At 45.6% G+C, this 144,179-nt stretch overlaps 3 protein-coding genes across 5 annotated transcripts; 1 reads left to right on the top strand and 2 right to left on the bottom strand.

Annotated features, from left to right (window-relative positions):
* Positions 1-16,190: 16,190 nt before the first annotated feature.
* LAMTOR4 (late endosomal/lysosomal adaptor, MAPK and MTOR activator 4) lies at positions 16,191-23,730 on the top strand. The gene is made up of 4 exons (XM_030187463.1): positions 16,191-16,286; positions 21,397-21,477; positions 22,652-22,769; positions 23,221-23,730. Exons 1-4 carry the CDS (start codon positions 16,284-16,286, stop codon positions 23,316-23,318), a joined length of 300 nt encoding a protein of 99 aa, XP_030043323.1. The 5' UTR covers positions 16,191-16,283; the 3' UTR covers positions 23,319-23,730.
* Positions 23,731-26,463: 2,733 nt separating this feature from the next.
* MAP11 (microtubule associated protein 11) lies at positions 26,464-41,501 on the bottom strand. Of its 2 annotated transcripts, XM_030187719.1 has the most exons (11): positions 41,115-41,501; positions 36,807-36,902; positions 35,391-35,520; positions 35,072-35,158; positions 34,386-34,506; positions 32,105-32,252; positions 31,915-31,997; positions 31,644-31,807; positions 29,548-29,701; positions 27,435-27,623; positions 26,464-27,341 (listed from the first exon to the last, which is right to left on the bottom strand). In XM_030187719.1, exons 1-11 carry the CDS (start codon positions 41,493-41,495, stop codon positions 27,188-27,190), a joined length of 1,707 nt encoding a protein of 568 aa, XP_030043579.1. In that variant the 5' UTR covers positions 41,496-41,501; the 3' UTR covers positions 26,464-27,187. The 2 variants fall into 2 exon arrangements, with proteins under 2 accessions (XP_030043579.1, XP_030043578.1); XM_030187718.1 differs by lacking the exon at positions 26,464-27,341 and having other exon boundaries at positions 27,525-27,628.
* Positions 41,502-52,177: 10,676 nt separating this feature from the next.
* On the bottom strand, positions 52,178-108,126 carry GAL3ST4 (galactose-3-O-sulfotransferase 4). Of its 2 annotated transcripts, none has more exons than XM_030188293.1 (4): positions 108,039-108,126; positions 59,373-59,483; positions 57,212-57,530; positions 52,178-54,320 (listed from the first exon to the last, which is right to left on the bottom strand). In XM_030188293.1, exons 2-4 carry the CDS (start codon positions 59,477-59,479, stop codon positions 53,382-53,384), a joined length of 1,365 nt encoding a protein of 454 aa, XP_030044153.1. In that variant the 5' UTR covers positions 59,480-59,483; positions 108,039-108,126; the 3' UTR covers positions 52,178-53,381. The 2 variants fall into 2 exon arrangements, with proteins under 2 accessions (XP_030044153.1, XP_030044155.1); XM_030188295.1 differs by having other exon boundaries at positions 57,212-57,527.
* Positions 108,127-144,179: the final 36,053 nt, after the last annotated feature.

The following is a 144,179-nucleotide window of genomic DNA, read 5'->3' as shown; positions in this document are numbered from 1 at the left end:
CTGGCTGCTGTGTTTTCATAATTAAACTCAACGGTCACTTTTGCACCCCCTTCCATTAACATTTTGGACCCTCCCTCGCCCCCCCCCCTGAGATTTTGATAATTAAAGTCAACACTCAAAATCACTCCAATACAATCCCCTCCCAGAACAATCCTGTGATGTGCATTTCTTAAACTGGGTTTTGTATATATACACCTAAGGAGGGCAATTTCCAAAAGCCCTTTGATTGAGAAAATGAAGACGTATCCGTGAGTGCAGGCACAGAGCTAATGTGTTATATTTTTGTACATTGCTGCAGTAACATAGTTTTTATTTTATTTATAATTTACTGAGATCACCTTTGTATACTGAGGTCAATTTGTTGTTATATTTTTGTTTTGTATTGATTTGATTTGTATTTGTTTGAATTGGATTATGTATGTGCTCTTGTAATCCGCTTAGTTGTAGGCAAAATATACATTTTAAAAATAAATAAATTTGAAAACTTTTCTGCTCTTCCTGAGAGTAAAAAGATGCAGTAATGGCTCTTTAAGTTAGTGTGGGCAGCAGGTTCTAGTGTTTTGCTTTGGCTAAAGCTGCTTTTACTGCCCCCCCCCCCCCCCCCCCCTCAAAAAAAGCTGTCACCAGGCAATTTCCTATCCTTTGTAATTGTTAAACTGGCTGTGTTTAAAGGAATCCTGTTCAGAAGGAATGTATCCTTGGGAGCTTAGCCAAGTTTAGGTGGCAGAGCCCATGGTGGGAGGCGGGGCTGGTTGGGAGGCGGGGATAGTGCTGGGCAGACTTATACGGTCTGTGCCCTGAAGAGGACAGGTACAAATAAAAAGTAGCACATATGAATTTATCTTGTTGGGCAGACTGGATGGACCGTGCAGGTCTTTTTCTGCTGTCATCTACTATGTTACTATGTTACAATCAGGCATGATAACCAGAGGGGATGCTGTGCAGGCAGGAGAGGGAGTCTTATTTAATTCTCCAGCTCTGAATGCCGGTTGGCGGGTGGGAGGGGAGGGGACCTGCCTTTTTATGCGCATCTTAGTCTCCAGGCATGAGCGGACAGATGGGATTGCACAAGGTTTTCAAATGTCTGGCGGTAGTTGCAGCATCGCTACGCAGATTTGGGAGTCCATGTGTTTCCGTAGCTTGACGATTGACTGATGGACAGCATCTGCAGACGTTCAACTATTTGAAAGGTATTAATCCGCAAATGAACCTTTTCTGGAGACGGGAAGGCGGTAGAACTAGAGGACATGAATTGAGGTTGAAGGGGGAAGACTCAGGACTAATGTCAGGAAGTATTTTTTTCACGGAGAGGGTGGTGGATATGTGGAAAGCCCTCCCGCGGGAGGTGGTGGAATGGAATTCAAACATGCGTGGGATAAACACAAAGGAATCCTGTTGAGAAGGAATGGTTCCGCGGAATCTTAGCGGAGATTGGGTGGTGACGCTGGTAACTGGGAAAGAAAATGGGAGCTGGGCAGACATCTACGGTCTACGCCGTGATTGTGACTAAATAGATAGGGACGGGCTGGAGTGTAAATTTTAAGGGGCTTCAACGTTATCTTCAGAACTTAGTACAAGAGAGGCGAGGACAAATCAAACTCGGGTATACATATAAAGTAAAATGAGTTTATCTTGTTGAGCAGACTGGATGGGCTGTACAGGTCTTTATCTGCCGTCATTTACTATGTTATTATCTCTGGCTGTCTCTGCTTTCTCCTTGCAGTTGGAGGGAAGATCCTGGGCGCTGCACTGGCCTTTGCTAACATCGCTATAGGTAAGTCACTTCCTTGTCCTGGTTTCCCAGCTGTTAAGAGGTCCTGGGGCTACTAAGCTCACACTGCTCCCTGCTGCCCTCTCACTAACCCTCCAAGCCTCACCCCTTTCTCCTGTGCAGGGGCTGTGTACCTGGGGCAGTGCCCGAAGCAGAAACTCATTCCACATTACCTGATGGTGTCTGGGTCAGGGAGTCTGCTGTACCTGGGTCTGTCCTGCTTGCCCTGTGGTGGTAATGGCCGGGAGCATCCTCCACCCAATCTGCCGATTGTGATTATCCGGGGCATCCTGCTCCTCTTCCTCTTCATTTATTTCATTGTTGGTAAGTCGTATGATCATTTCCCCAGGAGTGATATTGCTCCATGAGAGCTGAGGGTGGTTTTTTTTTTTCTATTAAAATTTGCCTTTATTAAGAATTTGTCTTGTCTGTGGAACATGTATAGATTTTAAGGGAGGGGGGAAGGGGGTTAAAAAGAGAAGAACCTTCAACAACTTAAAATATATATATATATATCCATATTTCAGCTTTGCTACACTAGTCCCATTCACAATTTGAGTGGGGGAAAGGATTTTGTTTTTGTTGAGGAAAACATTCATTAAAAAAAAACACACATTTCCTAGAGAAAGAAAAAGAAAAGAAAAAAAATGTCATCTCTCCCCTCCCCCCCCCCCCCCCCCCCGTGGTGCTGCTGCCAGTACCAAAGTTTTAAAAAGTTTAAACTTCCCAGAACCTCCCAGCTCTCTCCTTATCCCATCTGCTGTCTTCTACTGCCTTGCTGTCAGTTTTCAAAATGGCACCGGCCGGTAGTGGGAGGCGGGGCTGGAGGTTGGGAGGCGGGGATAGCGCTGGGCAGACTTATACGGTCTGTGCCAGAGCCAGTGGTGTGAGGCGGGACTGGAGGTTGGGAGGCAGGGATAGCGCTGGGCAGACTTATACGGTCTGTGCCAGAGCTGGTGGTGGGAGGCGGGGATAGTGCTGGGCAGACTTATACGGTCTATGCCAGAGCCGGTGGTTGGGAGGCGGGGCTAGTGCTGGGCAGACTTATACGGTCTGTGCCAGAGCCGGTGGTGGGAGGCGGGGATAGTGCGGGGCAGACTTATACGGTCTGTGCCAGAGCCAGTGGTGTGAGGCAGGACTGGAGGTTGGGAGGCAGGGATAGCGCTGGGCAGACTTATACGGTCTATGCCAGAGCCGGTGGTTGGGAGGCGGGGCTAGTGCTGGGCAGACTTATACGGTCTGTGCCAGAGCCGGTGGTGGGAGGCGGGGATAGTGCTTGCAGACTTATACGGTCTATGCCAGAGCCGGTGGTTGGGAGGCGGGGCTAGTGCTGGGCAGACTTATACGGTCTGTGCCCTGAAGAGCACAGGTACAAATCAAAGTAGGGTATACACAAAAGTAGCACACATGAGTTGTCTTGTTGGGCAGACTGGATGGACCGTGCAGGTCTTTTTCTGCCGTCATCTACTATGTTACTATGTTAAAGACAGGGTAAGGAGGGAGAACACCTGGCTGGACAGGTGAAGAAAGTAGAGGCAAAAAGAAAACGAAACAAAATATAAACTATATTCCATTATTCTTTGATGGTGGGGGCTTGACAACATCTTGTTCCACTGCCAGTATCAACTATGCATTCAAGTCGTCCATAAGTTAATGTATTCGGGATCCACTACCATAAATTCCCTTTCACTTGATGAAGAATTAATTCTGCAAACTGGAAAAGTTGTCAGCACTCTCCTTGGAGGATAAAATCACAAAATCCAAAATCCTCAAGCAAGCTCAAATTTCTACTATCTTCATCCTGCTGAGAGATGATTCCAACAGTTCAAGCACGTCCTTGATATAGACAATGGCAGAACTCTGAAAGACATTTTCTGTAAGGAACTAACCTCCAAAACAGTGGTGTAGCCACGGGTGGGCTCGGGTGGGCATAGGCCCATCCACTTTGGGTTCAGGCCCACCCAGTAGCAGCACATCTATAATGTGGCTGGCAGGGGTTCTCAAGCCCCACCAGCTGAAAACTCCCAACTGTCCCTCCTACATACCTGTGTCCTGATCATGGCTGAATAGATTTGGATGGGTTGGAGTAGAGTTTTTCAGGGCCTTCAAAGACAACTTCAGAAATTTTAGAACAAAGACAGGGTGGGGCAGACTCCTAAGGTCTATGCCCCAAAAATCAAGGACAAATCGAGATCAGGTATACATATAAAGTATCTTGTTGGACAGACTGGATGAACCAGACAGGTCTTTATCTGCCATCATCTACTATTTTACTATGTAAGACTGAAAATATCACAAATGGTGCATATATGGACTTTTGAGACCACATGAACATAGCAAGATAATCAATACATTCCATCACAATATGTCACACCATTCAAAATGTTCTGAAATACTTAAAAGTGGCTAGAATCTGTTCACTTTGTAAAGCATATCCTGTGTGGAAAGAAATAGCCAACTTTTCTATCCCAGCTGTTTGTTAGTATTTTCTCCAAATGGATCACCCCGTGACTCGGTGTCCATTTCAGAACATTATTGTGACCTGTTCCTTAACGCCGAAACATGGACTGTGCTGGGTCCTTTGTGTCCAAGCAGCGAATAAAGCATCTTTTTAAAGCACCACCCTCCTGCGTTGGATTGTCCTTTAATCAGCCTCTACTCCTTTGTGAATGTAGAAACTATTTTCAGTGGAATGTTCTAAAAATCAATCTATGAGGCTCTAGTTTGCTAGGAGCAGTATCAGGAAATATTTCTTCGAGGAGAGGATGGTCAGTGGAAATGTTCTGGAAAATAAAAAAAAAGGAAGGGGAAATCAGGTTGGGGCCAGCAGTAGCCTCCATCTTCCACTCCCACTGCCATTGGGAAAAGGAAGGTTCCAGGCCAGTGACCTGGCTTAAATTGACCTTTGAAGGTGATGGGTGTCTAAAGTGGCCTCCCAAGGGAGACAGTGGAGGCAAAAACAGGAGTGGAATTCTAGAGAACCTGGGACAGGCGCTGAGAATTCTCAGTGGCGAAGAAGTGGATTACTTGAAAACTGTCAACTCCCCCATGCAAGTAAAAGTAGACTGATGATTCTTGGAGTTAGATGGGCTGGCAAGACCTCTTGGTTTGCGTTGAGTGCAGCTGCTCACTGCCCCCCTAGGTATCCTCCAAGTTTGTGTAATGGTTAAGACCGCCCTGGTCAAACGAACAACTTGCTTGCGATTAAATTGATCACAGGCTTTGTGTAGACTTTGATTCTGATGACCAGATACTCAGACAAGTATTTCTAAATCAACATGCTTTATGGCCGTCAGACATTTGAACAACTTCATGGCCTCAAGAAGATGGCCCCTTTTTTTTCTGCTTTAGAGACAGGAAAATTGCTAGCAACTCACTCAGAAATGTTGTGCTATTATGAGCGTGATGTTTCTTCAGAAAACATTTTGTTTTGACATTGAGAAGTGGTTTTCCCCCTCCATCACTGCTGATGCCTCTGCTTGATTAGATATCGCCTCAGAAATATCTTGCTCATGCAGAGCCATTTCCTTAAACAAATTTGCAAAAGTAAACAGAGAATCTTAACTGCGGACAAGAATTGAAGGCCCTTCCAGTCTGCCCAGATTAGTTTCCCCTTTACTTCCTCACATGAGCTTTGTTGAACAAGAATTAAACTTCTCTTCTATAAGATCAACACACCTATGATTTCTTCAAAAGCTAATCAATATTAACATTTTTAATTTTATCTCTGAAGCTACATCAACTTTCAAAACAGCAGAAGAGGGAGACTGTCCTGAGTATAGCATCCAGGACAATGGAAGGTCATAGTTGCTGTGATCCATAGTAGAGAGCCACTGCCACTGTTAAAGCAGGAGAGGAGACAGTCAAGTGACTCAAGGGCCAGATTTAAGATTTGTGCATCTGTAGGCAAAACTGGAGAGTGGGGGGGGAGGGAGGTGGGTGAGAGCAGGGATTGGACAGCACAGTCCTAAAACAAGTGGGGAAAAGGAACAGTTTCAGGCTGGGAATTTACATAATAATGTAGTAAATGATGGCAGATAAGGACCTGCAAAGTCCATTCAGCCTGCCCAGCAAGACGGCCAGAGCTGCACTTGCCGCTCTGCGCACGTTACGCGCCTTTATAATAGAACACTGGCATTACAAACAGGGCAGTCAGCAATTCATCACCATGCCAACCACATATGTCAGAAGTTGCCGGCTTCTTGATTGGTTGGGTCAACTTCTCCTGTGATTGGGCAGTCGGCAACGTAAAAAAGCTTAAATGTTCTGGCGTCTTTGAATCTCTCTGCGCCATCTTTGAAGCCAGCGATAAGGACTAATAAGTTTTTCAGTCGTGCCCTTCCTGAGGCAGCCAGAAATTTGGCGAAACAAGGCGCACTTGTTGAAGGGTGATATTTTAAGGGTGACATATGCGCTGGATTGCAGGATCATCTCCTCCTCCAAGCCGCGGAGAAATCCCCGGGTTCTACTAAAGTCTCATTGGAAGTATTCCTGGCCAGGACACTTGGATTCCCAGGTTCAGTAATCAGACAATAACATCCAACCGAAGTGGGGGGAAGGAAGTGAAAGGGAGATGTTGCCTGGAGGAAGGGAGGAGAAAGGGAGATGCTAGTCATTTGGTGGGAGGCGAGAAGGAAAAGGGAGTTGTTGGCCACCTAGGCAGTTAGGGAAGGGAGATGCTGGACTACGGGTGAGTGTACTGCTGAAGGTTTGCCTAGGGCTGGCTGCGCCCTTACTTTTCAGATCATGGGATTTTCTTTGCTGGAGACTGAGAAAAGGAAGGAGAATTTAGAGAAATAGAAATGGGGGAAGAGGGGGCCAGGAGGAATAAGATGAGGAACCTGTGCAAGAGGAGCAGCTGCAGGCTGGAGAGAGGGAGGGAGTGCAGAGGAGAGAGATGGCAGAAATTAAAAATACAGGGAATGAGAAAGAATGCAAGTGAAAGAAATGCAAAACCGAGAGAAGACTGATATGGGGGGGGGGGGGGGTGCAAACAGGGCAGTTGCCCTGGGCCCCCCAGGTTTCAGAGGCCCCTAAGCCTGTTTGAAGCTGAAGGGGATAGAACCATAGGCTTTGGGGGGGGGGGGGGTCCCCTCCCTACATTCTGCCCTCAGCCATAGGATATTTATCACTAGCTCTGGATATTTCGTGTAAGTTGATGTCATTGTATACAAAGTTGTGCAAATATGCCACAGACGTTTCTACTGCTGGTCTGAGTGACCACATTAAGACCTTGCCTCATAAAGCTAGTCCTGGAATCAGGGGCTTTCTAGTACACCTCTTACTGGTTTCTAATCTATATGGGAATGTTAGTCCAAGCCTAAGGACTGGGCACAAAGGTTAGCCAATACTGTTGAAAAGATGAATTGTACTGAGCCATTCCTTGTACGTGGAAGGCTGTCCTGTTTATTAGAAAAAGTTCAGGTTACAATGCAGATTAACATGTCTGTCTCTCCTCCTTTGCTTTCTGTCTCTTTCTCCTGCCCTCCCCTCCACCATTAACCTATCTTTTGGTTTCATCAGGGAACGTCTGGGTTTACTCCATCTACCTGCCGGACTTTGAGCACCCAGAGAGCCCAGATTACTGTCAGCGAGTGCTATATTTGTACACTTTCTGGATCCTCACCCTGCACTACATCCTGCTGGGATCCCTGCTGGTCATGGCCGCCTGCCTCTTTATTTGCCTCTCTGCTGTACGGGCTAGCTTGCCCTGGGGCTCCAGAAGCAGTAGTTAACCAGGCTAGGAGCGGCAGCTGGCAGCTCATACCCTGCCTGCTTCTTGTGTTAACCATGCAGAACCCAGCCCATCCATGATGAGAACACACCTGAACATCCTGCTGGGTTGGAGTTCCCTCTTCCTCCCACATACCCAAACGGGATGACTGGGGGGGGGTGGGGGGGAGGGGGTGAAGGACCATTAAGAGGATGTGAGGTTGGCATTCCCTCCTCACCATTCAGAAACAGGACATCCGCATTTGGGTGTAGCAGAGTCAGTCAAGTCTTGGGAAAGGGCCTTGGAAAGCGTCCCAGTGAATCTCGCCCTCAGCCATCAATTTACAGAACAAATCAGCGCCACCCTGCCCACAGAGGTGGAATTATGTCTGAACAGGTGTATGTCTCCAGAATACACAGGAACCCCCCCCCCCCCCCCCCCCCCCCCATTCTGAAGGCTTTATCGGCCAGATCTGTACTTGGAATAAAGAATCTTTCTTGCTAAAGTCAAAGGTTGCTACTGTCGCCTTCTTTCTGAACGTAATAGTGACCAAAGCAATGGTTCCGGGCAGGGTCGGATTTAGACTTGCTGAGGCCCTAACCTATATAAAGCTTGTTAAACGTTACACCGGAAGGTCTCACAACGGTGCGCACCAAACAGGACTTTGGGTCGCCACCAAAAAATTGAAAACATATATATGCCTTTTAATTATTTAATAGCAAGGTATTTAAAGTGAATTTTGCTGTTTCAACTGTGGATGTCTGCCCATAAAAAGCCACATAAAATTCCGAAAGCCAAACAAATTCTGAAATTTTCTGAGGCCCTAAGATGTAGCTTGTTTAGCTAATGCCTAAATCCGGCACTGGTTCCTGGGGTAGACCTGGCGGGATACAGTCTCTCCAATAATGAGTAGCAACCAGATAAATTGTTTCAAGAGACAGAGTTTCTCATGGCAAATGGACACAGGAGTCCTCTTCCAGGAACTGGAGACTAGCCTTAGGGATATAATTTGTCCTGTATCAACTGCTGAACACCCAAGAGCAGGGGCGGGCAACCTCGGTCCTCTAGGGCTGCAACCCAGTCGGGTTTTCAAGATTTCCCCAATGAATATTCATGAGATCTATTTGTATACAATGGAGGCTGTGTAGTCCCCATAGTCTGTGATCTCTCACTGGGTCCGGATGCTCTTCAAGATAAAACTTCAGGGGATGTAGCATTGTCATGTTTAGGGCTATCACCTTTGGGAAACAGGATTCTGGGTGGCCATTGGCCAATGGGATCACTCACTTCACATCCAGGTGTTGTTCAAAGAAGTGTGGTTTCATGCAGTGTTTACATGTGATATAGTAAGGAAATCTCTTTATTTTTTTTTTGCTACATTTGTACCCTGCGCTTTCCCACTCATGGCAGGCTCAATGCGGCTTACATGGGGCAATGGAGGGTTAAGTGACTTGCCCAGAGACACAAGGAGCTGCCTGTGCCTGAAGTGGGAATCGAACTCAGTTCCTCAGGACCAAAGTCCACCACCCTAACCACTAGGCCACTCCTCCACTGTTGCTACTATTTGAGATTCTACATGGAATGTTGCTATTCTACCAATGTGGCCGCGCAGGCTTCTACATGGAATGTTGCTAGTGGAATAGCAACATTCCATGTAGAATCTCCAATAGCAGCAACATTCCATGTAGAAGTCGGCCCTTGCAGATCACCAATGTGGCCGTACGTGCAGGACGTCAAACAGAAACAGAAGCCTACGCAGCCTTCTACATGGAATGTTGCTAGTGGAATAGCAACATTCCATGTAGAATCTCCAATAGTAGCAACATTCCATGTAGAATCTCCTATATTCCATGTAGAATCTCCAATAGTATCTATTTTATTTTTGTTACATTTGTACCCCGCGCTTTCCCACTCATGGCAGGCTCGACATGTCTTACATGGGGCAATGGAGGGTTAAGTGAGTTGCCCAGAGTCACAAGGAGCTGCCTGTGCCTGAAGCGGGAATCGAACTCAGTTCCCCAGGACCAAAGTCCACCACCCTAACCACTAGGCCACTCCTAGAAGATTCTTTGATATTCCCTACTCTCTCTTTTTTTTTTTCCTTCAATGGCTCCAACTGTTACACTCTATTAAAAAATCAGGAGTCCAATGTACTCAATCTTCTGTATCTCCCTCTCTGCTAACCCATTGCAAAACTTTTCATGCTTTGGGCCACACTGCTTCCCATTTTTGTAAATTGCTATAACATATTAAACACAAACATTCGTCTGGGTTGCAAAGATCAAGGCAAGATTTAAACTTAACTTTTCAAGAAAAAGATTGGGAGACGTTCTGGTCTTCAGTTTTTTTCTTTTTCTAGATCTGCGACTATAACAGAGTCCATGTTCTTTCTAGCTTATAGACCCTATTTGACACCTGTCAGATCACACCATGAATATTTCTCCAAATTGCTGGTCTTGTGATAAAGAAAGAGGTACCTTACAACATACATTATTTCATTGTAATTATTCTCAAACGTATTGGAATTCTGTTTGATCCACTATATGTAAAGTCTTTCCTATTCAGGATCATCTCCAGTATAAGCCTATTATATTGAGATCATTATGTTTTTCGAAATATTTTGAATTCACATGAAGCTTCTTTATTAGATACCTTACTTGCAATTACTACTACTACTATTTAACATTTCTAAAGCGCTACCAGGGTTACGCAGCGCTGTACAATTCAAACATAGAAGGACAGTCCCTGCTCAAGGAGCTTACAATCTTGCAATTAAGACTGTCCTTAACTCCTGGAAACACTTGGCACAACTTAATTATTGCTCCTGGTGGAATTTCGTTTCCCTTACCTATAGATATGAAGCATATAGACTGTAAGCTCTGTAGAGCAGGGACTGTCTCTTCATGTTCAAGTGTACAGCGCTGCGTACGTCTAGTAGCGCTATAGAAATGTTAAGTAGTAGTAGTAGTCTTTGGGATTCCGGAATCTTCATACTCTTTGGGATGCCGCACAGAATCTTGCTACTTTGGGATTCAGGAATCTTGCTACTCTATGTGATTCTAGAATCATTCTACTCTTTGTCCTTATCCCTTATTTGTCCTGTTTGTCTGTCCTAATTAGACTGTAAGCTCTGTCGAGCAGGGACTGTCTCTTCATGTTCAGGTGTACAGCGCTGCGTACGTCTAGTAGCGCTATAGAAATGATAAGTAGTAATAATAGTAGTCTTTGGGATTCCGGAATTTTGCTACTCTTTGGGATTCTGGAATCTTGCTACTCTTTGGGATTCCGCACAGAATCTTTCTACTCTTTGTCCTTATCCCTTATTTGTCCTGTTTGTCTGTCCTAATTAGATTGTAAGCTCTGTCGAGCAGGGACTGTCTCTTCATGTTCAGGTGTACAGCGCTGCGTACGTCTAGTAGCGCTATAGAAATGATAAGTAGTAGTAATAGTAGTCTTTGGGATTCCGGAATTTTGCTACTCTTTGGGATTCTGGAATCTTGCTACTGTCGGATTCCGGAATCTTGCTACTCTTTGGGATTCCGCACAGAATCTTTCTACTCTTTGTCCTTATCCCTTATTTGTCCTGTTTGTCTGTCCTAATTAGATTGTAAGCTCTGTCGAGCAGGGACTGTCTCTTCATGTTCAGGTGTACAGCGCTGCGTACGTCTAGTAGCGCTATAGAAATGATAAGTAGTAGTAATAGTAGTCTTTGGGATTCCGGAATTTTGCTACTCTTTGGGATTCTGGAATCTTGCTACTGTCGGATTCCGGAATCTTGCTACTCTTTGGGATTCCGCACAGAATCTTTCTACTCTTTGTCCTTATCCCTTATTTGTCCTGTTTGTCTGTCCTAATTAGATTGTAAGCTCTGTCGAGCAGGGACTGTCTCTTCATGTTCAGGTGTACAGCGCTGCGTACGTCTAGTAGCGCTATAGAAATGATAAGTAGTAGTAAGTAGTATATATTGCCAGAAAATCTAATCTGGTGCACAAATTTTGATCGAAATGGTCACCTCTCTCAACATATGTACAGTGTGCTACTTGATTTCCTTGCTGTCATTTCTTCTTCTTGTTTGTTGTTAGTTTTTATTACCATCACATGTTAAAGTGATTTTGTACTTTATTTTTGAATAAAATCAATAAAGAAATTTAAACCAGAAGATGCTTGTTCACAGTGCAGGATTAAGGCATAGGCAAATCAGAAGCATGCCTAGGACTCACAAAAAGATTAGGGGGCCTTGCCTTTGAATAGTTAAGACTTGCGGAAATAAATAACAGCTCTGAGTATGACATATTAAAAGTCACAGTTCTGATATCCATAAGTTGAGAAAGTCCTCTTTTTCAGCGCCTTGGACATTCCCAAAGGACAGGGAATCTCAATCACCTTGTCTACTACCAGTCGTTGGGGGAGGGAAGTAAGAGAGGGAAGGGATGTCCACTTGGCAAGGAAAGAGGAAATGCTGGCCATCTTGGGGGGGGGGGGGGGGGGGGGAGATGGAACAGAGAGGAGAGGGAGAATGCTGTCAACCTGGGGCAGTGGCATAGCCAAGGGTGGGCCTGGGTGAGCCCAGGCCCACTCACTTTGGACTCAGACACACCCGATAGCAGCACACCTATGATGTGGCTGGCAGGGATTCCCAAGCCCCACCAGCTGAAAACTCCCAACATCTGTCCCTCCTGCATACCTTGTAAATAGCAGATCTTCACCTGCAGCGAGCAGCGACTGATACACACTGCTCGCACCGACCCCACAGCCTTCCCTCTAACGTATTCCCGCCTATGCGGAAACAGGAAGTTACGCCAGTGGGAAGGCTGTGGAGTCAACATGAGCAGCAGGGCCGGTCTTAGCAAGTGCGGGGCCCTATGCAGACCAATTTGGTGGGGCCCCATCCTAGCCCCGCCCCACCCTAGCCCCGCCCCACCCTAGCTCCACCCCATTGATAAGATTATTCCATTTTTAGAACATTTTTTATTTATAAAATTTCAAATAAAGACAAATGAAGCTAAACTTGTACAAAACACTGATTGAAATAATAAGCACAATGCTATCATGAAACCTCCCCTCCCCAGAAATTATTCAGTTCAAGTCCACTACAATTAGTAGTTCCAATTCTCATAACAAAGGAGAATAAAGGAAAAATATTAAGAAAAGATTCAGTACTTTCAAATTCCCCTATTACTCTGTAACCCATATATGCAATAAAATAAAAATGAAATGAAAAGATATACAATAAAATAAAGTGATGTGTGAAATATAATGTACAATATAAAAACATATACACCACCAAGGTATTAAAATTGTTTTAAAATATATACCACAACTCTCTGACTCAAGAAGACTCCGACTCTGTCTGTCATCCATAATTGTCTGACAACACACAGAAAAAAATAAGTAAAAATAAAATAGACACAATTAATACCTTATACACCAATATACCAGCCATACGGAAAATGCAGACCGTCAACAATATGAAGCTAGAAAGGGATCATAATATCACATTTCTCATGTAGAGCCACAAAACACCCTTTTAGAGGTAGTGTGTCATGATTTAGGCTCTACACCCTTTCTGATGTTTGGTGCCACCTTAGTAAGGCCAACACACAATCTCTCCACTGCAAAACACTATACACAAACGTGTGCAAAAACACACTCATAACCTTAACAAACCATAAACAGCACTGATTCCAAGGACAGGACGAGCTACAACCTTATGCGTGGCGTGGAAAGGCAACTGTAATTACACCGGGCTCTAAAACACCAGTGCACAACCTAGTGAAAAAAAAACAAAAAAAACAAAAAGGGCTGCAAACTATGCGCTAGCAGAATACTGCACCTTCCTTGATCACACCTGAAAAACACATGAAGGCAAAATACTGAACTGGAAAGTTACCTCAAGAAGTCAGACTCAGCATGCAGCAATACTACAAAAATTGAAACTTACATGAAAAATATCACAGATGCACATTTCCAAAAACTGACATATTCCAATTAATAAATCCTGAATAAAATTGTTTTTTCTACCTTTGTTGTCTTGTGACTTTGTTTTTCTGATCATGCTGGCTCAGTATCCGATTATGCTGCTATCTGTCCTCTTAACTCCGTTTCCAGGGCTTCCTTTCCATTTATTTCTTTACTTTCCGCCTTTCTTCTTCATTTCTTGCCCTACATCCGTAAGTAAAAGCTGGGTCCTCCGCAGACTTGACTGTCCAGTGGATCCAGCTTCTGCCTATTTTCTATATCCATGTGCACTTTTTCTCCTCTCTTCCTTTTCCCTCATCTCATCTCCTTCCTCACTCTTCCCTCGCCTCCATCCATGTCCAGCATTTCTTCTCTCTCCTCCATCCACCCATGTCCAGCAACCCTCCTGTCCCCCCTGCCATCCATCTATGTCCAGCAACCCCCCCTGTCCCCCCTGCCATCCACCTATGTCCAGAAACCCCCTCCCCTCCATCCACCCATGTCCAGCGACCCTCCTGTCCCCCCTGCCCTCCCCTGCCAACTGCCATCCACCTATGTCCAGTAACCCCGTCCCCCTGCCCTCCACCCATGTCCAGCGACCGTCCTGTCCCCCCTGCCCTCCCCTGCCAACTGCCATCCACCTATGTCCAGAAACCCCCCTCCCCTGCCATCTACCCATGTCCAGCGACCCTCCTGTCCTCCCTGCCCTCCACCTATGTCCAGAAACCCCCCTCCCCTCCATCCACCCATGTCCAGCGGCCCTCCTGTCCCTCCTGTCCTCCCCTGCCAACTACCATCCACCTATGTCCAGTAACCCCCCCGTCCCCCCTGCCCTCCACCCATGTCCAGCGACGCGACTCTCCTCGTTCCCCTGCTCCCCCTCCCTCCAGCCACCTGAGCCCCCCTCCCGTCTGAGCCCCCCCCCCCTCCCCGACCCGCCAAACGACTCTCTTCTGCCACCCGACCCGGTCGGCACCTCACCTGACCCAGCATTTTAAAAAATCTCCAAGCGGCGGTGCCTGTGTCTGAGTAAAAGAAGAAAAACCACTTCGAAGTTCGTCCATCGGCTGGCCTTCCCTCATGTCCTGCCCTTGTGGAAGTTACATCAGAGGGCGGGACATGAGGGAAGGCCGGCCGACGGACGAATTTCGAAGCGTTTTTCTTCTTTTACTCAGACACAGGCACCGCCGCTTGGAGATTTTTAAAAAAATGCTGGGTCAGGTGCGGTGCCGGCCAGGTCGGGTGGCAGAAGAGGGTCGTTTGGCGGGTCAGGGAGAGGGGGGGCTCAGACGGGAGGGGGGCTCAGGTGGCTGGAGGGAGGGGGAGCAGAGGAACGAGGAGAGTCACGTCGTTGGACATGGGTGGAGGGCAGGCGAGCAGCGGCAGTCCAGCGGTGAGGCAGAGTTGAGGCGCGCCGCGCGGGGCCCCTTAGGCGCCGGGCCCTATGCGGCCACCTCGGTCGCCTCTGCCTAAGACCGGCCCTGATGAGCAGTGTGTATTAGTGCTGCTCACTGCCGGTGAAAATCTGCTATTTAAAAGGTATGCGGGGGAGAGGGGATATTTGAGAGACCATGTGGCCTGCCAGTGGCGTAGCCACAGGTGGGCCTCAGGCCCACCCAACAGTAGCACATGTTTAGCGGTAGCTGGTGGGGATCCCAAGCTCCGCCAGCTGAAGACTTCCCCCTGATGATAATGAAAACGTTACTCTCTACGATACCGGCACCTGTGCATTCTCAGTTTTCAGTCATGCCTGCTTCAGACTGCCAAGGTGGAAAGAAGCGTTTTCTCGCCAGCTGAGATATATTTTTTTTTGGGGGGGGGGGGGGGGAGAGAGAACACGGTGCCCACCCACTTCTTGCCTAGGCCCACCTAAAATCTGTTGTCTAGCTACGCCCCTGTACAGGTGAGAGAGGGAGAGTTGCTAGCCACCTAGGGTAGGGCGACGGGAAGAGAAGAATGCTGGCCATTTGGCAGTGGCGTAGCTACGTGGGGCCCCGTAGATTTGGCCCTGGACCCCCCTGCCGATGACCCTCTCGACCCGCCCTCCTGCCGCCAACCCGCCGTCGCCGCCATCGGCTACCTTTGCTGGCGGGGGACCCCAACCCCCGCCAGCTGAGGTCCTCTTCTTCCAGCGCAAGGCTTCGTTCTGTTTCTGTGAGTCTGACATCCTTGCAGATCAGACAGCGGGGGTTGGGGTCCTCCGCCAGCAAAGGTAGGCGATGGCGGCGGCAGGTGGGGGGAGGGTCAAGAGGGTCCTCTGCGGGGGGGGGGGTCAAAGTTGTTGGTGGTGGCGGTGGTCGGCAATGGTGTGGGGGGTCGGCGGCGCCCGGAGGGGGGGCTAAAATGTGCCCCCTCACCTCGGGCTCTGGACCCCCCTCCTGCCGAAGTCTGGCTACGCCCCTGAAGGGGGAGATGCTGGCCACCTCGGAGTGGGGAAGGGGAGGTCAGAGAGGGAGAAAAGGATGCTAGACTTTGTGGTTGGGGTGGGTGGGAGCATGGTTGAAGAGATGCTAGGGACCTGGCTGGGTATCATCAGCTCTCCTCCTCCTCCTCCTCTCCTTTCCGAGCTTATCTTCCTATCAGAGAGCGCGGTTGCTTCGGAGGGCGGAGATAAGCACTTCCTCCTATCAGAGACCTTGTTCTCCCCCCCCCCCCCCCCCTTTCCTCAGAGGGCGCGACTTCCTCCTATCGGCGTGCGGCGTTGTGTTGGGGGGCGGGGAATAGCGCTGCACCAATCCGACGCGACGTGAGGCGTGAGCGGTGAGTCAGGTGGTTGCGGTCATGTGACTGAGAGACAGGGGCGCGTTGCGGGCTGGAGAGGAGAGTGCAGGAGTTGCGGAAATGGTGAGTGTTTGCGGGGTTTGAGACGCTGCCGGTGCAGGTGGATCTGCAAATCTCCTCCTTCCCCTCCTCTAACTGGTCTATGTTTGGGTCCCACTAAGTGTGATCGGGGGGAGAAGTTGGATGCACGGGTACAAGCCGGAGATCTCTTGATGTTTGGTCCAAGGGCAGGGTTAAGGCATAGGTAAAGCGGGATCCCACGCAGTTTGGGTCACAGGAAACGCAGGCTGAGCGATAAGTGCTGTGGGGCACATTTTAGCCCCCCCTCCGGGCGCCGCCGACCCCCCACACCATTGCCGACCTGCTCCTCACTGGCCTCCCACTTAGCCATCTATCCCCCCTTCAATCTGTTCAGAACCCTGCTGCACGTCTTATCTTCCGTCAGGACCGATATGCCCATATCACCCCTCTCCTCAAGTCACTTCACTGGCTTCCGATCAGGTACCGCATACAGTCCAAGTTTACCTACAAATGCACTCGATCTGCAGCCCCTCACTACCTCTCTTCACTCATCTCCCCTTACGTTCCTACCCGCAACCTCCGCTCACAGGTCAAATCCCTCCTCTCAGTACCTTTCTCCACCACCGCCAACTCCAGGCTCCGCCCTTTCTGCCTCGCCTCACCCTATGCTTGGAATAAACTCCCTGAGCCCATACGTCAAGCCCCCTCCCTGCCCATCTTCAAATCCTTACTCAAAGCCCACCTCTTCGATGTCGCCTTCAGCATATAACCGTTATACCTCCATTCAGGATATCTAGACTGCCCCAACTTGACATTTTGTCCTTTAGATTGTAAGCTCCATTGAGCAGGGACTGTCCTTCTTTGTTGAACTGTACAGCGCTGCGTAACCCTAGTAGCGCTATAGAAATGTTAAGTAGTAGTAGTAGTAGTAGTAGTAGTGGGGGGGGGGGGGACTGAGCTCTGCCCAGACCTTGGAGAGTCAGTGGAATCAGCGAGTCTTTTGGTGGCGGTGGTGTTGGTAAGGAATGTATGAGGGGTCTGGTGCTGCAAGCAGTGACTGGAAAAACTAAAGGCCTGCTGAATTTCAGTTTCTGTTTGGGCGTGGAAATGGGTTTGGGTTTCGGCTTAAAATGCCAGTGCGTTTTCGGCATAAACCAGAACTGGCTGGCCCAGCTTGCCTGGCCACCTGTAGGCCCTCCCTATTCCTACTTAAGAAACCTGGTGGTCTAGTTGCCTCTTTGGGGGCAAGAACGAAACCCACTCGCTCCTCCCTGGCGCTCTGCTCAGTGCAAATGGCTGCTGAGACCGCCATGGGCGGTCCCAGTAGCTATTTGAGATTGGAACCAGCATGGCCAGGACACTTGCTCCTGCCCATGCTGGTTCTGATCGCTAAATAACATAGTAGATGACGGCAGAAAAAGACCTGCATGGTCCATCCAGTCTGCCCAACAAGATAAACTCATATGTGTATACCTTACCTTGATTTGTACCTACCTTTTTCAGGGCACAGACCGTACAAGTCTGCCCAGCAATATTTCCCGCCTCCCAACCACCAGTCCCACCTCCCATCACCGGCTCTGGCACAGACCGTATAAGTCTGCCCTCCACTATCCTCGCCTCCCAACCACCAACCTCTCTTCCCCCACCTGCTCTGCCACCCAATTTTGGCTAAGCTTCTGAGGATCCATTTCTACTGCACAGGATTCCTTTATGCATATCCCACGTATGTTTGAATTCCGTTACCGTTTTCATCTCCACCACCTCCCGCGGGAGGGCATTCCAAGCATCCACCACTCTCTCCGTGAAAAAATACTTCCTGACATCTTTTTTGAGTCTGCCCCCCTTCAATCTCATTTCATGTCCTCTCGTTCTACCGCCTTCCCATCTCCGGAAAAGATTTTTTTGCGGATTAATACCTTTCAAGTATTTGAACGTTTGTATCATATCACCTCTGTTCCTCGTTTCCTCCAGGGTATACATGTTCAGGGTAGCAAGTCTTTGCTCATACGTCTTGGAACGCAAATCCCATACCATTCTCGTAGCTTTCCTTTGCACTGCTTCCATTTTTTTAACATCCTTCGCAAAACTGAACACAATAAATGGTTGCTGGACCTCCCATCGTAGTTGAGACTGCTGCTGGAAGTCTCAGAAGCCATTTGACTGGAACCAGCTGTGCCGAGTGGGTGGAGACGCTCTTGTGCTCACTACCACCAATGACAAAGTAGGCCCGGTGGTGGGGGGCTCAGGAGAGAGGCTGCACTTGGGCTTGGGCAGGGGCTGCCTCGAGTGGGGGCTGTTGGGGCAGTTTTGGTTTGTTTGTCAGCCAGTTTCAGTCACAGATTCAGTTTTTGTAGGACTTTATGAAGAACTTTACAGGATGGTGGGTAGAGCAGATAAGGACAGGGTGCTGACTGAATGAGCATATGAATAGCAGCATGGCACCAGAAGAGTGTGTGCAGGTGAATGCCTGAAGAGAGGGATTCTGCCAGGTACTCCTGACCTGAATTGGCCACTGTTGGAAGGAAGCAGGGTACTGGGCTAGATAGACCATTGGTCTAACCCAGTATAGCTACTGTTATGCTCTGAGAGTGCATGCATGTGTGAAAGAAAAGTGAGAAAATTCATGTATATGAAAAGCAAGAGTACATGCTTGTGTGTAGTTTCTGTATCTTTGGTTGAGAGAATCTCATAAAATAGTTTCCCTTATGAAAATTTGGGTTGAAGGGGGAATCTAGTGATACAAATCTATCTGTATGTATACTAAGCAAAGGGGAGTTTGTAGCCCAGGGAATCTACTCAACTGTTAAACTACCTGGGCAGATTTCCTTTGAAAACTCCTAAAAGTGCCTCCATGCTGACTGAAATCACCAACGAAATCAAGAACAGCTTGAACATCATGGACTCTTGGGCAAACGCATTTCAACTAAAACTAAACAAAGAAAAAACACTCTCATCCCTACACAGCGCGGACAACCCCACTATTATCAACACCCCAGATTACACCCTCCCTATCTCAGACAGCCTGAAAATCCTCGGTGGTACAATGGACCGCAACTTAACACTAGAGAGCCAAGTGATATCCATAACAAAGAAAATGTTCCACTCAATGTGGAAATTCAAACGCGTGAGACAATTCTTCCCGAGGGGAACATTTCACAACCTGATACAGCCATGTAGACTACTGCAATGGAATTTATGCGGGATGCAAAGAACAAACATTAAAGAAACTTCAGACCGCTCAAAACACGGCAGCTAGGCTTATCTTCGGAAAAACACGATTTGAAAGTGCAAAACCCCTTCGCAAAAAACTACACTGGCTCCCAAAGAACTCATTGCTTTCAAAATCTGCCCTCTGGTTCACAAAATTATCTATGGTGAAGCTCCGGGGTACATGACAGACTTGATCGACCTACCAACTAGAAACACATCTGAATCAACACGAACGTACCTAAATCTGCACTACCCAAGCTGCAAAGGACTCAAATACAAATCAACTTACGCATCCATTTTTTCCTGCATAAGCACACAACTGTGGAACGCATTACCAAAGCCTTGAAAACTACGAACGACCAACTAAACTTCCGGAAAACACTAAAAACTAACCTGTTTAAAAAGGCATACCCTACCGATCCGACATAAATGCCTGATCTTTGCGATACAACAAAACTAAAGAACGTAATGGACATAACACAACTCTTCCGTTGTACGATTCCCTAGTGTGGCTGTGCCACATGAACTTTATCTTACCACAACATCACTTTGTATTTGTTTACACCGGAGTCTGTAACACCACTTCGGTACTATGTAAGCCATAAATCTCATGCATATTCATTGTGGACACCTTGAAAGCCACTGGCCTAATCTATCACTGCTACCATACATACATCTAAGCTATGTATTTTTTCCTTGTTACCTCTGGGAAGATGAAATGGGGGGGGGGGGGGAGGGGAGGTAGGGCCATGAATAAAGATCTTGGGGGGGGTGGCGACAGCAGGAAAAGTGAATGTGACTAGAGGAAAGGAGAGAAAAGTAAATGGGGGGGTGGGGGGTCAATGCATGTTACCTAGGATTTAATATAGAGTTAATTTGGCCCTATCAGTTCCTCCTGTTAAGGTGCAGCAAATTTAATGTTCAAGTGGTGTTGAGCTGCACAGCATTAACGCTTCCTCCTGCCCCAAGTGTCAACCAGACACTGTCCCAGCTCTTGGCTCAACCCAGGTTTTGGTTCTTATCCAACAAGATAGTTGTGTGCATCATCTCTGGGCTTTTCAGCTAAGATCATGAGCTGGTGGTGGGAGGCGGGGCTGGTGGTTGGGAGGCGGGGATAGTGCTGGGCAGAATTATACTGTCTGTGCCAAAGCTGGTGATGGGAGGCGGGACTGGTGGTTGGGAGGCGGGGATAGTGCTGGGCAGAATTATACTGTCTGTGCCAGAGCTGGTGATGGGAGGTGGGGCTGGTGGTTGGGAGGCGGGGATAGTGCTGGGCAGACTTATACGGTCTGTGCCAGAGCCAGTGGTGGGAGGCGGGGATAGTGCTGGGCAGAGTTATACGGTCTGTTCCCTGACAATGGCAGATACAAATCAAGGTAAGGTATACACAAAAAGTAGCACATATGAGTTTATCTTGTTGGGCAGACTGGATGGACCGTGCGGGTCTTTTTCTGCCGTCATCTACTATGTATGTTGGGATCTACATTTTCTACAGAGGCAATCTCTCCAAATGTGTGCCTACAGAATCAAACTAGAACAGTAAGATAGCATGTTCACCTTACAAAATTTAAACAAATATACCAACAGAAAGGTGAAAGGGAAACTTATCTCGCATTCTATTTGTACTATAAGATTTCTGGGCTTTATCTATAGACTGAGATTTCTAGTTGTTCTTTCACCTCGCTGTTGCTAATCTTAGTCCTACGTCAGGGTATCTTGAGCTCTCAAATTGTCTGCTGATGCTTGCATGTATATTCTTTGCTATTGCATGGGGTGTGCAGGGCAACAGTGGGTTCTTTGGATGTGCAGTTGGAGAAGTGCAAAGCCTCTCGCACCCAAATAAAAGGAGGATTGGAGGTCCAAAAGTGCAGCTCTGTATAACAAAACGAGTCCAGCTTAGTAAAACGCCATTTAAAAATGCATTTTAACATTTCTTTCCCAGACATCAACACTGACACAGGGACTGGAGCGAATCCCTAATCAGCTTGGATACTTGGTGATCAGTGACGAAGGGGTCCTGGCGGTGAGTTTTAAGTCTTAAAGAGTCAGCTCTGCACTCTGTCCCTACGCTGATCCCTCTTGGGAACGGCCTTGTGTGTTCCAGGGCTGCAGAGGATGATATGCTGCCTAGCTGTGGGGGGATCCCTTTTGGAGAGGACTGAAAATGGTGCTGGGGTTACATTCTTCTTGGGTTAGTTTTGCTCATATGACGGTAATAAACTTCACTCCTAAGACGGTGTGTGGAGTACAATCTCGAGTTTACCGTTAACACACAAAGTGTTACCATTGTGCTAAGAGCTTCCTACTAGACAATGACACAGGGATAAAATTTGTCCCCGTGGGTTCTGGCTCCGTCCCTGCAGGTCCTACCCCTGTGGGCTCTATTCTCATCTGCAGAAGCCTCCAACACTTATGATTTTATATTTAAAATCTTATTCAAGTATAAAAAGGAACAAGATGCTGTGTAACTGTTGTAAGTTACAAACAGAAAACCATAACAACAATGAGCAACTATAATAAACCCTCCCACCACCACCACCACCACCACCCTCTACCCTTCCAACCCCAACAATAGCTGACTTCTACTACCCCAAGGAATCCTAATCCACCCTGTTAAAATGTCCAGGGGTACAAAATACAACCCGTTCTGTATGCCCTAGAGGGAAGAAATATGCCCTAAGAAGCACTGTGACGATTTATTTAATCTGTAGATGAATAAGAAGTCATCAACAATCTCAGGATTCAGTCTAGCTCTCCTGTCTTCCACAGTCCCTCCTGCAATAGAAGATGTCTTCTTAGAAGATGTGCTGGTAGCAGGATATACAGGATTCCCCATGCAAAGTTTGCTAGCTGTAGCCAGCATGTTGTTCCAAAAAAATAAAAATATTGTAGTCTGCATCAATCAAATATAAGGTAACAGTCCAGTTCATTAAACAGGTTTCAAAGGAAAAAGTGACACAGGGACAAAGTTTGTCTCCATCCCCACCCCATGTCATTTTTTACGTACTACTTCAGGAGGTATTTAGTGAATCCAGCATGACTGGCTGTGTGACTCAAGCTAGAATGAAAGGAGACAATTGTTATATATAAGCCAATTGGTGTGGTTTTGTGTGAACAGCTCTGAAGTGCAACTCTCCCCCCCCCCCCCCCCATCACGCGATTCGCATTCCTCAACTGACTTGCTTTTTCCTTCTCAGTCCTCAGGGGATCTGGAAAATGATGAGCGCACAGCCGCGCTGATAACGGAAATGGTGAGCACAGCCTGCAGCTTCCGCATGCAGGGCAGCCCTGAGCATCCTTTCAAACGCTTGTCTAGTAAGTATCGGTGGGGCCAGAGACGGTGGCAGGAGCTGTGTGCAAACCTCAGTACTGCAGTCGCAAGGGGGGAGGGGGCCATTGTAGGGCGGGATTGAGGTGATGTTACAACAGCGGTTCTCAACCCAGTCCTCGGGGGCAGCAGAACAGTTTTCTAGTTGGTGGAGCCAAACAAATCAATCTTCAGTCCCTTTTCCAGGCTTTCTGGTAATTGATGCTGTGGCCTGCCCATTCCTCTGCTCAGGACACACCAAGTCAGTCTGGTTTTCAGGATATCCCCAATAACTATGCTTGACAAATGTGTGTTCTCTGCCTCGATTGTGTATTCATTACGGGTATCCTCAGCAGCTGTGTCTTAAGGACTGGGTTGGAACACCTCTGTTTCAGGGTAGAAGTGATGTATGTGCGTATTACAGAAGAATATTTTGCCAATCCTTGTTCTTTTTCCCAGTTGTCTTTGGAGAGATGACATTCCTAGTGACAGTTTCGGGACAGAAGATCTTCGTGGTGAAAAGGCACAATGATGTCCATGAGCCAATCAATGTGTAGCATGAAGGCACTGTTGGACTGCACCATGTACTTGGACTCGAGCAATGCTTTTCTTTGCGTGTTGTGTGCGGCTGGGGCTATGCGTCACCCCTCTTATTCGCTGTGACGGCTGCCAGAGGAGCAGTGGCTGAATGAGGAGACCAGAGTGTTTTTTTGTCATGTAATTACATTGGATAAAAGCAGAAACGGTACAGACAGCTGCTTTCCCTCCATGTGACTACACCTCTCTTTAGTGAAGAACACCCTGGTTTTGGACATCGGGCTAGTAGCGATGAGTGGGAGAATGGTCTCCTCGCTGCTGCTGGAGTAAGCGTACTGTCTCTTCTTAATAAGAAACAAAGTTGGTCTGTGGAGGTCTCCAGCAATGCGTGGCCTGCTTTGTTAATGGAAATAAATTTGCTTTCTGCCTGTTTGTATGTCTTCTCTCTCTTGGGAGTGTTGTAGTAGCTAGCCTTAAAATTAAAAGACAAAGAGATAAGGGCCAGGGTTAATTTAGCTCTCTACTACAGAGGCATTTACTTCCATGCCTCGAGAGCAGGTTTCGGGGGCTCGCCCTAGTGCAGGTGCATGACATTTGCATCCAGTAGAGACAGATTTGCATGTCTACTCTCATTAGGGCTATCCTGAAAACTAAGGCTCTACTGCAGAGCTTCCCAAACTGGCTGCTGGGCCTCCAGATGGAGTCACAGAATCCACAGTTAGGGTCAGAAGCTGGGTGAACTTTCCACTCATCATACACTTTTGCTTAAGAAGATTGATAACTGTTCTAGTGTCTCATTTCGGGCTTTGCAGGGGCCAGATTCTGCCTCCTGAGCTGAATCAACAGATATTGGCAGTGCATGTAGAAAACTGGTGCAGGCTTACAACACAGATTATTGTATTGGTTGTGGCTGCCCCCTAGTGGAGGGTCTGAGGGCACTTATTCGTATTATAAAAAAAGACAATTATCAAAGGCATTCTTTACAGGAACTCCATCCCTTCCTTATTTTAAGTCTGTTCCTTATAGAACTTCTCCACCCTAAGAGCAAGCGAGGCACAGTTTTTTTTTTTTTTTAAAGGGGTGGGGAAGGTCTTGTCCTTTTCTTTGCCTGAGTTTTATACTTGTGTACGTTGTTCTGGTAGCTACAAAATAGCATCAGTACTTGTGCAGGGACAGTAGATTAATTAGCAGGCTTCAGGCTCTAAAAACAGAACTGTCCATATTGTACAGCAGCCTCGATGGCCACTCCAGTATCCTAATGTTAAAAAACAAACAAACCACTGGACACCAACTGAATTCCATCTAGTGCATTTAATTACAAGACATGAGTAACATTTGCAGTTCAGTCATCAGTGGGCTGTTTTCTAGAAACAGTCTACAAATAAAGTGCTTTAATCCTGTTAACTAAAACAATTTCAGGGGGGGGGGGAAGAAACTACAAAAGTGCATTGTGAAGGGCAAACAATGAGATGTCTGGAACCAAAAGGACCTTCCTCCAACCAGGACCAGTAAGAGGATGTACCTTTGTGCAACCCGAACCGTGTGTAACAAAAGCTGAGACTACACAACAGTATGCGGATTAGAGTAACGTTAGAGGCCTTTGGTTTTTTCAGTAGTATGGTGGGGTACAGAACATCCCCCCCCCCTTCCCCCACACAAGAGAATCCACAGCAGTGATTCTGTTCAACAACTCCAATACAATGTCCTATGGCAATAAACTGCACCAAGACAAGATTCAAAATGCAAAAAGAACACATCAACAAGCCCAATATGCGTATATACATAAAATGTTCTCTGTAAACAAACTGTAAACTGGAAATGTAACAAAGGCATCCTCCGGTGACAGAAAGGCCTCCTTACTTCCTGCACCCAGGAGCCTGTAACACAGTGGCTCACTAGGAATGAAAAGATGCAGGTTCTTCGCACACAGAACCCATGAAAAGTTGTACGATTTTACTACTGGTACTGATACTATGAGCTCCTCCCAAGTGCTGCTTTGACACCTGCAAGAAAAACACAAGCACAGCCTTCAAGTATTTTGACTAACACAGGGGTGGGCAAGCACAACGCACTCGGGCATTCAAAATTTCCAGAATGAATGTGCATGAGTGATTTGCGTGTACTGCTTCCATTCTATGCAAATTGCCGCGAGGAATATGCCCGAGTTATTTGCATACAATGGAAGCAGTACACGCAAATCAATCTCATGCACACTCATTCCGGAAATCGCAGGTGCGTTTTCAAGATTGCCAAAAGGACTATGCAAGAGATTGATTTGAAAGTGCTGCTTTCATTGTATGCAAATTCCCACCATGAATATGCATGAGATCTGTTTGCATCCAATGGAAGCAATCCATCTCATGCACATTTCATTCTGGAAACTTTGAATACCCAACTGGGTTGTGGCTGCCCACCACTGTTCTCGGTCTTTCCTCCCAGTTGTCTAGGGCTGCCAGCAGGTCAGCTTTTCATGGTATCTCTCAATCCCAGAGCCCAGCAGCCAGGCAGGGGTTCAGGATAGCCACAATGACTTATGCACAAGATAGATCTGCATACCAAGGAGGCAGTGCATGTAGCTCTCTCTCATGTAGTGTCATTGTGGGTATCCTAAAAGCCTGACTAGCTGTGTGTGTCCCCCAAGGACTGGATTTGGCATCCTTGCATGGCTTGGAATGAACAAGCGAGTTCTCAATGGAGTGAGGCTTTTGGGATGCCCACTCTGAAGATGCGTGATCTATATTTGTATACAATGGAGCTAGTACCTATGCAAATTTCTCATGCATCTTCAATTATAGGCATTCCCAGAGGACTGGGCATGAAGACCATTGTACTGAGCACTAATGGACCCTGTCACCCAAAATTACAAGAGAGCAGCAGTGTCACTGATCATTCCAGCATGAAAGACTTCCAAGGACCTAGCAGTGTAGCTCATACCTCACTTGCGTACTCGCTCCCGCGGGCTTCCTGTTAGGCAATTCCAGTCTGTGTACTGCTCCCATTCAAGGTCAATGGTTCCCAATGCTGGTCCTGGAGGCCCCTCCAGCCAGTCAGGTTTTCAGGATATCCACAATGAATATTCATGAGAGAGCTTTGCGTGCAAATCTCTCATGACCAGGTTTGGGAAACGTTGCTCTGAGCCTAGCTTACTCCAGAAGTTAAGCTGTGCAGAGCCCCCCCCCCCCCCCCCCCCCCCGACTTCTGCAAGCACTGACAAGGAGATGCAAAACTAAAGTACCTAGCAATGTGCACCCCCCACATTTTAGTGCAAAATTAAAAAAGAAAAAAAAAATCACATTTAGCTGCCATGGATGTACAAACATGAAAGATGGGCCTGGTAAATCCTAGGATTACAATGGAAGAGAATGCACATCAGTAGAAGGGGGGGAAAGTATACCTCCTCAAGAGAGATTCTGGGGCTGTATGCCCCCTGCCCCAAAGATTCCTGTAGGAATGTCATCAAGTTAGCCAACACATACAGCAAATGTACTCAAACTGCTAAGCTTCAGTTCCGCTGTGAGACAAGGACAGGAAAGAGGGTCAATTACACGCACACACAAATGGTAAAGGGTCTCGTACCTGCTCAGCTCCCAGTAAGTGCCCGACCTGTTCCCATAACCACAGCAGATGAGGTTTATCCCTTGCTCCCTCCCCCTCCAATAGTTTCTAAAGGGGTGGGAGCTGCAGCTCCTTGGCACTGCCAAAGGCCAGTCTGGAACGCAAACAACCCTCGGGACCCTTCAAAGGAGCAAGAGGAGGAGAAGTGGCGAATTGCAGCTGTAAACTCAACATTATTTGCCATGACGCGTCCCTACAGCTCGGCTCATCGTGGCACTGGTGGGCACCCGACAAGCGTGACCATCTAAGAGGAGTGGGCAGGAGCGTATAAGGGTTACTTCACCGGCTCCACCGCTAACACTTTGCACTCTCTCTTGGCGATTTTATCTAAAGACAACACGGACTTCTCCGAGGGCAGGTAGAGCGGTCGCCCAATGGGAGATCCTACCGGGGGAGTGATCGCTCGTCGCTCCATCACACTGCCGGTCCTGGTAGAACGAGAGAGAGAGAGATAGCCGGTCAGAAACCAGAACGTTGCTCAGAGCAGAGACGCAGGAAAGGCATAGGGGACGTTTCCTCACCTGGTCAGGTGACCGCGGGACGGCTGCTGGTGCGAGAAGGACTGTGAACGACCCAGATTAGCTTGATGTCTTTCCATTAGGTCCCGCACAGCTGGGCTGCTAGGGCTACTCTTGCGGGACACAGGCCGGGCATCCGGCGGTGGATTAGAGACGCTGGCTGTGAACTGCAGCTTCAGCTTCATGTGCTGACTGAGCTGTGAGAGAAAAAAAAAGAGGAGCACAATGACATTAGAATCAAACAGGTGCACGGCCACTTTTCTGTTAGTTGAACTAGAGGGCAGGCAGTGACTGGCAAGAGAAAATTGTACCCCTCAACTCGGTCCTGGAGGTACACCTAGCTGATCGTGTTTTCAAGATTATCACGCGATATTATTTGTATCCACATCTAGCTCATGAGCGTTCACTGCAGTAATCCTGAAAACTCGACTGGCTAGTCATGCCTCCTGGACAGGGTTCAGAAACGCAACTCTTAAGGAAGTATCCCCAGCCACTAAGTGACTGAAGGCTGGAAGGGCCAATTCCACTGCTGCCAAGCGCTGAGATGAATGTCAAAATAATTCTACAAGACCGAGCCCTATGGAAGTCTGGTACTTCCTTTTCCCATCAGGGGCCTTTCATCTCAAACAGCCCCCAATCCCCAAATCATCAAAAGACCAATGTTCCCTCTAAGAAGATCACTGCCTACGTTCCTGCTTATGGAGGTGGTGCACCAATAGCACACTTTCAATCCTGAGGGACAAGCAGATTCGGGTGTGTGTGAGTGAGTGGGGAAGGGGGGTCCCCCCCCCTCAGTACATGGTCAATCCTGACTTGGCGCATCTGGATCTGGAGCGTTTCATATATCGGGCTTGTTAACTTCTGCAGAATTGCTAAGTTTGGTTTCTGAGCTGCAGAGAAGGTTCCTCCATGACCTTATCCCTGAAGAGGACTGTTGCCCGGACGTGACAGCCGTGGAGGTTCTTCGTGGAGCCCTGATGCTCTTAACACAGTGGTCCACCCTGTGCCGAGTGCAGTCGCTGTTGCGTCATAGGTGTCACGGATGAATCATATGAGATGACATCTGGATTCTTGTAATTTGAGATGGATTTGGGAGATTTGGTCCTCACACGGCAATGTACTCGTATGGTACAAATCAAGCTATTCAACAGGTAGTGACGGGAATGCAAAATCTGAAGTTGGTGAGCCACTATCTTCCAATTTATCACTGCTCTTTGGGTATCCCCATGCTGTGGCCCAAAATTCTTCAGCAGTCTGAGATTAAGACCGTTGCACTCTTCTAGATAAAACATAATAGCTGCGTTAATGAGCTGTTGGTTGGAAGGTGTTTGCGATGGCAGAACTGTGGAGGGCTTAGAGGACAAAAAGGGGCATAGATCTGATGGCGTTTGGCAAGACTCCCTCCCCGCAGAGCAGCTTCTGCTGTGGGAAGGCGTTTTCCATCTTTTTTTTTTTAAGTCACTCATAGCAATTTGCAGCTCATGGAAGAGCAAGAGGTTGCATGTCGGAGCTGTGGTCCTGATGCTACAAGGATAAAGCTCAACTGGCTGGTAAGGAGACTGCTTCTGGAGGTGCTCTCTGGCTCCTCTTGACAATTCTAGCACTGGGCTCAAAAGGAAGCAGTTGGGAGAGGACTTTGCTGATTGCGCTGTGGCAGTCATAAGATAAGTTGCTGCTTATAGAACTCCCTTTCCTTTTTTTCTCAAGTGTGTTGATATGGGAGGGGGGGTGTCCTTGTTGGTCTAGTCTCTACTCTCAAGAGGCCTGCCGTTATATAAAATCTACTTGTGAGGAGAGCTGCATCTTCACAGGCATGCGGAGTAGTAGACTGGTGGAAGGAGGGACCAGTACGAGTGTGGGAACCCATGCGCTGGTTCAGAGAAGCCAAAAAGGCTTCTGCAAGGGCTCCGGTACACAAGCTCCATTGGTGACCATCACCATATGAATATGCCTTCACCTCCTTTGCTCACCTCTGCAGAATGCAGGATTCCCAGGGGACCTGCACATCCATCATGATTGCAAAATGAAAACATGAAATTGCTGTTACCACCGTTGCTGGCAGGACTGGGGGGGGGGGGGGGGGGGGTGGAAGACTCCAGTGCAACACTGCTCTCACCTCAAAAGTCCTGCTTTCAAGATCTGGAAGCCCACGCTGAAAGTCAGAGAGCTTCCCTTCCGGCAGTATCCCAGGTTACTGAGTGGCGTGTGGCACACCACCGAGTCCAGGGCCGCCTGCATGGCCCGCTTCTCCTCTTCCGACAGCTTCTTACCTGTGCAGGAAAGGAAATCAGGACCTGTGGTACGTGTATCATTTATTAAAGACTAGTAAAAAAGCCCCGTTTCTGATGCAAATGAAACGGGGGCTAGCAATGTTTTCTTTGTGTGCATGTGGGAGTGTGTGTGTCCCTGCCCTCTGGCCTCTCTCCCCTCCCCCCTCTGAGTCCTTCACTGTTACAGAGCCAGCGATTTGATTTCGTGCTCTGCTGTTTTCCTTCACTGACTGTGTTACAGAGAGGGCGGGGCAGACACTCATAGGGAAACCGGATATCTCGCCCCCTTCACACTTCCGGCTGGAGGCTTCATAGAACGTTGGTGTTGCTTTTTATATAGAGAGATACCAGATACCATCTAGACACCAGCTGCTTTTCATAACTCGGGCAGCCCAAATCCTGTCTGCAGCCTTAACCCAGACAGCAAAACACCCTTCAAATGGAACAGTATTTGAATTTCTTTTGTTCATGCCAAAATAGGAAGATTTACATGCTGGTATAATGAAAGGACAAATGAGCCGATGAAAGCTTTGGTGAAGAATCTGGCCAAACTTTCTCTCTCTCTATAGTACATGGCATGGATGGGCAGACTGGATAAGCCATTTAAGTATCTAAATTGACAAATTTATACAAAAGACATAAGACTCTTTCTTAAGCCAACTTCTGCTCCTACATCATTTTTCATTTAACTGATGTACTTCCCACTTAGTAAACAGATGTACTGTTAAACTCTGTTCCGTTTACTTTGTTATAATTTGTGTGGGTTTTAAAAACACAATAAAAATAATTTTAACTAAAAAAATAATAATAATAAAATAAAAAATAGATTGGGTCAAGTCTTGAAAATGTCCTTATGAGATCTGCAAAAGGGGAAGAAAGATACTTCAGAGCTGGGCTACTGAGACAGACGTGGGCAAAGCCACTGCGTGTCCCTGGATCTTAGCATGAATCTTGCCACTATTCATGCCAGGTTTCTGCCAGGTACTTGTGACCTGAATTGGCCACTGTTGGAAGCAGGATACTGGGCTAGAGGGACCACTGGACTGACCCAGTAAGATTATTCTTACATTCTTATGGGTAGTTTTTGCAACAAGAGATTGCTTGGGACGAGCTTGTGCGAATATTGATGCACTACCAACTCCGTTACAGCTCCCTGATTCTCTGTCAAAAATTCAGCCATCCCATTTCCAAATGGGTTTTAAAAGTCATTTTAAGCACATACATAAGTATTGCCACACTGGGACAGACCAAAGGTCCATCAAGCCCAGTATCCTGTTTCTAACAGTGGCCAATCCAGGTCACAAATACCTGGCAAGACCCCATAAAAGTACAAAACATTCTATACTGCTTATCCCAGAAATAGTGGATTTTCCCCAAGTCCATTTAATAATGGTCTATGGACTTTTCCTTTAGGAAGCCGTCCAGACCCTTTTTAAACCCCGCTAAGCTAACTGCCTTTACCACATTCTCTGGTAACGAATTCCAGAGTTTAATTACACGTTGAGCGAAGAAACATTTTCTCCGATTCGTATTAAATTTACTACTTTGTAGCTTCATCGCATGCCCCCTAGTCCTAGTATTTTTGGAAAGAGTAAACAAACAATTCACGTCTACCCGTTCCACTCCACTCATTATTTTATAGACCTCTATCATATCTCCCCTCGGCCGTCTCTTCTCCAAGCTGAAGAGCCCTAGATGCTTCAGCCTTTCCTCATAGGGAAGTCGTCCCATCCCCTTTATCATTTTCGTCGACCGTCTCTGTATCTTTTCTAATGCCACTATATCTTTTTTGAGATTCGACGACCAGAATTTAACACAATATTCAAGGGATCTGCGTTGAAATGTGCTCTAAAGTCCCCATCACATGCAGAAAAGCTTTGGATAAACCCACGCCAATCTGCTAGTTCACAAGGAGTCAAGCTTCCGCACAACCCGTACTGACCTGCCACAGCATTCTCTGGGGTCCAGACCAGCCGCACAGCCAGGAAATCTTGCAGGTTGTTCAGCAGCGTGTAGGTGACGTTGAAACGCTTTTGCACATGCACAGGCGACTCGCAAGAGGCCATCATGACAAAGCGAGGTCGGTCCAGCCGAATACTTGGCAGTCTGTGGAAAGGAGGAGAGAGCAACAGACTCAACGGCTTTCAGCCACAGATTCACCACCAACAAGCCTAATACAAGGAAGTCTCTTAACTCAGAAATCCCACGCTCACCTGTAATGTGTGTAGATACTGGTGGTGAATGGCAGCTTGGGGGTTGACCACTGCACTATGGCAACAAGGGGCACTTCCAGTCCCTGTCGATAGAAAGGGATGAGAATTTATGGAAACCTATGATTCAGGTTGGCAAATTCTGCTTTATCAGCCTCTCTCTGGTCCCAAAGGCTCCTGCCCTTCCGCTCACCTCCTTACTGTCTTCCTGCGGCTGCTCTACCACCTGCAACTGGAACAGGAAGTTCTGCTCCTCCAGGGCGCTGAGCATGCTGGGAAAGCAGGAAGACTTGCTGTTCATGCGGTAGAAAGAGGCCATCGACATGTCCCCCGACTGGTGGCTGGAGAAAAAGGCAGAGAGAATTCATTCAGGTTCCTCCACCTTACGCTGAGGCAAGAGCCAGCTTTCAAAACATTGCCACATTCTATTCTATTTTAAATCACATTATAAACAAGTCAATTAGTTTGAATACAAAGTTTAATGAAATACATGATCTTTACATCTAGTAATACTAAAATATAGAGCTACATTCACAAATTATAAAACTTCCACCCCTCAATACTGACCAACTAAGAAAATAAACGGGGGGGGAAAAGGGGGGGCGGGGAGGGCGCATCCCTCCTTGTTGATTCACTCCCGTAATATCTCCCAAAGGTCTAAAGGACCTAACAGAAGCTAACTACTCAGACTTAAAAGGGAGTGGAGGAGTGGCCTAGTTGTTAGGGTGGTGGACTTTGGTCCTGGGGAACTGAGGAACTGAGTTCGATTGCCGGCACAGGCAGCTCCTTGTGACTCTGGGCAAGTCACTTAACCCTCCATTGCCCCATGTAAGCCGCGTTGAGCCTGCCATGAGTGGGAAAGTGCGGGGTACAAATGTAACAAAAATAAAATAGATACTATTGGAGATTCTACATGGAATGTTGCTACTATTGGAGATTCTACATGGAATGTTGCTACTATTGGACATTCTGCATGGAATGTTGCTACTATTGGAGATTCTACATGGAATGTTGCTACTATTGGAGATTCTACATGGAATGTTGCTATTCCACTAGCAACATTCCATGCAGAAGGCTGCGCAGGCTTCTGTTTCTCTGAGTCTGACGTCCTGCACGTACGTGCAGGACGTCAGACTCACAGAAGCAGAAGCCTGCGCGGCCACATTGGTGATCTGCAAGGGCCGACTTCTACATGGAATATTGGAATAGCAACATTCCATGTAGAATCTCAAATAGTAGCAACAGTGGAGGAGTGGCCTAGTGGTTAGGGTGGTGGACTTTGGTCCTGGGGAACTGAGGAACTGAGTTCGATTCCCGGCACAGGCAGCTCCTTGTGACTCGGGGCAAGTCACTTAACCCTCCATTGCCCCATGTAAGCCGCATTGAGCCTGCCATGAGTGGGAAAGTGCAGGGTACAAATGTAACAAAAATAAAATAGATACTATTGGAGATTCTACATGGAATGTTGCTACTATTGGAGATTCTACATGGAATGTTGCTAGTGGAATAGATAAGTGTCTTAACGTAAAAAAATCTATATATAGTGAATATGAAAATTGATAGTTTCAATAAGAATATAAAGAACCAGTGAAGAATTTGATGCTCTCTAATCGATTCCATCTAAAGGATGGCGATTTATATCACTGAGGTTCAAGAGAATATTAAGAACAATATATATGATTAACCTTCTTTGTTGAAGTATCTATGCTATAAATTGTGTTTGTAAAAAAATACTTCACTATTTCTAAAAATTTAAAAATCCAGAGGATTTAAACTGGATTACAATATTATTTATTGCTATCGGTTGATAATCCGGTTATATTAAAATTAGTAAATTTGCTCTTGCCTGCTGTGGAGTGCTAGTGGAATAGCAACATTCCATGTACAAGGCTGCGCAGGCTTCTGTTTCTGTGAGTCTGACGTCCTGCACATACATGCAGGACGTCAGACTCACAGAAGCAGAAGCCTGCGCGGCCACATTGGTGATCTGCAAGGGCCGACTTCTAGTGGAATAGCAACATTCCATGTAGAATCTCAAATAGTAGCAACAGTGGAGGAGTGGCCTAGTGGTTAGGGTGGTGGACTTTGGTCCTGAGGAACTGAGTTTGATTCCCGGCACAGGCAGCTCCTTGTGACTCTGGGCAAGTCACTTAACCCTCCATTGCCCCATGTAAGCCGCATTGAGCCTGCCATGAGTGGGAAAGCGTGGGGTACAAATGTAACCTAAAAAAAAAAAAAAAAAAGGTCCCTATACTTTTTTCCTCTTCGCCATATTCTTTCGCCTCAAAGTGGTTAATTTCTCCAATAAATATAACCCAGTTTAACACAACATTTACAGAGGGGGAATTTTCTGCATCTCTCTAAAACCCACTAGTGCTCTAGAAACTTATCCTCAGGCATTCTGAAATCTGCCTCCTCAAGCGCTCACCCCATCACACCTGCCTCAGTTACAAACTCCTCCACAGGCCACTCACCAGACATTGTCCACCAATAGCACAGAGCCATCAGGCATCACGGGGAGGTAACTGGCATTGAAGTTTGGCAAAATACGAATGTCTCGAATAGAAATCTCCTCCTGAGATGATCCATTTAATACTGTATAGAAAAAAAGTTTGATGGGGAATGAAGTCCTAAGAGTTCACCTCATCACTCTATACAAAGACAGCTTCCCTGGCCCTATCTATAGGGAATAAACCTCTGAAGGCCACCTCACCAGACAGTCTATGACCTAAAAGCAAAGGGAGTCATGGCCCAAGGCCTTTGCACTTCAAATCATTATACCATCTTTATGCACAGGAGACAAAGCCTGGTTCTAATCATAGAGAATAACCACTGGAGCAAGCATACAACCTCCAGAAAGAAGCTCTCTGGCACAATGCAAATATTACGGCAAGAGTTAGAAGTAAATTTTGGAGATGGAGATCACACACCGCATGCCCTGACTTGGGAGTGAGTTTCATTCCTATCATGGTAATCACAAAACTACCCCCCCTCCCGACACCACCTTTCTCTGCTGAGACTTGATAGAAGAAATGGATTTAGGTCATTCGACAGTTAGCCATTTTCAAGAGGTCCAAGGAAGCTAGCAGGTGAGTGACAGTGAAAGAGTAAAGCTTACAAGGAGAGCAGCAGGCAATACAATGCTGGTAAGGTAAGTTACCTTTTAAAACTGTGAGGTATTTTCCAGAAACATTAATCTGCCGACATTTCAGTGTGGGAGGGGGTAGCACTGTCAACATCGTACTCACTGCAAAGGAAAGTCAAAAATAAAAGGTCATGAACGCAGTAAACATTTCTAGTGACTGGTTCGCAAAATGGGGAGGGGAGGGCAGCTAAGAAAAGTCTTAACAACTGGATTTGAAGGTGAAAATGAAGATAAAGAGGCGGTGGCCAAATTTCAACTGAGGCTCATTTCTAAAGATTAATCATATCTTGCCCGTTCGAAACATCTGGTCCCTCAGCCCCGCAGATTCACCTACCTTGGGCTTTAAATGTGCTCTGCTCTTCCTTGAAGATCTGGGAGGGGGTCCTGTTCTGCAGAATTGTCAGGTAGCCATGTTCTCGCACCTCCACCTTCTCGGAATCTCTTTTCCATACCGTAACAATAACCTACAACCAAAGAACCGGGGGAGGGGGGGGGAGGCTTTTATTAACAGCAATAAAGCCAAAACAAGTCCTAACCAGTTGTATAACCAAGGCAAAGTCAGTCCTATGCACAGGTGAACATCCTGACTTCAGCGCACAGGAAGGTGTTAATGAACAAACAATTCTCTTCCAAAAATGGGGATGCTGCAAGGAAGGAAACTTAAAAGCGATGTCAGGAAATAGTTTTTTTCATACAAAGGGTGGTAGATGCCTGAAATGGCTTCCTCGTGGAGGTGGTAGGATATACATGGAGGATCCTTATTTGAGCAGGGAAAAAAAAAATCACAGCAAAACTTAAATGGCTTTACACTTTAAAAAGGAGATATAGATGTAAAGGACATGAATTGAGGTTGAAGGGAGTAATGTCAGGAAGTATTTTTTTTCACGGAAAGGGTGGTAGATACATGGAATGCCCTCCCGTGGGAGGTGGTGGTGATGAAAACGGTAATGGAATTCAAACATGCGTGGGATAAAAACAAAGGAATCTTGTTTACAAGGAATGGATTCACGGAATCTTAGCGGAGATTGGGTGGCAACGCCGGTGTTTGGAGAGTAAAACCAGTGCAGGGCGGACTTCCTACATTCTGTGCCCTGATTGTGACTGAATAGATAGGGATGGGCTGGAAAGTAAATTTTAAGGTGCTTCGACGTTAGCTTCAGAACTTAGTACAAGAACAGTGCTGGGCAGACGTCTACGGTCTGTGCCCTGAGAAAGGCAAGGACAAATCAAACTCGGGTATAAAGTATCACATACCATGTAAAATGAGTTTATCTTGTTGGGCAGATTGGGTGGACCTTTCAGGTCTTTATCTGCTGTCATTTACTAGGTTACTATGTAAACTGTGCAGAGCCACCTTACTGAGCAGACTAAATGGACCGTGTTGGCCTCTATCAGCTGTTATTTGCTCTGTGACTATGTAAAGCTTCTCGTGCCCTTATATTTTTTTCTTCTGGATTATCACTGCTTGTCTCTGCAGCATGGGTCCCTAAATCTGGTTCTTGAGGGCTGCAAACCACTACTTCATGCACATGCACTGTGGAAATGCAAAAAAAAGGCCAACTGGGTTGCAGTTTTCATGCACTGAACTTTGGGACTTCTGCTCTAGTGGCCTCCCCTCCAGAAAAACACAATGCTCATTTCAAAATTACTATTTTTTTTCCTTTTAATACACCAGTTTCAGTGCTGAGCTCATGATTACCCCCCTGGATAAACTCAGGCCTCTCCCCACTTTTCCCTCACCTTTACTCACTTTAGCTTTGACGGTTCCAGGAGGAAGTTTGTCCAGGGAGATGGTGAGTGGAAATATGACCTCATCACTGGACACAATGGGCTCCTCTACCGGTGTCTGAAAATGGGAGAAACAGAATAAGTCTGAGCAAAGAAAAATCAAGATTTCGCCCCACAGGCACTACCCAACACCCCTTACACTATGCACCTACTACACGGTACCATCTTTAGTCTGAGGTTTTCCATCTTCTTTAATCAGTTTTGAGTGTATATAAGATAAACAGTGTGTCTGGCTGAGCTTCATCAGTACTGTTCTCAGTGAATAAAGGGACTAGAGTTAATCATCTGAGGCAATGCAGCTGGGAAAGGCCGCTGCACTCCTGGCCTCCTTTCTGTTTTTAATAGTAAGCAAACACCAGTAAACAAAAAAGGCCTACAGTGAAGAACAGTCCAGGCCCTCACAGTTTGCCTATATCGGGTGACAGAACTATGTGTAGTCAGGACTATGGAAAGATACACATTTTTAGCAAACATTCTACAAAATGCTCTGGGAGACCAGGGCAGGGCATAGCACAAGAAAAACAAAGGTTCCTCCTCCCAGCTCTGCAAATACTACACCAAGGTACCTGCTGATCATCTCCCTACTACCTTTACAAACTGCTCCAGGGCATGCTTACTGCACACAGAAAAATGAAGCGGGGCCCCCAGCACCCTTACACCTGTCATTCCATAACCAGACAGGCTCTAACGTATTCCTAACAGAATCACTAACAAGCTAAAACGTATTCCTGTTAAGAAAATACAGTTATACTAGCACAAAACAAGAAGCAGCTTCATACCCACCCTAACACTCTCCACTCACAAAAGAAAATGTCTCCCCTCAATAAAACCCCATAGTCCATTGCAGAAATCCATTGTTTATTAAATGTATACGTATTCGAGAACTGTCATAGTTTTAAAGACAGGATGAATAAGCTGAGGGCTGGCATACTACTACTACTACTACTATTTAACATTTCTAAAGCGCTACCAGGGTTGCGCAGCGCTGTACAATTAACAAAGAAGGACAGTCCCTGCTCAAAGGAGCTTACAATCTAAAGGACAAAAAGTGCAGTCAATCAAGATTGAGGCAGTCTAGATTTCCTGGTTAGGTGCCGAAAGCGACATTGAAGAGGTGGGCTTTGAGCATAGTGGGACTGTATTTTAAAGTTTGTCTGCTTTTGGAATTATACGATTGTTACTAGCTTGATTTATTTTACTGTACCATGCCTTGTGAAATTCATGCAACTATCCCAGGCAGTGCCATTACTGGGGACCACCTCGCCTCTCCCTGTGGCATTTAAAGGGCAATTCCTTAACCCGTATGTTATCAAATGCAATCGAATCAATAAACTATTTCCTGTCAAATGTTAATGAATGTCTGAACGTAAGCCACCTTGAACCGAAACCTAGTTCTGGATAGTTGTGGGCGCCTAGTGGATCACGTTCTAATGCGAGTAACACCATTAACGCGCGTTATTCTGAAACAGGCACTCACACTAAACGACACGTTGAATGCAAATCAGTGCACGGCAGCTCCTTTTAGTAAATACGGCCCTAGGTGTAGAACTCGTCAACGCACGTTTGCAACCACAACCCCCCCCCCCCCCAATGCAAAACCCTTTACCTTGGGGGAGATCTTTCCACACCCCCCCCCCCCAAACAAGTAACTCAATGCAAAACCCTATACCCCGGGGCAGATTTTTCCCCCCCCCCCCCCCCCCCCAAACAAGTAACTCAATACAAAACCCTCTACCTCGGGGGGGATCTTTCTAACCCCCCTCCCCCCCTCAAACAAGTAACTCAATGCAAAACCCTCTACCTTGGGGGAGATCTTTCCACAACCCCCCCCCCCCACCCCAAACAAGTAACTCAATGCAAAACCCTCTACCTCGGGGGAGATCTTTCCACAACCCCCCACCCCAACAAGTAACTCAATACAAAACCCTAGACCTCAGGGGAGATCTTTCCACAACCCCCTCCCCCCCCCCCAAACAAGTAATTCAATGCAAAACCCTCTACCTCGGGGGAGATCTTTCCACAACCCCCCCCCCCCCCCCAAACAACTCAATGCAAAACCCTCTACCTCGGGGGGGGATCTTTCCAACCCCCCTCCCCCCTCAAACAAGTAACTCAATGCAAAACCCTCTACCTCGGGGGGGATCTTTCCAACCCCCCTCCCCCCTCAAACAAGTAACTCAATGCAAAACCCCCTCCCTCGGGGGAGACCTTTCCAACCCCCCCCCCCCCTACCCCAAACAAGTAACTCAATGCAAAACCCTCTACCTCGGGGGGGATCTTTCCAACCCCCCTCCCCTCTCAAACAAGTAACTCAATGCAAAACCCTCTACCTCTGGGGGGATCTTTCCAACCCCCCTCCCCCCTCAAACAAGTAACTCAATGCAAAACCCTCTACCTCGGGGGAGACCTTTCCAACCCCCCCCCCCACCCCAAACAAGTAACTCAATGCAAAACCCTCTACCTCGGGGGGGATCTTTCCAACCCCCCTCCCCTCTCAAACAAGTAACTCAATGCAAAACCCTCTACCTCGGGGGGGATCTTTCCAACCCCCCTCCCCTCTCAAACAAGTAACTCAATGCAAAACCCTCTACCTCGGGGGGGATCTTTCCAACCCCCCTCCCCCCTCAAACAAGTAACTCAATGCAAAACCCTCTACCTCGGGGGAGACCTTTCCAACCCCCCCCCCCCACCCCAAACAAGTAACTCAATGCAAAACCCTCTACCTCGGGGGGGGATCTTTCCAACCCCCCTCCCCTCTCAAACAAGTAACTCAATGCAAAACCCTCTACCTCGGGGGAGATCTTTCCAACCCCCTAAACAACTCAATGCAAAACCCTCTACCTCGGGGGAGATCTTTCCAACCCCCTAAACAACTCAATGCAAAACCCTCTACCTCGGGGGAGATCTTTCCACCCCCCCAAACAAGTAACTCAATGCAAACCCTCTACCTCGGGGGAGACCTTTCCAACCCCCTAAACAACTCAATGCAAAACCCTCTACCTCGGGGGAGACCTTTCCAACCCCCCTAAACAACTCAATGCAAAACCCTCTACCTCGGGGGGGGATCTTTCCAACCCCCCTCCCCCCCCAAACAAGTAACTCAATGCAAAACCCTCTACCTCGGGGGAGACCTTTCCAACCCCCCTAAACAACTCAATGCAAAACCCTCTACCTCGGGGGAGATCTTTCCAACCCCCTAAACAACTCAATGCAAAACCCTCTACCTCGGGGGAGACCTTTCCAACCCCCTAAACAACTCAATGCAAAACCCTCTACCTCGGGGGAGATCTTTCCACCCCCCCCCCCCCCAAACAACTCAATGCAAAACCCTCTACCTCGGGGGAGACGTTTCCAACCCCCCTAAACAACTCAATGCAAAACCCTCTACCTCGGGGGGGATCTTTCCAACCCCCCTCCCCCCCCAAACAAGTAACTCAATGCAAAACCCTCTACCTCGGGGGAGACCTTTCCAACCCCCCTAAACAACTCAATGCAAAACCCTCTACCTCGGGGGAGACCTTTCCAACCCCCCTAAACAACTCAATGCAAAACCCTCTACCTCGGGGGGGATCTTTCCAACCCCCCTCCCCTCTCAAACAAGTAACTCAATGCAAAACCCTCTACCTCGGGGGGGATCTTTCCAACCCCCCTCCCCCCTCAAACAAGTAACTCAATGCAAAACCCTCTACCTCGGGGGAGACCTTTCCAACCCCCCCCCCCCACCCCAAACAAGTAACTCAATGCAAAACCCTCTACCTCGGGGGGGATCTTTCCAACCCCCCTCCCCTCTCAAACAAGTAACTCAATGCAAAACCCTCTACCTCGGGGGAGACGTTTCCAACCCCCCTAAACAACTCAATGCAAAACCCTCTACCTCGGGGGAGACCTTTCCAACCCCCCTAAACAACTCAATGCAAAACCCTCTACCTCGGGGGGGATCTTTCCAACCCCCCTCCCCTCTCAAACAAGTAACTCAATGCAAAACCCTCTACCTCGGGGGGGATCTTTCCAACCCCCCTCCCCCCTCAAACAAGTAACTCAATGCAAAACCCTCTACCTCGGGGGAGACCTTTCCAACCCCCCCCCCCCCCCCCCCCACCCCAAACAAGTAACTCAATGCAAAACCCTCTACCTCGGGGGGGATCTTTCCAACCCCCCTCCCCTCTCAAACAAGTAACTCAATGCAAAACCCTCTACCTCGGGGGAGACGTTTCCAACCCCCCTAAACAACTCAATGCAAAACCCTCTACCACCCCCCCTCCCCTCTCACCCCAGCGACGGCTCCCGCCGCTCCCCAGCCCCCGGCTGCTCCTGGCTGCGGGCGGTGGGTGAGCAAGGGCCGGCACTCCCGGAACGCAGCCCCCGCCGCCTCCACGCCCTCCTCGGGCTCCTCCTCCTGCGACTCCTCGTCCCGCCGGCTCAGGCCCGGGGAGACGCTGGCCAAGGCGGCCAGGGAGGCGGCCAGCTCCTTCCAGCTGCCCGGGGGCTCGGCCTGCTCCCGGCAGCGCAGCACCAGCAGGAAGCGCAGGGTCTCGCCCAGATACAGGTGGTTGCGGCGGGGCAGCGTCCGGTACCGGCCCGGTTCGGCCAACTCGCGGGGCAAGAAGGGCACCGCCGGGAAGTACATGAAGTAATCGCACTGCGACTCCATCTTGGCCAGGCGGCTCAATCCATTGCCGAGACCAGGATCGAAGGACAGAGCCAGCCGCCACCAATCCATTACCGAGACAAGGATCGCACGAGGCGGGAAAGGCCGCCCTCGAGGATGCTGATTGCTGACGCCACCTGCACAAGCCTCAAACAGGGCTTTTTTTGAGGGGGTACTCGGGGGTACTGAGTACCGGCACCTTTTCCATTGTCTGCTAAAAGTGACCTATGGACCCCAAGTTTTAATGAAAGCGCTTGTCATAGGTTCTGTGACCGGTTGCAGGGGGCCCGGCTATTGTGCGGTGGGTTCCTCGGTGATTACCCCGCCCCTGAAGAGAGGCCTAGCATTTGAGTACCGGCACCTTTTTTACTAGGAAATACGCGCTGATAAGTACATAAGCACCGCCAGACCGGGAAAAGACCAAGGGTCCATCAAGCCCAGCATCCTGTCTCCGAACGCGGCCAATCCAGGCTTCAAGAACCCGGCAACCCCCCCCCCCCCCCCCCCCCCCCCCCCAAAAAAAAAAAAAAAATCTATATATATAAAAGGCAAGACCAACGTTCTGAAGCCTCCAGCCGGAAGTGTGAAGCGCCAGAGATATCCGGTTTCCCCATGAGTGACGGAAAACAGCACAGCACGAAATCCCTCTCTCTGTAACAGTGAAGGACTCAGAGGGGGAGGGGAGAGAGATGCCCTCACTCTCTCTGTAACACAGAACAGCAGGAAACTTAACACTGAAGGACTGGACTCCAAGGGGGGAGGGGGAGGGAGAGAGGGCAGGGAGGGACACACACTCCCACATGCACACTCTGAAGAAAACCTTGCTAGCCCCCGTTTCATTTGCATCAGAAACGGGGCTTTTTTACTAGTAATAATAATAATGTTCAATGGACTTTTCCTTCAGGAATCTGTCCAAACCCCCCTTAAACTCCGTAAGGCCAGCCGCTGCCACCACGTTCTCCGGCAACGAGTTCCAGAGTCCAACTACACGCTGAGTAAAGAAAAACTTTCTCCTATTTGTTTTAAATCTACCATATTCTAGCTTCATCTTGTGTCCCCTGGTCTTGTTGTTGTTTGAAAGTGTAAACAAACGCTTCACATCTGTCCGCTCTACTCCGCACATTATCTTGTAGACTTCTTTCGTATCACCCCCTCAGCAGAGATATAGAAAGATGCATTTACTCCTGTACTGTGCAAAATATAAAGATGGCGCATGCCAGGGATGATGTTCGATTTGGGATAATTAATAGTCCATAGCTGGAGAAATCAAGTCACAAAGATGACACTGGAGGCAGCAATGAAGCACTACCAGCTCCACTTCTTGTCCTATAGAGCCTATGATTGATGACATGATGATCTGTTTCCTGCATGAAGCTTGGGCAGGGCTGTATTCAAGCGAGTGATCAATCCTTTACCAAGATGACTGAATGAGCCAGCACAGAGCCAGCAAACGACTAAGCCATTATTACCAATACAATGATCAAACAAGCCAGTGCAGAGCCAGCGACCAATCCGTTACCTGACTTGTTTGATCAATGATTGAAGGAGCCAGCACACAACCACTGAGCAACCAATCCATTATTGAGGCAGAGAGGAAATGACTTGGTGTGTAGAGCCAGTGAGCAACCAATCCGTTGCTGAGAAAGACAAGGATCGAACAAGCCAGAACAGAGTCAATGAGTGACCAATCCGCTACTGAGACAAGGATCGAACAAGCTAGCATGGAGCCAGTGAGTGACTAATCGATTATTGGAGCCAATGAACAACCAATCCTTTACCAAGACAACAAACGAGCTGTGGGGCCACTGAGTGCCCAATCCATTTTGTAAACTAGTAATCATCCAATCCAGTGCCCCGCTAGTGAGCAACAGAGCTAACAAGTTATTCAGGAGGGAGACTTTTTGACCAGGCATGCTTTTCAACTTAACTTCCCAAAGCAGTGTTGCAGGTGCTAGAGTGCATGAGGGCATGGTTGTCAGAAATCTAGTACTATCCTAAATTCTCGTTCCTGGAGCAGGATAACTTGAAAGCTCTATGTTTGGCCAGACCAGGTTTTAAACTGACATCCCAAAGCAGTGCAGTAATTGTAGTCTCTGATTCTACCCACTAAAAGTGCTACAGGTGCCCATAATACACCCTGAAAAAGAACTGTCGGAATCCAGGACAGGCCTAAAATCTCCCTCCTGGAACTAGGTAACCTGATAGCATTGCAAATAATCCAGCACCGATAACACAAGGGTCCAATCCATTACCAAGCGAATAAGCATCTAGCTTCGTGGTCAACCAGGGAGTGAACAATCCAGTGCCAAGACATGCGAAGTCTCAGTGCATTTTAATGCCATTTTTGAGGCTATGATACTATCGGGAAACTTAGTTTTGATGTATTCCACCAAATGGACTGCATGCACGATTGGAGTATTGGGCTGTGCTACAAACACAGATAGCATTATTTCAGCCTTTGCCACTTCTGCAACTGGTCTGTGGTCGCCATGTGACCGAGCAGGTGAAGGATTTGCTCCAATTTAATTTTGTCAGCATCAGAATAGCAAGAAAGGAAGGGAAACAGACTTCAAAGGAAGGGAAACAGACTTCAAAGGTATTTTACCTGTGTTGCTTAATTAGGCTTTTACGTTTGTTATAAAGCAAAGTTTGAAGGATATATGCAATTGATGTAATTATATTGTAGGATCCTGTTATGTGTGTTGACATGTTTGCCATTATAGTAGACTTATATCTGGTCAAGTTTGATATGGCATAATGTAACTATATTTTAAAATATTGGGGTTTTTTCCATTAAATATATATGTGGTTTATGTTGATGCAGGGAAGCTGTTGGGAAGACTACAGAGAAATTCATCATCAAATGCATTCTAAGGCATTATTTTGTAGTATGTGTAAAAAGTGGGAGTACGACCAAGGATACCAGAAACTGGAGGATGTTCTTAAATAAAAACTTTATTGAAGGTTTGAAGACTCGACACAACGTCGTGTTTCGGCATTATTTCACTTTTATTGTTTAAATTTATCTATGCATATACCGTATTTTTCGGACTATAAGACGCACTTTTTTCCCCCAAAATTTGGGAGGAAAATGGGGGGTGCGTCTTATAGTCCGAAGGTAGCGTTTTTTGACCTCCGTTCCGTACTTACAGGATTCCATGTTCCCTGGTGGTCTAGTGATGTCGGGGCAGGAAAGAGCCCCCTCTTTCCTGCCCATCGCGCTGCTCTCCGTGCTTCTCAATGCTTTCCGACGGTCTCGGCGAGATTCAAAATGGCCGCCGAGAATCTCGGCGGCCATTTTGAATCTCGCCGAGACCGTCGGAAAGCATTGAGAAGCACGGAGAGCAGCGCGATGGGCAGGAAAGAGGGGGCTCTTTCCTGCCCCGACGTCACTAGACCACCAGGGAACACGGAATCCTGTAAGTACGGGACGGAGGTCCAAAACCCGGACAAGACGCACCGGAGCACCTAGGTTTTAGAGGAGGGAAAGAGGAAAATTTTTTTTTTCCTATTTCCCTCCTCTAAAACCTAGGTGCATCTTATGGTCCGGTGCGTCTTATAGTCCGAAAAATACGGTACACCCCTCATTATTTACTGTTTTTATTCATATAGGACATGTATGGTCTTTTTTGCACTGCATTATTATTTTATAAATCTATACATAGTATTTCTTCGCGATAAGTTTATCATATGTATGTGTTTTATTTTTAATTATTATTATTATTTTTATATTATCTTATAAAATTGCCACACATATACTTTTAAAGTTTATAAGTTTATATAATTTATAATATTCATTTTTTCTGTTTTTTTTATCATACATATCATATATAAATGTACTTTTTATAGACTCCTGATGCAGGCCTGACGGCCGAAACACGACGTTGTGTCGAGTCTTCAAACCTTCAATAAAGTTTTTATTTAAGAACATCCTCCAGTTTCTGGTATCCTTGGTCATACTCCCACTTTTTACACATTATTGTTTTTACCGTGGGGTGCTTGAGTTTTCCGCTTGCTGGCGGATCTTCTCTCATTATTTTGTAGTATCCCAGGAAACACTACTCATACTTTTATATATAGTGCCCACCCATATTAGCTCTGGGCCCACCCAAAATGTCAGATCTGGCTACACCACTGCCCTAGAGGTGATACAAAATGCAGCTACTAGAATGATTTATCAATAGAAATCAAACAAAATAAAACATGGAAAAGAAAATAAGATGATACCTTTTTTATTGGACATAACTTAATACATTTCTTGATTAGCTTTCGAAGGTTGCCCTTCTTCCTCAGATCGGAAAGAAGCAAATGTGCTAGCTGACAGTGTATATAAGAGAAACATCAAAGCATTACTTTGACAGTCTGACAGAGTGGGAGGGTGACGAAGAAGGGCAACCTTCGAAAGCTAATCAAGAAATGTATTAAGTTATGTCCAATAAAAAAGGTATCATCTTATTTTCTTTTCCATGTTTTATTTTGTTTGATTTCTATAGATTCTACATGGAATGTTGCTATTCCACTAGCAACATTCCATGTAGAAGTCGGCCCTTATAGATCAGCAATGTGGCCGCGCAGGCTTCTGCTTCTGTGAGTCTGACGTCCTGCACGTACGTGCAGGACGTCAGACTCACAGAAACAGAAGCCTGCGCAGCCTTCTACATGGAATGTTGCTAGTGGAATAGCAACATTCCATGTAGAATGTCCAATAGTAGCAACATTCCATGTAGAATCTCCAATGGTATCTATTTTACTGTCATAGTAATGCTGAATGTTTTCACTTATATACACTGTCAGCTAGCACATTTGCTTATTTCCGATCTGAGGAAGAAGGGCAACCTTCGAAAGCTAATCAAGAAATGTATTAAGTTATGTCCAATAAAAAAGGTATCATCTTATTTTCTTTTCCATGTTTTATTTTGTTTGATTTCTATTGATTCTACATGGAATGTTGCTATTCCACTAGCAACATTCCATGTAGAAGTCGGCCCTTGCGGATCACCAATGTGGCCGCGCAGGCTTCTGCTTCTGTGAGTCTGACGTCCTGCACGTACGTGCAGGACGTCAGACTCACAGAAACAGAAGCCTGCGCAGCCTTCTACATGGAATGTTGCTAGTGGAATAGCAACATTCCATGTAGAATCTCCAATAGTAGCAACATTCCATGTAGAATCTCCAATAGTATCTATTTTACTGTCATAGTTATGCTTGAATGTTTTCACTTATATACACTGTCAGCTAGCACATTTGCTTATTTCCGATCTGAGGAAGAAGGGCAACCTTCGAAAGCTAATCAAGAAATGTATTAAGTTATGTCCAATAAAAAAGGTATCATCTTATTTTCTTTTCCATGTTTTATTTTGTTTGATTTCTATTGATAACCTTAAGAGTGGACTAACACGGCTACCACACTCCTCTACTTAGAATGATTTAGAAACAGAGAAAAATGTAGGCAGATAAAGACCATATGGCCTATCCAATCTGCTCATCCATGCCATCTACTCTCCCTATCACTCCCTTAGAGATCCCATGGACTTGTCCTAAGCTCTTTTGAATTCAGATACTGTTTTTGTCTCCACCCCTTCTACCGGGAGACTGTTCCATGAATTCACCACCCTTTCCATGAAGAAGTGTTTCCTCAGGTTACTTCTGAGTCTGTCCCCTTTCACCTTCATCCTATGCCCCCTCGTTCCAGAGCCTCCTTTCAATTGAAAAAGACTCGCCTCCTGTGCATTTATGCCATGTATGTATTTAAATGTCTCTATCATATCTCCCTTCTTTCGCCTTTCTTCCAAAGTATACATATTGAGATCTTTAAGTCTGTCCCCATGCGCTTCGACGAAGACCACTGACCGTTTTAGTAGCCGCCTTCTGGACTGACTCCATCCTGTTTTTATCTTTTTAAAGGTGCGGTCTCACCAGAGTCTTATAGAGGGGCATTGTCACCTGTGGAGGAGTAGCCTAATGGTTAGTGTAGTATGCTTTGATCCTGGCAACCCGGGTTCGATTCCTACCACAGCTCCTTGTGACCTTGAGCAAGCCACCTAATCCTCCATTGCCCCAAGTACAAAAACTTAGATTGTGAGCCCTCTAGGGACAAAGAAAGTACCTGCATATAATGTGTACAGTGCTGTGTACATCTAGTAGCACTATAGAAATGATTAGTAGTAGTCTTTTTCCTACTGGCCATTCCTCTTCAAGATATGATTATGTTACGTCAGTTGCATTGGCTCCCTTTGGAGGCTAGGATACAATTTAAGCTTTTACTGCCAATTCACAGTGTGTTGGGCAGATGCTCTGCAAATGTATACACCTGTGCAGCCTTTGAGGTCTGAAGGGATATCTTTGTTGACTGTCCCTAATTTGGCTAAGGTACATTGTTTGCGGAGACTTGTAGCCACAGCACTGGTAGATTTTATGCACGCATGTAATAGAATGCTGACTACGTTGGTGTCAATTAAAGCCAATTATAGCCCAGTCATTGCATGTAAAGACCAATTATCAGTTTGGTATTTAATTTACGCACACTGGCCTTATTCTGTAACCTACGTGCGCAATTTTCCGTGCTAAAGACAATATTGGGTACACAAGTTTTCAGAATCCAGTGGTGAATGACCACATATTAGTTCTCCAAGATCCTTCTAAGGCTAAATGAGAATCTACCGAGGAAAATGCCTGTTTCTTTCAGGCCCCTGATTTTTGGAACCACCTACCTGCCTCGCTTTGAGCAGAACCTTCTTTGAAGGCTTTAAGGCCAATTTAAAGGGGCATTATTTTCATTTAACTTTTGGGTGACTGGTGAACAGTGGGAGGTCCCTCAAGATTTCAGTGCAAGTGAGACAGAACTCGGTTCCATGCCTATTATCATTGTTCTGCTGTTCTTTCCGGTTTGGAATGGCGTCCTTTTCTTTCCTGCTTTGTAAACAATTGTAATCTACCTAAACTTCTCGTGACTAAGGCAGTAAAGTAAACTCTTAATAATCCGTAGACTCAGGAGTAATGTCAGGAAGTATTTTTTCATGGAAAGTGTGGTAGATACATTGAATGCCCTCCTGCAGGAGGTGGTGGAGATGAAAATGGTAATGGAATTCAAACATGCGTGGGATAAACACAAAGGAATCCTGTTTAGAAGGAATGGATCCATTGAATCTTAGTGGAGATTGGGTGGCGACACTGGTAATTGGGAAACAAAACGGGAGCTGGGCAGACTTCTGAGGTCTATGCCCTGATCATGAGTGAATAGATAGGGATGGGCTGGAGTGTAAATTTTAAGGGGCTTCGACGTTAGCTTCAGAACTTAGTACAAGAACAGTACTGGGCAGACTTCTACGGTCTGTGCCCTGAGAAAGGCAAGGACAAATCAAACTCGGGTATAAAGTATCACATACCATGTAAAATGAGTTTATCTTGTTGGGCAGACTGGATGGACCGTACAGGTCTTTATCTGTCGTCATTTACTATGTTACTCTTTGGGGTTCTACATGGAATGTTGCTACTAATTGGGATTCTGGAATCTTGTAACTCTTTAGGATTCCAGAATCTTCAGAACTTTTAGTACAAGAACAGTGCTGGGCAGACTTCTACGGTCTGTGCCCTGAGAAAGGCAAGGACAAATCAAACTCAGGTATAAAGTATCACATACCATGTAGAATGAGTTTATCTTGTTGGGCAGACTGGATGGACCGTACAGGTCTTTATCTGTCGTCATTTACTATGTTACTCTTTGGGGTTCTACATGGAATGTTGCTACTAATTGGGATTCTGGAATCTTGTAACTCTTTAGGATTCCAGAATCTTCAGAACTTTTAGTACAAGAACAATGCTGGGCAGACTTCTACGGTCTATGCCCTGATCGTGACTGAATAGATATGGATGGGCTGGAGCGTAAATTTTAAGGTGCTTCGATGTTAGCTTCAGAACTTAGTACAAGAACAGTACTGGACAGACTTCTACGGTCTGTGCCCTGAGAAAGGCAAGGACAAATCAAACTCGGGTATAAAGTATCACATACCATGTAAAATGAGTTTATCTTGTTGGGCAGACTGGGTGGACCGTACAGGTCTTTATCTGCTGTCATTTACTATGTTACTATGCCCCCAAGTCCAAAAAGAAAAAGTGTGGGGTGGGGCGGGGCGGGGGCAATTTAAGTGATGGAAACCAGTCAAAGAGTAATGTATCTCAAACGTTTTCTGACCATTTAACCTTTTTAATAGGTTAGTTGTATTGTGAATATAACCATCTATTTTCATCCCTACGGGTCTACGTTAATGACCCTTTTTACCGATAGTATCTTTTCGAAAATCTTTTTCATAAAAATGATTTTTTTTTTTTTTGTCCCTGTGTTTTTACCCAACCTGCACTGCAGTACAACAGTCGCTCTAAAATTGGTTAAGATCTTCATAGTTGCTGGATGTAAACAATTGTATTTGAGTTCTTTCTGCCTAGCTAATTTCTATTTTTCTGTCCTTTTCGCACTTTTAATTCTTCTAGACTAGGATGAAGTTTCTATTTGCCAAGCAGACAGTTGGGTCTCTTTTACCAGAGTGCATTTAATTATGCATGTTCCGTGTGTTTCCCGCAAAGTGCAGAGGCTGTGCGGTAAACGCAGAGGGCGTGGCCAGAACCTGCTCCGCATTTACCACACAGGGCAGCGGCTTACCACAGAGACAGTCAGGCATATTTTCAAAGTACTTAGCCTTCCAAAGTTCCATAGGTTTCTATAGAACTTAGGAAGGCTAAGTGCTTTGAAAATATGCCACTGTGTTACATATGCAGTGTCAGATAATTTGCACTATCTTGCACTGTTGATAGCGTGGTGAGGACCTGAAAGAAATAAGTAAATAATGCTGATGACAGAGGCCGTGGTGACGCTCCGTCTACAAAAGAGCAAGAGAAGGAGAAATTCCAGTCCTCACAAGTGCATAAACACCAGCAAAAAGGAGTGAGGAAACAAAAAAATGAGGAAGCCAAAGCTGAGTGATGATAGAAATCCTCTTTATTTTTCAACTTGCTGTAGGACTCGACATGGCTGTGTTTCGGCAAGTGTGTCTTCGTCAGAAGCCCTTAACATATACAGTACAAAATGTAGCAGTCACAAAGTAGGCAAATGTAAATCACATCAACCTGCTGAACCCCCCCTCCCCCACTATCCAATCCCCTCTGGCATCTAGTTCCCCATTCTGACTCTCCAACCCTCAGATCACTTCCTGAAATCCCCTCCCCCAACAGCCCTAGAACAGCAAAGCTCAAGAAACTCCTCCCCCAGTCCAAAGCCCCACTTACGTGTGTCCCTAGGAACCTTTCCTCCCACCCAGGGCCGCCGAGAGACTGAGCCCAGGACAGGGTGGGGCAGGGCAGGGCTGCCGCTGCCCCCCCCCCAGGATCATCGCCACCACCACTGCCGCTCCCCAGGGTTGCCGCTGCTGGCCCCCACTGCAATTCCACATACCTTGGCTGGCGGGGGTCCCCAGGCCTCGCCAGCAGAAAAAGCCTTTCTCCAGTTCTGTTCTTTACTCCGCTGCATTACTTACCCTGCCCCCCTCAGCTGCTTGTCCCCTCATGTCACGCATGCTCGATTTAATCAAAACTAAGCATGTGCGACGTGAGAGAAAAAGCAGCCGCAAGGAAGGCAATTAGACGGAGTGAAGAACAGCACTGGAGGAAGGCTTCTTCTGCTGGTGGGCCCTGGAGACTCCCGCCAGCCAAAAAAGTGTTCCCGAATTCCTGTGTCTGCTCCTCCCAAGCCTCTAAGAGGGGGCCTGGCACCAGAGTTTTCTCTCTCCTGCGCCTGTTGGGACGCGATCAACCGGGTTCCATCAGGAGAGAGAGAGAGACTCTGGTGCCAGGCCCCCCCCCCCTTTGAAGGCCGGGCCCGGGGGAATCTTGCTCCCCCTGCCCCCTCTCTCAGCGGCCCTGCTCCCACTCTTCTGCCTCCCCAAGTTATGGTAGCATGCAATACCATCAACTTAAAATCCGTTTTAAAAATTCCTTTCTCTTGGCTGTTATGACATTGAGAGGGTACATGGTCAGGGATTGAACTGAGGGGGAATGGAGAGTAGCAGTAGGGGTAGCAGTATTCACAAAAAATACAAATATTATTCCCCCATTATATCCCACAGGAGGTAGACATGGTATGCCAGGGCACTGGGTTATGTGAACTGAAAGAAGTTTCACAGCAACAGTAGAAAGAAGTGACAAAGTTTCATTTTTCCTCACAAACTGATGCCCCGATGATCAAAGGTAAATGCGGACGCAAAAGACCACTAGCGTCGGACTAGCACCCACGTTTACTTTCGCACATATGATCAGAGGGGGTCTGGCATGGCAAACAGTGCTCGTGCCAGGCAATAGCACAGAGCTTATTTAAATTAGATTTAAATGAGCTCTTCGGTGTTCTGCCCCTATGATCAGAGAACAGCGCTCCGATCATAGGGGCGGAATAGCGCCTTAACCCTATGTCAGCTCAGAGCTGGCAATAGGGTTAAAGCTCCCTCTGTTCCTGCCCCCCATCACCCATCCAAAGTCAGGCAGCCCGGGCTGCCGCCGTGTCCTAGGGATCCATTCAGCCCCCCCCCTCGACACAAGGGCACAGGGGGCTGGAGATCCCCCCCCCCCCAAAAAAAGTCTCTGGTGGCCCAGTGGGTTGCAAACACTACCCCCCCTCCCCATCTTGGCAGTCTAGCGGCCCCTTCCCACCATACCTCTGTGTGACAGAAAAAGGCGTAGCACTCCCTCCTTTTCCAGCACCACCTCCAAAATGGCGGTGCCCCGCCCAGTTCATCCCAGTCCATTTTGGAGGTGGCGCTGGAAGAGGAGGGAGTGCTGCTCCCTCCGCCATCACATGGAGGTACGCATGCTAAAAATGAGCATGCGCTAAACATTAGTCACCCATATTTTTCTATGGGTGTCTCTAGCATTTAGCATGTGCTACTGATTAGCGAGCACTAAAACCATTAGCGTTTCTTTGTAAAAGGACCCCAAAGAGCCCTAGCCTCTTTAGCCTTTCCTCATAGAGGAGTCATTGCACTCCCATCACCACTGAAAGCACATTGTTCATTCCTGAAAACATTTGTATTACAGTTGACTGGAAGGTACCTGGTCACAGAAAACCCAATTAGCAACTAGTATTACCTTTTGGCTTTCTTTCATAAAGCGCCAGTTGTACTTAAATCGGGAACCCGTCTTCTCCTTGGGGCGAGAAGAACAACAGTATGCCTTAGAGTTTGTGTGACCAGGCCATACTATGTTTGAAGGAGAAGCCTGGATTTCCTTCTGTGGGGAGGTATGCCACAGATGCATAAATAATTCTATGCATAGCATTTGTAACACAATATATTGTAGAAACATACATTTTTGAACACAGAAGAGGAACAGTCTTTACAAGGTCCACCACATAGCAGTTGAGGGGAACCCCATCTTTGCCAATGTTTGTCTAATAGCTTAACCGTACCCATGACTTGGGTTTCTCCTGTCCCAAGCAAACAGATTCAGGATCACAGAGAAGGAGCTTGCAGTGTCTCTGGAATTCCAGAAGGTGCCTGGCTTTCCCTCCAGCAAGAATCTGAATCAGCCTTCTACATTTCTTCTTCCCTCCTGTCTGAGCAATGGCTCAGTTTGGTGCACATCTAGCAGCCTGGATGAAGAGCTCCGCTTTGTAATTCATTAAAAATTTTGATCTACATTTGTGAAATCAATGCACTGGCATTCTCAGGAATGTACACGTACTGGCGGTCACAGATTTCACATTTTAAAAAGTTTCAGTCACTAGCTAGGCAATTTCCCACTACATTTCAGGTTCGGTTCCTGAAAAATGTCTCTGAAGTTCACTGCCTTTGTCTTCGGCTCAGCACATGCCTCACAGTGCATATCCATGTTCCTCCAAAGCAACATTGGTTACCTCACTGCCTTGTTAGACTTCTCCTTTGAATCCTGGTTTACCTGAGAAGATCTAGTCTGCCTTTCACCATCACTCTTGCCTTGATCCTTTCTTGGCAGTAGCGCCGTCTGATTCATCAGTGACTTTGTGCCGAAGCCAGATGTCATGGAACTGTTGGTCGGTGGAAACTGCTTGGCATTCAACAGATCCTTGTACTGCAGTTCAGGAGTGACCATGCGTATGCACCGCTCTTTAGCCAGCAAGTTAAGATCTGGTTTCAAGACCCAACCCAAGATCTTTGCTATCCCAAACTGAAAGGGTCTGATATTATCATCCCGAATGGAATTGGCCTCTACTGGTCTGTTCCCCTGCAGACATTCCTCCATCAACTCCTTCTGCCTTTTTTGCAACTGGAACACTTCTTCCCTCATGTTCTCCCAACCAAGCTGTTCCACTTTCTGCCAGAATGTTCTGTTGAAGTGTGTATAGAGGTACCAGTCTAGTGCGTTCCATTCCTTCAACTTCTCCACTGCTTGTGGGCTTAGAGCTTGAACATTATCTTGGCTCCTAAAGTTCAACTTAAAGGTCACCACATCATCAAGCTCCCAGCAGAGGGCCTCCTTGAGCAGTATCAAGGACTCATCAAAGTATTCCATCAACAGGATAAGTTGGAAAGTTCTCTCCACAGCAGCCACAGCTCTACTCGCATATGTAGTGTTAAATTGAGCATTGTGGTTAAAACCAAAGTCAAAAAAGAGCAGGTTGCGGGCATAATGGTTGCTGTTCTCGGAGGGATTGTAGTACATGAGTGGGTTGTTAATGAAGACCTCGAAACTTTGTACATGCTTGAAGGCGGGTGCGACATCTTTGTAGTACATAAAGGAGGATTCAGCCATTGTAATGGGGTTCCTCAGGATGGAAAAGAAGAAGGAGTCCTTTGGCATCACTTTATTCACCTGGAAAAACAAAGATGGAAAAATGTGTTGGTGAATGAACCGATCAAGGAGGCATCATCTACAACATGTGAACTGATCAGTGGCGTTCCGACCCTAGCGGGGTGGATCGCCGATGCGCCCCCACCCCCGGGTGCAGCGCGCCTACCCCCCGGCAAAATGACACCTCTTCCCCCCCCCCCCCCCCCCCGGCGAAATGACACCTCTTCCCCCCCCGGCGAAATGACCCCCCCAGAGGTGTGCACCTGGGACGGACCGCCCCCACCGCCCCCCCCCCCCCCCCTTGGTACGCCACTGGAACTGATGTGCCTCTCCTATCCTTTCATAAAGGAGCACTGTAACTGTGATGCTGGAGAAGAGATGGCTGAAGGGAGGAGTGGGGTATGATAGAGGTCTCTAAAATCCTGAGTGGAGTAATATGGGTAAATGTGAATTGATTGTTTACTCTTTCAAAAAATACAAACGCTAGGGGACACTCAATGAATAGTTAAGCTGTGGAAATCGTTGTAGGAGGATGTGGTAACAGTAGTTAGCATATGTGGGTTTAAAAAAAAAGTTTGGTCAAGTTCCTGGAGGAAAAGCCCATAATTTGCTGTCAAGAGAGGCATGGGGAAAGCTACTACTTATCCCTGGGGTTGGTAGCATGGAATCTTGCTACTCTGTGGGATTCCGGAATCTTGCTGCTCTTTGGGATTCCAGAATCTTGCTACTCTTTGAGGTTTTGGAATCTTGCTACTATTTGGGTTTCTGCCAGGTACTTGTGACCTGGATTGGCCATTGTTGGAAGCAGGATACTGGGCTAGATGGCATTTATGTTCGTATATATGATGTTGCTCATCACAAGATGAGGGATGGCACCCCAAGCAGTTGGCTCAGCTTAAAATCAAGGGTACACATTTGAGGGCCTTTGCTAAATAGTGCAGGGCTCCATATGCACCATCAACATTGCTGGTGCCCCCCCCCCCCACCCCCCAGCTCACAGTTAATAAGCACAAGGAAAGACAAGGCACTTTTTAGTCATGAAATGAGATTCTTCAGCCAAATACAACACAGCCAATGTGGTGTCCTGAGGGTAAATATTTAGCTGGCCATGGTGAGCGTTTTGCTGACTGCCGCCGGCTTTATTCCTGGATATTCAATACTTGGTCAGTGTCCAGGCTTTGGCATTGAATATCGGTTTATGTGGAGCTGGCTAACACATAGCTAGCTGGTAAAGTCGATATTAAGAACTTAACCAGCCTTTGGTTACTGCATAAAGATAGGAATGTGTTTATTTTTTAAATTTAATTTTAAATTTTTTTAATACATTTACAAAATATTTCAAGGAGTTACACTTGATTAGAAAGTGTTAAACTGTCAGAATAAACTTAAGGAAACAGATAACAGAAGAAAATATTTTTTCACATATTCAACACTCAAGTCCACATTATACTGGAGGGATATCCATAGGACTGGAGGTAAAAGAAGAAAATATATATCTTTCAAAAAGATTCAGCATCTAGGAGAGAATAGGCACAGCTAATATTATTTAGCTCATTTTGTTCTTTTACATAAGTACATAAGTAATGCCACACTGGGAAAAGACCAAGGGTCCATCGAGCCCAGCATCCTGTCCATGACAGCGGCCAATCCAGGCCAAGGGCACCTGGCGAGCTTCCCAAACGTACAAACATTCTATACAATCAAGCCATTGTGACATCACTAATGAGGTTGGCTCTTATTGGTGGAATGAGCCACTATGACATCACAATAGGTTAAATCACTGCTCTATGTAATAAAAGTGAGCCAAGTAGAGGACATAAGTACATAAGTAATGCCACACTGGGAAAAGACCAAGCGTCCATCGAGCCCAGCATCCTGTCCACGACAGCGGCCAATCCAGGTCAAGGGCACCTGGCAAGCTTCCCAAACGTACAAACATTGTATACGTGTTATTCCTGGAACTGTGGATTTTTTAGTGGTTACAAATGTTGTTAAATGAGATGGATCCATGAAAACATACTTTAGTGCACTGTAAACTACAATGCACTTACAAGGAAATCTAAGATAGAATGTGCCTCCCAACTGCAATACTTCTGGTTTCAATATCAAAAATTGTTAACGTTTCTTTTGTGTGTCCTTCGAGACATCCGGGAATACTAATATCTTTAGTCCCAGAAACAATCTGGCAATAGAGCCACCGGGGCTACCAAAGTTGCCGCGGTGGCTTGTTCTATATCAGATGTTTTGAGGAAATTTGTAATATCCAAAGATTTTTGTGGTGGTGGTGGTGGCTCACATTGTTTTCGAGGTACATTGTAAATTTGAGTAAAGGGTGGTAAGTTTGCCTCAGGAATCTCGGTCCCATTCATGTAGTTACACTGGCCAGTGAAGTGCTAAATACTGGTACTTAACTGGCTAAGTGATGATTCTGCCCCTAGAATGCCCCAAATCGCCTAATCACCAAGGCCCTGCTGCAGTTGGATCAAGGTGAGATGATCTTGGGCCCATGAATGTTCCTTGGATAAAGGAACAATGTTACCCATATGGACAGGAGGACACAGGGCTGTCCCACACTCCATTGCATTGTGATTGCCTGCACATGTGCACAAGAGCTGCTTATCGTGAAACTGTTGTGCGCACGCGCTGGGCTCGTTCCTCCCTCTTACACAGTGTGCATATAATTAGAATATATTATGCTTTCAGTATTGGAGAGCTGAGTTCCAGCGCTTTTCCTGTAGTATTGGGTGGGCGCTATCCACTGTAGCGCCAGAGTTCTGAGCATCGGCCCATAGGAGAGAAGAATCACTATTGCCTCCTAAAGATGAAAGCTAATCAAAACAGAAATCAGAGGGTATTCGTCATGTGTCATCACTGTGATGATAGTCTGCCATCCTTGTGGTATCGGCACATACCTCATGTAAATTGAACCTCATGTGATGGCAAATGATGTTATAGTTCTGCATCCTGGCTGGGCTGAAGCCTTTCACACTTCTGGAGTGGAACAGGTTAGGGTAGCTGAACTGGTAACTTTTAGGCAGGGCAAAGGTGAGATTGTGACGGTCACCAAAGCGATGGAGGATGTTCAAGATGGTGCTGCTGGCTGTTTTGTGTGTCTTCAGGAACATGATGTGCTTTTTGGGCTGACAGGTTTTCGCGACAGACGGCATTTCCTGCTCCCCAGCACTCCAGGTGGGAAACCTAAATCCATCCTGATACACAGGAAAGATTCTTCTGAAAAGAAAAAACAGCATTCATAGCCTTCATTGGCTGCTTTTACAAGCTTGTGTCTTACACAAGGAGGTTGGTAAAACAGGAGGTGAAATGACATCAACATGTTGATACCAATTAGGGTAATTTCTGTTTCCACTCCCTGGGCAACTTCCGGTGAACGGCATTGAATAGCTGGTTTATTTTTGGCTGGTTAAAAGACAACTGGCTACGTTAATATTCAGACTTAGCCTAGTATCTTCTAACCAGCCAATGATATCCTATGTATTCACGCAGGCAAATATAGCTACTAAAACGGGGCTGAAAATCTGCGGATAGCCGGTTATGTCAGCCAATATAACCAGCTAGCTGCTAACCGGCAGTATTCAGCAGAAGATAGCCAGTTATCCCCCGCTGATTACTGCCAGATAGCCGGTTATGTGGCATTTAACGGGCCAGGTGCCGATCATTGTTGGTTAAATGCTTTTGAATAGCAGGGGGGAGTAGGTCCTTGCATTTTCCCACATTGTCTCTCCAGCTTCCCCTTCACCTCCCTGCATGAAGGATCCTTTCTGCTTACCCATTGGCAGAGCTTTCAAGTTACCCAATTCCAGGAGGGAGATTTTAGGCCAGTCCTGGATTTCTGCCCACTTCATCATGATGCAGACCTGCCAAGTTTCCGCATTCAACAAAAGATTCCCACTCTCCGGGGTCATCTCCTGCACGGGAGCAAAGATCTCCCGCTGAGCAGCCTCCCCCTTCCATTGACAGCAGGAGATGTGTTACTAAGATTTTTTTTTTTAGTTACATTTGTACCCCGCGCTTTCCCACTCATGGCAGGTTCAATGCGGCTTACATGGGGCAATGGAGGGTTAAGTGACTTGCCCAGAGTCACAAGGAGCTGCCTGTGCCTGAAGTGGGAATCAAACTCAGTTCCCCAGGACCAAAGTCCACCACCCTAACCACTAGACCACTCCTCCACTAGCAACATTCCATGTAGAAGTCGGCCCTTGCAGATCACCAATGTGGCCGCGCAGGCTTCTACATGGAATAGCAACATTCCATGTAGAATCTCCAATAGTATCTATTTTATTTTTGTTACATTTGTACCCTGCGCTTTCCCACTCATGGCAGGCTCAATGCGGCTTACATGGGGCAATGGAGGGTTAAGTGACTTGCCCAGAGTCACAGGGATGCCTGTCTTGCTGCCTGAGGGGGAGGCAGCTTGTTGGTGCCTAAGTCAAGGTCTGTCAGGAGGTGGTTCTGGGGGTGTGACCGGGCAGAGTGGGTGGGGATGAGGGCATGGACTAAATCTCCCTCTCAAAGATTGGGCTCCCTTGGCAGCTCTGCTGATGCATTATGGGAACCATAGCTCTTATTTCAATGGGTAGAATCAGGGACTACAAATCCAATACCACTTTGGGATGCAACTCTAAAACCAGGACTGGCCAAAATGTCTCCCGCCTCCTAGAACCGGGTAACTTGTCAGCTCTGCCAATGGTAAGAACACAAGTCGAGGATTCCTGCATATCTGAAAGGGAACATGGCATGACTTTCCCAACCCTTACCCTCTGTCTCTCTATGAGGAGTCAAAAGTGACAGATCTGCCAAGCTACCCAGGTCCAGGCCAGTCCTGGCTTTAAACCTACATCCTGATGCAGTGTGGGCTTTGTAGTGCCTGACTCTACCCATTGAAATCAGCATGACAGGTCAGAATAAGGCTGCCAAAAATCCTGGACAGGCCCAAATCTCCCTCCTGGGACTGGTAACTTGGAAGCTCTTAGAGAGGGAAGAGACAGTTGGCAATCATGACTTATCTGAAGGCTGCGTTTTAGTCTTGGGATCTGTTACTTGGGGGTACATTACCTCTGCTGGGAGGGTACCCCAAGAATCTGCAAAGCGAAGCCAATGACTGTACACACTACCACAGCTGTGCAAAACATCTGGACCCAGCCGCATGCCAGCACCTTCATTCTCCTGCAGAGAAGAACCAAAAATACATGTATAAATGAAAACTGCCACCCCCTTCAGGTTAGATAAGCCAGGGGCGTAGCCAGACATCCAATTTTGGGTGGGCCTGGGCCCAAGATGGGTGAGCAGAAGAACTTCGCCCCATCCCACAGGTGATTTGGTCTCTCCTTTCACCTCAAATATCCCCCCGCTCCCGCATACCCGCATAGCATAGCAGATTTTCACCGGCAGCGAGCAGCACTAATACACACTGCTCATGTTGGCCCCACAGCCTTCCCACTGACGTAACTTCCTGTTTCCGCATAGGCGGGAATACGTTAGAGGGAAGGCTGTGGGGTCGGTGCGAGCAGTGTGTATCAGTCGCTGCAGGTGAAGATCTGCTATTTACAAGGTATGCAGGAGGGACAGATGTTGGGAGTTTTCAGCTGGTGGGGCTTGGGAATCCCTGCCAGCCACATCATAGGTGTGCTGCTACTGGGTGTGTCTGAGTCCAAAGTGGGTGGGGCCTGGGCTCACCCAGGCCCACCCTTGGCTATGCCACCGAGATAAGCACAGCCTTCAGCCTCCCAAGACAGCTGGACAATACAGCAAGTCAGTGGCGTTCCTAGGAGGGCGGACACCCGGGGCGGCTCCCCGCCCCCCCCCCCGATGCAGCGAGGACCCCCCCCCCCGGTGAAATATCCCCCCCCCCCCCCCGCGAAAGAGCCCCCCCCCCCGGGTGCATGCCGCTGGGGGGGGGGGGTGCCGCAGCACGTGCCTGCTGCGAGTTTACTAACTTTGCTCGTTCGCTGCAGCTCCCTCTGCCCCGGAACAGGAAGTAACCTGTTCCGGCCGGGGCAGAGGGAGCTGCAGCGAATGAGAGAAGTTAGCAAACTCGCACAGCAGGCGCGCGCCGCAGCACCCCCCAGCAGCGTGCACCCGGGGCGGACCGCCCCCACTGCCCCCCCCCCTTGGTACGCCACTGCAGCAAGTGCTTGAATCTCATTCACATTTCCAGTCCTCTCTCTTTCTGACATTTCCAGTAGAAAGAAGGAAACTAGCGAAGACTTTCACCAGTTGAGTTTATCTGATTTATTAATAGCAGTGGATTATAGATGATCTGTACCAAGTTGAAGAATGTTTCTCTACTATCTAGCCGGTTCTGATACAACACTGTTTGCCAAGTCTCGAAATTCGAGATACATCTTTTTGGAGGTATTCACCCTGAACCACTGAATTTGAGACGATAGGTATATTTACCAGCATATTTATCCAATCCATAGCTGGCCTGAATGTTGTGAATTCATTTCATTACTATGTGGACGTGGTCCAACAGAGAGGCGAAATAGGAGCGGTGATCAACAAGAAAACCTGGTGCAGAAAGTCCACAACAAAGAGATGAACACCAAACCTGGTCCTGGAGGCACCCCATCCAGCCAGGTTTTCAGGATATCCATAATGAATATTCATAACCCCCAGTGTGGTGCCAGTGTGGTGAAACGCATCGATTGCGTAGGGTTTAACAGCAGTGATCTGGGAAGAAATCAGTTGAATATATGGCTAAGCAAGTAGTATAGTGAGTCTATAAGGATATAGCTCACGAGGATAATTTCACGGCACAAGACTGGTATGCAGGATTTATAATGGGAAACAGAATACCATAAGTGGAACAACAAAGGAGCGGACATTGTTGGATTCAGTGAAACAGAGGACAGCAACAATATATCTAGTTTCAAACATTATCACTGATGGAATTGAAAGACTGAAGTTAAGAACGTGCACTGAGGAATTCAGACACAAAGTTCATATGTGAATTAACAAATTACTAGATAACGGTGAAATAATGTACTAGGTATAACTGTATCCCGATGTGAGATTTACGGTCTTGAAGTTCTGTGAATATAAATGAAGATAAGTACATAAGTACATAAGTACATAAGTAGTGCCATACTGGGAAAGACCAAAGGTCCATCTAGCCCAGCATCCTGTCACCGACAGTGGCCAATCCAGGTCAAGGGCACCTGGCACGCTCCCCAAACGTAAAAACATTCCAGACAAGTTATACCTAAAAATGCGGAATTTTTCCAAGTCCATTTAATAGCGGTCTATGGACTTGTCCTTTAGGAATCTATCTAACCCCTTTTTAAACTCCGTCAAGCTAACCGCCCGTACCACGTTCTCCGGCAACGAATTCCAGAGTCTAATTACACGTTGGGTGAAGAAAAATTTTCTCCGATTCGTTTTAAATTTACCACACTGTAGCTTCAACTCATGCCCTCTAGTCCTAGTATTTTTGGATAGCGTGAACAGTCGCTTCACATCCACCCGATCCATTCCACTCATTATTTTATACACTTCTATCATATCTCCCCTCAGCCGTCTCTTCTCCAAGCTGAAAAGCCCTAGCCTTCTCAGCCTCTCTTCATAGGAAAGTCGTCCCATCCCCACTATCATTTTCGTCGCCCTTCGCTGTACCTTTTCCAATTCTACTATATCTTTTTTGAGATACGGAGACCAGTACTGAACACAATACTCCAGGTGCGGTCGCACCATGGAGCGATACAACGGCATTATAACATTCGCACACCTGGACTCCATACCCTTCCTAATAACACCCAACATTCTATTCGCTTTCCTAGCCGCAGCAGCACACTGAGCAGAAGGTTTCAGCGTATCATCGACGACGACACCCAGATCCCTTTCTTGATCCGTAACTCCTATGAAGTAGTATGGTATGCATGGTATGGTGTGGTGTGGGAAAGTAGGATATGCTAAAAATTAATGAAAATTCATGTGATATACATTTATATAGAAAATACATAGTAACATAGTAGATGACAGCAGAAAAAGACCTGCACGGTCCATCCAGTCTGCCCAACAAGATAACTCATATTTGCTGCTTTTTGTGTATACCCTACTTTGATTTGTACCTGTGCTCTTCAGGGACTGTCTCTCTATGTCAGGTGTTCAGCGCTGCGTGCGTCCGGTAGCACTATACAAATGTTAATAATAATAATGATAATAATAATAATTATCGATAAACAATAAAACACAAAATTGTCCTGCTTGTTTTTGTTTGATAATGACATGGAACAACATGGGATATGCCCGAGCCAGGTGCAAGAGATCTCCACCCCAACCGGGTGTACAAACAAGACTAAGATCACCTGGTATCCACAGGTATTCTTGTATAAACAAGGTAGGTGTAATTATACAGAGACCCAGAATGCCAGCCAGCTGCTGCCTGTGTAATTTACACAGCTGAGTTTACAAACAGGGTCAGCAGAAAACTTTTCTTTTATCCTGGGTACTGCTGGAGACTGCTTGTCTCTTTCAACCTGTCAGTATAAAGAGTTTTGCACCACCCACTCTGTTTCCCACAGCTTTCCCCCTGCAGTCTCTCTCCTCTTTCCTTTTCTGTGCCTGGCATATCTCTTCCCCTTTCACTCTCATCTCCTGCAGTTCACTTCGTTTATCATTCTATCCTTTGGTTTGTCACATGTCACTTATGCTTCTCTCCTTTCTTAGACCCTGTTTTCCACCCTTTTCTTGAGATATTTAAGGATATTTAAGCAGAGCAGCTCTGTGGTGTGTTGGACAGTATATTGGACTCTTAGCGATTAGTAGTTCAAAGAGACACGATTTTTAATAATCAAGGAAATACTTCTTTACAGAAAGAGGGATGGATGCATGGAATGGAGACAGGACTATATCTGAATTCAAGAAAGCATGTGATAGGCCCAGAGGATATCTAAGGGACAGCATAGTAGAAATTAACATAGTGACATAGTAAACGACAGCAGATAAAGACCTGAACAGTCCATCCAGTCTGCCCAACAAGATAACCTCATTTTACATGGTATGTGATACTTTATATGTATACCCGAGTTTGATTTGTCCTTGCCATTCTCAGGGCACAGACCGTAGAAGTCTGCCCAGCACTCTTCTTGTACTAAAAGTTCTGAAGCTAACGTCGAAGCCCCTTAAAATTTACACTCTGTTCAGTCACGATCAGGGCGTAGACCGTAGAAGTCTGCCCAGCACCGGTTTTCAGTCATGGCAGATAATGACCTGAACAGTTCATCCAGTCTGCCCAGGGGTTTAAAAAGGGGTTAGACGGTTTCCTAAAGGACAAGTCCATAAACCACTACTAAATGGACTTGGGAAAAATGCACAATTCCAGGAATAACATGTATAGAATGTTTGTACGTTTGGGAAGCTCGCCAGGTGCCCTTGGCCTGGATTGGCCGCTGTCGTGGACAGGATGCTGGGCTCGATGGACCCTTGGTCTTTCCCAGTGTGGCATTACTTATGTACTTATGTACATTTGTGGAGGAAACAGTGAGCTCTCCAAAACCCACCACAAACCCACTGTACCCATATATAGGTGCTCCCTTCACCCGTAAGGGCTATGGTAGTGGTGTACATTTGTGGGTAGTGGGTTTTGGAGGCTCAGCACACAAGGTAAGGGAGCTATGTTCCTGGGAGCAATTTATGAAGTCCACTGCAGTGCCCCCTAGGGTGACTGGTTGGTGTCCTGGCATGTCAGGGGGACCAGTGCACTACAAATATTGATTCCTCCCATGAAAATGGCTTGCATTTAGTCGTTTCTGACATGGACGTCTTTGTTTCGAAAATCACCGAAAATCAGAAACAACCATGTCTAGGGATGCCCAAATCTAGGGACAGCAAAATTTAAGGATTTGGATGTCCCTGACGGTATTTTCGAAACAAAAGATGGACGTCCATCTTGTTTCAAAAATACGGGTTTCCCCGCCCCTAGATTTCACCGTTTTGCAAGGATGTCCAAATTGCATCTTGGACATCCCTTTCGAAAATGCCCCTCATGGTCTTTCTCTGCTATCATCATTTTCTCACATAACCAATCTCTTAAAGGATGCTAGCAAATGTTCACTGGTGCTTGATATGGTGTCTGTGACAACTACACCAGTAGGTAAATGATGTGAAAGTTGTCTTTAAGCTCTGTTTTGTCTTTATTTTAACTAACATTTATGCTTTCTTGTATCTAGATTGCAAGCTCTTTGAGCAGGGACTGTCTGTTTTGTGTATGGTGTACAGCGCTGCGTATGCCTTGTAGTGCTATAGAAATGATAAGTAGTAGTAGTAGTAGTAGTAGTACTCTATCTAAATAAATAAATATTTTCAATAGAAACTGCTTTATTAAAGCATGGGGCTTTAATAAAGATTTGTGCTTCAGCTATCTGTGCTGTATTCATTGTTATAAGATGCTGTGTTCCATAAACATTTAGATATTGTGTTCTGTATTCCATAACATTCAGACAGTGTTTTCCATTTTATGTAAACGATAAAGTAAGACAGAAATTAGCTGAAGTTGCAAGGCTGTATGATTTGGGAGGGAAATGATGCCCAATCCACTGTATATAAGGCACTGTTTTATTGTATGTAGACAGAGGCTGCGATGATCAACATTGTGACATCTGTGCTGTGTTCATGCCTTACATGCATGAATGTGATCCCTGCATGGGGCTCTGAGGTAGAATCAATTTTAGTTTTCTGTGCAGTATTCATTCTTTAAATGAAACTAGCATGGGATTTTGTCTGTGCTGTGGTCATGCTTTCCATGTATCAGTGTGATACTTGCAAGAGTCTCTAATGTAGTCGCCTATGCAGTATTCACGCTTTATGTGACACCTGTATGCGGCTCTGTTAAGGATGAGCACAATAGCCCCCTGATTTACCTGAATTTGTACTGGGGGAAGTGCTGGCTATGTAGGAGAAATTCTCAAAACATTTTCATTACAAATCATTCCCTAAGACTTAAAATACAATGCAGCAAAAACTAAAGGGAGTGGATCTGATGGTTTTGTTCACTGTTCATTGCTTACTGAAATATTTGCTTGGGGTAGGGAGAATTTTTAGAAAGTTTACATGTAGAAAATGACTATGAAAATATGCCCACTGTGAGGAGATGAGACAGTGCCAGGGTGGAATAAGGACATAAGAACATAAGAGTAGCCATACTGGGTCAGACCAATAGCCCATCTAGCCCAGTATCCTGTTTTTCAAACAGTGGCCAAGCCAGGTCACAAGTACCTGGCAAAAACCCAAATCGTGGCAATATTCCATGTAGAACCCCAAAGAATAGCAAGATTCTGGAATCCTAAAGAGTAACAAAATTCCAAGCAGAATCTCAAAGAGTAGCAACATTCCATGTAGAACCCCAAAGAATAACAAGATTCTGGAATCCTAAAGAGTGACAAGATTCCATGCAGAATCTCAGAGTAGCAACATTCCATACTACAAATCCCAGGACAGGCTCCCTGCTGGATTTTCAGTAGCTTGTAGGCTTGGGGGAACAAAGTATCCACACGGACATACAAGCTACCTGCAGAGACTGAAAATCCCCCCTCCCCCCCACCCTGTAATCACTGGGATGTGCCATTTAGGGAAGGGAAAGGAAGAAAGGATGAACTGAGGCCTTGCCTGCAGCGTCCATAGTTTAAATATTCCCCACAGTCAAACAGCTGCTCTTGGTGAATAAGTGGATTGGAATTCTACAAGTCACTGTTTCCCAACTCCTCTCACCGTCCAGGATGCACATGGTGGAGGGTTATTTATTTTGTCCTAGCTCCTGTCCTCTCGCTGCTTTTCTGCTTCATTCCATTTTCTTGGTCATTTCATTCTTTCTTTTATTGTCTCACTCCTGTTTTTCTCAGCCTCTTAGCGGTCTCTACCTATGTTTTTTTTTCTTCTTCTTCTTCCTTCTTCACCTGGCCACTTCCTCCTACTGCTTTCAGAATCAGAGTTTGGTTGCAACAGCGCAAACCGTCATTGGTAACCATGTGGATGGGGGAGGGGTGTCCTCTATTTTAGATCCCCCATCCAACCTCACATGGACATGCCCTCTCATTTGGGTAGAATGGTTGGATTGCCCATCTTCCATGGTCTTGTTGAGGAATAAAATGTCACGTGTACTGAATATTTAATATACAGCTCATCAGTTTCTCATCTAAGTGGTTTACAGTCGCTAAGAGCCCTGTTTACTAAGGCACGCTAGCGTTTTAAGTGCACGCTAAAAACTAGAGCGAGCTAATCCTAGAGACAACCATATATTCCTATGGGCGTGTCTAATGTTATCACACACTAAAAATGCTAGTGCGTCTATAGTCAGCTTAGTAAACAGGGCCCTTAATGTTGGCTAAATAGGGATATGATATGAAAATAGAGAAGGTAATGAAAATACCTATAACAAAAATTTACATATGTTGATAAAGGAAAGATAGAAAAGACAGAAAAAGCCACGTGCCATGGGTCCCAGCCCCCTCCCCCCCTTCAATGTACACACCCATCCCAGATAACTACTATGAGGTTAAGAAAGCACACAGAATGTTGAGTATTATTAGGAAAGGGATGGAAAACAAACACGAGGATGTTATAATGCCATTGTATCGCTCCATGGTGTGACCGCACCTCGAGTATTGTGTCCAATTCTGGTCGCCGCATCTCAAAAAAGATATAAAGGAATTGGAGAAGGTGCAGAGAAGGGCGATGAAAATGATAAAGGGAATGGAACGATGATAGAAGTCTACAAGATAATGAGCGGAGTAGAGCGGACAGATGTGAAGCGTTTGTTTACACTTTTAAACAACAACAAAACCAGGGGACACAAGATGAAGCTAGAATATGGTAGATTTAAAACAAATAGGAGAAAGTTTTTCTTTACTCAGCATGTAGTTAGACTCTGGAACTCGTTGCCGGAGAATGTAGTGACAGCAGCTGGCCTTACAGAATTTAAAGGGGATTTGGACAGATTCCTGAGGGAAAAGTCCATTGAACATTATTACAAAATTTTTTTTTTTTTTTTGGGGGGGGGGGGGGGGGGTTGCCGGGTTCTTGAAGGCTGGATTGGCTGCTGTCAGAGACAGGATGCTGGGCTTGATGGACCCTTGGTCTTTTCCCAGTATGGCAGTGCTTATGTACTTATGTTGATATTCAAAGCGATTTAAATGGCCAGGAGAGACTTCTGCCCGGTTAAGTCACTTGTGAGGGGTTGATATTCAGAAGCACTTAACCACTGAATATCAGCACTGGGGGGTTGGGGAAGGATTCTATATATGACGATTAAAGTTGCACATGCAGATTTGGCAATGCAGCCAAATTACGTGTGCAGCGAAATTGATTAACTAGCCAATCGGTGCTGATAATTGTCCAATAACAAGCAACTCTTGACACTAATTGGCACTAGTTAGAATTTACATACACAACTTTCTAAGCAGGTTCTGCGAAGTGGTGAGCGTAAATTCTATGCACGGATCTCAAAAGGAGGTGTGGCCATGGGCATTCCTAAAAATTACACATGCTATTATAGAATACGCCCGATCCACGCCTAAGTTAGTGGGCATTTGCACCAGGGTTCAGTTGGTGGAAATGGCCACGCCTAAATTTTAGTTGTGGGAACGTTGTTACGCGTATTCTATAAACCGTGCCTTAACTTTAGGCGAGGTTTAAAGAACAGTGCTAGGTGCGGGGTTTTTTTCCATGCTGATTTCTCCCCTAACCGCCAAACTCAAAGCTGGCGATTTCGGGTGCGGTTTGGGGGCAGAGTCGGCACTTAAGCGCATAATTTAACCTGACAAATAGGACTGCATAAAACACATAAAATGCTGACCACCACCAGCTAAACATTTACCCCCTCAAAAAAGATATAGTGGAATTGGAAAAGATGCAGAGAAGGGCAACAAAGATGATTCAGGAGATGGGACCACTTCCCTATGAGGAAAGGCTGAAGAGGCTGGGGCTCTTCAGCTTGGAGAAAAGGTGGCTGAGGGGAGATATGATAGAGGTCTATAAGATAATGAGTGGAATGGAACGGGTCGATGTGGAGCGTCTGTTTGCGCTTTCCAAAAATACTAGGACAAGGGGGCATGCGATGAAGCTGCGGTGTAGTAAATTTAAAACGAATCGGATGAAGTTTTTCTTCACTCAACGCGTGGTTAGACTCTGGAATTCGTTGCCGGAGAAGGTGGTTGGGGCGGTTGGCTTAGCGGAGTTTTAAAAAAGGTTGGCCGGCTTCCTGGAGGAAAAGGACATACAATGTTATTGAATGGACGTAGGAATAATCCACTATTTCTGGGATGGGCGGGACAAAATGCTTGTTCTTTTGGCCGCTGTCGGAGACAGGGTGCTGGGCTCGATGGACCCTTTGTCTGTCCCAGCATGGCGATGCTTATGTCTTATGTCGGCTAACTCCATCCCTCCTGAGGCCCATTCTTACATTCCTGGTTGCTTCTCTTTTCTTGCTGATCCCGCACGTAGCAATCCGGTTTAGGATGGGCTGTAGAGAGCTTTGATGGAAACTCCAGTAATTTGGAACGTAAGGACAGTGCCAGGCAGACTTTTACGGTCTGTGTCCCGTAAATGACAAGACGGATTCGGATAGGCTTTGACGGCAACTCCAGTACTTGGAACATAAGGACAGAGCCGGGCGGACTTCTATGGTCTGTGTCCCAGAAACACCAAAGAAAGACCATGATCAAGTATATAATATCATGTTCATTGTTGATTTAATCTTGAATTGATAATGAATGCGACTGTTGGGCAGACTGGATGGACCGTTCAGGTCTTTATCTGCTGTCACTTACTATGTTACCAAGCACTTAACTGTCTTAAGTTTAAAGGTCAAATCAGATTGCTTAAGTCAGTCCTATCTTTATGTGCTGCTGCTTAGGCAGGTCACTGCTGATTATTGCACTTAACCACATAAGGGAAACAGGACTTGATATACTGCCTTTCTGTGGTTTTTGCAACTGCATTCAAAGTGGTTTCCATAGTATATACAGGTACTTATTTGTACCTGGGGCAATGGGGGGTTAAATGACTTGCCCAGGGACACAAAGAACTGCAGTGGGAATTGAACCCAGTTCCCCAGGATCAAAGTCCACTGCACTGACCACTAGGTTACTCCTCCACTCCTTTGGGATTCCGGAATCTTGCTATTCTTTGGGGTTCTCCTTGGAATGTTGCTACTCTTTGAGATTGTGCCTGGAATCTTGTTAATGGGACTTGATATACCGTCTTTCTGTGGTTTTTGCAACTATATTCAAAGTGGGTTACATAGTATATACAGGTACTTATTTGTACCTGCGGCAAGGAGTTGCAGCAGGAATCAAACCCAGTTCCCCAGGATCAAAGAATGGTGCACTAACCACTAGGCTCCTCCTCCAGTCCTCCAAGAGATAGCCGGCTGTGTGAAGCTGGATATTCAATGCCGATAACCAGATATGGGAGGAATCTGAATATCCAGGAATAAAAGACGCTCACCGCTGCTAGCTGAATATCGACCCCCCCCCCCAGTCTTTGCATCACTTTTGAAACTTAATTCCACATCGGTACGTAACATACTCTGACAGTCGAGTCATGCACATAAACATGTCCCCCCTAATTCTGTAAATTTGCACACACAATATTATGCTCGGCGTGCAGATTATAGAATTGTGTCAGATACACGCCTAATTTAATGTAGTAGTTAGCTGCTAATTGGAATTAACAACTGGTGATAATCGACAATAATTTTCAGTTATGCACATAACTGCCCTTGGTCGATATTCTTCAAATTGTGCAACCAACATACATGCCGCCTGATGTTTAGTGCTATTTAACCGGTCAGTACGTATGCTGACTGGTTAATTTATTTTTATTTATTTGTAGCATTTATACAGTGGCGTACCAAGGGGGGGCGGTGAGGGCGGTCCGCCCCGGGTGCACGCCGCTGGGGGGCGGTGCCGCGCGCGGATCAGCTTCATTCGTTTCCATGTGCCCTCTGCCCTGGAACAGGAAGTAACCTGTTCCGGGGCAGAGGAAGCATGGAAACGAATGAAGCTGACCGGCGCGCGGCACCCCCCCAGCGGCGTGCACCCAGGGGGGTTCTTTCGCTGGGGTGGGGGGTGTCCTTTCACCGGGGGGGGGGGGGTTGCGCTGCACCGGGGGGGGGGGGGGGGGCGGGGCGCGTCGGCGATCCGCCCCGGGTGTCAGCCCCCCTAGGAACGCCACTGCATTTATACCCCGCTCTTTCCCGCTCGATAGCAGGTTCAGTGCGGCTTACAATGTTTGGTACAAAGTGTCACAGAGATAACATGGTTGTGTGGAGTAGGACAGGAGGAGGGGGTGTATCGAGGTATTGGTAGTGTTAGTGGTGTGGATTAAGTTTGTGAGTTAAGTTGGGTCCTTTGGATAGGCTTGTTTGAAGAGGTAAGTTTTCAGCAGCTTTCGGAAGGGTAGGTGTTCGTTGGTTGTTCGGATGTGTCTTGGTATGGCGTACGAGTTCTGTCCCCTTAAATCTCCAGTATTTTGAACAGACTTCCTGGTCCTTACACTGGAAATCTCTCATGTTGACGGATGTAGCAGTTGGAAGGAGGAGGCAGCAACAATTGAAGAGGTGGGAGATAAAGAGGCTGTGGGTTAGTGCAAGAAGGTTGGAGGAAAAAATCCGGAGACGGCATGATGTCACAAAGCTGGAGCTGGTCCCCCCTCTCCCCCCACCCCCCACAGCTGCCATATTGGTACACCCAAAACAAAGTACACAAAACTATCAGCTGCTGTATCCACGTTAAATAGCACTTAACTGGCTATCTGCTGAATATCAGTGGTTGGCAGCTGGTGGATAACCTGTAATGTTGCGCGACATAACTGGCTATCTGCCAATTTTTAAACTGGGTTTGGCAGCCAGATTTGGCCGTGTCAAACTCTGGTATATCTTTGGCTGGTTTAAAGATAACCGGCTGTGTCGATATTTGGACACAGCCGGTTATCTTTAAACTGGCCAAAAAATCCCAGACATTCAATGCCGGTCACCAGAAACAGCCCGGTGTTGGATATCTGGGTTTAGCACGGACCGCAGGAGACAGTCTGTCTATCTCCCACGGTCTGACTATCATGGCCACAGTGCACAACTGTGAGGGAGCGTGGACCAGGGCCGTTGAGAGGGAGAGCAGGGGGGACAAAATTCCCCGGGCCCGGGCCTCCAGGGGGGGGGGGGCCCGGGCCTCCAGGGGGGGGGGGGCCCGGCGCCACAGTCCCTGATCTCGCCGGGCCCCCCGCATTGAAATCATCACAGCGCCTCACCTGTCACCTCCGTGACTGAAAGTGCAGCAGCGGCAGATCGCATTCGCCTCCCTTCGGGCCTTCCCTCCCTGCGTCCCGCCCTCATCTGATATAACTTCCGCCAGGGCGGGACACAGGGAGGGAAGGCCCAAAGGGAGGCAAATTCAATCTGCCGCTGCTGCGCTTTCAGTCACGGAGCGAGGTGACAGGTGAAGCGCTGTGATGATTTCAATGCAGGGGGACTGGCCCGGTGGCCGACGGAGGGGGGGGGGGCGTGTGGGGACTGCGGTGCGGCGGCCTGGGGGCGGCGGCGACAACGTCCTCAGGGGCAGGGCCCAGCCTCTCTGCAGCCCTGGCGTGGACCTAGGATGGGCATGGGAGGGTCAAAAGCGTATCTATCACTTATACAATATAGAATACTGTCAGTTAGACGCAAGCGTTTACACCAGGCCTTGAGCTAGCATAATTGCTTGTGCCTACAATTAGGTGCGTAACTATGGACCTCTCTATTCCATACCAGTAATTACACACGTAGGATACACATCTGACCTTCCCATGCCCCTCCCCCTTACTGTTATGCACTCAATTTGTACAATGCCGACCAAGGACAATTATGTACATAACTGAAAATTAATGCCAATTAGTCACGTGTTGATTTTAAGCACCAATTAGCAGCTAAATTAGCAACTAAGTTATGCTGGTAACTGATAGGCTTCTGTAACTTGTGCACCCAACTTTTCCACGTCACAGCGAAGACTTATATGAGGACACGTAGGTATAATTGTCACGTCAAGCTGATAACTAGGGTGTAATGCTGCTTTTTACACTTTTCCTATCAGGGCTAGCCATCATTTCACACACGAGCCATGCGTCTGTTGAAAAATCAGCTCCACATCCTGAGCTTTGTATGCCTCTTCCACCTGCAGTAACTAGAGAAGTTAGCTCAATCAGTAAACTCCAGTGAAGGTGAGCTTGTCCAGGACACTATGAAAGATTTGTCTTTGGCCTGCATTATATTAGGTCTCTCTCCGTCTTTATGCTATAAATAAGTACCTACCTCAGTCCCCCTCACAGCAGCTTGCCCCAGAAACCAGCCTTTTGAAATGAAGATCAGCGAGTGGGAAAAAGACTCCATCTAGATTTCTCATCATAACTATCCGTGCAGTCCCTCCTTCAGCAGCTGAAATGCCAGCATGCTCTTCACAGTGCCAAAAGCAACAGGGAGCACCCATGCATCATTTCCCAGGCTCCCCATCTCATGCTGCAATCTGAACTCTTCTGGTGGGTCTATAAGCCCTTAGCCTCCCCTTCCTCAGCCTCATTCATGACTCTACAACTGCTGGCATGAAATTGTTATCTTCTAATATAGGTCTGCGGCCATGTGATTCTTTTCTCTCGCACGCTGTGTCATATTTTAAGTCTGTGAAGCACAGTGACGTTTCAAAACGTTAGGGCTTCATTCCAGGAGTCTCTAGCAGCTGGACAGAGAGTTTTTACCCCCTGCAAGTGCCCCCCCCAGGGTGGAAGCAGTTTCAGGGACAGGGTGAAACTTAGGAGGTCTCTCTCCACAAAATACTGGAGGATATTTATGGCTCTTTCAGCTCAGCAAACTTTTCCATAATGTCACCGAGCTGGCAGCTGCCAACAGCAGCTTTGCAGAACCAGGGGCTGCTCTTTCTTCTACTGGCTGTTTGAGTAGCTTTTGTGGTTGGAGCAGTGGGCTGGAAAACAGAGAAGCCAGGTTTAAAATCCCACTGCAGGCTCCTTGTGATCTTGGACAAGTCACTTATCCTTCATCGTCTCAGGAACAAACAGAGACTAAATCCTCTGATGACAGGGAAATACCTACAGAATCTGAATGGAACTCACCTTGAGCGACCACGGAAAAGACGTGAGCTAAATCCAGATCCCCTGAATTGCTTCCCATCCCTGCCCAGGCTCTCTGGTGCTCTGCACTGTGCCCTTAGCATCGCTCCAGCATCTCCTTCGCTCTGGGACAGGCCTGCTGTAAGAGTGTTTTCACATTCATGTCAGTTTCTCCATTCTTGTTTTCCTCCCAAATGCCTTGGAAACCAGCTGACATTTCCAGCTAGCTCAAGAGCACTCAGCATAACACAAAAAAAGATAGATGAAAGGGAAACAAAGCTACCTGTGGTGAAAACTGCCCCTTCCAATGGGTGACTGGCAACATTTAGACCAGGAAAAGATTAGTCAGAGCATCAGCAGAGATGTGGCACAGCTCACAAGCCTGCTGGCAGCAGGGTTTCCAGCACAGGAGCCGACTCTGTGGGTGTTGCGGGTGCTTAAGCACCCCCAATATTGAGAAAATTCCTTGTTTGTGTCCAAGGAAGTGTTATTTTCACTGGGCTTAGCACCCCCAATAATTTTGAAAAGTTGGCTCCTATGGTTTCCAGTAAGTCCCTGGGATAGCGGTGCCCAGTCAGCGTCCAGCCCCAAGATTTGCTTCTGAAGGAAGAGGGGGAGAGATGAATCCATTACTGAGAACATAACTGTGATATTAAACTTTTATGATTGGAAATTTATCTCCGTGATACACCGGCATCCATCAGGGGACCAAGAAGTCTCTCAGCTGTTTCGCTATTAGAACATACAGGAGTCTGGAAACAAAAACAGAACTACAAAGGAAGCGCTGGAATGAGTTTTTTTGTTAAAAAGATGATTTTAAGTTCAGCTGTTTCTATGAATAGCCGTGATTGTAACAATCTCCCCCCTAGGGCAACAGTCCTGGCAGGAACTATTTTCAGGGCTGGTGCAAGGATACTAGGCACCTAGGCCTTGTCCCCCCCCCCCCCAATTAATTTTCAGGCCGCTTATACCCATGATCATCCCTACATAACCCTTCCCAGAATAATCTGGGTAAGTGGCCAGATCGGAAAATCACCCTCTGTCCTCTGTCTTTGTGTAATTGTCAGGACCAATTGTTTTGCTTTGACTGCAGCTGCTCTTTGGCATTCCCAGAAGCTGCTGCCCTAGGCGCCCGCCTAGTCCTGCCTAACCCTGACTGTTGTCTAAATTATGAAGCCACCGGCGTTCCAAATGCCACGATGAAAAGTTTCAAAGAAGACGCCGGGCAGAAGTTAAGCGTTAGCAACGGCATTCCTACCGTGGATGCAGCTAGAGTTAGACGCAGTTGTGGTTTTCCTGAGTTCTTTTCACGCTGTTTGTTCCATTCCGGCATACTCACCTTCACATCTTGGGATTCCAGAGGCCTGAGTTGAATGTTACTTCTTGTCTGAGCTGAAGATGAGTGTTTTCTGGTTCTGCTGAACTGATTTTCCTTGTGGAGCGCCAGCAAGGTTTTGAAACAAGAAGTCTGTCATTCATTAACAGTTTTATAGCATGAGTGGAAATGGCCCAGCAGATGGAAGACGTCTGGCCCAGCTACAGCTGAGGAAGTGATTAGTGTACTGGAAGGTAATTTCATCCTTCTTTAGACAGGGTGAACTTTGATCTCATTGAGAAGCAGGGGCAGACTGACCATTGGGGCAATAGGGCAGTGCCTGAGGGCCCTCAAAAGTAGGGGACCCACTGTGCCCTAACTTCTGTCTAATTTAATCACTTTTGATAAGTGGTTGAGGGCCCAGATCACTACTACTACTACTTGACATTTCTAAAGCGCTACCAGGGTTACGCAGCGCTGTACAATTTAACATAGAAGGACAGTCCCTGCTCAAGGAGCTTACAATCTAAAATATCACTATCAGTCCACCCCCTGCTGAGAAAGGGAAAGGGAAATGGGACTTGATATACCACCTTTCTGTGGTATTTTGCAACTACATTCAAAGCAGTTTACATATATACAGGTACTTATTTTGTACCTGGGGCAATGGAGGGTTAAGTGACTTGCCCACAGTCACAAGGAGCTGCAGTGGGAATTGAACCCAGTTCCCCAGGATCAAAGTCCGCTGCACTAACCACTAGGCTGCTCCTCCTGGCAGAGCCGCTGAGAGGCAAGGCCAGGCCCGGGGCAAAGCCGCCCCGCCTCCGCCCCCTGCCACCGTTCGCTCCCCCCGCCTCTGCAGTCTGCGGTCTCACCTGCCTGCCTCCACGGCTCCGGGTCCCCTGCATTCATAGAGGCAGTCGCGGATCGCCTCTCTTCTGGCCTTCCCTCCCTGTGTCCCGCCCTCATCTGATGTAACTTCCGGTTTCCGCGAGGGCAGGACACAGGGAGGGAAGGCCCGAAGGGAGGCGATCTGTGACTGCCGCTTCAAATGCAGGAGGCCTGGAGCTGAGGAGGCAAGCAGGTGAGACCGGGACTGCAGCGCCTGCCTACTGACTTTCACCTGTACCTGGATTACTCTCTTGCCTGCCGCCTGCCTACTGACTTTCACCTGTACCTGGATTACTCTCTTGCCTGCTGCCTGCTTACTGACTTTCGCCTGTACCTGGATTACTCTCTTACCTGCCGCCTGCCTGCTGACTTTCGCCTGTACCTGGATTACTTTCTTGCCTGCTGCCTGTTTACTGACTTTCGCCTGTACCTGGATTACTCTCTTACCTGCCGCCTGCCTGCTGACTTTCTCCTGTACCTGGATTACTTTCTTGCCTGCTGCCTGCTTACTGACTTTCGCCTGTACCTGGATTACTCTCTTGCCTGCCGCCAGCCTGCTGACTTTCGCCTGTACCTGGATTACTCTCTTGCCTGCCGCCTGCCTGCTGACTTTCGCCTGTACCTGGATTACTCTCTTGCCTGCCACCTGCCTACTGATTTTCGCCTGTACCTGGATTACTCTCTTGCCTGCCGCCAGCCTGCTGACTTTCGCCTGTACCTGGATTACTCTCTTGCCTGCCGCCTGCCTACTGACTGCCACGCACCTGGATTACTCTCTTGACCTGCTGCCTGCCTGGCCAATACATTCATCACCCCGCTTCCAGCTCCGTCCCGTAAGTCCTGCAGACTGCACACACCTAGGGGCTCAACCTCTGGGGAACGGTGGTCAGCACAGGTGAAACCTGGGGTTGTCCAGCCGCCAAGCAGAACCTGGCCTGAGTACCAGGCTCAGCAGGGCTCTACTTGGTACAAGAACTTACAAGTCTGACAGGCTGTTAGAGATTGTTTGTTTGCATGAAACTCTTGGGTGAATGTTCATCTGTCCTTTCCTAATCAAATTTCAAGTTTATTGTATTGTACCCCGCCTTGATTTGCTTTAGTGATAAAGGCGGATTAGTACATTTTAATAAATGAGAAACGATCATTCAGGTCTAGGTGTACATTGGTGGAACGTCTTGCCTTCTAAACCAAGGTTGCTGATTTTGGAAAAACTTCTCAACCTGTTCATTTAGGAGCTACTACCGAAATTATTAAAGTGGTTCTCAGTCACTGACTTTGTAGAAAGTGAATTGTGTTAATTTTAGAATTTGTTTTCATTATGCAGTTTGGGTATTATCATACATGTGCTTTAATAAAAATCATGAAAAATATTGAGATCTGTGGTTTGGAAGGGACTATGACTGCACAGAGTAACTATTGCCAAAAGTAGTAGCAAATTGTATAACACAATCGAGTTTGTGTACATGAGATTTAATTCATGTGTACAAAACCTCCAGTCTTAATGACACGGACAAAATAGCAGATACTCCAAAGTACACACTGCAATTCATCATTTAAAACAGACAACTTGGGAAATTGTCTTTTCAAAGGGAAGTCACGCTAGGTCAAGGACTGCAGGAATCGTTAATACAGAAGAGAGACAAGCATGTCTCACCGACTGCAGGACAGGCAACATTACTTTTAATGAGGACTTAGCAAGGCTGCTGGGTGGGAGTGCAGGAGTTGACCCACAAAAGAGGGAGTGTCTGGCTGAATGCAGGAGACTTGGCAGGCCTGCAGCGGTAGATGCAGCAAGTCAACTCCTTGCTCCCTCCTGTCAACTAGGAACAGCAATCATTTTTAAAGTGCAGCAAGAGTCTTCGAGCCATATTTCTACCATGCAGGGTGATGCAGCAATATCACAGTTTCCGTTTCAGTTGCAAGGGGCTGGCAGATCTCCTGGGAATCCCGCAGAACGTGCCTGTGCCTTGCATTGAAACTGTGATATTGGAACGTTACTGTAGGACCTCTCATACCGTAGAGGGAACATTGACAGCAGGATAGCGCACTATATAAATTAAGCGGAGGAATGGCCTGGTGGTTAGAGCATCTGTCTTGACATTCAAAGGAGGCAGCTTGAAATTCCACTGTTGCTCCTTGTGATCTTCGGCAAGTCACTTAACCCTCCATTGCCTCAGGTACAAACTTAGATTGTGAGCCCTCCTGGGACAGAGAAATATCCAGAGTACCTGAATGTAACTCACCTTGAGCTACTACTGAAAAAGGCAAAATCTAAATAAATAAGATTCTGGAATGTTAAAGAGTGACAAGATTCCATGCAGAATCTCAAAGAGTAGCGACATTCCATGTAGAACCCCAAAGAATAGCAAGATTCCAGAGTGGAGGAGTGGCCTAGTGGTCTTGCAATCCAGAGGTGGCCGGTTGAAATCCCACTGCTGCTCCTTGTGATCTTGGGCAAGTCACTTAACCCTCCATTGCCTCAGGTCCAAACTTAGATTGTGAGCCCTCCTGGGACAGAGAAATATCCAGAGTACCTGAATGTAACTCACCTTGAGCTACTACTGAAAAAGGTGTGAGCAAAATCTAAATAAATAAGATTCTGGACTCTTAAAGAGTGACAAGATTCCATGCAGAATCTCAAAGAGTAGCGACATTCCATGTAGAACCCCAAAGAATAGCAAGATTCTGGAGTGGAGGAGTGGCCTAGTGGTTAGAGCATTGGTCAGTTCAAAACCCGCTGCTGCTCCTTGTGACCTTGGGCAAGTCACTTAACCCTCCATTGCCTCAGGTACAAAATTAGATTATGAGCCTTCCAGAGATGGAGAATTATCCAGCGCACCTGAATATAACTCACCTTGAGCTACGACTGAAAAAGGTGTGAGCAAAATCCAAGTGAATAAGATGAGGTTAAAAGACAATTAAATTACAATCTTAAATATATGGAAGATGCCTCCCTTTCCTGTGTTGCCCTCTTTGCGTTTCTTTTTGTATTGTATTTCATCCCTCATCCCCTTGCTCTGTTGTCATTTCCAATTTCCGCTTTACTCTCTCCCCCCCCCTCCCTTATGTTGTGAGCCACTCAGACATTTTTTGATGGGCTGGGCATAAACCTTTAATAAACTGGAAACTTGAAGATACAGTAAAAGCAGTTTCTGAGCAGTCAGTACAGCCGATTCATTATCCCAATCCTCTCACCCAGAGGGAACAAAGTACATAAGTATTGCCATACTGGGAAAGACCAAAGGTCCATCGAGCCCAGCATCCTGTTTCCATCAGTGGCCAATCCAGGTCACAAATACCTGGCAAGATCCCCAAAAAATACAAAACATTCTATACTGCTTATCCCAGAAATAGTGGATTTTCCCCAAGTCCATTTAATAACGGTCTGTGGACTTTTCCTTTAGGAAGCCGTCCAAACCTTTTTAAAACTCTGCTAAGCTAACCGCCTTGACCACATTCTCTGGCAACGAATTCCAGAGTTTAATTACACGTTGAGTGAAGAAAGATTTTCTCCAATTCATTTTAAATTTACTACATTGTAGCTTCATCGCATGCCCCCTAGTCCTAGTATTTTTGGAAAGCGTGAAGTAGGAGAATGCATTAGTGAAAGAGGATTTAGGGGCTAAACGCATCACAATTGAGAGGACCCCTCCTAAACATGTGGTCCCTGGGTATATATCTAGTTTATTTAGGCCTTCATCCTGCCCTATTCACAAGTACAAAGTATCTATGGGCATTTGAGTCAACATTATTTGCAGGTAATATTTCTACTGAGAACAGCATAAACTTGAAAATACAACCTACAGGTATTATTTTCTGATCACCTCCAAAATGTCTCCCCTAACTGCAAGACAAAGCACACATTTTGTAAAATAGCGCATGCACTTTATAAGTAAACATTAAGGGAAGAGCAATTCTGTGGCAGTCAATTTACATATGTAAATGACTTTAAATATTTTCCTCAAAATGCTTCCTTACATTATTCCTGAACCTCACCCCTCACCCCCTTCCAACTTTCTGCCGCTTTCTTTCCTTCATTCTCTCTCCTTCCTCACTTTATCCCTTCCTCCACTCGCATATTTGAAAAATACACCAACAAAATGTTAAATGATATCCAGATGTTTCTGTTTGTAAAAGAAACAGCTGCAGTCCAGCCAGGACAAGATGTACATCTCCAGTTTTTGGCTGCTTCTGGCCTCCCAGTGCAGACTGCAGAAAACTGAGAAATAATCCCGGCCAACGTCGACTTTCAAATATGGATTCAACAGAGTGCAAACAGGCACAGGCTGCCAAAGAGAGCCTGTGTCTGGTCTACAGAATTATGTGGAAAACCATAGAAATCCCTATCACAAACTGAGTCGCTCCCTTTCATGTGTCTTATAGCACTTGTGTGCAGTACTTTCACGGTAGGGACAGACAGAGGCAGGATGATGCATATACACAGTCATTGTGGGTATCCTGAAAACCAGACTAGCAAGGGACTCCTCAAGGGCCGAGTTCAGGATGAAACCTCTTCTCAGGGCTGGTGCCAGGGGTATTAGGTGTCCTATCGACAGTGCATTTTTCCTAGCAAAAAAGGTGCAGGTACTCAAATGCTAGGCCACCCTTCAGGGGTGGGGTGATCACTGAGGGACCCACCCCATAATAGCCAGGCCCCCTGCAACCAGTCACAGAATCTATGACAAGGCAGAATTGATGTGTTTAGAGCCTGAGCTCTTTCATTAACACTTGGGGGGGTCCATGGGCCAATTTTAGCGGACAATAGAAAAGGTGCCGGTACTCAGTACCCCCAAGTACCCCCTCAAAAAAAGCCCTGCCTATCGAAAGCCTTCAGCTTTGCCTCCCCTTCAATTAACTTTCCTCCTCCTCAAGAATTGAATAATAATCATACATAACATAACATAACAAAGAGTCTGGTAGACCACTAATACCGTATAGTTCTAAGTGGTTAACAAAACAAAAGATGGATCAGACATCAGGAATAAAATATAACCAAAATTCAAAACAATAATAATATAAGCATAGCAAATTTGAAATTATAGTCATATTAGAAGTTGTAGGTTACTTCATAATACAAATTTACGAAATAGGAAAGTTTTGTGATTTTTCTAAAATCTAAATAGGAACATGATTTCTGAAAAAAAAAAAAAAATTAAAGAGAAATCGTTCCAGAATCTTACCGCTCGGAACCCGAGAGAAAGCGCGACCTCTTTAAAATGTTTTCTGCTCCTTATAGCGGTAAGGTCTCGCGCGTGAACCGGCGCACGTATACTGCCGATTACTGCCCAGTTAGTGCCACACAGTAGAAAATAAAATGATTTTCTGCCGCGGGTATCGGATGTGCGTAAAAAATGGGGCATGCGGTAGCCGAGCGATAGTTCCAATTTGACACGTGTTGGACCTGCGTAAGCACCTACGTGCCTTAGTAAAAGGGTCCCACAGGTGTTCTACCCAGACTCCCCCAGTGTGTGGATGTGAAGCGTCTGTTCACGCTTTCCAAAAATACTAGGACTAGGGGACATGCGATGAAACTACAGTGTAGTAAATTTAAAACAAATAGGAGAAAACGTTTCTTCACCCAACACGTAATTAAACTCTGGAATTCGTTGCCGGAGAACGTGGTGAAGGCGGTTAGCTTAGCAGAGTTTAAAAAGGGGTTGGACGGTTTCCTAAAGGACAAGTCCATAGACCGCTACTAAATGGACTTGGGAAAAATCCACAATTTCGGGAATAACTTGTATAATGTGTTTGTACATTTGGGTAGCTTGCCAGGTGCCCTTGACCTGGATTGGCCGCTGTCGGGGACAGGATGCTGGGCTCGATGGACCTTTGGTCTTTTCCCAGTATGGCATTACTTATGTACTTTTGTACCTGTAACACATGCATTATGTAAGGTAAGTGTGATTTACAGAATTGAGCTTAGGCAGAATTTTGGTGTTTACCCACATAGAATTATCTCCAATGAGGGCAGTTTCCAAAAGCCATTTACCCAGGTAAATCATTATTTATTTGGATTTTGCTCACGCCTTTTTCAGTAGTAGCTCAAGGTGAGTAAGATTCAGGTACATGTGGAGGGGCATAATCGAAAGGGGCGTCCAAGTTTTCCTGAGGACGTCCTCGCAGCACGTCCCGGTGAAGGGGCGGGAACCCGTATTATCGAAACAAAATGGGCGTCCATCTTTCGTTTTGATAATACGGTCGGGGAACGCCCAGATCTTGAAATTTACGTCATCTCTAGAGATTGTCATCCTTAGACTTGGTCGTTTCTGATTTTCGGTGATAATGGAAACTGAGGACGCCCATCTCAGAAACGACCAAATGCAAGCCCTTTGGTCATGGGAGGAGCCAGCATTCGTAGTGCATTGGTCCCCCTGACATGCCAGGACACCAACCGGGCACTCTAGGGGGCACTGCAGTGGACTTTAGAAAAAGCTCCCAGCTACATAGCTCCCTTACCTTGTGTGCTGAGGCCCCCAACCCCCCCAAACCCAATACCCACAGCTGTATATCACTACCATAGCCCTTATGGGTGAAGGGGGGCACCTAGATGTGGGTACAGTGGGTTTCTGGTGGGTTTTGAAGGGCTCACATTTACCACCAAAAGTGTAGCGGGTAGGGGGGGATGGGCCTGGGTCCACCTGCCTGAAGTGCACTGCACCCACTAAAACTGCTCCAGGGACCTGCATACTGCTGTCATGGGGCTGGGTATGACATTTGAGGCTGGCATAGAGGCTGGCAACAAATATTTTTAAAAATTTTTTTGAGGGTGGGAGGGGGTTAGTGACCACTGGGGGAGTTCGGGGAGGTCATCCCCGATTCCTTCCGGTGGCCATCTGGTCAGTTTGGGCACCTTTTTATGGCTTTGTCATAAGAAAAAAAGGACCAGGTAAAGTCATCCAAGTGTTCGTCAGGGATGCCCTTTTATGTCCATTATGGGTCGAGGACGCCCATGTGTTAGGTACACCCAAGTCCAGCCTTTGCTACGCCTCCGACATGCCCCCGGGAACTTTGGTTGTCCCCGCGACGGAAAGCAGATGGGGACACCCAATATCGGCTTTCCATTATACCGATTTGGGTAACCCTGTGAGAAGGACGCCCATCTTGCGATTTGTGTCGAAAGATGGGCGTCCTTCCCTTTCAAAAATAAGCCTGTAAGTATTGACCCTGTCCGTGAAGGACTCACAATCTAATTTTGTACCCGAGACAATGGAGAGTTAAGTGACAAGGAGCAGCATTGGGATTTGAAGCATTTGCCTGATAGTTAAGCCAACCTTGCCCTCCTTTTTTTCATGTTTCTTGATGTGTTTGGCCATATCTTTTCATTGTGTTTATTTCTGTTTCACATTGGCTGCTGTCAGGGAGGGCTGGGAATGCTTGTGCAGAGAGTTTGAAGAGTTTTCTCCTTGTGTGCGGGCCATGAGGTCTTGTGGTTCTCAGGAATGCCGGAAAACTCTTAGGGCATTTGCATGGGCCTGTCCATGCCGCCTTCCATGCTGGGATCATTTCACAGGGCCTGCTTATAGATCTGGGAAAGAAGTAGAATGTTTGCTTTCATGTTTGCAGGAGTCAAGGGTCTTTTTTGTTTTAATAAAGGACTGGTTTTAACCGCACACCACTGTATGTGTTTTTTGTTGTCTCGCCACTGTTTTGGAACCTTGCATGTAAGAGCATTAATCATGACAGAGCTGAAAGGAGAACATTAGCCATTTCTTGACTGCAAAACTTGGCACCTAGTCCTGGTAAGAATCAGGGATTAAATTCTTGCATTCCACTACTATAAATTCCCAAGAAAATGCTCAAGGACCATAAAAGGGTTTGGCTTTTTTTTTTTTGTGGATGTGGGAAAAATGCTTAGGTACTTTTGGCCCCTAACTGAGATGCACCTGTGAGACAGAAAGTTGCAAAAGGGTGAATAGAGAGAAAGAGAGAGGCAGTAACTGGTGAAACATAAAGTGCAGAGGCAGAGAAAGGAGAAGCATGTGGAAAGAGGCCAGAGGTAGGGCAGCACTGCTATTTTAGGTACTGGCAGGAGAAGAGGGGAGATCGGAGGTGGTCAGAGGGCTCGGTTCCTTTTATGTGCTCCAGGGCACCGATTTATATTATGTTAGCACCGATGTGAAGGGAGGGAGAGGAGGAAGAATGGCAAGCCAGCCATTCAGGCTGTAGTTATGTGCACTGTGGACAGCAACAGCAACCCAAGGAGGCAAGAAAATTAAATTTATTTTCTGAGATTTTACGTTTGTTTTCCAAAATGGTGGAGCACTTTATTATGCGGCCTAGTTAACAGTGAACAAGCCATTGAAGAACAGAAGATGTGCAGGACAGAGTCAAACCAAGGTTCATCGAGCCCCACATCCTGTCTCTAAGGGTGGTCAGTCTGGGTCAAAGTAACCGGCAGATGCTAAAAAGTCAATCTGTTTCTCATAGGTCATTTCCAGGAATGAGCAATGGCTCTCCAAGTCTACTCGGCTATTGTTTCATAGACTTTTCCTCCAGGAACCTATCCAAATCTCTTTTGAACTCTACAACTTAATTATGCACTACAGGAAAAGGAGCTTTCTAGGATTAGTTTTCCATCTGTCTGTCATAAATTTCACGCACAGTCCTCTTGTTTTAGCATTGGTTGATTGATGAAACAACCATTCCCAATGACTATTTCATTCCACTCACAATTTTCCTCTCAGTCATTTTTCTCCAAGCTGAAAAGCCCTAACCTCTTTATCCTCTCTTCATACAAACTTCCACAGTATTCTTGAAAGACTGTGTGAATTTGGATACCACATGGATCAAGCTCACTGAGATTCACACATGATGCTAGAAGAAAATAGAATAGCTTTCCCTTTAACAAACCAAGGGAAGACGGAGGGATCAGAGACAGAATGCTGGTGGCTGACTAGGAGAAGAAGCTGGTGTGGGAGTTAAGACAGAGTTGGGGAAGACTGTGTATTGAGAGAAGAGAGTTTTAGGGGAAATGTGGGGTGGGAGAGACAAGATGGGCTGAGGGAGAGGAAGAATCAAACTTCATTTTATTTACGCATATTGCTCCTAGTGTGCCTGAGCAACTGAACTGGCTACATCATTGCAGAAGCACCCCATTCCCTTTATCACCCAGGAGTTTGGGCAGCATCGCACTAGCCACTTTATCAGCATTAGCTTTCACATTGATGTATTTTTGTCACTCTGACCCCGCTTCAACAATAGTGAAGATCACTGGGCTAGGAAGTATCCAGGACCGGCTTGGGAAACACTGCTCCAGATCATTTCTGAAAAATGTGAACAAAGTTCCAGTACAGACCCTTGGGGCATTCCACTATTGACCCTTTCCAATTGGAATACTGACCTTTAAGAAGTCATGTTCTCTCTTTCTTGGCTTCTGGCCAGTTTCCAACCTACAATAAGGTAGTTGTCTCCTATCCCATGACCTTTTAATTTCCTGTGGAGTTTCTCATAAGACACTTTGTCAAATGCCTGCTGAAATACACTATGTCCCGGGGAAAGAAGGAAGATCAGAAGTGTGAATGCAAACCATGCATGTTCCCGAATACGTTTGATCTGGTTGACTTACCACCTAGAAACAGATCTAGTTACTCCCGATCTTACTTAAATCTACACTATCCAGATTGCATTGGCCTTAAATACAAATCTATATATGCCTCCAACTTCTCCTTTATAGGCACTCAACTTTGGAATGCTTTACCCAAAGTAGTAAAAACAACACAGAACTATCTAAATTTCAGAAAGTTATTGAAGACCACCCTGTTCAAAAAGGCATATTCTCCAGGTTCAACATAATTTAAGATTTACTTGTGGTTTCAAACAATTTATGGACACTAATACCTTACGTCTTCTTTATTATTCTGAATTCAAACTGATACCAATTTGTTTTAATCATACTGTTATATTGTATAATTGTACTTTTTGTACTGTAGCCCTTCTAAAGGTTTGTGTAAGCCACATTGAGCCTACTAGTGGGAAAATGTGGGGTATAAATGTATTAAATAAATAAATCTGAAAAATGCCTGCACACATTTTACACCTCCATTTGAAATTACTTTTTATCGAGCAACTTTCCATTACAGTAGGCAATGTGCAATGACCCGAATGTAAAAATGAACTAAGAAATTGGGCTAACAAATGGGCAAAAGAAGTCTGCATAGTAATGGTGAATCAAATACATAAAGCTCCGTTCCATTCCAAAGATAAGGAAAGGATCATCTTATCTATAATAAGAATTCGGTAATAAAATGCAATACGGCCAATAACTACTACTACTACTACTATTTAACATTTCTAGAGCGCTACAAAGTGTACGCAGCGCTGTACAAACACAGAAGAAAGACAGTCCCTGCTCAAAGAGCTTACAATCTAATAGACAAAAAGTAAAGCATTTAAATTTAAAATATTTAAGCAGTCAAGCACAAGAGAACAGTCACAGAAGGACAGAAGATGTTGAAGGGTGGTCAGTGTGATTAGGTGTAACTCTGGTTGGAGTAGTGGGAGAAGGTGATAGGAGATATACTATAGGATGTCATTCTGAGGCCAGGCTAAGTCTAAAGCAGGAGAAGGTATTCTCTGCAGCCTATCTGTGAGATGGAAAATGCTCTCTGAAGCTGCTGCTATAAGTTGTTAGTTTTCTCTCCCTGAAAGAGATCCAAGCCACACCCACGAAGACCAAAAAACATCAGGTACGTATGAAAAATGCTTATCAGTGTTATGAAAACGCTCCCATTTTCTGGGTTATTCCCCTCACCCTCTACTGCCTCCCCATTCCCCCCAACCCTGCCCTTCCCCCCTCACAGTCTGCAATCACACTTTCCAGTCACTAAGATACCCTCTGCCCTGCAATTCTTCTTGGAGAGAAGTAGACGAAGACATATGAAGACCAATACTCATCTCCTACTACCTTCTTGGTGATTCCCTCCCCCAATATCTACATCTGGAAGACGCTGAAGCATTTCTTTTCGATGATGCTTTCTGTAACTAGCTCCCCCCTCCCCCTCCGCTGGGTCTTTTAAGGGGAGGCATCAGTGGGTGCTATGTCTGGATCTGCCTCACAAATTCTTCTGTCCTACCTATCTTTTCTCTACTCCACTTTCTCTCTGTTGAATTGTTTCAAATATAAACTGCTCTGAAATGCTTTTCAAGGGCACTGTATCCAGGGCCAGGGAGGGGGCAGGGGGGGGGCAAGATTCCCCGGATCCAGCATCCCAAGAGGTCCCAGCACCAGCAATCAAAAGACACTGCTCTGCCAGCCACAGGTCCTTCTTCCTGCCATGCCTGCCTATGCTGAAACAGGAAGTTACTTCACAGGAGGCGGGATGCGGCAGGAATAAACCAGCAGAGCACTCTTTCTTGTTGGCTGCTGTTGGCGGGGGCTGGCGGGGCGGAGCAGCAGCAGTGGGGGGGGGGGGCGGCGATGGGGCTCTAAAGATTGCTTTCCCTGGGTCCAGCTTTGTCTCTCAGCGGCTCTGAGTGTATCAAGCCTATAATATTCATGGAAACTTGGAACCACATCACCATCTGCACGAACTGTACATATTCCAAATCTACAGTGTTTATAATAATATAGTAACATAGTAAATGATGGCAGATAAAGACCTGGACAGTCCAGCCAGTCTGCCCAACAAGATAAACTCATTTTACATGGTACGTGATACTTTATATGTATACCCGAGTTTGATTTGTCCTTGCCATTCTCAGGGCACAGACTGTATGTTTTACATTTGTGTTTCTGTTTATTGAAAACTTGATACTGCTTTTTCCCAAAGGAGGTAAAAGGGGTTAACAAACACAATTTAACATAAAACCACAGGAAACAGAACTCCATTTATAACAGGAAAGAACACAATCAAACTAACTCAGAGAAAACAGGAGGGCACAACTGGGAAAGGAAAAAGAAAGACCTGTTTTTGCAGGCTTATCAGTGATGAATTGATTATGAGAGTATGTTATGAAAGTGTTGTCTTGTCATTTTAAATTGTGTGAGTTTTTATTGTAAGCTGTTTAGTTTATTAGGTGGGGTGTAAGTTTTAAAAATAAATACATAAATAACACAACGTAACAATGATTTTGCTACTGACAGAAAAACATTTGATTTATACTAAATTGAACCCGCCGATTCCAAATATGAACTCCGAATTTGCCTGACACGTCTAGATTTTAAGTTACACATTCAAAGCCTATTCATTTATAATATTAATGCATTATATTTTGGAAACATGGAGAGAGGTTCCATAAAGACATTTCTACAATGGAGAACAGATATCAAGGCCGCTGGAATCCCAACATGATGGGGGACTACTGCTGGTTTTTGCAACGGGAAAATATGACCGGTCACAAACGCAAAAGCAGATGCCTGAAGCACTTTTAACAGTACTGGGCCTTGCTGAAGTAAGACTTTTAAACTGGAATACGAGACTTTTTGGAAATGTTGTTATTCCATTACATTTTCATGTACTGTTTACTACGAAAACTTTGATGTAGATCAGGTAATTGTTGGAGTAAAACTCGTTCTGTAAAAAATTATTCAATGCTTTCCAAGTGCTTAATTCGTTTGGGCAAACTTATGCATAACAAAATTTCCTGGCGTGTTACAACAATTCTGACTTCGGATTTGGAATACGCACACTGAATTTAGTATAGGACAAATGGTTTTTGCCCAGTAGCGTTCAAAAAAATTTTTTTTTGTTGTGCTGTGTAATGGAGGAGTAGAAAGGGAAAAGGGTAAAAAAAATTAAGATGTAAAAACAAAAAATAAAATACAATACAGTAAAAAAGGCCAAGTCGGTGCGTGCCAGCAGGATCGGTACTAAATAGCTATAGTGGTCCCAAAAGCTTTCTGAAAATAATTCCCATGATATTCAAAAACATTTAACCGGCTGATTAAATGCCCCATAACAGGTTATCGGCGAATTTTCAGCGGGACATGACTGGCCATGACCCGCTGAAAATTCACGGTTAGTGGCTAGTGGATAGCTGGTTCTGTCACGATTTTTAGTGTGAGTTTGGCGGCCATATTTGGCCTCGTCAATACCAGGCCTATTTTCGTCCGTTTCAAACTTAACCGGTCAGCGCTGAATATTGGCTTGGCCGGTTAAGTTTGAATCGGCCAGATATTAACCAGATGTTCAATGCCAGTCACTGGATGCGACCCAGCATTGAATATCTGGGCTTAACACTGACCGCAGGAGTTAGCCGGGCTAACTCCCGCGGTCTGAATATCAGGCCCAGTGTGTTTTTAATTTAGTCTTGAATTTGACTAAAGAGGATTCAGATCTAATTTCCTGCGGGTAAGCTATTCCACAGACTAGGGGCCAGAAAGAAAAAAAAAGCAGAGTAGCATGTAGTTTCGTAAAAAGCCTGTTTAGGAAAAGGTAAAACAAGACAGAGTCCAGTGATCAAAGTACACAGGATGAAGTATAACGAACAATCAGAACTGTCATATAAGATGGACAACCTAAAAGCATAGTTTTACGAGCAACAAGAAGAACTGTAAACTAGGGCAGTTCAGGTGGAGCCTCTGGGATCCAATAGGAGCAAACGTTTTTTCCTGACCAGGAACAGCGCTAGCTTAACAAACCATTTACCCCCTTCAGTTTCTGACCTATCCTAACCTCTTACACTGCCTAGGACAGGAAGGGTAGCCTTCAGTGGGATTGACTAATCTGAAAAATGTCCCACCTCCTTGTAAACCCCTCGCTAGTAGGGGGACACTGCAACAACATATGTACTAAAGAGCTTTGATCATCCCTGCATCGCCTACAGAGTGGGGAAGCTGCTAGACCCATCCTGATGCATTAATTTGATCCACATAACTATGGTGGAAGAGCTTGAATTGCATTTTCTGAAGCCCAGATTCCATTGTTCCAGTGTGTAATTCTTCGAATAGGTAAACATATCATCTTTTATAATAGGTTGCCTGCATTTCCGACACCAATAGTCCACAGATTCTGCCCTCACTGTGCCCTGTACCTGTTCCCTGCACCACTTACACCACTGGGGGACAGAATTCTTCCCAATTCCTCCGCCCAACATTGAGCTCCTAATGTCTACATCTCGTTTGATTCAGTCCCCATCCCAATGCAATGACTGGATATTGAAATGACTAATGTACACATGTAGGGGACAACATTGAGCCTGCAGTGATTGGTGATTTGTTTCAACACTGGCAGCCATAAACTTTTTATACCTGGATATTCAGTTCTAGGCCATACCCAGATACCAGTTGCTGAGTATAATGTGGCTGCTGGGCCTTAGCCAGCTCCTGGCAATATTCAGACTGGTACCTGGATAACTAAGAACATAAGACTGATGGTCCATCTAGCCCAGTATCCTGATTCCAACAGTGGCTGAGCCAGGTCACAAGTATGTGGCGAGATCCAAAAAAGTAGCAGGATTCTGGAATCCCAAACAGTGGCAAGATTCCGGAATCGTAACGAATAGTAAGATTCCATGCAGAATCTCAAAGAGTAGCAACATTCCAGAACCCCAAAGAGTACCAACATTCCATGCTACCAATCCCAGGGCTAGCAGTGACTTCCCTATATCTACCTCAATAGCAGACTATGACTTTTCCTCCAGGAGCTTGTCCAAACCTTTTTTTTAAACCCAGATATACTAACCAATGATACCACATCCTCTGTCAACGAGTTCCAGAGCTTAACTAATCATTGAGTGAAAAAAGAATTGTCTCCTATTTATTTTAAAAGTATTTCCATTTACTTTCATTGAGTCTCTTCCTCTTTGTACTTTTTGAAAGAGTGAAAAATCAGTTCACTTCCACTCGTTCTACTCCAATAAGTATTTTGTAGACCTCAATCATAGTAACATAGTAACATAGTAGATGACGGCAGAAAAAGACTTGCACAGTCCATCCAGTCTGCCCAACAAGATAAACTCATATGTGCTACTTTTTGTGTAAACCTTACCTTGATTTGTATCTGCCATTTTCAGGGCACAGACAGTAGAAGTCTTGCCCTGCACTAGCCCCGCCTCCCACCAGCCCCGCCTCCCACCACCGGCTCTGCCACCCAATCTAGGCTAAGCTTCTGAGGATCCATTCCTTCTGAACAGGATTCCTTTATGTTTATCCCACGCATGTTTGAATTCCGTTACCGTTTTCATCTCCACCACCTCCCGCGGGAATTTGTGAATTACCAAAAACAGATTCTAGAATATTTTATCATCATTTTGCTTTAGTCAACACTTATCCAGGATTTTCTCTTTTTTTTTTTATTACCATCAGCTGTGGAACGAAGAACTGTAGGGCTGATACAGAAAGCTAAGGTGTATGCGACTATTAATGGAAGCACAATGCAGAAAAGGGTGCTGCACAGAAGTCGTTGTGTGGTACACAATGGCTGCACAGTATATTAAAATGGATAGTAGGCCCTTAGGTATTCCGCTGCAATGCACGGAGGTAAAGAGGGGATTTTAAAGCACTCACAATGTGAGAAATTTACCACCAGGTCTGAGGTGGCATAGAAGGATTAAATGGCATTTTTTTTTTCTTATTGGGGAACAAAAGTCCTTGCAACTTTAAAAGTCAGAACAGGAGGTAACAGCTCTGTGCACATCTCTGAACAAAATAACACCAGCACACATCTGCGCAGGAACTGGAATATCGTTCTGGACATAGTGATCAGCCCCGCAAAACGTTTATCTTAAAGAAACTTTTGTGAAGCTAATATTTATGCCCAGAACAACAGGTGCAGATGTGTGCTGACACTTCATTGTGTTCAGACACATGCACAGCAAAGCTGAGCTCACTGCACAATCTTTGTGTAGAATTGTCCAGCAGGCTTTCCCTTTTTTAGTGCACAATATCTGCACACTTGCGCACCTCATTAGATTCCTGCATTGCTGTGGTTTATTTTCTACTAATCTTACGGACCAAACCATGTGGTCATCCGAAAGTGCGCAGCTCTACTGTGTGGCTTTCCGCGTCGGCCTCATTGTAAGAGGAACCCAGGCATAGGTGCCGACTCCGTGGATGCTGCGGGCGGTCGAGCACCCCCAATATTTCACCCACCGGAAGTTCCCTTCGTCCCTCCTCCCTCCCTTCGAGTTCCAAAAGTCATCATCCTACCTCGTCGGGGTATCTCCTCTCAGCCGTTTTCCAAGCTGAAGAGCCCTAACCTCTTTAGCCTTTCCTTATATGAGAGGAGTTCCATCCCCTTAATCATTTCGGTCGCCCTTCTTTGAACCTGTTCTTATTTTTATTTTATTTTATTTTATTGCATTTGTATCCCACATTTTCCCACCTATTTGTAGGCTCAATGTGGCTTACAGAGTTTGGTTATGACATCGTCATTCCATGATATCAGTTACAATTAGTAATGATCAAAGATTAGGTAAGGGAAGAGAGAAGGATATCTTTTTTGAGATACGGCAGCCAGAGTTGTAGGATAAAAAATAGGGCAGTCATTTTGCTGTCCTAAATTTATCTGGATGTTGCCCACTGAATGTTACTACTAGCCAGGTAACTCCTGGCACTTCCCAGACAGTACCAAGGTGGTCTGCTTGAATGTTCAGTGACGCTATCAAGATAAATGCCACTGAAAGTCCAGTTATGACCCAATCAGTGGGACTTATCCATGCAGGATTTTCATGACGTCCATAGCGATTGGCTCTCAAGGTGTAACTCAGGGGTTTAGCAGTTACTGAGATTAGAACAAAAATATTCATTTGAAGTTTGATATTAAATTCAGCATATGATGTCCAGTTATGGTTGCAGGGGGCGTGGCTACTATAGGGCCAGAGCTATGGAGGGTCACTTGACCCCCCCCTAAATTTGACCCTGTATGTGAGGAGAGGCACCTTTTTCCTAGAAAAAAAAACATGGAGATATCAGATTTGTCTTAAACAGGACAGAATGACAGGGAGACAAGGGGTTAGGAAGAGAAAGATGCAGGGTGGCTGCCTCTTGAAATCTGCTTTGAAGATCACTTAGCCTAAAAGTGCTGTCTGTTTTAGTGAACAGATGTCCTCTTGGCTCTGGGCTTAATTCTGCCCTTCTCATGGGAGAAAAATATGAATCTGTATTAAGTCATTTTTTGAAGTAGTAAGATCCTCATTGTAAGAACTTTAATTAGTGTGGAGTGAGACAAGTCACAATTAACACCACTGGGGCAAATTGCCCTCTCTTTCTTTGACAAGCAGACCTCAGAAGAAAAAGACAGACCCTCAGGGTTGGACAAGGACCCTCCAGAGTCTCACCAAACCAGAGAGGCCTCCACATCTGCTGGAGTCGTGTACAGGGGACCCTAAAAGTCTACCTTTTCACGGTCATTTCAAAATACTTTCCGCTGCTCCTTGCTGCCCCTCCCCCACCCTTCTCTCTCTAGAATTTGGAAATTGATCCATAAATAAATTAAGAAATCTCACAGGCAGAAATGGCCATGTGGCAGTACAGCCAGTTGTCTGATGTAAATGTTTCATGAGTTACTGAAAGCAGGAGATTTGGAGTGTGCTCCTGGGGAAGGGGGCAGGGTAAGTTCTATAGCATAGGCTTGGCTTTCAGAAGTCTTTAAAACTCCTCTGCTTTAGCACAGCAACATTAAAAAAAACATCTATATTCCACTTATTGATCTTCTTAGGTAGATTACAGAACAACCGGAGCGTTAAAATTATTGTTTGAGTGAGTTTACGCTTTGCAAGGGAAAGGGAAAGGACTTCAGTCTTAGGGTTGAGCATTTCTACGTTCCCCCACCCCCACCCCTACTCCCACCCCCACTTTCTGTATCAGTAGCTACTCTTTAGTGAGGTTGTAAACCTTGCATAATGCAGATATGATGGCCTTCCATGCAAACATTTATGAACCCATACCAGATGAAAGAGCTGAATCCTCATAAATGGGAGATTTGGGTAAATCTGTTACCTTGAGAACCAGAAACACCAGAATCGGATAAATTTCAGTGAGGTATTTCACCTTTTCACACCCGATTCCTCCATACTGCTGTCTGGATGCATCCAAAAGAAAATTCTGTTGCACAGCTGCAAACCAGGGGTCTAGTTTGACTGCAGGAGAGAGGGCACAGATTACAGCTCCAATTGGTGGGACAAAAGCACAGCCCCTCACCATTCACTGCAGCTTTCCCAACTGCTTGACCAAATCCTCTTGCCTTCACGGACTTCTTTGTAACACCAATTGTATTATTTAACCTGGAATGGCGATGCCATGACAGGTCTTTGTAAGCCACATTGAGCCTGCAAATAGGTGGGAAAATGTGGGATACAAATGCAATAGATAAAATAATAAAGTAAAGAGCTAAACCAGAAAGACAGAGTCCAGATATCAGAACTCAGTCTAATGGTTTTATAGTCAAACAATGGGACGCTACTTCAGGTCAACAGAATTCCACGCAGCTTTCCCCAGATATTTTAAATAGCTGCATTTCATCTACCAAATCTTCAATATTCCTTAGCTTTCCTCCCACAAGGAAGTCAAGCCAGAACTTTAGTCTGATCTGTCGAGTTAATAATAGAAATAAATCAAACATAGAAGGGACTTTTGATATACCACCTTTCTGTGTTTTTTGTAACTACATTGAGTAGACTAGAGTGATGGTAATCCAGATCCAGGACCATAAGACCTTTGAAGTCAAAATGATGAAATATTTTGACACCCACCAGGCAGGACTTAACAAGATCTGGGCTTTCTATCCCACTATAAACCATAAATTCTACTGCTTTTTCACTTTCTTATCTGCCATCCATCTGTCTGTCATCCACCCAGCTCTCCCTGTTTCTCACCTAACCCCACTCCACTCTCTTCCTGTGAGACTGAAGCTTTTGTGTTTCACTTATATATTCTGATATTTGTCAACATTTGCTTATTTCCGATCTGAAGAAGAAGGGTTACCTTTGAAAAGCTAATCAAAAGATGTATTAACTGCAGAACAATGGGAAAAAATCTGGACATTATTATATAAATCCTCAAATCATCTGCTCTTACCCAATCATCATTCTACATCTTGCATAGAGCTATGTGGACCCTTACAAACTTTCCAAAATATCTAAAGAAGTCTCAATAGATTGCTGGTCTTGTAACAACCATGTAGGTACTTTAGACCACTTAATTTACCATTGTCCTATACTGGATGAGTATTGGTCTCGTATAGAGGACACTATTTCCCATATTCTAGATTTTAAGATCTCTCTAACATACAAAATCATAATCACGGGAGAATTTGGTTTAGACACGGTAATACAACCTCAAATAGCCAAATTATTACGTATATTGATTCAAGTTGCTTTAAAACTGATATGTCAAAATTGGAAGGACTTTACGAAGTTATCTTATGATATGTGGTGGAATACAGTATGTCTTTACGCTAAATATGAAAAAGCTGCTGCTGAGAAATGCGGCTCCCTTTTAGCATTCAATAAAACCTGGTCTCCTATACTCGATTACTCATCCAGTTAATATTAATTATTATAATCTATGCAAATATAAATGGGTACTAATTACATATATATATATAATGTCTTATCTCCACCTCTAACATTTAGTAATATGCTTATTCCTATAGATATACAATACCTGTAATGAAACAGAATCAGGGATCCTAGAGTTGATGTAAACACTGTCTATAATTCTTCTACAGTCAGTGTACATAATCAAACTTGTTAAACTATTATTAAGTCTCTAGTACTTAATTTCCTTCTTTTGTTATTTAAAAATTAATAAAAATGATTGGAAAAAAAAAAATATGTATTAAGTTAGTCCAATAAAAAAAGGTATCATCTTCTTTTCTTTTCTCTGTTTTATTTCTATTTATTCCCTTTAAAAGTGGACTAATGCAGCTACCGTGCCACATGACTCAACCTAGAGTAAAATTAGTAGGGATGGGCTGTCCTTTGCCGTCTTCTTTTCAGCTTGGAGAAAAGGCGGCTGAGGGCAGTGTTGCCATGTGGGCGGTTTTATAACCGCACCAATTGGCGGTTTGCCCGCAACCCTCCGCGGGAAATTTTTGCCCGACGGCGGGTTGCGGTTTTTTGGGCTCCTTTTGGGGTCGTTTGGCCGGTTAAAAGTGTTTTTTTTTCGGCCACGGGGGCGGGGTTAGTGACGTTTGGGCAGGGTTTATGACGTTTTGGGGCGGGGCCGATGACGGGGGAGGCGGGGCTGATGACGGGGGAGGCGGGGCCGGTGACGAGGGAGGCGTGGCCAATGACGGCGGGGGTGGGGTGATGACGCGGGGTGGGGGTGTCAGGGGCGGGGTTTGACTTTGGGCGGGTTTTGGGCTGGATTTGGCCTCGATTGGGTGGGAAAAAATTTTTCCACCTGGCAACCCTGGCTGAGGGGTGATATGATAGAAGTCTACAAGATAATGAGCGGAGTAGCATGGACAGATGTGAAGCGTTTGTTTATACTTTCAAACAATAATAGAACCAAGGGGCACAAGATGAAGCTAGAATATGGTAGATTTAAAACAAACAGGAGAAAGTTTTTCTTTACTCAGCGTGTAGTTGGACTCCGAAACTCGTTGCCGGAGAATGTAGTGACATCAGCTGGCCTTACGGAGTTTAAGGGGGGTTTGGACAGATTCCTGAAGGAAAAGTCCATTGAACATTATTTTTAAAAAAAAAATTTTTTTTGGGGGGGGGGGGGGTTGCCGGGTTCTTGAAGCCTGAATTGGCCGCTGTCAGAGACAGGATGCTGGGCTTGATGGACCCTTGGTCTTTTCCCAGTATGGCGGTGCTTATGTGCTTATATAGGAAACATCAAAGACATTTCGGGGTCCTTTTACAAAGCTGTGGTAGAAATTTGCCCGGGTGCACCCTTCCACTGGTCTTTCCAATGCACTAAGACTAATTTTACCACTGCCAGAAAATCGCTGATTTTCCATTTTCCGAATTAATGGCCACATGCTAATGTTACTGTTAGCACACAGCTAGTGCCAAAAATTACTGCCAGGCGGTAAGGGCACATGCACTAATCCCACACTAATCAGTTAGGGGAAGGGGAAAGGGGACTTGATATACCACCTTTCTGAGGCTTTTGCAACTACATTCAAAGCGGTTTACATATATTCAGGTACTTATTTTGTACCAGGGGCAATCGAGGGTTAAGTGACTTGCCCAGAGTCACAAGGAGCTGCAGTGGGAATCGAACTCAGTTCCGCAGGACCAAAGTCCACTGCACTAACCACTAGGCTACTCCTCCACTAAGGTGCGCTAAAAATGGCTTGCGGTAGTGTAGGCACGGGTTGTGGGTGCTCGCCGATCCACTTTTCAGCGCGCCTGTAAAAAAAAGGCCTTTCTAAAATTTTTGCCGAGAATGGACGTGCGGCAAAATCAAAATTGCCACGCGTCCATTTTGGGTCTGAGACCTTACCGCCAGCCATTGACCTAGCGGTAAAGACTCACGCGGTAAACCAGGCGGAAATGACCTACGCGTGTCAAATGCCACTTGGTGCGCGTCCGATACGCCCGACCGAAAATAAAAAGTTTCAGATGCGCGTATCGGTCGTGCGCCGAAAATGAAATTACCACAAGAGCCATGTGATAGCCGGGCAGTAACTCCATTTTGGCACGTGTTGGGTGTGCGTAGACGCTTACACGGCTTAGTAAAAGGGCCCCTTAGCTTACAGCAATGCAGATATGCTGATTAGCGCAGAAATGCCCACTTTCCACCCCCAGAAACACCCCCCTCCCAGAAAAATGTAAAAAAATATATTTTAGCATGTGGTTTGCGCACGCACGCATGCACGCACATTTATTTATTTATTACATTTGTACACCGCGCTTTCCCGCTCATCGCAGGCTCAATGCGGCTTACATAGTAACAAGAGAATACAGTCTGTAGTATCAGAATCAACAAAGGAGGTATGTGATAGGACAAATGAACAAGGAGTAAACGGATAGAAGAGGTGTGGAGGAAAGGATAGGGATAGGTAAGGAGGTTGGGCGATAAGGGAGAAGTTGGGAAAGAGCAGGGAGGGTAAGAGGTTGGTAGGAGATATTTTCTGAGTCATTGTAGTTAATAATTAGTTGAACCGGTAAATAGATTGATTGCTTATGGTTGCTTATGGGATGTCAGGTCATTTGGGTAAACCTGTTTGAATAGATGGGTTTTCAATAGTTTCCTAAAGGGAATGATAAACCCTAATGACCGAAGTGTGGTCTGGGTAGAGCATATCCAGAGGTGGGATCCCAGGTAGGGGAAGTTAGATGCATGAACTTATCGCAGAAAAGCCTCAGTGTATCCCATGGTAGGTCCTTTTAAGCTTCTAGGAAGCGCATGCTAATGTTTACCACAGTTTAGTAAAAAGAGCCCCTTGGTGTTTTTTCATTCGCTGATAAGTGCACACTCTTCCAGACAATGCCTTAGTGCACACATGTGTGAATTAGTGCGTGGCAAAGCGTTCACTATCAGAAAAAGTGCACCTGCATATGTGAACCTGTTGTGCATAAACAACACTAGGGCAGAACACAACTGTAAAAATTCTGACTGGCTTAAATAAGTGTGATCACCTAACACTCCTTTTCAAACAGGCGCATTGGCTACCCATAAAACCCTCACTCTCAGGGCGCATAACCATTAGAACAGGTAAGGCTCTGGCCAGGGCGCCAGAGATTAAGGCACCAAAATACCCAGCCTCTCACCTCACCTGGTCTACAGTTAAGCCTTTTCTCCCTCCCCCTCCTCTGTCCTGTCTCTTCCCCTTCTCTCTTCCCTTCCCTATGGTACGACACTGCTCTCTCTCACTCCCCTGCGGTCGCCGGGGTCCTGTGAGCAGGACACAGCAGAGGGAAGACTTCAGGGACAGACCGGCAACCAGTAGAAATTTACAGTACTGCGGGGGTTGAGGGTGCAGTGCCAGACTTGTAGGGAGGGTGACAGAAGAGTGGAAAGAGAGGTTTGGACTGGGAGAGGGGAGAGATGCTGAACCTGCAAGGAGGAGCAGGGAGTGGGCACAGGAAGTGATGGGGGGGGGGGGGGGTGCCGCCAATCAAGTTGGCCTTAGTGTGCTGATATCCCTTGAGCTGGTCCTGCTCACTCTGATCCATAAAATCCAGCACTTAAGTACACTGCCATACCTTTTTCACTATCTTCTTCCCTGACTCTCCATCTCACCTGCACTATTCGGTCATCTCATTGTATAGTACCTTATCATCATACCTAGGCCCTACAACTCTTTACCGTTTCTTCTAATTGTATATTACTTATCGTCTTATGTAAACCGCAGCCAACCAAGGAACGCCACTGTTGACTACAGCATCAAAGGATCCTGCAGAGACTTGATCATCCATTCTTCCTCTTCCTCTCTCTCTTTTAATAATATGGAGTTCCTTTTTCCACTCATTTCTATCCTTCTCTTTTTCATTTACTTTTGTGCTTACCCGGATTTTATTTTCTTTTTATTTGTGTATTGGAAAGAGCTCTGAAGGCCTAGTGCAGTGTAAAACATTATTAACAAAGTCTGAATCTTGAATGAAGATCAAGAATATTAGTGTTTATACACATTAACTCTTTATTTACCTGTGAAAGTACCAGCAGGGTGCTTATTGCTATTTCTGTAACTGTGCACCTAACTGACGAAGGGTCGGATTTGTTATAAGGCGCGGCAAGTAGCGTGTATTAAATTGTGCACACAACCAATTTACACACGCTACTCAATAGAGTAGTGAGCCAATCAATGACAATAATTGGCCAATAACAGCCAATTATTTTATTTTTATTTTTTTATTTTAGTAACATTTGTACCCTGCGCTTTCCCACTCATGGCAGGCTCAATGCGGCTTACATGGGGCAATGGAGGGTTAAGTGACTTGTCCAGAGTCACAAGGAGCTGCCTGTGCCTGAAGTGGGAATCAAACTCAGTTCCTCAGTTCCCCAGGACCAAAGGTCCACCACCCCTAACCACTAGGCCACTCCTCCACTGTTGCTACTATTTGAGATTCTGCATGGAATGTTGCTATTCCAACATTCCATGTAGAAGTCGGCCCTTGCAGATCACCAATGTGGCCGCGCAGGCTTCTGCTTCTGTGAGTCTGACGTCCTGCACGTATGTGCAGGACGTCAGACTCACAGAAACAGAAGCCTGCGCAGCCTTCTACATGGAATGTTGCTAGTGGAATAGCAACATTCCATGTAGAATCTCCAATAGTAGCAACATTCCATGTAGAATATCCAGTAGTAGCAACATTCCATGTAGAATCTCCAACATTCCATGTAGAATCTCCAATAGTAGCAACGTTCCATGTAGAATCTCCAATAGTATCTATTTTATTTTTGTTACATTTGTACCCTGCGCTTTCCCACTCATGGCAGGCTCAATGCAGCTTACATGGGGCAATGGAGGGTTAAGTGACTTGCCCAGAGTCACAAGGAGCTGCCTGTGCCTGAAGTGTGAATCAAACTCAGTTCCTCAGTTCCCCAGGACCAGAGTCCACCACCCAAACCACTAGGCCACTCCTCCACTCCATCATCACTAATTGGCAATAATTGGAATTTACATGCACATTTTTAAAGGCGCATTCTAAAAAGAGGTGCATGTAAATTCCAATGCATGTAGCAGAAAAGGGTGTGGGCACATTGGGGGCATTGCTCAAATTTACATACACTGTTATAGAATTTGGGGGAAACGCACCTACATTTAGGCGCGGGTATTAACACCAGGTTTTCCGTGGCGTTAATGGCCGCGCCTCAATGTAGGTGAGTTCCCTGGTCCTGTGCGCTAGTTCTAGTACACCGCACCTAACTTTAGGCGTGTTATATAGAATAGACTAGCGTGTTAATCGGACACATCTAGATTTTAGAACCAGGGCGTAGCCAGACCTCGATGGGAGGGGGGGCCAGAGTCCAAGGTGGGGGAGCCACATTTTGGCCCGCCTCCCCGCTGCTGCCCTCCCGCTGCCCCTCTTCTGCTCCTCCCCCCCACCGCCGCCCTCTCCCCCCCCCCCCCCCCCGCCACTGGAAGGTACCTTGGCTGTCAGGAGTCCCCAACCCCCCCCAGCTACAGCATTTGTCCCATGCTGGTCTCACATTGCCTGGTGCCCTGTCCTGTTTTCAGCGCCGTGGACGCTCGTTTTAATGAAACTAAGCATTTATTTATTTAATTTATTTATTGCATTTGTATCCCACATTTTCCCACCTATTTGCAGGCTCAATGTGGCTTACAGAATCCTGTTATGGCTTTGTCGTTCCAGGATGTCAGATACAGTTAGTGATGTAAAACTATTAAATGAGGGAAAGAAGAAAAGATTTAGGGCGGATAGGTATAGAAAAGTAGACTGTCATTGGCAAGGTGATTTAATAAGGTTATGGGTTTCTCTTTGGTTGTCCCTTGTTGGAAGAGATATTTCTTCAGAGATTTACGAAAGTTGGTTAGTTTTGTCAATAGTTTTCAAGGTAGTGGGTAATGCTCGAGCATGCTTGGGGTTTCATTAAACGAGCGTGCAGAGGCCCAGGCAATGTAAGACCAGTGCGGAACAAATGCCTTAGCTGGCAGGGGTTTGGAGACCCCTGCCAGCCAACCGGGGGCCCTGGAGCCAATTTTTTTGGGGGGGGCTAGACCCCCATGGCCCCCCATAGCTACGCCATTGTGTTTAACTCACATTTATAGAATAATGTCCCATAGTGCATTGCGAGCTTCCAATTGCGCACACAACTTAAAGAACACTGTGTGTTATGCATCACCCTACAGCATTTTACAGCATCTCTATAGCCTGGTGGAACTGCGGACATAGAATATCAGGTGGGCTTTGATACTGGGTTATGCTACTGTCCCCTATAATGCAACCCGGGCGTCCCAGGTTCTGTTATAGATTAGCTCCTGCCACGCACCCTGTCATTGAATTGCCTTCTAAGCTTTTTTCCCCTTAGACATAGCATGAGGGAAAGCCTTAGTAATTCACCCCCTCATCCTTTAGAAATTCCCTGTCCACACACTTAGCTGTATGCAAGGTAGCAGATTCTTTATTCAAGATTTACATATTGTTTGAGTTTGATTTACTTTTCAGAGTGAGAAATGGGCTGTTTAACGTTTAACTGTTTAACTAGCATTTGTGATTCTAAGGGGTGCAGCTCTGTTAGTCATCATTAAACTGTGACAGAAGAAGGATCTTGCTCCCTCGGGCTCTTTAGCAGAATCAGAACCAGCCTCCACTGGCCTATGGTGCATTGATCCTTCATTTCCAACCACTCAGAGAGTTTTCTGTATTTTAATAATCCCTCTCCCCTCAGCTAGCAGAGTGGTTGAAGTTGTGGTCCTCGGTCAGGTGCTGTAGTTTGTTCGGTAACCTAGTACATGTAGCCCCCCTTCCCTTCCTCCATGAGCTTCCTTCCCCTCAGAGGCATCATCCTCCATCCCAGCTGACCCAGGGTGCAGATAAGCTGACCAGGGATATAAAACCATGTCTTCTGCACGGCAGTGCCAACGAACCACAGGGCCAGACTGGATGGCAATTTCTGTAAACAGGAATTGTGGTTCCTTCATTTAGAAAAACATTGAAAAATGTTAAGGAAGTTGATCTAGCAATCAACCCAAGCTCAGAAATGATGGAGCAAGAAAGCAAGCGAGTGCGAGCATTTTCATTTTAAAAAGGATTAGCAAGAGAAACAAATCAGCACATTTAAATGTACTGTAGAAATAATCCCTGCTAACTGGGGGCTAGATGCACTAAACCCTCTAACAACCCTTTAATGAACGAAATTCCCAACCGTTGCACGCATTAAAGGCCTTTTTCCAACGAAGCAAGCAGCTAATGAAAACGGAGTAACTACCATTGTAATGTGGGCGATTCGGGATGCACTAACAATACCGACGATTACACCGAATCATTTTCCGCAACATATTTAACGTGTGGTCAGAGCAGTCGTAAAGGCCTGAGCTGTCATCTCCCCGCTGCCCCCTGTACCAGAAAAATCAAAGCTGGCATGTTTAAACATGAAAAGTGAGAAAATAAAATAAAAACACCACAAACACAGGCTCCCCGCTTTCCCCTGCATTACTAAAAAAATAAACATACCTTAAAAAAGGATCGGGAGGGGGCAAAGGCGCTCGTCAGAAGTGTCCTGTATGGACGGACTTGCCCCCCCCCCCCAGATCGCCGCTGTTCCCCGCTTCCGCCCTTCACTAAATTAAAAACTGAAAATAAAAAGTTTAACTTTAGCAGCTCCGGGCCCCCATCTCACCTGCAACTATTCTGTCATCTCATTGTATAGTGGTACCTTATCATCATACCTAGGCCCTACAACTCTTTACCTGTTTCTTCTAATTGTATATTACTTATCGTCTTATGTAAACCGCAGCCAACCAAGGAACGCCACTGTTGACTACAGCATCAAAGGATCCTACAGAGACTTGATCATCCATTCTTCCTCTTCCGATCTCTCTTTTAATAATATGGAGTTCCTTTTTCCACTCATTTCTATCCTTCTCTTTTTCATTTACTTTTGTGCTTACCCGGATTTTATTTTCTTTTTATTTGTGTATTGGAAAGAGCTCTGAAGGCCTAGGGCAGTGTAAAACATTATTAACAAAGTCTGAATCTTGAATGAAGATCAAGAATATTAGTGTTTATATTAAGTCATTGGTGAGGCCCCACCTAGAGTATTGTGTTCAGTTTTGGAGGCCGTACCTTGCGAAGGATGTAAAAAGAATTGAAGCGGTGAAAAGAAAAGCTACGAGAATGGTAAGGGATTTGCGTTACAAGACGTATGAGGAGAGACTTGATGACCTGAACATGTATACTCTGGAAGAAAGGAGAAACAGGGGTGATATGATACAGACGTTCAAATATTTGAAAAGTATTAATCCGCAAACGAACCTTTTCTGGAGATGCGAAGGAGGTAGAACGAGAGGACATGAAATGAGATTGAAGGGGGGCAGACTCAAGAAATATGTCATGAAGTATTTTTTCACAAAGAGAGTAGTGGATGCTTGGAATGCCCTCCCGCGGGAGGTGGTGGAAATGAAAACTGTAACAGAATTCAAAGACGCGTGGGACAAACATAAAGGAATCCTGTTCAGAAGGAATGGATCCTAAGGAGCTTAGCTGAGATTGGGTGGCAGAGCCGGTGGCGGGAGGCGGGGATGGTGCTGGGCAGACTTATACGGTCTGTGCCAGAGCCGGTGGTGGGAGGAGGGGCTGGTGGTTGGGAGGCGGGGATAGTGCTGGGCAGACTTATACAGTGGTGGAAATAAGTATTTGATCCCTTGCTGATTTTGTAAGTTTGCCCACTGACAAAGACATGAGCAGCCCATAATTGAAGGGTAGGTTATTGGTAACAGTGAGAGATAGCACATCACAAATTAAATCCGGAAAATCACATTGTGGAAAGTATATGAATTTATTTGCATTCTGCAGAGGGAAATAAGTATTTGATCCCCCACCAACCAGTAAGAGATCTGGCCCCTACAGACCAGGTAGATGCTCCAAATCAACTCGTTACCTGCATGACAGACAGCTGTCGGCAATGGTCACCTGTATGAAAGACACCTGTCCACAGACTCAGTGAATCAGTCAGACTCTAACCTCTACAAAATGGCCAAGAGCAAGGAGCTGTCTAAGGATGTCAGGGACAAGATCATACACCTGCACAAGGCTGGAATGGGCTACAAAACCATCAGTAAGACGCTGGGCGAGAAGGAGACAACAGTTGGTGCCATAGTAAGAAAATGGAAGAAGTACAAAATGACTGTCAATCGACAAAGATCTGGGGCTCCACGCAAAATCTCACCTCGTGGGGTATCCTTGATCATGAGGAAGGTTAGAAATCAGCCTACAACTACAAGGGGGGAACTTGTCAATGATCTCAAGGCAGCTGGACCACTGTCACCACGAAAACCATTGGTAACACATTACGACATAACGGATTGCAATCCTGCAGTGCCCGCAAGGGTCCCCTGCTCCGGAAGGCACATGTGACGGCCCGTCTGAAGTTTGCCAGTGAACACCTGGATGATGCCGAGAGTGATTGGGAGAAGGTGCTGTGGTCAGATGAGACAAAAATTGAGCTCTTTGGCATGAACTCAACTCGCCGTGTTTGGAGGAAGAGAAATGCTGCCTATGACCCAAAGAACACCGTCCCCACTGTCAAGCATGGAGGTGGAAATGTTATGTTTTGGGGGTGTTTCTCTGCTAAGGGCACAGGACTACTTCACCGCATCAATGGGAGAATGGATGGGGCCATGTACCGTACGATTCTGAGTGCCACCTCCTTCCCTCCGCCAGGGCCTTAAAAATGGGTCGTGGCTGGGTCTTCCAGCACGACAATGACCCAAAACATACAGCCAAGGCAACAAAGGAGTGGCTCAGGAAGAAGCACATTAGGGTCATGGAGTGGCCTAGCCAGTCACCAGACTTAATCCCATTGAAAACTTATGGAGGGAGCTGAAGCTGCGAGTTGCCAAGCGACAGCCCAGAACTCTTAATGATTTAGAGATGATCTGCAAAGAGGAGTGGACCAAAATTCCTCCTGACATGTGTGCAAACCTCATCATCAACTACAGAAGACGTCTGACCGCTGTGCTTGCCAACAAGGGTTTTGCCACCAAGTATTAGGTCTTGTTTGCCAGAGGGATTAAATACTTATTTCCCTCTGCAGAATGCAAATAAATTCATATACTTTCCACAATGTGATTTTCCGGATTTAATTTGTGATGTGCTATCTCTCACTGTTACCAATAACCTACCCTTCAATTATGGGCTGCTCATGTCTTTGTCAGTGGGCAAACTTACAAAATCAGCAAGGGATCAAATACTTATTTCCACCACTGTACGGTCTGTGCCAGAGCCGGTGGTGGGAGGAGGGGCTGGTGGTTGGGAGGCGGGGATAGTGCTGGGCTGGGATAGTACACGGTCTGTGCCCTGAAAAGGACAGGTACAAATCAAGGTAAGGTATACACAAAAAGTAGCACATATGAGTTTATCTTGTTGGGCAGACTGGATGGACCATGCAGGTCTTTTTCTGCTGTCATCTACTATGTTACTATGTTAGTGTTTATACACATTAACTCTTTATTTACCTGTGAAAGTACCAGCAGGGTGCTTATTGCTATTTCTGTAACTGTGCACCTAACTGACGAAGGGTCGGATTTGTTATAAGGCGCGGCGAGTAGCGTGTATTAAATTGTGCACACAACCAATTTACACACGCCGGGCCCCCCTCCCTTACTGTGTTGATTTTCTTCTTTTCCCAACACTGCTTCGCCTCTCGTCACCCGCCGTTCCCCCCCTCCAAAGGACCCCCCTCCGCCTTAACCGCCCGTGCAGCGCCTCTCACCTTTGTGTGAAGGCGTTGCACGAGATGAAACAACGGATCGTCGCTCCCTTCTGCCTCCCACCGACGTCTCTCTCCTTCTTCCTTGTGCACGCCCTCCTCTGACGTAGGAAACTTACGTCAGAGGAGGGCGTGCACATGAGGAAGAAGGAGAGAGACGTCAGTGGAGGCAGAAGGGAGCGACGATCCGTTGTTTCATCTCGTGCAGCACCTTCACACAAAGGTGAGAGGCGCTGCACGGCCGGTAAGGCGGAGGGGGGGTCCTTTGGAGGGGGGAACGGCGGCAATGAACTCGGGGGGGGGGGGCAGAGCAATGGCGGAGGATGGCGGGAGGCGGAGCAGTGCTGGGAAAAGAAGAACAACACAGGAAGGGAGGGGGGCCCGGCGTTGCTAAGGTTTAGCTTTTAATTCAGTTTTAATTTAGTGAAAGGGCGGAAACGGGGAACAGCGGGCGATCTGGGGGGGGGGGGCAAGGCCGTCCATACAGGACCCTTCTGACAAGCGCCTTTGCCCCCTCCTGATCCTTTTTTAAGGTATGTTTATTTTTTCAGTGATGCAGCGGGGAGCGGGGAGCCACGTGTTTGTGGGGGTTTTGTTGTTGTTGTTCTGACGGTTCGTGGCATGCGCAGAGCAGCCAGCATAACGCTTGGCTGCTCTGTGCATGATTTATGGGCCGATTACCAACCAGAATTACGAATCATTGATACATTGTACTTTTTAAATCCGTACCGAACTTGTGCAACTTGTTTTTTTTGAGCATTGTTCGTTTTTTAAAATTCGGTTTGGACTTTAACGTTTGTAATTTTTTTTTACGTATGGTTGATGCATCTGGGCCTGGGTATCCACAGCCAGTTAGGAATGTGTACTGTCTGATTCTATTACACATAGACTTCCCTTCCCTCCTCCCCCTTCCCCAATTGGGCTGAACCCTAAAGGATATGCTCCTCAAAGGCACTTGGGGGGTGGATTTGGAAAGGGTGAGGAAGGGAACAGAGAAACTGCTTCAGTTTCAACACCATAGAAATCAAAACATTTCAGTTAAAATTCATAGATAATCTAGGGAAAAAGTTATTATTTGGGGGGGAATCAAATCATTCTGTTCATCCTTGTCTCCCCCCCCACCCCCTTTTCTCTCACCCTCTGGTTACCTTTTTAATCTCTCACATTCTTTTTGTCTTTCTCTCTCCTCCACTTCCTTACCTTTATTTATCTCTCAGTATTCTCTCTGGCTCCCATTACATTTTCACTTTTTCTTTGTTCTTTCTCTTTTTAATCTCTCTTCTTTTGTGTTTTCTCACTCCCACCCCCTTACCTTCATCCATCTGTGTCTTTTCTCTTTTCCTCCCATTATCTTTTACTATCTTTCTCTTTTTTTGTCTTCTCTCCTTACCTTTTTAATCTCTTGTTTATGTTTTCTCTTTTCCATTCTCTTAACTGTACCCACCCCTCTCTTTTTCTCTCTTCTTCCTGTTATCCTTTCCTCCCCCCTCCCCCATCATTTCTCTCTCTTCCTTCTTTTACATTTTGTTCTCTCTCTCTTTCCTTGTCTCTCCCCCTCTCTGTATACCTTCTCTTTCCCATTACCTATTCCTCTCTCTCTCTGCATTTCTCCTTCGTTAGCTGTTTTTCTTTCGTTGCTCATTTTAGTCCCCCTTCCCCAGTCACGTTTTGTTTTTTCATTCACTTTTTCTTCTCCCTTTCATCTTCTCCTGCCTCCTACTTCCCTCTTCCCTTTCCGTCCCTTGGAGCTGTTAAGATTTCTCAGCTTTTCCTCTCCCTGCCAATAGTGAAACAGGATCCGTTATCCAAAAGTTGAGCTGCAGAAAAGAGAAGCCGATCTGTTCCTGGGCAGCGGAGCGGATCCTACAGGAATATCAAGCTACCATAACCATGCCCAGGTGTGACTCCGGGGTCTGGGAAGGGGGGGCAACATCCATGACTGCACTTCTTCTTCTCCCCCCCCCCCCCCCCCCACCCCCTTCCCACCATATCCACGAAGACTGGAAACTTAGAGAATAAAACCTCTGCATAACACACTAAGCCCCCATCCCCCCACCCCAAAGTTTCTGATTCATACCAAAAATACAGATCATGGCCAATGGTAAAGACCTTTACAAGAACTGCCGTACTGGGGGGTCAAAACAAAGTTGCAATTTTCTCTCCCCCCCCCCCCCCCCCAAAAGCGAAAGTCGCTCACCTGATGGGTTGAGGGGAGGTTGCAAATGACAACTCTTTTGTCTCTATCTTCAAAGTCTCTTGAAGTCTCCAGGGAAGTGACGACGATCTTGCGGTGCTGAGAAAGGACTGTGAAATACTTAAGTGCCCAGAAGACGGGTCATCTCTAGTCTCCACTTCCCCGGATCTCCTCCCACTTCTGTCTTTGTTCCTCCCTCTTGTCTTTTCTCTCACACTCTGCCTCGTTCCCTTGTTCTCCCCTGTCTCTTTCCTCTTCTTTGAGCTCCCCTCCACCCTTTTCTTCCCTCTTTTGCACTCTCCCCCCCCCTCCCCCCCTCTCTCTTCTGTTCTTCAGTCCACATACCCAACTCCGTGCTGGGATATTACATCTGTCCCCGGATTCCTTCATAACAAAAAGCCAATTGACTGAGAGCTCTGCACTCTGTGATCCACCCCAGGAGACCACACTGAAGGGCTGGGCAGAAGGAGGAGAGAGCCAGAGAGACCCGGAGGAGTGAAGGAATACAAAATGCTTGGACCCAGCAGCTCTTAAGAGGACAGTGTTTTCCCTGCCTTCAAGGGTTACACGTGCAAGTTGGCCCATGCCCGGAATGAATCATTCTTATTTCGTTCCTTTATCACATTGTTATTGTTGATTGCTTTTCATTACCCTTGTTCTTAAATACCTGAATTGTACTGTTTATCCATTTTTCTACCAATTTATATTGCCTATTCTTCTATTTTAACTGGAATATTACTGTGCATTTCTTATTCCGGAAATGGCGATCGCCGCTACGGTATTTGTAAAGCCACATTGAGCCTGCAAAGAGGTGGGAAAATGTGGGATTTCCTCCTGCAATACAAATGACCCTTCCCTGGACCAATGACGGAGTTGGGTCAGTATTAGGGGGTGCTCCTATGACAAGGGGATATTATTAGTATTATTATGACTTTTGTATCCCACATTATCCCGAACAAGCTGAGGTTCAATGTGGCTTCCATGCAAGAAAAACATCAAAAAGAGAATACAGTCAGATAATTACTTGTAATATTTTAACATTTTAGGAATAATTGTGTGTCATCAAGCAAGGCTAGATTATTGGTTAATGTTGAAACATATAAGGCAAATGGCAACATTAGTTTATTGCTCAATATAACTTGTTTCTGTGGTTACAATCAAAGCAATTTATGTGTTACGTGCAGGTGCTTGTTGCCTTGGGCAGTGGGGGGTTGGGTGGCTTTCTTGGGGGCACAGGATGCTATGGTGGAGGTTGAGCCCACTACCGCTGCTTTTCAGTCCACTGCACTAGCCACTGGGCTACGCCTCCACCTACCCTTCTCTCACTGCAACTCACCTATGTCCACGTCAGTCTTGCTGTGCATTGCTTTGGGAGGAGTGGCCTAGTGTTGGACTTTTGTCCTGGGGAACCGAGGAACTGAGTTCGCTTCCCAGCACAGGCAGCTCCTTGTGACTCTGGGCAAGTCACTTAACCCTCCATTGCCTGCTCGCATTGAGCCTGCCATGAGTGGGAAAGCGCGGGGTACAAATGTAATAAAAATAAATACATTTCTTCAAAAAGGGTGGTAAATAAATCCAATAAATAAAATAAATAGATAAGTATTTCCATGTCAAAAGACATTGTTTGAACCAGTTTTGGATAGCTTCCTAAAAGAAAAGTCCATAAGCCATTATTAAAATGGACTTGGGAAATTCCACTGCTTATTTCTGGGATCAGCATCATAAAATGTTTTGTACTTTTTGGGGATCTTGCCAGGCACTTGTGACCTGGATGGGCCACTGTTGGAAACAGGATACTGGGCTTGATGGACCTTTGGTCTGTCCCAGTATGGCAACATTTATGTACTTGGGATTCTGAATGGAATCTTGCTACTCTTTGGGGTTCTACATGGAATGTTGCTACACTTTGAAATTCTGCATGGAATGTTGTTCTTTAGAATTCTAGAATCTTGCTACTCTTTGGGGTTCTACATTGAATGTTGCTACTCTTTGGGTTTCTGCCAAGTACTTGTGACCTGAATTGGCCACTGTTTGAAACAGGATGCTGGGCTTGATGGACCTTCGGTCTGTCCTAGTATGGCAACACTTATGTACTTACTAGTAAAAGAGGCCCGTTTCAGAGCAAATGAAACGGGCACTAGCAAGGTTTTCATCGCCAACACCCCCCTCTCCCTCCCTGGCCAACCCCTTCGTTATTCTTCCATTGCTCCGCCCCCAACGTCATGACGTTTGACGCGAGGACGGGGCCAGAGCGATTTCCCACCCCCCGCCTCCCTGCCTCACTCCCTGCCAACCCCTTCGTTGTTCTGCCATTGCTCTGCCCTCGAGGGCGGGGCCCGGAGTGATTTCGCACCCCCCACCTCCCTACCTCCCCTGCCAACCCCTTCGTTGTTCTGCCATTGCTCCGCCCTCCAGGGCGGGGCCGGAGCGCACCCCCCGCCTCCCTGCCTCCCCTGTCAACCCCTTCGTTGTTCTGCCATTGCTCCGCCCTCGAGGGCGGGGCCCGGAGCGATTTTGGTGGCTTCACCACCACGAACCTTCGAACCTTTTTGAAGGAAGTCATGGCTTGGCTTCACTGACGTCAATGTCCTCAGAATGTTGAGGGTGAGTTTTATTATAGTAGATGTACTTAGGATTCTGAATGGAATCTTGCTACTCTTTGGGGTTCCACATGGAATGTTGCTACACTTTGAAATTTTGCATGAGATCTTGTTTAGAATTCTAGAATCTTGCTACTCTTTGGGGTTCTACATGGAATCTTGCTACTCTTTGGGTTTCTGCCAAGTACTTGTGACCTGGATTAGCCACTGTTGGAAACAGGATGCTGGGCTTGATGGACCTTCGGTCTGTCCCAGTGCTTATGTACAGTTCTGGTTTTGTGCTGTGGTATGCCAATGTTTGTAGCTCTGATTTTTCCCATAAAATTTAGAACTACATGTCCCAGAATATACTGGGGCAAAACCAGGAGTAGAGAAGCCTCTGCCTTCTGACATGGAAGAAGGGGGGTTTAAGAGGGTGAAACGGTGTGTGTGTGTGTGTGTGTGTGTGTGTGTGTGTGTGTGTGTGTGTGCGAGAGAGAGGAGGGTGGTCTTCCTTAGACAAATCTGGGGGGGGGGGGGGAGGCAGCTCTGTTTGCCTCCGTAAGGTAGTATGCCCCAACCTGGAGGTGCATCTAACCCCACAAAACTATACGCTACGTGTTTACTACAGATAACCTGAAAACCAGGCCAGGGAGGCTGGAAACCACAGGCTGATACAAAGGTATTAGGCACCCTAGACCCCTCTCAATTAACTTTATATTCCTGGCATTCCCCTCTCCCCCCTCTTCTGCATTTTGATAATTAAACTCAAGAATTATGATCATTCCAACACCATTGTTACCAGAACAGTCCTGTGAAAACACATATATTGGACGTCATACTTTAAAATATTAAACGTTGTTTTGTAAATATGCACATAATCCCCCTACCTCGATAGACTTACCTGCATAAGTTTATGCTAAGCATGTAAAGTTGCATGCTGAAGGTATAGAACAAGGACACGTGTGAATCCTTTAGATGTGTAGCTGGCCTTAGTTGCTAATCTATAAATGGGTGTGCAAAATCCATAGTGTACAACTGTGAGGTGGCGTGGACCAGGGAGGCGCCCTAGGCAGGTCAGGGACATGCCCAGGACTTCACGCACAACTACACACCTAGGACCAGATTCTAAATATGACGCCTGAAAACTCTGAACAGCAAGTTTAAGCAGAAATCCGCTAAAGAAGTTTAAGCAGAAATTCTACTGCCAACTCCAGACTTCGCGCCTTCTGTCTCACTGCACCCTACGCCTGGAATAAAACTTCCTGAGCCCCTACATCTTGCCCCATCCTTGGCCACCTTTAAATCTAGACTGAAAGCCCACCTCTTTAACATTGCTTTTGACTCGTAACCACTCGCCTCCACCTACCCTCCTCTCTTCTTGTTCACATTAATTGATTTGATTTGCTTACTTTATTTATTTTTTTGTCTATTAGATTGTAAGCTCTTTGAGCAGGGACTGTCTTTCTTCTATGTTTGTGCAGCGCTGCGTACGCCTTGTAGCGCTATAGAAATGCTAAATAGTAGTAGTAGTAGTAGTCTCTTGTAATCAGAGGTGATATTGTGATGTCATAATGCCTCAGGCCACCAATAAGAGCCAACCTCATCAGTGATGTCACAATGGCTTGATTGTCCTATACTTGGCTCACTTTTATTACATAGCTCTTTGAGCAGGGACTGTCTTTCTTCTATGTTTGTGCAGCGCTGCGTACGCCTTGTAGCGCTATAAAAATGCTAAATAGTAGTAGTAGTAGTAACAGGGCTACCAAAGTCTTTTTAAAGACTAGTCCATTATATTACTGACTGGACAAATTTTATATTGAAGACACAGATATTCATTTATTGGGATAAGACCCCTGAGGCAGGCCTCTGGCCGAAACACAGTTGTGTTGGGTGTTTGAGCAATAATTTTCAATTATTTATTTATTTGGTTCACTTGTATCCCACATTTTCCCAGCATGTGCGGGCTCAATGTGGCTAACAAAGTTACAATAAAATAACATAATACAACAGGATATATTAGTAAAATAGAAAGTAACAAAAACAGAACGTAAGCAGCTAAATAAGAGAATACGGATGGGAAATCGGGAGCAACAAAAAGAAAGCAGACAAAGGCAACAAAAGCGGGAAATCTGACAAACGGAAATAGGAGTTTAAAGAGCACTGGGGGCTTTGGGATAGGCTTTACTAAACAAATACGTTTTTAGTAATTCCTTAAATGTCAGGTGATCCGATGTCTCTCTCAGTTGTCTCGGCAAGGCATTCCAGGATTGCGGGCTGATGTATGAAAAGGATGAAGCATAGATTGACTTGCACTTTAGATTCCTACAGGAAGGATAGTGCAGAATAAGATAAGTACGAGATGACACCGATGAATTTCTGGGAGGTAAATCTATCAAATCACACATGTAAACTGGTGCTTCTCCGTAAATAATTTTATGTGTTAAGGCGCAGATTTTGAAATCAATACAGTCTTTAATGGGCAGCCAGTGAAGACTCTCACGGAGAGACTGCGCACTGTCGAAGCGAGTTTTTCCGAAGATTAGCCTGGCCGCATCCAGATTGTCCTTCTCTCTGGAGTCCGTGGTCCATTTCCCACTTACCTTTTTCTCTGCCTGAAAACTCTGCGCAGAATAAATTTCCGCCTAAGCGTATTCTGTAAGTGGCACCTACATTTAGGTGCGGTATATAGAATATGCTTAGTCAGTATCACAGTACTTAAAACTACGTGCATCCATTTTTCACCAAGGGAAAAGTGGCGTAAATGCTGGTGCATAGATTTAGGCGTACAGGGGCGACATTGTATAACAGTGTGCATAAATTTTGGAATGCCTACGAAATGCCCATTTCCCCACCCATAACCACACCCCTTTTTGGCTGCATGCATTAGAATTTAGACGCAGTACATTACAGAATGCGCTTAGCAAGTTGTCAATTCTAATTATTTATTTATTAGGATTTATTTACCACCTTTTTGAAAGAAATTAACTCAAGGCCATCAAATGAGCAGGAGGCAATTAGAGCAGTAAAAATATTCAAACAACAATACAAAGTATGGCATGGTATACTACTTGCAATGACAACACAATATGTACTAGAACATTATAATTGGTAGTGAAGGGTAAGGCAAAGTTGTAACATATAGATGAGTAAGAAAGTAGGAAGAATTAGAAAGTAAGGTGATTGATTTCAAGAAAGTTGCACATGAGATCAGAGAGATGGTTAAATATCATCTCAGCTAGGGTAGGAGTGGATAAACATGTCCCGCTGCAGTATGTGGAGCTCAAGTCAATCCTTGTGTGTGAGTGAGACTAACAAGTTACAGTGGGGGAAATAAGTATTTGATCCCTTGCTGATTTTGTAAGTTTGCCCACTGAGAAAGACATGAGCAGCCCATAATTGAAGGGTAGGTTATTGGTAACAGTGAGAGATAGCACATCACAAATTAAATCCGGAAAATCACATTGTGGAAAGTATATGAATTTATTTGCATTCTGCAGAGGGAAATAAGTATTTAATCCCTCTGGCAAACAAGACCTAATACTTGGTGGCAAAACCCTTGTTGGCAAGCACAGCGGTCAGACGTCTTCTGTAGTTGATGATGAGGTTTGCACACATGTCAGGAGGAATTTTGGTCCACTCCTCTTTGCAGATCATCTCTAAATCATTAAGAGTTCTGGGCTGTCGCTTGGCAACTCGCAGCTTCAGCTCCCTCCATAAGTTTTCAATGGGATTAAGGTCTGGTGACTGGCTAGGCCACTCCATGACCCTAATGTGCTTCTTCCTGAGCCACTCCTTTGTTGCCTTGGCTGTATGTTTTGGGTCATTGTCGTGCTGGAAGACCCAGCCACGACCCATTTTTTAAGGCCCTGGCGGAGGGAAGGAGGTTGTCACTCAGAATTGTACGGTACATGGCCCCATCCATTCTCCCATTGATGCGGTGAAGTAGTCCTGTGCCCTTAGCAGAGAAACACCCCCAAAACATAACATTTCCACCTCCATGCTTGACAGTGGGGACGGTGTTCTTTGGGTCATAGGCAGCATTTCTCTTCCTCCAAACACGGCGAGTTGAGTTCATGCCAAAGAGCTCAATTTTTGTCTCATCTGACCACAGCACCTTCTCCCAATCACTCTCGGCATCATCCAGGTGTTCCCTGGCAAACTTCAGACGGGCCGTCACATGTGCCTTCCGGAGCAGGGGGACCTTGCGGGCACTGCAGGATTGCAATCCGTTATGTCGTAATGTGTTACCAATGGTTTTCGTGGTGACAGTGGTCCCAGCTGCCTTGAGATCATTGACAAGTTCCCACCTTGTAGTTGTAGGCTGATTTCTAACCTTCCTCATGATCAAGGATACCCCACGAGGTGAGATTTTGCGTGGAGCCCCAGATCTTTGTCGATTGACAGTCATTTTGTACTTCTTCCATTTTCTTACTATGGCACCAACAGTTGTCTCCTTCTCGCCCAGCGTCTTACTGATGGTTTTGTAGCCCATTCCAGCCTTGTGCAGGTGTATGATCTTGTCCCTGACATCCTTAGACAGCTCCTTGCTCTTGGCCATTTTGTAGAGGTTAGAGTCTGACTGATTCACTGAGTCTGTGGACAGGTGTCTTTCATACAGGTGACCATTGCCGACAGCTGTCTGTCATGCAGGTAACGAGTTGATTTGGAGCATCTACCTGGTCTGTAGGGGCCAGATCTCTTACTGGTTGGTGGGGGATCAAATACTTATTTCCCTCTGCAGAATGCAAATAAATTCATATACTTTCCACAATGTGATTTTCCGGATTTAATTTGTGATGTGCTATCTCTCACTGTTACCAATAACCTACCCTTCAATTATGGGCTGCTCATGTCTTTCTCAGTGGGCAAACTTACAAAATCAGCAAGGGATCAAATACTTATTTCCCCCACTGTAGTTACTTCTTCCGTTAAAGGCTTGGTTGAAGAGCCAAGCTTTCGCCTGCTTCCTGAAGTAGAGATAGCTTGAGTTAAGCAGAGCCTTTCAGTTAATGCATTCCAGAGTGTGGGGGCATCCTGTAATGTCTTTTGGAGAGGGTGTAGTTAGTGAAAGTCCTTGGGAGGACCTTAGTGTCCTTGGCGGTGTGTGAAGGATCATCCTTCTGATTCTCGGGGCCATTTCCTTTAAGGGCCTTGAAGTATTGTACTGGTAATTGTATTGCCAATTAGTGCTCATTATTGCTCGTTAAGACCTTTTATCCCATACGCCATGCGCCTTCCCTGACCATTTTTAAGTCCTTACTCAAAGCCCATCTCTTCTCCCTTGCTTTTGGCGCCTAACCACCTTCCCCATTCATGATACCTACACTTACTACATAGTTTGTTACTTTTAGATTGTAAGCTCTCTTGAGCAGGGACTGTCCTTCCCCATGTTTAAACTTGTACAGCGCTGCGTAACCCTGGCAGCGCTATAGAAATGCTAAGTAGTAGTAGTAGTAGTAGTACTTTTATCAATGATGATTAACTTGTTAAGCCAATTAAGTTATGTGCGTTGTTATAGAATACTTTTAGATTTCAGCGTGGAACACTAGGCGCGGTATATAGAATCCAGGGGCTAATTCCAGCAGAGAGGCATGCACACACATAAAGTTAGGTATGCAACTGTTATTAGAAAATCCACACATAAGGCTACATTCAATAAATGGAGGAGTGGCCTAGTGGATAGAACACCAGTCTTGCAACCCAGAGGTGGCCAGTTCAAATCCCACAGCTACTCCTTGTGATCTTGGGCAAGTCACTTAACCCTCCATTGCCTCTATAAAATTAGATTGTGAGCCCTCCTGGAACAGAGAAATATCCAGAGTACCTGAATGTAACTCACCTTGAGCTACTATTGAAAAAGGTGTGAGCAAAATCTAAATAAATAAGATTCTGGAATCCTAAAGAGTGACAAGATTCCATGCAGAATCTCAAAGAGTAGCAACATTCCATGTAGAAAAGCAAGATTCTGGAGTGAAGGAGTGGCCTAGTGGTTAGAGCACCGGTCTTGCAATCCAGAGGTGGCCGGTTCAAATCCCACTGCTGCTCCTTGTGATCTTGGGCAAGTCACTTAACCCTCCATTGCCTCAGGTACAAACTTAGATTGTGAGCCCTCCTGGGACAGAGAAATAGCTAGAGTACCTGAATGTAACTCTCTTTGAGCTACTACTGAAGACTCACCTGTTTGAACAAACTTACGGAAAGAGCCACACTCACTGTTCACAAATGCAATACACATCCACTTCTGATCCGTTATCCAGTCAATCATACATTTATTCACGGAACTATATACACCATATGTCTTGGTGTCTAACAATGCCCTTTTTTCCCATTGTCTCCTTCCAATGTTTCTATGTTGATGTCTCATTGTTATATTCCCAATGATATTCGAATGTCTCGCACAACTCTGTTCAATGTAATCCTTAACCTAGTTGTAACAAATGTATTTCTTTTATTCATATCTTATTGTAAGCCACACTGAGCCCGCAAATAGGTGGGAAAATGTGGGATACAAATGCAATAAATAAACAATAAATAAATAAATAAATACATCAGCACAACCAAAGTTTGGTGCTCAATGCTATTCTACGACGGGCATAGAAAGATGAGTCCCCACATTGAGCACCGAATGTGGTGTTCAAATGTGGGTAAAAAAAAAGAGGAGGAACAACCTCATGTGAATGAACTCAAGGAGGATGTCGCAAAGTTTTAATGTAAACAGCATAAAATTGACCTGACATGGCCACATTTCGGTACAAAGGCCTGCCTCAGGGGTCAGGTGTATCTCTTCTGTTATGGCGGGAAAGCTTAACTAAAGAGTAAAATCGGAATTCTGGCTGTGGAACTTCAATGAAATCCTCAGTTAAAAAGACGCTGGGTTGCAGAACGTCATCAAGTTGGCAAACGTCAGTGACGTCAGTAGTGCAAAATGCACTTCTTTTGTTCATCGTTCAAATTTGGGTGCCAGGACTTAAGACTGCTGAAAATCCAGGTGTAATTCCCAGCACCCAATTTGGGCCACATCCCCGGTATTCTATAACACTGCGCACAAATTTTACTTTATGTTAATGGGAGAAGACGGTTGTTGATGGTGCTGTTCTGATACTTGAATTTCACGTATTCTACGTCCTTGTAGTCTTTTTAACGACTCTCTGTTCCTATTGTTCACTATTATATGAACGTTACATTGTATTGTTGAAATTGCAGACCCCGGACGCAGGCCTTAGAGCTGAAACACGGTCCGTGTTGGGTCAGTTCCATTGAATAAAGATCTTCTGCCAACCATCATTCGCTTTGCTGGTTTTTGTGCCGCCCATACACTTCCCATGACCACACCCCCTTTTGGGTTGCACTATGGGATCTTGGCACATATTGTTATAGAAAAATGCTTAGTAAGATGTGCGCCCAATTCCAAATTGGCAGCAATTAGTGGCACACATTGGCTCGTTAGCCTTTAATTGGGTTCACATCTTGGACTGACACCAATAGAATATGAGGGTTACTGTGCAACATCCAAAGTAGAGGAGTGTGGTAGCCGTGTTAGTCCACTCTTAAGGTTATCAATAGAAATCAAACAAAATAAAACATGGAAAAGAAAATAAGATGATACCTTTTTTATTGGACATAACTTAATACATTTCTTGATTAGCTTTCGAAGGTTGCCCTTCTTCGTCAGATCGGAAATAAGCAAATGTGCTAGCTGACAGTGTATATAAGTGAAAACATTCAAGCATTACTATGACAGTCTGGGAGGATGGGGGTGGGTCGGAGGAATGCATGGGGACATCAAAGCATATCATTGATATTTTAACAGGATGGGTATGGATAGGTGAGGGGTGGGGTGATCAACAGAGCAACATCCAGACACCTAACTTTGTGCAATGTATAGAGAATTTATTTATTTAGATTTTGCTCACACCTTTTTCAGTAGTAGCTCAAGGTGAGTTACATTCAGGTACTCTGGATATTTCTCTGTCCCAGGAGGGCTCACAATCTAAGTTTGTACCTGAGGCAATGGAAGGTTAAGTGACTTGCCCAAGATCACAAGGAGCAGCAGTGGGATTTGAACTGGCCACCTCTGGGTTGCAAGACCAGTGCGCTAACCACTAGGCCACTCCTCTACTGAGGGCAATTTCCAAAAGCCATTTTAGAAGGGCAAACGGGCTCTTTGAAAACTGTCCACCCTTCTTGCAGGTAAAAATACGCATTAATGGTCCTTTGACTTTGGGTGGATGTCAGGATCTATTGTGTTGCTTTGACTTCAGCTGCTTTTTGCTGCTCCCCAGAAGCTGCTGCCCTAGGTGACTGCCTGGTCTTGCCTAATGGTTGTGCTGGCCTGGGAAACCACTACCCCTCCCAGTCTCCTCCATTTATAGGCCACCTCTGCTTCAGATCTGTCTCCCGTGCGTGAAACCACCTGGGAGTCACAGACAGCAAATGGACAAACTGGACCCAAAGCCAAGAACCTGGATGAGACAGACGGTCACTGTGCATCCACACTCTCTCTCCAGTCTTGGTGCATTTGCAAGGGTGAAAGTTTTCCAGAGCAGCTATCTCCTTACTGTGCTAGTGCAAAAAAGTTTTTCAAAAGCAGAGCCATTCGAGAGGTGTGGGGGGAGTTCCCCCAGGGCCATCTGTTTATAGCTCTGTACATTTGTTACATGTGGTCTCTTCATCTCTGCCCTAGCAGTTGCTTTTCTTTGGGTTACTTTGCTAGCCTTCCAGTTGTCGGGCACATCTCAGAGAATCTCAGTAGTTCTGAAGTTTGGAATTAGATCAGCCTTTCTTTCAAATGTTGCTTGCTCCTTTTCCTATGGTTTTGGAATGCCTTCCCTCTGGCTGGAATCGAAGTATTCAGTTGAGAAGTATGGCAGTTGAGGAGAAACTACAAAAGTTGATTGTTTCAACAGGTTTTTTTGAGAGCTAAAGTGGCTTGTGCTGGTCTTGAGTGAGACGTTTCTCTGTCTGGACGGTTTTCTGCTTTAAATGTTGATGATAGATGTTTATTTTATGTGCTGTCTTTACTAGTGTATTCTATGTTTATTTTATCTTTTGCAAAGAAAATTCCACTTTGCACTGGCTTATCGACTAAAGCAGAACATGAATTCCACTGTAAATTAAATGAAAATTTATTTTGCAGTGACAGGCTGCTAGGCTTTGTTTCACTTGGGTTTTGACAGCTTGTCAAGGAAATCTGCCTATCTGCTTTTGGGGCTGGTTGGGGGCAGGCCTTCTGTATTCCCATAGGACTGATATTTGGTTACGGGCTAGGAATGCTTGCGTGGCACAGATCCACAGATGCAAGACTTGCTTATGAGTGCATAACCTGAGGATGGTATGAAGAAAAAAAACAATAAGTGGAAAAGTGCATGGCAGAGGTGATTCCTGGAGGTGTGTCTATCCATCACTCAGCTCTTTCACTCCCCTGCCAGAGGGGCTGGGGTGTCAGCAGAGATTTACAGTTTATAGTTTATTAGAACTCATTCTACTGTCCAAGCTAACCTGCAGATCTGGGCATTTGCAGACTTTAAAAAAAAGCAGTGTTAGAGAAGAACTACAGTGTTCGACAGGAAAGTGTTATTTCAATCATAACAGCACAAGCAAACTTTGACTAGGGAGGGAAAAAGAGGGAAAAGAAGTAAAGATAGAGTGTGAGGAAAAAACAGTGAAAAATGACGCAAATTCTCCACCCCTTAGCTAACCAAAAATCACCAAGGGCGACAGGCTTGTCCGGAGACCACCCATAACGGGGGTGTGAGCCTCACCCAACGATGGCCTAGGTGACCATGGCAGGCCTCAGGATGGCCTTGCTCACCAGGCCAAGGGGGAGGGGAGGGCAAGTGAGCAGCTAGTGAAACCTGTCTTGGAAGGCTATCGAGCATGCTGGTCAGGCTGGGGGACATGCAGCCAGTCTAGCGGATTGGCTGGCATTGTTCAAATGTTCTAAGGTGGGAAGGATCCACAAATCGGATCCTTCCTTTGATCATTTGGAAGAATGGTGAGAGGGGTAATTAAGACACTGAGGCCTCCTGGGAGCAGGATCCTTCCTGTTCCTCCAGGCATCTTGTTTGCCTGTCCCGCCCAGCCAATGTTTTGGCTTGGTTTGCTTGTCACAGCTTGGGGAGGGGGATGTACCTGAGTTAAGAACAGCTTCAAAGGAGGTCCTTTGAAATAGACCTTAACATTCTTCAAGGCCCTGAAAGGAAATGCCCCCCCCCCCCCCCCCCGAGTATCTGAAGAATAGGACGATCCTCCACACACCACCAAGGACACTAAGATCCTCCCAAGGACTTTCACTAACTACACCCTCTCCAAAAGACATTACACGATGTGATACCGGCAAGCGAGCCTTCTCCAGAGTAGCCCCCACACTATGGAATGTATTGCCTGAAAGGCTCCACTTAACACAAGACTACCTCTACTTCAGGAAGCAGGTGAAAGCTTGGCTCTTCAACCAAACCTTTAATGGAAGAAGTAACTAACTTGTTAGTCTCACTCACACACACAAGGATTGACCCGGGCTGCACATATTGCAGCGGGACATGTTTATCCACTCCTACCCTAGCTGAAATAATATTTAACAATCTCTCTGACCTCACGTGCAACTTTCTTCAAATCAATCACCTTACTTTCTAATTCTTCCTACTTTCTTACTCATCTATATGTTACAACTTTGCCTTCCCTTCACTACCAATTATAATGTTCTAGTACATATTGTGTTGTCATTGCAAGTAGTATATCATGCCATACTTTGTATTGTTACTTGAATATTTTTACTGCTCTAATTGCCTCCTGCTCATGTTTGATCTATTCTTACTATACACCGCCTTGAGTGAATTCCTTCAAAAAGGCAGTAAATAAATCCTAATAAAGAAATAAACATTCGCCCGACTGTCAGTGTTAGGTCTACGCTGGCGTTTCAGGTCTAGAGGTCTAGGCCTGGTCACTGGATCTAGCTGTTATGGCGGGGTAAGCGATTTATTATTTTGGTTGGCTTGCACTGGACTCCTTGTTGGGTATGGCTGGATGTCCACTTATGTCTTGTTTACTATTTAGCTCAGGTAATATTATGTTCTACCGCCAAACAGGTGAAGCTCTGGCCTGTTGTTATCCAATAAACGTTGTCTTAAGCTATTGCGTTTGTTCATTAATGAAGATTTAGAAGCCTTTCAGAAAACAAAGAATTCTATTTGAACATTATCCATTCATACAATTAATTTCACATCTTCTTTCCTCCCTAATCCTATCTAGTCCCAATTGTACCCATATTTATTCATCTTCACTTCTTTGTTTATAAACTTAATTTTGATTTAATCTTCTTCTCTGTCCATCTACCCTTAAGAACAGTTGCATCCAGGTTAATTCACCACATATGTTATATTTGTTTTACAAAGCCAAAGTTATAGCATTATTTATTGCACTTTATAATCTCTTTCTGTAATTGTTAATATGTATCATTCATTTAATTGCTTGTTATTTAAGGGCTCATTGAAAGCGAGTCACTCTCGGGCTAACGTGGGGTAAAAATGTCATAAATAAATGTCAAAGTAACAAAAGTAAGGGGAAGCTCGCTCAATTACACGTATAATCGTCAGATAAATAAATGCCTGCAAATAGGTGGGAAAATGTGGGATACAAATGTAACAAATAAAATAAAAATAAATAAAGGTGGCAAAAACCCTAATCCCTGGACCTCTTTGCCTGAGGTGCTGTACGGTTGCCAGCTGGCTGCATATAGTTGGGTCAGGGTGATCCACTCCTGGTTTTGTCCCACTGCATGCAGGACTTGCAGTCTTGCTTTTCTTATGGAACACACTAGAGAGATCCGAACTACAAGTCCCTGCATGCAATGGAGTAAAACCAGGACTGGATCAGCCTGATTTGAACATCTGAAGTCACTTGGTTACCCTATGTGTAATGGCACAGCCGCATGTGTGCGCTCCACATAGTGTTGACGGATGCACAGACAGATAGACATATCCTCTATAACAGGTGTTCTCACTTTTGTGAAATGCACTTTAAAATATATCACATAAAGAGCAATTCCATAACAGGGTGCTTCAAGCTATGTGGCAAATGGTACTTGTGCACTTAAATGTGCAGAAAACCAGAGCTTGCATGTATAAACGTGCAGGAAACCGGTACCTATGCACTTAAACATGCAGAAAACCAGTACATGCATGTGTAAGTGTGCAGAAAACCGGTACTTGCATGTGTAAATGTGCAGAAAACCAGCATTTGTGTGTGTAAATGTGCAGAAAACCAGCACTTGTGCACATAAATGTGCAGAAAACCTTTACTTGCATTTGTAAATGTACAGAAAACCAGTATTCGTGTGTGTAAATGTGCAGAAAACTGTTACTTGCGCACATAAATGTGCAGAAAACCGGTATGCGTGTATGTAAATATGCAGTAAACTGGTACTTGTGCATGTAAATGTACAGGAAACCAGTACTTGTGCATGTGAGCATGCAAAAAACCAGCATTTGTGTGTGTAAGTGTGCAGAAAACCAGCCCTTGTGCACATAAATGTGCAGAAAACTGGTGCTTGTGCATGTAAGTGTGCAGAAAACCAGTATTTGTGTGTGTAAATGTGCAGAAAACTGGTCAGCTCATCAGCAGCAGTAAATGCATGCATTTGCACATAAATCTTGGCTCCACCCATGCTCCACTCAAACTCCGCCCCTGAGCTTGCTCCCTGTGCACAAAGAGCCCATTTATACATGTAAATCAGTGTTTCAGGCCTAAAAATGCTTTATGAAATTACCCTTGAAAAATTGATCTTGGGGTGATAGTATCTGAGGATCTGAAGGCGACGAAACAGTGTGACAAGGCGGTGGCCGTAGCTAGAAGGTTGTTAGGCTGTATAGAGAGCAGTGTGACCAGCAGAAGAAAGGGGGTGTTGATGCCCCCGTATAAGTCGTTGGTGAGGCCCCACCTAGAGTATTGTGTTCAGTTTTGGAGGCCGTACCTTGCGAAGGATGTAAAAAGAATTGAAGCGGTGCAAAGAAAAGCTACGAGAATGGTAAGGGATTTGCGTTACAAGACGTATGAGCAGAGACTTGATGACCTGAACATGTATACTCTGGAAGAAAGGAGAAACAGGGGTGATATGATACAGACGTTCAAATATTTGAAAAGTATAAATCCGCAAACGAACCTTTTCCGGAGGTGCGAAGGCGGTAGAACGAGAGGACATGAAATGAGATTGAAGGGGGGCAGACTCAAGAAAAAGGTCAGGAAGTATTTTTTCACGGAGAGAGTGGTGGATGCTTGGAATGCCCTCCCGCGGGAGGTGGTGGAAATGAAAACGGTAACAGAATTCAAACACGCGTGGGATAAACATAAAGGAATCCTGTTCAGAAGGAATGGATCCTAAGGAGCTTAGCTGAGATTGGGTGGCAGAGCCGGTGGCAGGAGGTGGGGATGGTGCTGGGCAGACTTATACGGTCTGTGCCAGAGCAGGTGGTGGGAGGAGGGGCTGGTGGTTGGGAGGCGGGGATAGTGCTGGGCAGACTTATACGGTCTGTGCCCTGAAAAGGACAGGTACAAATCAAGGTCAGGTATACACAAAAAGTAGCACATATGAGTTTATCTTGTTGGGCAGACTGGATGGACAGTGCAGGTCTTTTTCTGCCATCATTTACTATGTTACTATTTATCTCTAATTTAAAAGTGTCTGACTGAAGACCAGTCTACTAATTGACTCTTTCCAGCTCTGTTCTTCTTGCTTTCTCTTGCTGATGGAGCTGCTGCCGGGTCGCTTCCATTAAACCTCAGGCCAGTTTAGCTTATTCTTATTCACTTTAATGGAATGTGGGTTAGAGATTGGATATTTAACCACACAGCATCATAATAAACAGTCCACTCCAAGCTTTCCAAATCCTATGATAGTGATAGTACAACAAGTGCTCTACCATAGTGGAAAACAGTCTGGGGCTACGCTGGGATTGCATGAGGAGTTCATTTAGCAGGTATTAACTTCCCGTCCCCATCAGTGGTGCAGTGTGTATTTTTGCAGAATGAGTTTCTTGTTTTAGACAGGGAGAGTAGGCATTGTAGAAACCAAATATTTTTTCAGGAAATGCTGAGGGATCAGATTACCTTCTCCCCCTTTCATTCAGCCCCAGGACACATGGGTTGTATACACAGACCTGGATTACTCTGCCCTCAACCAGAGACCTCTTCAATCGGCTTCAAGTTTCATGGACTGCTTTTGTCCAAAGGCTTTGGATAGGGCCTGCCAAGAAAACTGCATTTTCCTTTCTGTGGGGCTGATGCTCAAAATTATTGCCAGCATTAACATGCGGTTAACGCTGGGTTTGGTACAGGTTATACAGCACTGAATGCTCAGGGGCAGGGTTGGTTTAACCTGGGTCTTCCCACTGCTGTGTCCTGCCTCCTCTAAGAGGGAAGATCCAGGGGCTGGCTGAAGGCAGCCTGTCATACTGCTGTTTCTTTGCTGAGTGACCAATGCAAACTTTACAGGCCGGGGGGGGGGGGGGGGGGGGGGGGGGGGGGGAGTGAGAGAAGTGAAGAAGCTGTGCAGGACCTGTTTGGGGGGTGGGGAGTGAGGTTAGAGATGCCGAATCCATAATAGAGGGGAGGGATGGGTGCCAGAAGGGTTGTGATGGGGGGGGGGGGGGGGGATGCCACCAAAGCAAGTTGGTTCAGGGCGCCACTATGCCTTGAGCTGGCCCTGCTCAGAAGGCTCCAGTGCCAGTGTTAACAGGCATACTAAAGATGACCGCAGCTTGTATTTAAATGGATGTTAATGAGGTCAGTAAGTATCCCCTTCCCCATGCACAAATGAAAGCATTGCAATGCACAGTGGGAAATGATGGTCTATATTGCCAAAAATTTACCGCCAGGTCAGGGGCAGCATAGAAGTTTTTCAGGAGAAGAATTCGTTGCCAGAGAACGTGGTAACGGTGGTTAGCTTAGCGGAGTTTTAAAAAGGTTTGGACAGCTTCCTAAAGGAAAAGTCCATAGACCGTTATTAAATGGACTTGGGAAAAATCCACTATTTCTGGGAAAAGCAGTATAAAATGTTTTGTACTTTTTTGGGATCTTGCCAGGTATATTGTGACCTGGATTGGCCACTGTTGGAAACAGGATGCTGGGCTCGATGGTCCTTTGGTCTTTCCCAGTATGGTAATACTTATGTACTTATATATTTCTTCAAATATATTCTCTGAACCTACACTCGTTCGGTTTCTCATACACTTTAATACTCTTGGTAAAACAGAAACCTCAATAGTAAAGTGGTCCTTAAAAAGTGCTCACGTATATATAAATTAATAATGTGCTAGTGCTCAGTGAATGGTGCCCGTCTTTAACTATATGCAGCTTATACCAGTGCACTAGAACCCATACATCACTGCACTAGAAGCCCTACCTCCCTTCCAGTGCATAAAAAAGAATAGTATCTAGTGCAAGCTGTATGATATTAATTCTGTCTCAATTACAGGTACCGCATTCAATTCAAGCTTCTGCCACTAACCTACAAATGTACTCGATCTGCAGCCCCTCCTTACCTCTCAACCCTCATCTCCCCTTACGTTCCTACCCGTAACCTCCGCTCTCAAGACAAATCCCTCCTTTCAGTACCCTTCTCCACCACTGCCAACTCCAGGCTCCGCCCTTTCTGCCTCGCCTCACCCCACGCATGGAACAAACTCCCCGAGCCCATACGCCAGGCCCCCTCCCTGCCCCTCTTCAAATCTCTGCTTAAAGCCCACCTCTTCAATGTCGCCTTCGGCACTTAACCTCTACACCTCTACCCAAGAAATCTAGACTGCCCCAACTTGACATTTCGTTCTTTAGATTGTAAGCTCCTTTGAGCAGGGACCGTCCTTCTTTGTTTATTTTGTACAGCGCTGCGTAACCCTAGTAGCGCTCTAGAAATGTTAACTACTAGTAGTAGTAGTTATCAATGCTTGTAGTAATGTACTCAGGATGTCGGGTGTGCTCTGGATAGCTGTCTTCCCTTTAACTCATAATATTATTTCTTTTTCTTTTTTTTTTGTCTTTTTTATTGCTCCCATATAGTGCTTCCTTAACCCTGGCTTATCGTTCTCTCGTTCTTATATATTTCTTGTCAATTTTCTGCATTGAATTGCATGTTTTGTCTTCTTTGGCAAGCGGAAGGAATCCCGTGCGACTGAAAGCGCCGATAGTGAGAAACAAGCATGCGTGGGAGTCCGAGCAAAACCAAAAGTAAAAGCATACATCGGGGTCTGTTTTTCTGCGCTTGAATATAAGCCTTTCAAAAATGTAAAGTGCAAACAATTTTTTAAAAGCTCATATTTAAAAGCACAGAAGAACAGTGCTGACGTGTGCTTGCACTTGTGGTTTTGTCTAGACATGTGCACAAGAGCCGCGCTTGTCACAAAACCCTTGTGCACATGTGCTGGGCATATTTATCCCCTTTGCTTTCAGTTTTGTAGTGCAAATTAACCGTGCACATTATTTCCATATCATTTCCTTTGAGCATCACTTAGCTATTTTTCAGCACTGTTGATGCACTGTGGGGATTTTGCGTTGTGGGCTTTAGCGCCCGGCTTTGAACATCGGTCCCTGTGAGCGAAGGAGTTGGGAGAGTTAGTACGGAGCAGAGGGGAAACTCTTCATGAGATCATTCCCACCCCCACCCAGTAACTGTGATTTTAGAGAAAGCCAGGAGTAATTCAGCAAATTACACTTCTCTCAAGCTGTTATTTCACTGGCTTTATAATTACCTTGGCGCTTGTGAAGGGTTTGATACTCACCATGGTTTCTCTTTACAGCAAAGCCTCCCTTAAGCCTTGAATCTCACTCCTTAGAGCAGAAGTTCTCAACCCAGTCCTTGGCACACACCCAGTTAATCAGTTTTTTGAAATATTTTTAACTCCCCCCCCCCCCCCCCCCCCCCATATTTAACAGCATTTAACCGGCCAGGATTGACACCTGGCCGATTAAATGTGCCATAATCGACCAATTGAGAATTTTCAGTGGGATATGGCCAGCTATGAAAACAAGAACATAAGAGTAGCCATACTGGGTCAGACTAATGGTCCATCTAGCCCAGTATCCTGTTTTTCAAATAGTGGCCAAGCCAGGTCACAAGTACCTGGCAGAAACCCAAATCATGGCAACATTCTATGTAGAACTCCAAAGAATAGCAAGATTCTGGATTCCTATAGAGTGACAACATTCCATGCAGAATCTCAAGGAGTATCAACATCCCATGTAGAACCCCAAAGAATAGCAAGATTCTGGAATCCTAAAGAGTGACAAGATTCCATGCAGAATCTCAAAAGAGTAGCAACATTCCATGTAGAACCCCAAAGAATAGCAAGATTCTGGAATCCTAAAGAGTGACAAGATTCCATGCAGAATCTCAATGAGTATCAACATTCCATGTAGAACCCCAAAGAATAGCAAGATTCTGGAATCCTAAAGAGTGACAAGATTCCATGCAGAATCTCAAAAGAGCAGCAACATTCCATGTAGAACCCCAAAGAATAGCAAAATTCTGGAATTCTAAAGAGTGACAAGATTCCATGCAGAATCTCAAAAGAGCAGCAACATTCCATGTAGAACCCCAAAGAATAGCAAGATTCTGGAATCCTAAAGAGTGACAAGATTCCATGCAGAGTCTCAGAGTAGCAACATTCCATACTACAAATCCTAGGGCAAGCAGTCGCTTCCCATGTCTGTCTCAATAGCAGACTATGGACCTTTCCTCCAGGAATTTGCCCAAACCCTTTTTAAACCCAGATACGTTAACTGCTGTAATTAGGTTGTGTGCTAATGTTTCGATTGATGCGAAGTACCTGCAAAAAATTAACTCAGGAGCACTAAGGGCCAGATTCTATATAAGGCGCCTAAAAAATCTGCATGGTAAACATTTCCGGTTAAGCGTATTCTATAAGTGGCACCTAGATTTAGGCATGGTATAGAGAATACACTTAGTTCAGTGGTTTCCAGCCAGTCATTTTTAGGGCACAGACCGTGGAAGTCTGCCCGGCGCTGGCCTTGTTCTCCAGTTACGGAAGCTGAATCTGCCCAGCCACGATCAGGGCCCAGCACTGGCTTCACTTCCCAATTACCGGTGTTGCCATCTAATCACCGTTAAGCTGAAAATAAAGAACATTGCTGTTGAAACTGATAACCGGTTGTGTGAGTGGTTTTCTTGGGTAAGCCTCCACCTGGGAGAGGTGGAAAAAAGAGAAAGAGCAGGCCTCCTTCTGAGACAGTTCCATTCCTTCTATACAGGATTCCTTGTGTTTATGACATGCATGTTTGAATTCCATTACTGTTTTCATCTCCACCACCTCCCGTGGGAAGGCATTCCAGTTATCTACCACCCTCTCCATGGAAAAGTACTTCCATCCTGACATTATTCCTGAGTCAGATCCCTGAAACTTGAATTCGTGTTCTCTATCCTACCACCTTCCCGTCTCTGGAAAAGGTTTGTTTGTAAATTAATACCTTTCAAATATTTGAATGTCTTTATCGTATCACCCCTACCTCTCCTTTCCTCCAGGGTATACATGCTCAAGTCCCCAAGTCTCTTTTCATACATTTTGCAAAGTAAACCGCATACCTGTCTGGTCACTTTTTTCTGAACCACTTCAAGTCTTTGTATATCCTTAGCAAGATACGGCCTCCAAAACTGAACACAATACTCCAAGTTGGGCCTCACCAATGAGGCATCAACACATCCTTTCTTCTGCTGGTTATACTCCTCTCTATGCAGCCTAGCATCCTTCTGGCCGTAGCCACCGCCTTGTCCCATTGTTTCGTCACCTTGAGATCCTCAGACACCATCACACCAAAGTCCCTCTCCAGAGCTGTTCTTCTCAATCTCTCTCCTCCTATCTGCTACATCTCCTTTGGATTTCTGCACCCCAAGTGCATCACTCTGCACTTCTTGGCATTAAATTCTAAGTGCCAGACCTTTGACCATTCTTCGAACTTTTGACGATCTCTTCTCATGGTTTCTACTCCCTCCGGGGTATCTACTCTATTGGATATATTCATGGCATCTGCAAAAAGGCAAACTTTCCCCTCTAACCCTTCAACTATGCTATTCTGCCCTCCCCCCCCCCCCCCCATTACTATCTTCCGTGAGTTTTCCTGTAGGATCCCCCCTCCTGCTATTTGGGCTTATCTTGTGGGAAAGTCTCCCGTTAGAACACGCTAAATCCAGATTTTTCTGCCCCTCAGTAAATGAACCCCCATATTTCAGTGTTCTTCAATGCAAGACCCGTGGGGCCAATGGCAGCTCCTGGAGACCTTTGGGATGGACCTCACTGTCATTCTGGATTTTCTTTTTCACTATTCTCTGCCTCTCTACCCAAGACAGGAAGGGGGAGGTGGAAGGGGGGAAGAGCCGCATGCTTGAAGGGCAAAGAATTTCTCAATAGAAGTGAGGGCATATGGGAACACCCACATCCTTGAGGATACCCCCAGTGAAAAGTTTGAAGGTGAGCTGGAAGGGATGGATGGAAGACACATATTGGTCAGAGGTGCCTAGAAAGATATTTGGATCCAAATTAGTGAAGAACACAGACTTAGCTTGTTGCAGGTTATAAAATGAAAATTGAGCCCAATTCAGTGACTAGTTAGATATCATTTGAAATGTGTGATTTCTCAGTTCACTTTTCATGTGATGTGGTTATTGGTGGTTCGAAATATGCTGTGGTGTTGGAACGCACTACACAAATATTTTAAAATTCCTCTCTGTACATTTGGCTACGGGTTGTGTGCAAACTAGCTCTTATAATATTTCATTAGCGGAAAGTAAAGCATTGTAAGCATTTGAATTGTATGCTAGAGGCTTAAATAGAACTGAATATTGTATGCTTTTCATAGTTTTGTAACTATTGCTTGAATGCTAAGCTTGTTTACTTTTGGGGCTGATAGGGGAAAATAAAATGAGCAGAGACTAACCGGCCTTTACAGTCATAAGTACAGAAGTACATAAATACATAAATGTTGGCATACTGGGCCAGACCAAAGGTCCATCAAGTCCAGCATCCTGTTTCCAACAGTGGCAAATCCAGGTCACAAGTACTTGGGAATATCCCAAAACAGTACAATACAGTTTATGCTACTTACCCTAGAAATAAGCAGTGAATTTTCCCCAAGTCCTTCTTAATAATGGCTTATGAACTTTTCTTTTAGGAAACTATCCAAACCTTTTTTTAAACCCCGCTAAGCTAACTACTTTTACCACATTCTCTGGCAACGAATTCCAGCGTTTAATTACACGTTGAGTGAAGAAATATTTTCTTCAGTTCATTTTAAATGTACTACTTTGTAAATTTATTGCGTGCCCCCTAGTCTTAGTATTTTTGGAAAGAGTAAACAAGCGATTCAGTCCTTAACTGTTTTGCCAATTAGTGTTGATAATTGCTCGTTAACATCCAATTAACAGCGCTGGCTAGCTAGTTAAACAATTCAATTGTGCACATTGTTATAGAATATGCTTCTATTACCATGCAGAAATTAAGGCACCATATATAGAATTCTGGGGTTATGTTCAACCTCTGGGGTTGTGGGAGGGGCATGTGTAGGTCAGGGGTGTGCCGAGTAATTATGCAGTAACATAGTATGTCGGCAGATAAAGACCAGCACGGTCCATCCAGTTTACCTAACAAGGTTGCCAGAGTTGAATCTGACACTCTGCATAGGTCCCACTTCTTCATGAGTAAATATGGTATACTTAATCTCAGTGGCATAACCACAGATGGGCCTGGGCCTCACCAAATTGGATTCAGACTCCCCAAGGTCTGCTGCTTTGGCTGGTGGGGGTCCCCAAGCCCCACGAACAGAAGCCGTCCTCCAGCGCTGTTCTCCACTGCACTGCCTGCCCTGCTTCCCCTCCCCCCACCCACACATACTTGGTTTTAGTGCAATTGTGCATGCTTAGGCATACTTTACATAGTAACATAGTAGATGACGGCAGAAAAAGACCTGAACGGTCCATCCAGTCTGCTCAACAAGATAAACTCATATGTGCTACTTTTTGTGTATATCTGACCTTGATTTGTTTCTGCCATTTTGAGGGCACAGACCGTAGAAGTCTTGCCCAGCACTAGCCCCGCCTCCCAAATACCAGCCCCGCCTCCCAATCTCCGCTAAGCTTTACAGAATATGCCTAAGCGTATTTTTTTCCCTGCGGAATTTTCAGGCATCGTATAATCATCTAGTCTTAAAAGAAGTATGTGCTAAAGTTATAGAAGGAGAAAAAATATCCGCCAGAAGGCGGAGAACTCTAGACGCCCCACGGACAACAACAAGAAATGAAATAAAAGTGGGAGGGCGACCAAGGATTCCAAAGACTGAAAGGATATATAATAATAAAGATGTTTATTGAGGTATAAAGACGCGACACAACGTCGTGTTTCGGCCGTTAGGCCTGCATCAGGAGTCTATAATCAAATTTTGAATACATAAATTATAAAAACAATATAAAAGTAGACAACATATATATACGTTTATATATTATATATATATGTTGTCTACTTTTATATTGTTTTTATAATTTATGTATTCAAAATTTGATTATAGACTCCTGATGCAGGCCTAACAGCCGAAACACGACGTTGTGTCGAGTCTTTATACCTCAATAAACATCTTTATTATTATATATCCTTTCAGTCTTTGGAATCCTTGGTCGCCCTCCCACTTTTATTTCATTCCTAAAGTTATAGAATACTTACTAAGGGCAATTAGATGTGTAACTGCTAATTGGCACCATTAATGCCAATTAGCTGCTAATTATTAAATTATGTGCACATATGATTTTGCATACTTAGAGTAACAATGTGCGTGGAAATTTATTATCTTGTTGTTTAATAATTTTACTACCCTTTGTAGCAATAATGAAAAATTTTCAATAAAAAGAAATAATAGAAAAAGAGAATTAGGGTGTTTATGAGGCATATTTTCAAAGCACTTAGCCTTCCAAAGTTCCATAGAAACCTATGGAACTTTGGAAGGCTAAGTGCTTTGAAAATATGCCTCTATATGTAACAAGTTGCTGTGGTTATACCGTGTCTCCCCTTCAAATCGTGAATGGAAAATAAAGTCTGCCCGCAGCTTGCAGATCTGCTTCCTGAGGTCTATAATTAAAATCCAGGTGGTAAAAACAATGAAAAAGCCAGTTCTGAAAACCTCTCTGGCAACTCGGCAAATGAAAAACGCAGGACAACTCGTAAGTTGTAGGTATCACTTACGACCTGTTTGTTCTCCTTTATTTGCACAGGAGCACATGGACTATTGCGGCAAACACAGTTCTCTGTTCAGGCTACGTCGGAAGTTTAGCAGGAAGTGGAACCCCCCAAAAAATTCCATAGGATATCAAGAGGCCTCAGCAGAGTAGGAGAATTCCTGCGCAGCAGTAGCAAAAATAGAAAAAAGAGTTGTTAAGATTGTTTCATAGAAACACAAGTACATAAGTACACAAGTATTGAAACACTGGGACAGACCAAAGGTCCATCAAGCCCAGCATCCTGTTTCCAACAGTGGCCAATCCAGGTCACAAATACCGGGCAAGATCCCAAAGAGTAGCAACATTCCATGTAGAACTGCAAACAATAGCAAGATTCTGGAATCCTAAAGAGTAACAAGATTCCATGTAGAACCCCAAAGAGTAGTAACATTCCATTCAGAATCCCAAGTACATAAGTACAAAAGTATTGCCATACTGGAACAGACCAAGGTCCATCAAGCCCAGCATCCTGTTTCCAACAGTGGCCAATCCAGGTCACAAATACCTGGCAAGATCCCAAAGAGTAGCAACATTCCATGTAGAACTGCAAACAATAGCAAGATTCTGGAATCCTAAAGAGTAACAAGATTCCATGTAGAACCCCAAAGAGTAGTAACATTCCATTCAGAATCCCAAGTACATAAGTACAAAAGTATTGCCATACTGGGATACACCAAAGGTCCATCAAGCCCAGCATCCTGTTTCCAACAGTGGCCAATCCAGGTCACAAATACCTGGCAAGATCCCAAAAAAGTACAAAAACATTTTATGCTGCTTATCCCAGAAATGCACCATATACAACCAATAAATGGTAGAATAAAATTCAAATAATGCCAAATGGTCACAAGGTTGATGTGTTTTGGGGAAGTCTCATACAGTCACAAAGGCAAATAATTTATCAACAATCTGGTGTGCCTGATCAATGTGACAATTATAATCATAGACAGCCCCCAACCATCCGTATCTGGCAAAAACAATTTTATGCTTTTTATATTGCTTACGCAGTGATGAACATTAACCTCTCCGTTTCAGCTTTTTAAATTATGTGACCGGTATTATATTGACAAGAGTATTATCATTCACTGTAGCGGAGATGACTTACAAGACACTTATCTGCGTGCATGTCCGTATGCAGTTCCAGGAGTGATTACTATCCCGACAGGTGCCTGTTTCACTTTTGTGCTTTGTCAAGGGAAAGTCCTGCGAATGCAAAATGAAAAAAAATGTTAGCTCAAAACTCCGTATATATGGCACTCTTGCTAATATATATCGACTCGTGGCTTACAGTCTCTCTCCTACTACTTCAGATTGCTCTCTAAGGATTCAAACATGGCGCCGGCGTTCTTCTTCTACAATGCCGGAAGTACCAGCCTCTGCGTGATACTTCCGCAATACAGCTGATAGTCATTACATGTAACATCCCCAATGGACGTAAGTATTAAGCCCATTGGGTTCAACCGTTGCTAGGTGGTATATCCAAAACGTTTCCCGCTGTAAAAATCTTCTGTTGCGATCCCCTCCTCTCGGGTGTGGGGGGGTGACATGGTCAATCACAAGGCAGCGTAGAGATTCATTTGCGTGTTTGTTGTTAACACAGTGCTGTACAAGCGGAGCTCCAAGATTCTGTGCTGTTATCCGCGATCTGTGTTCTATCATCTGGGCATTAAGAGACCTGCTTGACTTGCCTATGTAGATTTATTACATGGGCATATGATATAATAAATAATGTGTGTGGTCCGGCAGGTGATGTGGTACCTTAATTGGTAAGTGTGCCCATTGTGACTAAAACTTGCGGCCTCGATGGTGAGTTCGCAGGTTCTACAGCTGGTTTTATTGCATTTGAAATGTCCTAGCTGTATGGGCACAGTGTCACTGTTTACAGTAGGTAACACTGCGGGACTCAGCATTGGAGCCGACTCTGTGGGTGCTGTGGGTGCTTGAGCACCCCCAATATTGGAAAAATTCCTTGTATGTGTCCAGGGAGGGATTATTTCCATTGGGCTTAGCACCCCCAATAATTTTGAAAAGTTGGCTCCTATGGGACTCAGTATCTCCTTAAGATTTCTGGCCCGTGAGAAAGCAGTCCTAACTTGATGTTGTTTAAACAGGGGATGTGCCCTCATTATATCCCAGTGCTGACTAATGATCTTAGCCACCTTCCCTCTCCTGGAGCAAATCACATGACAAAAGTCATGATCTGATTTGCTTCTTGGTTTGCAGAAGTAAATCTCTGTTATTGTATTTGGCCCGAAGGAATGCGTGTTTCATAACTTTCTTGGGATCTTGATAAGAGGTGGGTTTATGTCAAAAGTATATACCAAACCCACGGACAGAAACACAATCTTAGAATACAGCAGCTGCCACCCCAGATCCCTGCGTGATAGCCTACCTTTCTCTCAATTCCTTCGGCTCAGAAGAATATGCATGATTGATGCGGATTTCAGACATCAAGCCGAAAATTTTAGTATGGACCTTATGCAAAGAAAATATCCCAAGAAAGTTTTGAAACGCGCATTCCTTCGGGCCAAATACAATAACAGAGATTTACTTCTGCAAACCAAGAAGCAAAATGAACTAGATGATCAGATCATGACTTTTGTCATGCGATTTTCCCCATCCTCTGTAACCCCTAACTCTTCCTTTTCCTAAGGGATCCCACATGCTTATCCTAAAGGATCCCATGTGCTTGTCCCATGCTTTCTTAAATTCTGACACAGTTCTCGCCGCAGCCTTTCTGAGAAGTTCCAAGAGAAGACAGCATTTCTCTGGTAAGTGAACGCTATTTTGCTTTGTGCTTTGGGAACTTAAAGATTGGGGTTTAAAGGAGGAATTGTAGGTTAGTGTTAGGCAAAATAAAAATATAAAAAGCAAATTTTATCAACTAATCTCTATAGTCTTTTCCACTTAGTTTTAAAAACTTTGTACCATGGCATTAACAGATAGAATCTAGCAGGCACTGCAGGATCTAGTTTAGTCTTCCCGCCCACCCCTAGGACAACTCTTCATTTATAGTCAGTTATTGTAATTAGGGTAACAAGCAAGGAGTGCTCTTACAGAGTTTTAAATACATTTCATTACCATCTAAGAAGGAAACACTAAATAAATCGTACAATATACTTTATAAACTAAAAGACACTTATATTTATTTATTTATTACATTTGTATCCCACATTTTCCCACCTATTTGCAGGCTCAATATGGCTTACATATTACCTTAAAGATGTTCGCCTAGTCCGGTAGAGAAACAAATACAAGGTGATGTGGTTGAATAAGGTTCATGTTTTTCAGGCATAGTGGGAGATCGAAGCGAGGAAAAGTTATGTAGTGTTCATTACAAGCTTTGTTTTTGCTGTTTTGCTGTTTTATATTAGGCTAATATCCTTAATACTGTAGCAAGTTTTAAATTATTGAAAAACTCAAAAACACTAAGATGGAGTCAGCAGTCCAGCAGCAAAAATGGTGCTATCCAGTCTTTTGCATTGAGTGTCACATGTATGATTATCTCCCAGTTAAAGAGATGTCATATGTGTGTGCCCGATGCAAAGAGCTCCTAGCTCTCAGAGAACGTGTCCGTTCTCTTGAGGCTAGAGTAGCAGACTTGATGGAGCTGAGGGAGACAGAGAGGTACACAGAGGAGACCTACAGGGATGTTGTAGAGAAGTCCCACCTCCAGTCTGGTAGCCCTTGTGCTACCTTGGAGGAGGGAGGTCTCCTAGAAGGAGAGCATCACCCTGGTGAAGTAGGCAGTACTCCTGTAGCCAGGACCTGCCCACCAGGGGATGTATTATCATCTCGCACCAAGGATATGTCTCCAAGTGCTGACTGGGAGGGAAAGGTTAGGACAGCTGCTGTAGTTGGTGATTCGATCATTAGGCATATAGATAGCTGGGTGGCTGGTGGACATGAGGATCGCCTGGTGACTTGCCTGCCTGGTGCAAAGGTGGCAGATCTCACGCGTCACCTAGAAAGGATTTTAGATAGTGCTGGGGAGGAGTCGGCTGTCTTGGTACATGTGGGTACCAATGGCATAGGAAAATGTGGGAGAGAGGTTCTGGAAGCCAAATTTAGGCTCTTAGGTAGAAAGCTGAAATCCAGATCCTCTAGGGTAGCATTTTCTGAAATGCTACCCGTTCCACGCGCAGGGCCCAAGAGACAGGCAGAGCTCCGGAGTCTCAATGTGTGGATGAGACGATGGTGCAGGGAGGAGGGTTTTAGATTTGCTAGGAACTGGGCAACATCCTGGGGAAGGGGGAGCCTATTCCGAAAGGATGGGCTCCACCTTAACCAGGGTGGGACCAGGCTGCTGGCATCGGCATTTAAAAAGGAGATCGAGCAGCTTTTAAACTAAAAACGGGGGGAGAAGGCCGACAGTCACACAAAAGTACATGGTTCGGGATAAGGTATCTTTCAAAGATATCACCAAAACAGGGAAGATAGGGTATCCTGATAGTGAGGTTGCAGAAGAGACCGTAGTAGATCAGGTGTCCTTAAATAAAAATAAAAATCAGACAAAAGATTGCAAATTAATACTGTTAAGTACTAAGCATCATGTAAATAGGAACAACAAACATATTTGAAATGTCTATATGCGAATGCCAGGAGCCTAAGCAATAAGATGGGAGAGTTAGAATATATAGCACTAAATGAAAAATTAGATTTAATAGGCATCTCTGAGACCTGGTGGAAGGAGGATAACCAGTGGGACACTGTTATACCGGGGTACAAATTATATCGTAGTGATAGGGTGGATCGAATTGGTGGAGGGGTAGCATTGTATATTAACGAGAGCCTTGAATCAAATAGATTGAAAATTCTGCAGGAAACAAAACACTTCTTGGAATCACTGTGGATTGAAATTCCATGTGTAAATGGGAAAAGGATAGTGATAGGAGTGTACTACCGTCCACCTGGCCAGGATGAACAGACAGATGCAGAAATGTTAAAAGAAATTAGGGACGCAAACTGGGCAACACAATAATAATGGGTGATTTCAATTACCCCGATATTGACTGGGTAAATATAACATCGGGGCACGCTAGGGAGGTAAAATTCCTTGATGAAATCAAGGACAGCTTTATGGAGCAGCTGGTACAGGAGCCGACGAGAGAAGGAAAAATTCTAGACCTAGTCCTTAGTGGAGTGCATGATCTGATGCGGGAGGTAATGGTGCTGGGGCTGCTTGATAACTGTGATCATAATATGATCGGATTTGATATTAGCTTTGAAGTAAGTATACATAGGAAATCAAATACGTTAGCGTTTAACTTTTAAAAAGGAGACTATCAGGCTTATTTTTGAAAGAGAAGGGTGCCCATCTATCGACACAAATCGGGAGATGGACGTCCTTCTCCCAGGGTCGCCAAAATCGGCATAATTGAAAGCCGATTTTGGGCATCCTCAACTGCTTTCCGTTGCAGGGAGTTCATGGGGGCGTGTCGGAAGCATAGCGAAGGCGGGATTGGGGCGTGCTTAGCACATGGATGTCATTGGCCGATAATGGAAAAAAGAAGGGCGTCCCTGACGAACGCTTGGCCGATTTTACTTGGTCCTTTTTTTTTTACAACCAAGCCACAAAATTGTGTCCTAAATGACCAGATGACCACCGGAGGGAATCGGGGATGACTCCCCTTACTCCCCCAGTGGTCACTAATCCCCTCCCACCCTAAAAAAATATATTTTTTTCCAGCCTCTATGCCAGCCTCAAATATCATACCCAGCTCCATGACAGTAGTATGCAGGTCCCTGGAGCAGTTTTAGCATATGGTAGTGGTGTACAGTTGTGGGTAGTGGGTTTTGGGGGGCTTGGGGGGCTCAGCACAGAAGGTAAGGGAGCTATGTTCCTGGGAGCAATTTATGAAGTCCACTGCAGTGCCCCCTAGGGTGCCTGGTTGGTGTCCTGTCATGTCAGGGGGACCAGTGCACTACAAATGTTGGCTCCTCCCATGTCCAAATGGCTTACATTTCGACGTTTTTGACATGGACGTCTTTGGTTTTGAAAATCGATGAAAGTCAGAAACGTCCATGTCTAGGGACATCCAAATCTAGGGACATCCAAATTTCAGGATTTGGACGTCTCTGACTGTATTTTCGAAACGAAAGATGGACGTCCATCTTTTTTCGAAAATACTGGCTTCCCTGCCCCTGGATTTTGCCGTTTTACAAGGACGTCCAAATCACAACTTGGACGTTTCTTTCGAAAATGCCCCTCCACGTTATCTTCCTTTATCTCCTTAAAATACAAGCTGAGGTTGCTGTAGCAATATGGAGCTGATGTTAAAACACGTATCTCCCTGCAGGCTTCTTTTAAGGCAATTCATATGTGTAAGTCCCTTGCCTAAAGAGCTTATGATATCACCATTTTTGCCATGCTCAAAGTACACTGAACTCCCATACAGTCTCATCAGCACCGCCAAAGAGTTCACACACACTTGTCGTTAATGTTTTTAAACTATGCGACAGGTCTGCGCAGTCCCTCTTTTGGGTTCTTCTTTTAGTTATTTGTCTAGGCCATTGGTCTGCTCTGACCTCCCTTCCTGACAGTAACAGCAGCCTAGCATCCTTCTAGCCATGGCCACCACCTTGTCGCCTTGTATTTAGGGCTTTGTGCATTTCTGGTTCCCACATTATGTAATGTTGCTGCCTGCCTGGGATAGTATTATATAAAAAGGTGTGCTCTCCCCAGCAGTAAGGTAACTCTGTCAATGCAACCGATCAAAAAAATGTGGAAATTCAAAATAGCAACCAGAAACATGTTACATGCTTATAATTAGGGTTATAGGGTTTCCAACAGTACTATATATTGCAAATGATGGTATGAATAAAAATGACAGCAAAACATTTTACAGCATTTTTACATTAAAAAATATGTTTTTAACGTTCTCTACAGCCTGAAAATCTCCTCTTTACAGGAACACAGCTAACCTGAAACCAGGCAAAGAAACAAACAAAAAAATCTTTAACGAATCCTGTAGTTTGGATTGGTTTCAGTAACCATATTCTCAGTCAATTGCTGGCAAAAGAAGAAAAGAAAATGTTCCCTGTCCTCTGTTACTTCTCCCATTCCATTTATCTCTTTAAAAAACACATATCTTGCCCAGATCAGGTGTATTAGTTTGGCAGAAGACTCTCCACGTATCCAATTGTATTTAATTGAGCGACCTATGTTTCTTTACTTAATCTTGGACATATTCCAGTTACTATGCCAACATTCATCCATTCACAATAATTACAAGTCTTTTGATTGGCTTTTGCTTTCAGGAAACTCTTTTCACTGATGGAGGGTTAAATATCCTGCTTACGTAAGAACATAAGAACAGCCGTACTGGGTCAGACCAATGGTCCAACTAGCCCAGTATCCTGCTTCCAGCAGTGACCAATCCAGGTCACAAGTATCTGGTGGAAACCCAGTTAGTAGCACCATTCCAGAACCTCAAAGAGTAACAAGATTCCAGAACCACAAAGAGTAACAAGTTTCCAGAATCCCACAGAGTAGCAAGGTTCCAGAACCCTAAAGAGTAGCAAGATTCCAGAATCCCAAAAAGTAGCAATATTCCAGAACCCCACAGAGTAACAAGATTCCAGAATCCCACAGAGTAACAAAATTCCAGAACCCCAAAGAGTAACAAGATTCTGGAATCCCAAAGAGTAGCAACATTCTATGCTACCAATCCCAGGGCAAGCAGTGGCTTCCCCATGTCCATCTCAATAACAGACTATGGACTTTTCTTCCAGGAACTTGTCCAAACCTATTTTAAACCCAGATACGCTAACCGCCCTTACCATATCATCTGGCAATGAGTTCCAGAGCTTAACTTGTCTCACTGAAACGTGGTTAGCATTGAAAGCTTCAAACTACAAAAACTTGCCTCATCGCTAGTACATGATCAATTTGCTCAGACGCAAAAAGTCAATCCAACAAAATGGTAGACAGCAAATCACAGCGCACTTTCAACTTGTGATTTGCTGTCTACCATTCTGTTGGATTGAATTTTTGCTCCCTGATGCCGTTCCCAAAATTGTGCTTACTTGACACAGGTGTACAAATGCCAAAACATGTATTCCATATCGTCCCACAGATCAATCCAGAGACGAGTGGGTTATGTCCCCCTACCAGCAGGTGGAGATAGAGAGAACTTCAGAGTCTTACTATATGTAGACACGTGCAGCCAACCCAAGCTCAGTATTCTCTCTATCGCAGCAGGTGGATGGACATATCCTATGCAGCTCTCTGGATTGGGATTTGCTCCTAGCCTGTTCCCTCAGGATTAGTTGAGCTAGGGGTTTCGAGGCTATGTTGAGCCAGTACGGGGTATACCTGGTGGTGCCAGGTCCCTCCCCTCCCCCTTCCCTGTCGCCAGGCTTGGTGACTTTACGCTCCTGATTCTCCCTGTAACTTCTGCCTCTTTAAAAAAAAAAAAGAGAGATCAGAAAAAAAGAGGATTAAGCAGAGCCTTAGTGCTTGTGGCTTTTCAGCGCCTTGTGAGGCACAATATCGGTTGGTATTTCCTTCCTTTGGACTCTGTTTCTACTTACTATTGGGTGAGTGCCTTTTTCTTCTTTAACGTTGGGAACTTTTGGTTTCAACGTGGCTCTCAGCAATAATGTGTTTTATTTGTTTGACGCTGGCAGGGGAGCGTTATTTAGACTCCGTTAATATTGTCAGATAGCGCTGTAGTTTTGGCGGGCTTCTCGTTGGCACGGTCGCCATTTTGTGCTGGGACTTAAGGTTTAGAACGACGCATTTAGGCACCTTTCAGTTTCGCGGTTCCTATATAGGAAGTGCTATTAGAGTGGTATCGGAGGTGCTCGGACTCGGGGTGGTAGAACTGTTTGCCTTCCCTCTGGGACGGTTTCGGTCTCTAGTATCATAGCTGGTGCCTTTTTGGGTTCCTGATTTTAGGGCAGCATTGTTGCAACGAGAGAACGGTATTGGTAGTTCTCCTCCTCAATAGTTTTGCCTGCACTAGTCTCTTTGGTATCGGGTAGGTTTCTCGGCCCTTCTGTCAGTGTCGTATAGGACAATTTTTCCACCTTTTTGCTGCTGGGTTGACTCAGGAATCCTTTCCTATGGGCTGTAGTAGCATGTTTAAGGGATGGGGTCTTATTTTCCCTCAGTTCCCTCTTTGGCTGGCTGGCTAACGCAACTGGCATGGTTAGCTGCTAAGTGCTTAGTTAGTACCATTCTGGGTCAGCTCATGGTCCTACTAGCTCAGGCTACTGTTTTCAGCAGTACAGGTGGACATTCCAGGTCTGATCAGTTGCCTGTCTTTTGCACAGGTGTTTATTTACTTGGATGCTGTTAGCCTCTAGGAATGGAGGCCTGTCTCAGTCACCTAGCCCTGATAGCTCTCTGGGATGTTCAGGGTGTTTTTGTGTTTTTTCTTCAGGCTTCTGGCTTTCTCCTTTTACAGATTTTTCCGCAGGCTGCATGCTACTGTTTCTATGTCTGCAGTAGGCGGCTTTTTGGGGCCTGAGTGTTTGCAGCCCTGGCTTAGGGTGGACCTGATGGGCAGGCTTTGGGCTGGTTCTTCATGTTCTTGGCTGGGGCTGGATCCTTGAGGCTGCCCTTTGCCAGCATTTTGGTAGGCTGCTTCTTGCAGTTTTCTTCTGTGCAGCAGCCGGGTTCAGCCTCATGGCGGTTCTGGTTTCCTCCATTTCCACCTTTTAGGGTGGTCTGGGAGGTAGCACAGGGAAGATTGCTGTCTCTATGGCAAGGTAGCTTTGGTTTGGTTCTCCTCTCTGTGCTCCAGATTGCTGAATATGGCGGTCTTGGGATGGTAGGCTTGGGCCATGTTGGAGACATTGTCCATGTGTATTGGCTACTACTACTACTACTATTTAGCATTTCTATAGCGCTACAAGGCATACGCAGCGCTGTACAAACATAGAAGAAAGACAGTCCCTGCTCAAAGAGCTTACAGGGACTGTCTTTCTTCTATGTTTGTGTCTTGGGGATCCGGACTCTTCCCCTGTCTGCCACTGTCGGCGCAGTTTTATTTTTACTGAGTGACTGGTGGTTTCACTGTCTGGTCTTTGTGGTCGGCTCCATTTGGGAATTGCACGTCTGTCTCTGCATGTCGGACCTGCTTGTGTTTCGGGGGTCCTGGCTCAGGGCATTTCTCATGACGGCGTCTTGGACATTATTCCGTCATATGTGAGAGACATTGGAGCTTACTCCAGCTGAGGCTGTCGAGGCTGGCTCCGGCTGAGGAAGTCGAGCCTTGCTCTGACGCAGGCCGTCAGGCCTTGCTGAGGCAGAGGCCGTCGGGCCTTGTTCTGGCTCAGGCCGTCGAGCTGGGCTACGGCTCAGGACGTCGAGCCTTGCTTCGTTGTTCCGGCTGAGGCCGGTGAGCCTTGCTCCGGTTGGGGCCTTCGAGCCTTTTTCCGGCTCAGGTCGTCGAGCCTTGCTCCGGCTTAGGCCGTCGAGCCTTGCTCCGGCTCAGGCCATCGGGCCTTGCTCCGGCTCAGGCCGTCGAACCTTGCTACGGTTGAGGCCTTCGGGCCTTACTCTGGTTGAGGTCTTTGAGCCTTTCTTTGGCTCAGGCTGTCCGAGCGGTGCTAAAATTAAACTTAATCTCCAGAAATCAGACATCCTCCAGACTGGTAATGCGGAAGTATCTAGATGGTGCAGTTTTCCCTCTTTTGAAGGAGAACCTTGTGTTCCCTGAGAGTCAGAGAGAGGCTTGGGAGTCACCTTAGACTCTGAATGAGATTTGGAAGATTCTATGGGAGTCTTAGCCAGAAGAACTTTATGGAAGTTGTCTTCTGTGCACCGGTTGGACCCATTCCTGATACGGCATTTTTTTTAGACTGTAATTCAGGCAGTCGTGATAAACCAGTTGGAATATCATAATGTTTATGGTTTAATAGTGTGTGATTTTCCCTTCAAGGGACAGACCTCAGTGGCCCTCAAAGATCTGATAAGGAGCATATGGAGGATACTTACAATAGCAATACTTACACGCAATCTTCATCCCTCCCGACCCTCCACATACACCTCATACGATCACTTTTCAACCTTGTACTTGTTATCAACCGACTGGGCAAACGCCTTTGACGGTACTATGAAAGCCACATTGAGCCTGCAAATAGGTGGGAAAATGTGGGGTACAAATGCAACAAATGCTTTTTACCAACTAGAAATTTACAGCTCCATCAGAGTTCTACTTTCCAAATTTTTTTATTTATTATTTAACTGTCAGAGTATTCAACTGCTTTTACTGCAATCTCCTGATGCATTTGAGGGTTTTTTTTTGGGGGGGGATCTCCAGCCCCCTGTGCCCTTGTGTCGGGGGGGGGGGG

This window comes from Microcaecilia unicolor, chromosome 14, assembly GCF_901765095.1.
Source record: "Microcaecilia unicolor chromosome 14, aMicUni1.1, whole genome shotgun sequence".
Lineage (NCBI taxonomy): Eukaryota > Metazoa > Chordata > Amphibia > Gymnophiona > Siphonopidae > Microcaecilia > Microcaecilia unicolor.
Note: the sequence above shows the minus strand (reverse complement) of the source record. Positions and strands in the feature narration are given on the sequence as shown.

What these genes read in the sequence shown, in the direction of transcription:
- LAMTOR4 (XM_030187463.1), top strand. An exon ending in GTGACGAAGGGGTCCTGGCG is followed by an intron (nt 21,478 to 22,651) that starts GTGAGTTTTAAG and finishes TTTCCTTCTCAG; the next exon opens with TCCTCAGGGGATCTGGAAAA. An exon ending in TCCTTTCAAACGCTTGTCTA is followed by an intron (nt 22,770 to 23,220) that starts GTAAGTATCGGT and finishes TCTTTTTCCCAG; the next exon opens with TTGTCTTTGGAGAGATGACA.
- MAP11 (XM_030187719.1), bottom strand. Translation starts at nt 41,495, where the DNA reads ATGGAGTCGCAGTGCGATTACTTCATGTACTTCCCGGCGGTGCCCTTC. An exon ending in CTGGAACCGTCAAAGCTAAA is followed by an intron (nt 35,521 to 36,806) that starts GTGAGTAAAGGT and finishes CTTTGGTTGTAG; the next exon opens with GTTATTGTTACGGTATGGAA. An exon ending in CCCAGAGAATGCTGTGGCAG is followed by an intron (nt 29,702 to 31,643) that starts GTCAGTACGGGT and finishes TTTCCTGCACAG; the next exon opens with GTAAGAAGCTGTCGGAAGAG.
- GAL3ST4 (XM_030188293.1), bottom strand. Translation starts at nt 59,479, where the DNA reads ATGAAGGTGCTGGCATGCGGCTGGGTCCAGATGTTTTGCACAGCTGTG. An exon ending in GGGGTACCCTCCCAGCAGAG is followed by an intron (nt 57,531 to 59,372) that starts GTAATGTACCCC and finishes TTTTCTTTTCAG; the next exon opens with AAGAATCTTTCCTGTGTATC. An exon ending in TGAGGTTCAATTTACATGAG is followed by an intron (nt 54,321 to 57,211) that starts GTATGTGCCGAT and finishes TTGTTTTTCCAG; the next exon opens with GTGAATAAAGTGATGCCAAA.